This window comes from Stenella coeruleoalba, assembly GCF_951394435.1.
Source record: "Stenella coeruleoalba genome assembly, chromosome: 20".
NCBI lineage: Eukaryota > Metazoa > Chordata > Mammalia > Artiodactyla > Delphinidae > Stenella > Stenella coeruleoalba.
In genome coordinates, this window is record NC_137166.1 from 29,033,329 (window position 1) to 29,176,955 (window position 143,627).

Below are 143,627 nucleotides of genomic sequence, written 5' to 3' on the forward strand. Positions count from 1 at the left end.
GTGGGGTTTATTAGCAACAAGTGTGTGCTGAGGGAACAGGCAGTATATTTCAGGTGTTGGGCCCCCTGGCGGTCTGGGGAGGGAACTCCTAATTGATGGGCACTCCGAGAGAAAGAGGAGACACGTGGCTCAGAAGTCAGGACCAAGATGGGCCACAGGTGCCCCGAGTGCACAGGGCATTTCGGGAGCCGGCCCGTGCTGCGTGCGTGGGCGTCGGCGTCAGGCACTCAGGTTCACAGCCACCGTGCCACTTCCTGACCTGGCAAGTCACTGATACTCTCTGAGATTTCATTTCCTCCTTTCGATACAAAAGATTAATTTCAATGAGGGGGAATAAGCGAGATAGTGGCCTGGCTCCCAGCTCGGGCTTCCCGCACGGTGTCCCGTACGATCGCTCTCTCCACACTGACATCTGTGCACAGAGAATCCTTGAGCTCCCGACAAGCTCCTGGAGAAAGGCTCCCTGGTTTGCAAGCAAGCTCATGGTGAGGCCAGAGATGGATAGGAACCTTGCTTATCCAGTGCCAGAGGGCGTGGGGATGTCCTCCAACAAGCCCCGTGGAACGAGTCACCGCCACAGCATTTGGACAGACTCCATCCTTCTCAATAGCAGGCCTGGCCCCAGCTGACCTCAGGCTGAGACCCTGAGTTTACGATGGTGTCCTCTGTCCTGAGATAATTGCTCTCAGACACTAGGTTTAGGTTGCCCGGCCCATCTGTGCCCAGGATAGGGCACAGAGCCTTGGAGAGACAGTTAGCAGGGCCTCTAGGGAGAAGAGAAAGCCAACCCTCAGCACCATGCCGTGAGCCTGCAAGGTCTGGAGCGATTGTGCCAATTCCAGAGGGGTTAAGCAACTCACCCAAGGGCACACAGCCTATACTCAGAGGAGTAAACCTACCCTACAGCTGTTTCACCTCCCGCCCACATGGTGCCGGTTATGATATCACTGGAGGCTGAATCCAACGGCTCCTTTTTCAAGGCTGCCAATGTCTTCGGAGAGAGTCCAGCTGTGCTCCTGGCTGCAGAGATGGGAGGCTGAAGCCCAGAGACGTCACAGAGCTGTGCAGAGGGTTGTGACTGCCAGATCAGGGCTTTCCCACTGCTGCCTCTTACCAGGTGTTCAGTTTTCTCACCTTTCACGGGATGACATGGTGTCCGTTTGGGTTGGCGGCTGCAGTCAGCCTGCAGGAGGGCCAGTCCCACATGTGTTCATTACTGCCAGCTGATATAACCTCTCTGGTCATTCTCCTCTGCTGCAAAAGTGTAAAATAGTAGTGCCTGATTATTTCAAAATTTATCTATGCAACAAATTAGGATGTCAGAATTTAATAGGATTTAAGAATGTAATATATACAACAATATTAGGTTTAAGCCTGGCACACAGTAAGTAACCAAAGTATTAGCTGTTACTTTATTATTATTAGTCATATTTTAGGCGATATTTTCCTACCTACAAACCAATAAGACAGGGCTGCTGTGCACAGCTGTGTGTCCTGTGTCGTCCTCATCAGTCGTGTGAGCATGTGCCAGTTCGCAGAAAGGGTTATCATCTTTCCCAGAAAAGAGGAGTTGGCACTTGAGATATAAAGCCAGGAGCAAGCCTGTCCCTGTCCTTCAAAAAGTTGAAGGAGGATGCCTACCATCTGCTGTCACCTGCACTAGGATTTTACTTAAAATTTTTTCTTTTTAAAATAAATTTATTTATTTTTATTTATTTTGGACTGCAGTGGGTCTTCCTTGCTGCACGCGGGCTTTCTTTAGTTGCGGCGAGCGGGGGCTACTCTTCGTTGTGGTGCACGGGCTTCTCACTGTGGTGGCTTCCCTAGTTGCGGAGCGTGGCCTCTAGGCACTTGGCCTTCCGTACTTGCGGTGTGTGGGCTCAGTTGTGGTGCACGGGCTTAGTTGCTCCACAGCATGTGGGATCTTCCTGGACCAGGGCTCGAACCTATTTCGCCTGCATTGGCAGGCGAATTCTTAACCACTGCGCCACCAGAGAAGCCCAGGATTTCCTATATGTATATAAAGTTCTAAAATTTTCCTTTTCCTCAGCCACAATAGGTCTTTCCCAAGGCCCCAAGGGAAGTGGGTTTGCTGACCTTTCTTCAGTGGTTTGGGGATTTTATTTTTTCATGGAGAAGTGTCTGAGCAGAGCTTGAAGCCTGCACCCTTGAGGCAGGTTTTCTCTCGTCTTACTACCTGTTCCCAGTATTTCTCACAGGTCCCTGATAGAGGTCCATGGAGAAGGGCCTGTAACAAGTGTAAATTCCCTGTGGGTGTGTGGTTTTTAGGATTTCATACTCTCATACTTGCCCACATTTGGCCTTTAGCCCTTGATTCGAATTTTTAGAGTAATTGTACTCACACACATATGGTGACTCCATCTTCCACCTGTCTCCAGACGGTAAGCCAGTGTTCACTTCCCATCTCTCCTTCAAAATGCCTGTCTTCCCCGAGATTTCAGGGTAATTGTTTGCCTTGCAACCTCTTTGAATGAGTCAGAGAAAGTCATGATTTTGAGGATAATCCACTTTTTTCTTTCTGTTAAGGTGGGAGTGGCATTCCTTAGAGCTTTCTATATCCCGGGAGCCAGAAGTCACCCCAGGGATTCTGAAAGAGTCAGTTTTCACGTGACACGTCAGGGACTCACTTCAAGGTGGTCACTGCTTGGACCTGATGTGGTCCAGGCTGCAGAAAGGGTTCAGAGGAATTGCTGGAAGAGACGGCCTCAGGGAGGGGCCTGGGAGGATACTGTGTAAGTTGAAGAAAGAATTGTAGACCTGTGGGAGGGTCAGTAAGGGCCACACAACAGTGCCACAGTGTCACCATGGCAAGTCCCCCTCCTTCCCACTCCAGGTACATCCTCGGTCTGTGCCCCCTCCATGTCTACAGGCGGCTCCACATGGAGGAGAGGGACACTGCCCTCTGGTTCCCTCACATCCACTTACTGGAGTTGTTGACGGCCCAGAGACATGGAGCAGATGCAGTGTCCCCCTCAGCCCCTCCCAGGGCCCAGCCTACTGGACTCTTCGTGTCCAGAGGCCAAGCCAGAGCTGCCCAAGTCACCTTCCTGCCAGTGGTGCCCTCTCTCATCCTTCTCTCGCTAATGAGGATGACTTAATTCCAGCCCACGACAAAGACACTGACTTGGTCTCCAAAAGAACATTTATTTCCAAAATTGAGGCCACAGAAACAGAAATTCCCCCTCCCTGACCTCTGCTACTCCCATCAGATAATTCCCCAGCCTCCACAATAAGATGCCTCTTAGGCCCACAAACACCTTCTATAGAATACCCCTGTCTGGGGTCCCACAAGCCCCCAAGGCCAGCTGAGCCTCCCGTTCACAGCTCAGCATGTTTTAACTGGGGTGGCTTCTTTGCCGCCTCCTTGGACAGGAGCTCGTTCCAGAAAGCCACTTCCTTGTCTTTCAGCTTCTCGGCTGCCTGGGTGGTGACGCCAATCTGAAGGTACCCTTCTTTCTGGTCATATATTGGCCAAGGGGGAAGCCCCTCCCCGTTGGGATTCCTGGGAACAGAATCACATAGAAATTCCCCAAAGCTACTGTGTGGCCCCAACAACCCTCAGAGATTGTCAGGGACCCCCTGGCTTCATCTCTGCCAAAGGCTCATACGCCTCCAGAGACAGGAGGCTGACCATCTCCTGGGCAGCCTGTCCACTGATGGAGCTCTCACGTCAGGGGCCACAGGGCAGGGAGTTTGCCCAGCACACGTTGGAGCTCCTCCCCCCCAGCAGACACGCCCTGCCCCTTCCCAACCCTGCCCCATCTGTGCCAGCAGCTCACCCGTTCCGAGCAAAGTTGGCCCAAAATTTCATCACCATCTTGCTGAGATTGGTCTCCTCTTCTGAGGCACCATCTGTGGGGAGGAGACAAAGCCATTGCTACTCAAAGTGTGGTTCAGGGGCAGCAGCAGCCCTTGAGAACTTGTTAGAAATTCAGAAACGGAGCCCTTATTCCAGACCTACTGAGTAAAACCACATTTTAAGAAGATCTTGGGTAATTCAAGTGCACTTTAAGCTTGACAGTTACTGACCTAGGTCGGGCTCAGTGAAGGGCTGGGTCACAGGGCCACACCCCAGGGTTTCTGCTACAGTAACCCCACCTCCCAGGATACTCTCCTCTGGGTCTTTTTTCAATCTCCTACACCCACACACATTTTCATAGAATCTGAAAAATAACCAAGCTGCAAGGCCCCCAAAGAGTCACCCAACCAGAAAGTGCCCAGAGGCACTGCCATGTACAGCCCTGGGTTGTGTCACACACAAGTTGTCGGTAACTGCTGAGGGTTAAGACATTAAAGACATCTGTGAGAGGTATTCTTTAAAATATAATCCTAAACATATTTAATTTTTAAAGATATGAGTTTTAGATAGATAGATGATTGGATAGACAGACACATAGTAGTCCTGATTCAAGGTTAAGAGCAATTCTAACCTTACTCTCACGTACCTTCTGATATGCTCTTGTGAGTGTGAAGTGAGTGGTGGCATTCTAGCCCTGAGCAGGGCCCTGCAGGTGACCCACCTCCTGCCTTACTGATGCCCAGGTCTGGATTCTTAGAGTGACCATGGAGGAGGGCGCAAGGATACACATTCTCCACCATGCACATTAGAGCAAGAGAAAGGTTAGGACCCTTTGTCCTTCAACCCTGTTATGGTGAATTCAGGAAACTAAGACCTGGAGAGAAGGAGGAACTTGCCCAAGGCCACCAAACCAAGACTTGAACCCACATCCCCTAACTCCAAGTCTGTAGTCACCAAAGGGCCATCACCTTTCAAAAATGGAGCCCCGAAGACTGAGAAGAGCTCATCCCCATGGTCCCCCATCACCGTCTTGGGTTTCATGGCTGATGAGAAGCTTGGGCGATACTGGAACTCATACATGTAAGTGGGGGCTCCGGCATCTGGAAGACATGGATTCATGCACAGTTCACTTCAGCAGACGCACACCTGGATGGTATCAAGGGCTCCAGAGGTGGGTGGGGGGGGGGCGCTGTGAGCAATCAGGAAATTGGGGGCATGCCTGGTCCTGAGTGAACAACAATATTAACAGCAGCTGCCCGTTGTGAGAACCAACTGTGTGCCAGACCCTGTGTGTCCCTGCAGGAAGCCCCTGGTTATCAGCATAACAGAGAAAAACAGTTTGGGAAAAGTTCTATGACTTGCTTAAGGGTGTACTGGTGGTGGAGGTGGAACTGGATTTGAGCCAGCTATTGAATGAATGAATGTTGAAACTTTGGGGAAATCGATTCAAAATAACTATCATTATAGAGGCATTGGGTCAATACATATAAACCTCTTTGCCTATTGATGCATTCACAGAGCAGAACATCTAGATACATAGTCTATGTACACAGAAATACCACGACATTTCATTGCTAACAGGTTAGTCTTCATTCCCTTGGAGAATACCTGCAGCCTGACAGGTGCCTTCTATTATGCCCATTTTGAGCGTTTCTGGTATTTTTCACACGTATTCCAAGAAGAGTGAAGTAAATCCAAGTTGCTGGCCTGAAAGTGCAGATATTTAAATACAAGCCTATGCAGAAAGGGGAGAGTCTATTCCTTGTGTCTCAGGAAACCACAATTCAGCATTTCCTTTTTCTCTGTCATCTCACAGGTCTTGCTTCCTGCTTGGCCCGGGGAGTGTTAAGGTGGTGGCAGAAGGAAGAAGGGGCCGAGGAAGGGTACAGTTCCTCCCTCCTCCTCTCCCCTGCCCTTACGCTCACCACCCCCCCTCTAAGCCCCAGGAAGATGTCAGTTTTCCTGCTGACGCTTCAGCAGCGTTGCCCATTTTGCTCCTTCAGGGCTAACTCACAGGCCACCCGCCCGGGGAGCTCTGTGCTCTGCATTGATCATTATGCCCAGAGCGAGTGACTCTACCCGGGAAGGGTCAGGTCCCAAGTCAGGCTGGCGGGGAAATATCACACGTTTTCCTTTCCTGGGGACAGAATCACATTTGGAAAATGCAGAAAAAAGGAATAAGAACAAAATGATCACATATAATCCCACTGCTCAGAGAAACCTCTGTTAATATTTTAGCACTTATCTCACTTATGTATATAAAATAAGGATACTATTGGATGTGTAGTTTTGTAATGACTATAATAATTTCTTCATATCATTAAATGTTTGTCAACTACATAGTGTAACAATATATGCCATCCTGACAGGAGGATGTACAATAATTTATTTAATTGCCTCCCTTCCCCCCTCTCACTGCACTCTTGGTTTAGCAAGAGGCATTGTTTGGAAGAAGCAATCCGTCTGTGGTTCCAGAATCCAATTGCTAAACAGCTGCTTCAGGGTCAAGCAGAACTCACTGAAAGGAGGGTGTTTACCCTTGCCTCTGCTACTCAGAAGTGTTAGAACGGAACTGAGAACCCAACCATACAAAGAAAGACCTAGTGTGAATGAGAGAACTTAATTATGGCATGCCCCAAAGATATTCTTTTCATTCCTCTCTTCTTCTTTTTTTTTTTTCAGTGTTTTGCCTTAAACCACTGAGATTTATAAAAAAAATTCCTACGGGGGTACTTTTCTGGTGGTCCGGTGGTTAAGACTCCATGCTCCCAGTGCAGGCAGCCCGGGTTCAATCCCTGATCGGGGAACTAGATCCCGCATGCCGCAACTAAAGATCCCGCATGCCATAACTAAAGACCCCGCATGCCATAACTGAAGATCCTGTGCGCCACAACTAATACCCGGCTTAGCCAAATAAATAAATATTTTTAAAAAATTCCTGCAATCACAACACACGTCTTCAAAGGAAAGTAGGGCAGAGATTTCAATAATAACAATTAGGAGCAACAACAAAAGCAGGGGGAAGGAGAGAGCTAGTAACAAAAATATGCAAATTAAAACAGTGTGATGTTCTTTTTTTGTGAGGTAAGACTTATATAAAATTGGCAGCATTATTTTTATTCTTTTAATCTGACTATCCCAAGTGAGAGAGCTAAGAAATCCACACTCTCATACACTAGAAAGCAATTTCACAAAATGTATCAAGAACTTTAAAATTCTACTACAGCCCAGCTTAATAATTTCACTTCTAGAAACCAACTCTAAGAAAATTATTTGAGACTTGGTTAAAGATTTATGCACATAAGGCTGAGTATGATGTTTTCTGTAGCATCAAAATGAGCAGCCAGGCTAAATACCCAATAGGACAGGAATACTAAAGTAAATTTTAATCCATCATACCATGAAATAATTGCTATTTTCCATGAATTTATATTGACATTGAGGAAATGCCTACAATATAGTTGTCTATGAACATAAAATTAATTTTAAAATTATGTGTAAGACATGGAAAGGCTAATAGAAAAAAAAATGTCAAAACTTTATAGATGGGGCTTCCCTGGTGGCGCAGTGGTTGAGAGTCTGCCTGCCGATGCAGGGGACACAGGTTTGTGCCCCGGTCCAGGAAGATCCCACATGCCAAGGAGCGGCTGGGCCCGTGGCTGCTAAGCCTGCGCGTCCGGAGCCTGTGCTCCATAAGGGGAGAGGTCACAAGAGTGAGAGGCCTGCGTACCGCAAAAAAAAAACAAAAAACCAAAACTTTATAGCTGATACTTCTAGGTGAAGGAATTATGAGTAATATATAGTTGCTTCTTTAATATGTTCCCATATTTTCAAAACTTTCTACAATGGTAAGATTAATTTTATACTCAGAAAACTACTTTATCAAAAAGAGATTGAGAGAAATACGACAATGAAAAAATAACATTGATAAACTCTGGGAAGTGCTGGCAATAAGACCCTGAATTCAAAGTCACGGGATGTCAGATAAAAAACTCAAGTCCAGTATGGCTGGGAGCAGCTGAAGGGGATACTACAAATCAAGACATGTAGCAAGAGGCAAGACCAAATTTATGAAAGAACAGATTTGACCCCAGGCAGTCCCTGGCTGGTCATCAGGACCCTAGGGAGGAAGAAATGGTAACTAGAACCTCCAAAGTACTGTACTGAGTGCTCGGGGATAGAGTAAGTCAGCCACAGCTATGTTTTATCATGCTTATAAAGTCTCAAAGTTTAAAACCCTTCTAGCACCGTTAGGCAGGGAGGTCTGGACCCCAGAACCATCTCCTGGCTTGCAGACTAGGTGAATGTGGTCTCCAAGAAATGAAGGGTCCTGTGAGTAACTCAAAAGGTACCCAAAAGGGACACCTCCTCTCCAGGTGAGCTCATGCATCCCTGACCTCACACCCTACACACAGTCTTGGGTCAATGTTGGAAGGTCCTGTGGTGGACACAGCACACACTGGGAGAAACAACAGCCAGCCACAGACATTGACATTCTCTAGACTGCGTGGCCCCACTCTTCCAATAATCACTCCTTTCAGCTTTCTTGGTCCCAGACAACATTCCTGATCCTATGCTTGGCCTCCCTCTACCCCCAGCTCCACTGGTTAACAAACTAGTTTGCAGATAGCTCTGACCTTGGAAACCTTCCAAGACCTATCTTCCAAGATTTCCCCTCTAGCCCCACAGACCACCGCAATTCAGGTGAGGAGCCCTGTGGCAGAGGCTGTCGGTGCCTCCCCATATCCCCTGCTTCCGGGCACGCCAGCCTGAGTTCCACCTCCTGCATCCGTAGCTCTTTGCCTGGGTCTTTGGCAGCCAGAGACCACTCTGCCCACATGTGCAACAGGTCAAAGCACCAGGGAATTAACTGCCCTTGGGAACAGCCTTCAACCAATGACTCGTCAAAGTTGGAGGATAAATACCCCAGCTCTCTTGCCACTCACTAGGGATAACCCTGAGACATGTGTTCTGCTGGTTTCCCAGAGTTCCCCAGGTCCGGGTGTCCACAGTGGATGCTTTCTTGACAGTGCAGTGTGGACTGGCTTCCTCTCCATTCATGTCACTTCTCCACTCCTCTACTGGTGTTTCCTGGGATCACCCCCCCAAATAAACTCTTTGCATTTGGATCCTTTTCTCGGAGTCTGCTTCTGGTGGAAACCAAAACAGGACAGTGCCCCACCCCAGGCCAAACGCAATCAGCCTTGGATGTTCGACCCTCAGCAATGTCCACATGTGTTTGTGCTGAGGGCTGGGCAGGACAGTCAGTGAAGCTGGAGAGGTCAGTGTCCCTCTCCCATCCAGTGTCTGGGACTCACCTCTGTGGCGACGGGCCACATTCACAGATGGGACACCGAACATCCCATCTGCAAGCAGGTCCAGGAACAGGTCTTTCCTTCTGGCAGGGTCGTCCGTCCCTCCTAAATACTTGTCAGCCGCCACCACGGCCAGTTCCTCAGGGATGCTCTGAAATAGATCCAGTGAAAGCGACCACTGTTAAAGTTAAATGTAAAATGGAGACCAGACTTACGCATTATCTGTGCAGACAAAACTATTTAAGCCATGTAAGCAAAACTAACTCTAGCGTATTTCATGCACATAAGCAAAACCTAACTTAGGTTATTTTTTGTAAATCCCTCTGACAATCAAAAAATAAACTAAGTCATCTCCCTAAAATAGTATGAGATAATCACTTTTAACCAATCCCTTGCCACCTGAAAACCTCTATTGTAATAAGCAATCACTGAAAATGTTAACAACTTCCTCATTTTCACTTTATAAGCCATCCTGTAACTTCACCCCCCACCCCACCCCCGCCCCCCGACGAGCTTCCTACCAGCCTTTGAAGTTGGAAGCCCCCAGGGCGTGAACTATATTTTATGTACCATAAACTCTTACTAAATACTCTTCATTCATTTGGTGGTTTAAATTTTGCTATTTCTGGATTTTTTTTTTTTTTTTTTTTTTTTTCGGTATGTGGGCCTCTCACTGTTGTGGCCTCTCCCGTTGCGGAGCACAGGCTCCAGACACACAGGCTCAGCTGCCATGGCTCACGGGCCCAGCCACTCCGCGGCATGTGGGATCTTCCCAGACCGGGGCAGGAACCCGTGTCCCCTGCATCGGCAGGTGGACTCTCAACCACTGCGCCACCAGGGAAGCCCCTATTTCTGGATTTTTGACTTCACCACCCCTGGTGAGTGACACAGTTTCTCTTCTTGTGTTAATGGTGAACTTTTTGAGCTCAGTGCAAACTTTCCCCCTCCCCCAATCCTGGGTAGTGATAAGAAAAGCAGAAAAAGTGGGGCAGAACCCTCCCAGCCCCAGTCTTCATTCTGCCATTAGTTGCTCTGCAATTGGGAACAAGCCTCTTCCCCTCTTTAGGGCTCAGCCAGTTCCTGTGATTCCTAGACTCTTACAAGGATGGGGTAGGACTTCCACACGAGGGACGTGGCCGTCTTCTGGTCCAGCTTGCCTTCAGAGAATGAGTAGCCCATGAACTGTTAAAACAAAGGTTAAGCAATTGTGAATCATCCGGTAATGGCAAGAAAAACTGAAGTGACCAACACACCAAACCAATGCAGGCTGAAGGTCACTTTGTCATGTCTTGATGGGCATGGGTCTTTGAGGAGTTGGGCAAAATCAATGAATCAAATGGACTTTTATATTTAGACATCAAGGAGTACAAAGAAGATAAAGTAATTGTTAAGGGAAGCTGCCCCAGTCTTTGTGTGTATGTGTATGTATGTATATATATATATATGTGTGTGTGTGTATATGCGTACATATATATATATGTATATTTAGGCTAGAGTCTCCACAGTGGTCATCAAGGCAGAGAGGGAAGGTTTCAGCCAGCCAAGTGTTGAAGTAGAGGGCTCTGGGGCAGATGACACAGACCTCACAAATACCCCGCCTGTGTTAGATAGCAGAGAAAGCCCCAAATTCTGCCATTATGGTTTTGGTCCTTTGGTATAACCTCTGAAATCATTCTGAAGACCTGCAGAACTCTGCACATAACAACTGCATCAAAACTCTGCACTAAGTGACTTCACCAAACTCTAGCACGGCCACAAGCAGCTTAAGGCCATGTCCCCAGGATGACCCCAGGCCCCCTTAAAAAGCTCTGTGCTGCCAGGAAAATTTACCGTCTGCTCTAGCCAAAACCTGGTGATAGGCAGGTAGGTCCCTGAACCCATTCTTAGAACAGTTACTTTAGAAACCTTGTAATTATAAATCCTTTTTCTGCCCTTTGGGATGTAAAACCACTGCTCCAACCTGTTTTCTCAAGGACCTGAGAGCCAACTTCTATGAAAAGCAAACATTCAGGGGATAATTCTTGCTCTCTCCCCCAGTCCCTGTGGAAAGATAATGCCTAACTTCAGTGGGAGCCTTGCTTCTACTTACACCACGGCCTCCTGTCATAAAGACAGAAGTTTGTTTCTTCTCCAGATAAATGCCAGCTAACAAATCCAGGTGGCCCAGTTTCATGGACAAATCCCCCCTCCCCGCACCCGCAGCCTTAAATAGGCTCCAGCCTTTTGTTTCAGCGATTTGGGTTCAGTTTACAATTGATCTTTTCCCTATAGCAAGAGTGTCCCTGAATCAAACTCATTACCAATTCAACTGGTGTCCGGCTTTGTTTATCTTTGGCAGAAGGGAAAGTACTTCCTAACTTTTAGAAGTCAATTTTAACTCAGGAGGAAGCAGGCTCCTTTGAATGTTTCCAGTTAGATGAATGAGAGTGTGAGGTGTGGGTGGGTGGAATTTATGGGGAAACTATGAAAGCACCAAGCCCAGGGGAGAGGCTGCAGGTCCCAGGCCTCACTCTCCTTAACTCCCAAACCCCTTCCCCTTTCCAGGCCTTGGGTTTCTCATCTGCTCAATGATTATCTCTCCCAGCCCTCCTGGCACTGACATTTCAGGATTCTTGGATGGGAGGACAAGCAGAGAGTGTGTGGGGATGTGGGTCCCCAGGGCCGCACCACCCAGGTGACAGCTGGGCCATCGTGGAGAAGGTTTCCACGGAAACATCAAGGTGTATGAAGGTCCCAGAGGTGCGTGCGTAGAAGGAGGGATCCTGTGACCAGAGATGGGAGGGGTGATGCGACGGGCAGGGGAGGCGAGTCTAAGAGGCCTGCACTTTCTCACCATGGGCAGAATCCAGCCACACTCCTGCTTGTTGATTCCCACGACGTAGGGAACGGGGTGGAAGTTCTTTTCAGCCAGAATCTCTTCGGGCGTCTTTGGCAGCAGCGCTCCGTCAAGCACGGTGGGCAGGAAAGGAAAGCTCTGGGGAAGAGGGCAGCGTCACGTCTGTGCTTCCCCTTCGAGGTCACACCCGCGTCCCCCTCTCCACCTGCCTGAGCTCACAGCCGGCATCGCAGACCTGCGTGCCCATGGGCGGTGGCCACACACTCAGGGTCCTAACAAAGGGGGCTAAGTCTGTGGACCCCAGGGGGCAGAACTCTGACCAGGGCCAGCAGTGGTTAGGTGATGCGGGCAGATCTTCACTCAAGTTGGTATAAACTATATAACGTAATGTGTATTTAATTTGAAGGGTGTGTGTATCTATATGCATCTCTCCATCTATAGTCAGTTCTTGTAAGCATCTTACCTCTCTGGGGTCTCCGTGTAAATCAAGAGCGAAAAATTTCTGTGAAGACAAAGGCAGAGGCTGTGGGTGAGAAGGCTTCCTGAGAGCAAAGCTGATCCTGTGAGCTGTGCGTCAAAGGTATCAAGTCCTCCCTCCTGGTGCCACCCTGGCTGGGCTGAAAGGAAGTGGGCAGGGCACCAGCTCCCCTGGGCATGAGCACAGGGTGCAGGTATGGGATGGGGGAGGGGAGCTCTGGAGAGGACTGCTGCTTGTGCCTGCCCTGCCCTGCACCCATTTCCTCTTCTTGTTCCTCCAGGCGAAAACACCCCAATTTTCCTTTGGGGGACTCCCTCTTCCCCAGTCTCACTCCACGATTCCAGGCATCTATATGTGACCTGAGGTGCACCATCTCCCTGAAGACAGGGATTACTTCAGGGATGGACATGTGCCCATGTCAGTTCAATAGAGTTTACCCAAAACTGTTGCTGGAATTATTGGGAAAGAGGGTTTCTAAGCAGATAGGATGTAAGTCTAGAATACTGCTGTTGTCTAAACTCCCCAGGGGACAAATCCGCCTGAGAGTGAAGCCAACACAGAGAGGTAAAAAGCTGAGGGACAGAGACAGAGTCTTGATGATATCATATGTGCATCTGGATCCGGACATGCCTGAAGCCATCAACTCCTGGACTTTTCAGTTAGTTACCTGAAGATTCTGTTACAACATATCCCTTTCTCTTCTCAAGTCACTTCGAGATGAGTTTTCTCCTCCTGCATTAGAAAATCCTGACTCATACAAGCTCACTGAAATTCACCCCACTCCACGCTTCTCTTTGTTGTGAGTTCACCAGGATTGTGCTGATTTTATTGTGACACTGCAGCTAACAGTCCTGACCAGTATGCAGGAAGTCCCAGTAAGGGTCCCTCCGTTATGGGTTGTAGCCCCGCAATCCAGGTGTGTGTGTGTGTGCACGTGCACACCCACGTGTGTTATTGGGGAGAGAGGATAATCATGGAAACACTTCCACATGATCTCAGAAGATCTCAGAAGGATAACATGGGCTCTTAGGTTCTCTGGATTCTCCCAAAGTCACCGACTCTCCCCTTATAAGCGGATCTCTTGTGCCACACGGAGAATTGCTGAAATAAATTTACCTCTTTCCAGGCATCAGAAAACAGTTGTGTTTTTATCTTTGAGCACATTGGTCACCTTATTTGAGCCTGAGAAACCAGGATCCAAGGCTACATTGGACTTAACCCATGGAAACAGAGCAGAGTCCAGTGCTGGAGGCTGGCCGCTGGGGGTCCAGGAGCATCCTCAGGGGTCCAGGGTCCAGACTCTCCCCTTACAAGCGGATCTTATAAGTGGTGATCTCTGGGTATCTGTTGTGCTGTAGCTTCCTGTGATGACCCACTACCATAGCCATCCACCAATCCTGAAATGTCACCTTCTCTGTGAAGCATCCCTGCTTACTATAATGAATGCATCCCCTCTCTGTATTCCCACCACACTTAATCCACTAAGTATATGGGCGTGTTTCTCCTTGAATAGTTCCTTATGAGCAGGGACTATATCCAGTTACGTCTGCATCACCCACGCTGTTACCTCCCCCCATACACTTAGCAAAGACAGATGGATGGGTGGATGGAATTAGTCAATACTTGGAGTATTGAATTGGGGAGATAAGTGGATAGATGGATGATAGCTAGCAGATTAGGTGATGGATGGATCACTGATTTTAGAGAGATGGATGATGAAATACAGATATATGAATGATTGATAACAGATGAATGAATGTTATAGATGAGTTGATATTAGATTGATGAAAAGATACTGATGAATTGGATTCACTGGTGGATGGACAGATGTATAATAAGATGATGAATGAATGGATGGATGAATAGGTGGATGGATGGTTGGATGGATGAATGGGTAGATATACGATTATGTGAGAATCACTACTAAGGCAGACGTGCAGAAAATCTAGAAAATTGGGCCACCACTGGATGATAATTGAGGTGGTTTCTAAATTAACCAAGACAATTGTGACAACCTTTCTGAAGAGCTTTGTTCTGAATAACCCCATTCCCAAAATTCAGGATGGTAATCACCTCTGAGAATGTGTAATGTTTAATTTCTTAAAAATCTATCAGATTCCACTTACATGACTGAATCTAGGATGGGCAAATTCATAGACAGAAAGTAGATTAGAGGTTTCCAGAGACTGGGGGGAAGGGGAGAAGGCAGAGTAACTGTTTAAAGAGGTAGGGATTTTTTGTTTGGGATGATGAAAAGTTTTGGAAATAGCGGTGATGGTTGCACAGTACTATGAGTGTAATTAATGCCACTGAATTGTACACTTAAAATGATTAAAATGGTAAATTGTATGTGACACATATATATTTACAATAAAGAAAACAGTCACATATAAAAAAATCTATCAGAAAAACAAGATTGGAAAAAGTAAGTTTTGATAGATATGAGGAGTTATTACACAGTTGTTCATTATGTTATTTTTTGTCTTTGCTAACATCTGAGTTATTCCATAATAAAAAAGAAAGAAGGAAATTCCCCATTCAGATCCAGTCTGACACTGCTCTTGAGAGGTGAGAAAGTGTCCCAGGTAGTTTTTCCAGGGCAAGGGGATAGGCGAAATGATGAAGCCTGGGGCCATGTTTACAGGGCGGGGAGCTTGTGTGGCCATGAGAGTGGATGTACTCACCATCTTCAGCGTTATCTCCAAGAGCTCGTCCTCTGTCTTCTGGCGCAGGCAGTGAACAAGGACAGCTGAGGTGGTGCTTTTGCACCCAGCAAAGACAGCAATTTTCTGCAGAGATCACAGGTGACAGCAGAATTCAAGAGCCCTGTCTCTTCCCTCCATCAATAAAGAGGTGTTCTGTTCCAACCTCAATTTCTAAAGTCAACACATGGTAGCGAAGATACTCTAGACCAGTATGTCCTGGATCCCAGACGAGCCAATTATACTCCTCAGCCTCTGCTGCCTTATCTCTGTTCAAGTGGACATAATGATGTCAAAGCTGAACATCTAAAGAGAGGCAGCATGGAGTGGGGCTTGAGAGCATGGAATCCAGAATCCCACTAATTTCAAATCTCGGCTCACCCAATTAATAGCCTTTTGGCCTCAGGCTAGACACTTGCAAAGTGCAGCCAGAGAGGAAGATGCAGAAGGAGAGAAATCAGGCTCCATGATGGCGGGACCATGAAGAGTGTACATGGGCTGCCCAGAGCCTGGTCCGGTGTCTGACATACAATCAATGCTCAGTATGTATTTGGTGAAAAATTAAATAAAAAGGCACATGAAGAAGTAGAGCGGGGAGAGAGGGAGAGGGAGAGAGAGGGAGAGAGAGAGAGAGAGAGAGAGCGAGCGAGAGCGCACAAGAATATGAGTCTTGGATTCTTCATTCTGCCAATTTCTGGTCCTGTGTGACAGCAAAATCCAGCACCATTTCTGCCACCTTTGTTTCCTTTAAATAAACTCCCCCTTCTTGACTTAAGCCTGATCAATGGGCTTCTGCTGTTAATAGCCAAAGAATTCTGAAAAAGTCTCAACAATTTTTTAAGTTCTTGGTGTCTTTTCTCCTCCCCTCCTGCTTACCAGTCAGTCCCTTTAAGTCTGGCTGCTGCCCCCACCCGTCCACCAGCTCTCACAGCCTGACGAAATCGCTCCACATCAGTGACTCCAGCGCACACTCCTCAGCAGAGCCTCCCTGTTGCTCACCCTTCCTTGGCTTCCTGACACTCTCCAAATAAAGACAAAGTCCTCACCAGGTCCTCTGCAGCATGGCCCTGCCGATGGCTCCATCCTCACTTCACTCCAGGTTCCGTCTGCTCTTTCTGCTCTGGCCACAGCAGCCTTTCTCGCTCTCTCTCAGTTGAGATACCTGCTCCTGCCACAGGACATTTGCACAGGCTGTTCCCTCTTCCTGGATATTCTTTTCTTACCAAGTAATTTACTGCTTATCCTTCTCATCTCAACTCGTTGATCACTTTTTTTCATGAAGCCTTTCCTGATAACCTCCCCCTATCCACTGGACTAAGCGCTCCTTTTGGATTCTGTTATGACATCAGGTATCTCTCCTCTATTGCTCTAGTCACAGTTGACATTTTGTAAGTTGTGCAATTATATAATTATTAATCTGTCTCCTCAATTATAACAGAAGCTTCATGAGGTTGCGAGATGTCAGATTATATCAAAACTATTTGTTGAGTGAATGAATGAATCAATGAATGAATTCTTCAGGAACCCACCCCAGTCACAAGCCCCCAAGGAGAATCCACTCCAGGCACACATGGTGCCAATGAGTTCATCAGATTTCAGACCCTGAGCGAGGCAAGATAGGATGACAGTTCACTGACCACTGTCCAGGCCAGCACCCCACCTGGAACACTTTGGGAAGCGTGTTCAGTGGAAAATGCATGGGGCTGGCAGTCCAGAGTCATGAGCCTGAGTCCGGCTCTGCTCTGATCACTCGCTGACCCTGGCAAGTGCTTCTGCTCTCTGCCCCAGTTTGCTCAGCGGTAGAAGGTGGAGGTGGGATGAGGTGTGTCCTTGCCCTCCCTGATCAGCCATCCTCACTTCTGTGATTCTCTGAGGATGTCAACTGGCTCCCACAGCAAGAAAGACCCCTGACAACTCCAGGAGAGCAGAGCAAAGGGTGTGGGGACAGTCCAGTGTGAGACCTACCTTAGCTGCAGCCTTCATGTCCTTCTTGACCAGGATAGAAGTGAGGGCCACACCACTCTCAGAGATGGCCCGGTGGAAGAGATTCTTGGCCAGGGGAGATAACACCTGGGAGGAGGGTGGCGAGAAAGGGAGTTTATGCTCACGGGGAGGGGTCTTCAAGAGCTACCCCCATCCACAGCCCTGTCCTGGGCTGTTCCCCTGGAGACCATGGGGCCTGGCTTCTGCAAGAAAACCTCAGCTGGAAGGAGCCAGGAGCAGAGTGAAGGACAAAACAGGAAGTGTGTGGCACACTGATTATAACAATCAAAGTATCTGAAAGGCAGCTCAGCAATTCCTAGCAGCACTTTAAAGCACAGTTCTGATTCCCCATTTGCATTACTTAGCATTTATTTTAAGGAAAATGATCATGGAGGCACACAAAAATCTCTAAAATGTTCGTGTTATTTATAACAGTAAAAATTGGAAATAACACAAGGTTCTAATATATGACATTGGGTAAATAAGGTATTTTTCATTCTTACAATGAAATACTATACTATACTCGACTATATACACAAAAAATATTAAAGAATAACTAATGGTGAGGGAAATATTTGTGTTATAATATTAAGGAAGTTTTTTTGTTTAAAAATTCATAGAGACAGATAGGTAGATAAATGATAGATGATAGATAGATAGATAGATAGATAGATTCATGGAAAAAAGACTAGAAAAATAAAACTGTCCATGGTGACAATCCCTGGCTAATGGGATTGTGGATGAATTTTTATTTTGGGAGAGTTATCTATGCTTTTCTTTTTTCTCCATTTTATAAAATAAAAACATTTTCCTCTGAAGATTCAACTACAAATCCAACATATGTTTTAAAAATACAGTAATAGTGTTAACCTTCTGCTCAACTGTGAGGCAGCTGGAGGGTTTCTAACAGCTCCCAGCGCCTTCTAATCTGGTTTTCCACCTTTGCTTCCCTCGGTGTCTCCCAACTGCCATTCCCACATCAGGCTCCCAGGTCGTGTCTGTGTTCCATTTCCCGGGTCCCATCCCCCCTTCCATCCTCCTTCCTCTCTCTACCTCTCCTCACCCAGCCCAGCTCCATCCTCAGCCCCAGACGCCGCTGCCCTCCTTCCTGAGATGAACAAGCCATCAGACCTCCCCAGAAGAGGCCTCTGACCTGTTCTTAGTGTTTGTGTCCCCTTGAATTGTAGATCTGGCTTCAAGCCAAATAATGACATTGCACCCAACTTCATGGTTGCCTCCTCTTATCCAGAATTTACACCCACCCCTACTTCCCAAGAGGAGTGAGGTGAGTACTAATAGTAAAATGATTAGGAAGGAGAGTAAGAGCTCAACCAACACAGGACAGGAGGAATGTCTCCGTTGCAGCCGTGGCTGGAGATATTGCCCCAGGATGCTAAGCTGAGCTCTGAGCTTCCTGCAGTCCAAGGAGAGTTTGGCCATAACTTTCCACCATCTGATGCTGCACAGAGTAGGGTCAGCCTTGAATCCAGGTCCCATGACTAGACTGGCTGGTCTGCAAGGGGTCCCATCGGTAGCCACATCAGGGCCAGGAACACTTACAAGAATAGAGACACTTTCCCCTCCTGCTGACTCTCCAAAGATGGTCACAGAGCCTGGATCCCCTCCGAAGTTGGCAATGTTCTCCTGGACCCAGTGCAGTGCGGCCAACTGGTCCAAGTGACCCCAGTTCCCCCGACTGTGTTCATCCCCTGTGCTGTAAGAGAACAGGGTGGGGTTGAGAGCAGACATGTCACAGCAGGGCTCTCAGGACCACAGATGGGGCTGGGGGTCTGGGTGAGCCTTCTGCAAGAGACTGGGCTTCCAGAGCCCTGACACTGGGGTCTTCACCTGCCTCCCATCCTGCAGCACTGTTCCGCTGTAGCGCTCTATACATCCATCCCACATCTATTTATTGAGCATCTACTATTCTACAATTCCAAAGGGAATTCCAGGCAGAAGAAACAGCACATGCAAAGGCCCTGGCATCCAGTGAACAAAAGTGTGAGTCTAGGACCTACAGCTACAGAGGGCCCTGAGGGCCTCGGTAAGGATGTCAATGTTATCTTGAGTAAGTTAGGAAGCCACTGCAGGGATGACATGATTCCATTTATGTCTTAAATGATCACTTTGGCTACTGTGTGGATCAGACACGGTGTAAAATAGCAGGGTTATAAAAGTAGGTGTTATTACAACAATCCAGGGGAGAGACACAGAGTGCTTTGAACAGGGTGACTACAAGGGAGGAGGTGAGAAGTGGCTGGATTCTGAACATATTGTAAAAGTGGAGCCAAGAGGATTTGCTGGTGACTGGATGTGGGGTATGAGAAAAAGAAAAGAATCCAAGTGCCCCCAGGCTTTTATCCTGAGTAACTGGAAGGGTGGAGCTGCCTGCAGCTGAGCCGGAGGCCCTGTGGAGAAAGGAGGAGGGTTTGGGGCAGGGGCATCGGGAGTCAAGGGTTAAGTTTGTCCGAGGAAGGGAGAGGTGCCCTCAGGTGTTCCGTGGGGATGGCAGGAGGTAGTTAATGATGTACCTGCTGGTTTCAAAGGAGAAATGGGCTAAAAATAGGGAGCCTGGAAGTGCCCCCTGAGGTCACTCAGGGAACCAGTGGGACAGAGAAGAAGATGCACACAGAGGCTGAGACGGGGAGGGGAGGGTCCAGGAGGGGCCGAGAAGGAGCTGCCATGAGGGAGGAGGTGGCCAGGAGCCAAGAGAAGGAAATTTTTCAAAAAGGTTTGAGGGGTGACGTGCGGTTGCTGCCAAGGCTGGGCCGCTGGTGACCTGGACCAGAGCAGTGTGGTGTCTGGTCGGGGTGAAACCCTGACTGACGTGGTAGAGGAGAGCCTGGGGGAGAGGGAGGGGGGAGTGTACGCAGTTATACTGTAACTGGGAGCAGCCGTGGGCCGTGGGGGAAGGACATGAGGAGTCTCAGTGAAGGTGACACATCCCGGGACATGACTCGCCTGGGACAGCCCTCCTCCAGCCCATAGGTCTTTCCAGTGAGATGACCACCCCTCGCCCAGCCCACCCACCAGCCATCTGAGGGTAAGAGGTCCTGGGGCTGGTGCATTCAGAAAAGGCTCAGTAACTGTGCCTGCAGGAAGTCCGGTTCCTCTCCCCACGGACACTCCATGGAGGAGACTCGAGCCTTCGCTCATGCATGTGCCAAACTCCACGAAGGAAATGGGGTGAGTGGGCCCTACACTCCTCTCAGTAGATGTGTCCACTGGAGTCAGGTGCTCGTTACAGCCTCCAAGTTCCAGCCACCCGTTCCTCCACCTACAAGACTTTACGGAGCTCCCACGTGAGTCTGCTCCTTCTTTCCTTCCCCATGAGGTAAGACGTATAAGCCTCTAACTGCTGCACTGCATGTTAACTGTCACCTTACAGGTATGCAACATGCTGGGCAGCACAGGTGAAAAAGAGATGAGCATTTCAGACGAGGTAACATTTGGGTTGGGTTTTGCAGGAATAATAGGAGTTTGTCAGGCAGATTAGGCATTTTACATGCAAGTAAGTGGACCAGGGTGGCTGGGGAAGGAGAAGGTAGGTAGAGCCCAATTATGAGGGGACTTGCATGTCTTAGTAGGGAACCTAGCAAAGATCCCTTTGAGGGCTTGCATGACCAGAGTGGGGTCCTAGCACTCCCACACTGAGGGTCAATGTGCCGTGAGGAGAGTCCAGTGTCTTACCTGAAGAATCCCCAGATGCCCAGGCGGTACTGAATGGTCACCACCACCACGTTTTCATGGGCAGAGAGGGCCAGCCCATCATAGGTTGATGCCCCGCCCAACATCAGACCTCCTCCGTGGATCCACACCATCACCTGGATGGGGAGGAAGCAACCATACAGGGCACAGGAAGCAGAGCTGGGAAAGACCTCAAGAGGCTGTCTGGTTTGGTCATCTACCCGTTCTCCCAGCTGTGGCCCAACTCAGTGCACCCTGGCTGCCCCTGCCTGTCTCCCCTGCCTCAGTGCCACCTCCTGCCAGTGCTCTTCATGCTGAGAACATCATCATGGGAACAGCCAAGGCTAAGAGCGCCATCTTCTCCCCAACACTCCCACAGTCCTCACTCCCGGACCCCTCACGCAGCTCAGCACACTCTGCATGCAACAGCCCTTGGTTAGAAGCTTATTTCAGCTTCACCTTAGTTACCTTTTGTGTGGTGAAATAAACTTCTCATGTGAATGATGACCATGTCAAGAAGCACACGCCCTGGGTGGTACCTCTTCTTAATAGGCCTTTCCACTGCCTCCTCTGCTCCCCAAATCTCACCCATCCTCCAAAGCCCAGCCTAAAAGCCACCTCCTCTAAGAAGTCTTCAATCATCTGATGAATATGATTTGAAAACCTACTAGGTGCCAGGGACTGTGGTAAGGATTAAGGATGAGAGTGGACATGACAATTCATAATGCATGGCCCTGAATTTAAAGAGTTCACATAGCAAGAAAGTGAGAATGGCTAAAATAATAGTATAATGATTTTGTTAATAAAAAAATCAAAGAACTCATACATGAACTATGTGTCAAGTACTGCTCTAAGCATTTAAAAATAAACCATCCACAAGATAGGGACTACTATTGTCCCATTTCACAGACAGGAAAACCGAGGCCCTTAACCACCCTGAGGTCATGCAGCTAATAGGTGGTGGAGGCAGGACTTGAACCCAGGCAGTCTGGCTCCAGACTCCACACGTCGAGCTGCCCAGCACACGGCAGCCAATGGCCACGGTGCAGTAGGCCGGCTGTTGGGGCAGGAGTAATTTCTTCCCTTCAACTCTAACTAATGCATCAGCAAGACTTGCCTCGTGTGCTGTGTCAGACACTGACATAAATCTTGATATTCATCATTGAACACTTGTGTGTGATTACCCCTGATTTGAGGAAACAGAGCCGGGTCTCTCAGCTAGTAAAAGGCAGAACCAGGATTTACACCCAGATCCTGCAGTTCCAGAGCCTGTGTCCATAGTAGAGGTTCTCCAGCTTCAGGTTCCTGGAGCCCCTGCTCCTCCTACATCTCTGATCCCTGCCTACCTCCGGGCAGAGGGACTGAGTGTGCAGTCACCTCTGAGTCCAGGCTGAGCCAAGGGCTGGCCAGCAGTGATTTGCTGAAGAAGCTAGTCCAGCTCTGTGCAACCCAGATGCTAAGATCCTCGAAGGCAGGGGCTGTGTGGTCATGGTTTTATGTTCCTCCTTTCTCTTAACCCCCAATTCTAGCTATGCATATGGGGGCGCTGAGTATGTACTAGGGGAATGAATGAATGCATGAATGAATGAACAATTGTCCCCACCTCTTTGAGCCCAGCATATGCAGGGCCACCTTCTAGTCACAAGTTCACAGATGCCCTCCTCCACATCTGGGCACCATGCCAGGGGTGTTCCTGGGAGATGGCTGGGTGCTCACACCCCGCCTGTCTCTACCCCACTGACCCCTCCTTTCCCAGCAGACCAGCCCCACCGTCCAGCCTGAGTCTGGAAGGCTGCCCCATCTCTGGGCTTCCATTTATTCTGCAAATGCTGACTCACTGGGACATCAGCTTGTGTCAAAGTAAATTACGAAGTGAAATTATCTACAATAAAATCTTGATAGTTGGCAAAGGCAAAGGAAAGGGCTTCTCTGTTGCTCCAGGCTCTGCACCCTCCACCTGTGACACTGAGACACTGAGAGTTTGTCAGAGAAGGTCTCTGTGTGCTGAGGAAAGGCCACCCACAGACTCCACTTGCTAGTGTGTGTGTGTGTGTGTGTGTGTGTCAAAGAGCGTGACTTGAGATCAGGAGACCCGTGCTCTAGTCCTGCAACCCTACTCTGCGACCTCGCCTTCCCCTCACTGGGCTTCAGTTTCTCTATCTGTAACAGAACGGTTGGGTTGTTGGCTTATCTCCAAGATTCCTTCCAGCTCTGACTTTATTGGAAATTATGTCTTAGCCACCCTGGGTATCAGATTCCTAATCTAACAATTAAGAGTAATCCTTCTTGTCCATCTATTAGCATGAGAGACCTTAGAAAAATTAAAATGTTCATTACAGATGTACAGCAAACTCCCCCAGAGGCCCTATGTCTGTCACGAAGGGAAACTGAGGTGTGGAAAACCTGTGTTTCCTGATGTCAGGTTTGGCTGTGGTGGTAAAGAAAGCCCTGGGGCCCCTGGAACAGCCTTGGTCCAAGACGCCCCAACCCAACACTGCCTTCATCCCCTTCCAGTCTACACCAGCCTTGACCATGTGTTCCCACTGCTTACCGGCAGCTTGCTTCTCTTCCTCAAGTCAGCAGGAGTGTAAATATTTAGGTAAAGACAGTCTTCGGAAAACCTGAGATTAATGTTCTCCTTTCTGTTGGTAAAGAGCTCTGAGATCACTTGCCCCGCCACTGGGTCTTGGGAGCACCTGGGAGAGGCAAGGAGAGAAATGAATTCTTGAAGTTCAATCAGAGCTGACCAAGGAGATGTCTCCTGTGGTCAGGCCAGGTCTTGGACTGGCAGGTTTAGGGCAGTAAATAGAGTTGTTCTCACCAGACTCAAGACACTGGGTTAGGTAGGAGGCTACCAGGGGCATCTGATGGGGGCTTCTCAGGCTCACCAAGGTCTCCCAGGACCAGGTATGGTGAGGCCTGACCCTCTTCCCTTCCTGGGGCCTTTGGGATGCCCTGAGTCAAGGAAGGAGGCTGCCTATACGCTGCTGGGTCTGGGAAAGGACCATTTCCTGCTTGCCCTGGGTCCAGACCAGCTCTCCGCTGGGCGCTGTATGATGCCCGCTATAGGGTGACCATATTCTGCCAACAGGGAAACATGTTCTAGTCCACGGGAGACTTCCATAAACCAGGAGAAATCACCCAAACGGCAGTTATTTACGGCCTACAACAGGTCAGAGGTCAAATATTTATGGGGCAGCTTTAGAGGAACTACGCTCTAGTCCTGCCTCAGCCTAATTTTTTTTTTTTTTTTTTTCCAGTACGCAGGCCTCTCACTGTTGTGGCCTTTCCCGTTGCGGAGCACAGGCTCCGGACGCGCAGGCTCAGCGGCCATGGCTCACGAGCCCAGCCACTCCACGGCATGTGGGATCTTCCCGGACCGGGGCACGAACCCGTGTCCCCTGCGTCGACAGGCGGACTCTGAACCACTGCGCCACCAGGGAAGCCCATGACTCAGCCTAATTTGCTGGGTTTCCTTAGGTGAATTCTTTGCCTGCTCTGGGCCCCAGTCTGCTCCTCTGTGTAAATGAGGGGAGTGATTTCCATAAGGGTCCTGCAGCACTAACATATTAAAATTCTATCATCAACCCATCACAGGCAAGAACTATTGGTTGCCCTAATAGGAGATTTTTTTTTTATCATTTAAATTTTATTTTATTTATATTTTTATACAGTAGGTTCTAATTAGTTATCTATTTTATACATATTAGTGTATATATGTCAATCCCAATCTCCCAATTCATCACACCACCACCACCACTCCCCACTTGGTGTCCATACGTTTGTTCTCCATATCTTTGTCTCTATTTCTGCCCTGCAAACCGGTTCATCTGTACCATTTTTCTAGATTCCACATATATGTGTTAATATACGATATTTGTTTTTCTCCTTCTGACTTACTTCACTCTGTATGACAGTCTCTAGATTCATCCACGTCTCTACAAATGACCCAATTTCATTCCTTTTTATGGCTGAGTAATATTCCATTGTATATATGTACCACATCTTCTTTATCCATTTGTCTGTCGATGGGTATTTAGGTTGCTTCCATGAGCTGGCTATTGTAAATAGTGCTGCAATGAACATTGGGGTGCATATGTCTTATTGAATTATGGTTTTCTCAAGGTATATGCCCAGTAGTGGGATTGCTGGGTCATATAGTAATTCTATTCTTAGTTTTATAAGGAACCTCCATACTGTTCTCCATAGTGGCTGAATCAATTTACATTCCCACCAACAGAGCAAGAGGGTTCCCTTTTCTCCACATCCTCTCCAGCATTTGTTGTTTGTAGATTCTTTGATGATGGCCATTCTGACTGGTGTAGGGTGATACCTCAATGTAGTTTTGATTTGCATTTCTCTAATAATTAGTGATGTTGAGCATCTTTTCATGTGCCTCTTGGCCATCTGTATTCTTCTTTGGAGAAATGTCTGCTTAGGTATTCTGCCCATTTTTTGATTTGTTTGTTTGTTTTTTTATTAATTTAATTTAATTTATTTTTTTAACATCTTTATTGGAGTATAACTGCTTTACAATGGTGTGTTAGTTTCTGCTTTATAACAAGGTGAATCAGCCATACATATACATATATCCTCATATCTCTTCCCTCTTGCATCTCCCTCCCACCCTCCCTAACCCACCCCTCTAGGTGGTCACAAAGCACTGAGCTGATCTCCCTGTGCAACGCGGCTGCTTCCCACTAGCTACCTGTTTTACCTTTGGTAGTGTATATATGTCCATGCCACTCTCTCACTTTCTCCCAGCTTACTCTTCACCTTCCCCGTGTCCTCAAGTCCGTTCTCTAGTAGGTCTGTATCTTTATTCCCATCCTGCCCCTAGGTCCTTCATGACCATTTTTTTCCTTAGATTCCATATATATGTGTTAGCATACGGTATGTTTTTCTCTTTCTGATCTGACTTACGTCACTATGTATGACAGACTCTAGGTCCATCCACCTCACTACAAATAACTCAATTTCATTTCTTTTTATGGCTGAGTAATATTCCATTGTATATATGTGCCACATCTTCTTTATCCATTCATCTGTAGATGGACACTTAGGTTGCTTCCACGTCCTGGCTATTGTAAATAGAGCTGCAATGAACATTGTGGTACATGACTCTTTTTGAATTATGTTTTTCTCAGGGTATATGACCAGTAGTGGGATTGCTGGGTCGTATGGCAGTTCTATTTTTAGTTTTTTTTTTTTTTTTTTGTCCCAGGGAGTTCATCTCCTTTATTTATTTATTTATTTTTATTTATTTATTTTTTTGGTACGTGGGCCTCTCAATGTTGTGGCCTCTCCCGTTGCGGTGCACAGGTTCCGGACGCGCAGGCTCAGCGGCCATGGCTCACGGGCCCAGCCGCTCCGCGGCATGTGGGATTTTCCCGGACCGAGTTATGAACCCGCGTCCCCTGCATCGGCAGGTGGACTCTCAACCACTGTGCCACCAGGGAAGCCCCTCTATTTTTAGTTTTTTAAGGGATCTCCGTACTGTTCTCTATAGTGGCTGTATCAATTTACTTTCCCACCAACAGTGTAAGAGGGTTCCCTTTTCTCCACATCCTCTCCAGCATTTATTGTTTGTAGATTTTTTGATGATGGCCATTCTGACTGGTGTGAGGTGATACCTCATTGTAGTTTTGATTTGCATTTCTCTAATGATTAGTGACGTTGAGCATCCTTTCATGTGTTTGTTGGCAATCTGTATACCTTCTTTGGAGAAATGTCTATTTAGGTCTTCTGCCCATTTTTGGATTGGGTTGTTTGTTTTTTGATATTGAGCGGCATGAGCTGCTTGTAAATTTTGGAGATTAATCCTTTGTCAGTTGCTTCATTTGCAAATATTTTCTCCCATTATGAGGTTTGTCTTTTCGTCTTGCTTATGGCTTCCTTTGCTGTGCAAAAGCTTTTAAGTTTAATTAGGTCCCATTTGTTTATTTTTGTTTTTATTTCCATTACTCTAGGAGGTGGGTCAAAAAAGATCTTGCTGTGATTTTTGTCAAAGACTGTTCTTCCTATGTTTTCCTCTAAGAATTTTATAGTGTCCGCTCTTATATTTAGGTCTTTAATCCATTTTGAGTTTATTTTTGTGTATGGTGTTAGAGAGTGTTCTAATTTCATTCTTTTACATGTAGCTGCCCAGTTTTCCCAGCACCACTTATTGAAGAGATTGTCTTTTCTCCATTGTATATCCTTGCCTCCTTTGTCAGAGATTAGTTGACCATAACTGCGTGGGTTTATCTCTGGGCTTTCTATTCTGTTCCATTGATCTATATTTCTGTTTTTGTGCCTGTACCATATTGTCTGGATTACTGTAGCTTTGTAGTATAGTCTGAAGTCAGGGAGTCTGATTCCTCCAGTTCCGTTTTTTACCCCTCAAGATTGCTTTGGCTATTCGGGGTCTTTTGTGTTTCCATACACATTTTAAGATTTTTTGTTCTAGTTCTATAAAAAATGCCATTGGTAATTTGATAGGGATTGCATTGAATCTGTAGGTTGCTTTGGGTAGTAGAGTCACTTTCACAATATTAATTCTTCCAATCCAAGAACATGGTATATCTCTCCATCTGATTGTGTCATCTTCGATTTCTTTCATCAGTGTCTTATAGTTTTCTGAGTACAGGGCTTTTACCTCCTTAGGTGGTTTATTTCTAGGTATTTTATTCTTTTTGTTGCAATGGTGAATGGGATTGTTTCCTTAATTTCTCTTTCTGATCTTTCACTGTTAGTGTATTGGAATGCAAGAGATTTCTGTGCATTAATTTTGGATCCTGCAACTTTACCAAATTCATTGATTAGCTCCAGTAGTTTTCTGGTGGCATCTTTAGGATTATCTCTGTATAGTATCACGTCATCTGCAAACAGTGACAGTTTTACTTCTTCTTTTCCAATTTGTATTCCTTTCATTTCTTTTTCTTCTCTGATTTCTGTGGCTAGGACTTCCAAAACTTTGTGGAATAATAGTGGTGAGAGTGGACATCCTTGTCTTGTTCCTGTTCTTAGAGGAAATGCTTTCAGTTTTTCACCATTGAGAATGATGTTTGCTGTGGGTTTGTCGTATATGGCCTTTATTATGTTGAGGTAGGTTCCCTCTATGCCCACTTTCTGGAGAGTTTTTTATCATAAATCAGTGTTGAATTTTGCCAAAAGCTTTTTCTACATCTATTGAGATGATCATATGGTTTTTATCCTTCAGTTTGTTAATATGGTGTATCACATTGATTGATTTGCATATACTGAAGAATCCTTGTGTCCTTGGGATAGATCCCAGTTGGTCATGCTGTATGATTCTTTTAATGTGTTATTGGATTCTGATTGCTAGTATTTTGTTGAGGATTTTTGTGGTTATATTCATCAGTGATATTGGGCTGTAATTTTCTTTCTTTGTAGTATCTTTTTTTGGTTTTGGTATCAGGGTGATGGTGGCCTCGTAGAATGAGTTTGGGAGTGTTTCTTCCTTTGCAATTTTTTGGAAGAGTTTGAAAAGGATGGGTGTTAGCTATTCTCTAAATGTTTCATAGAATTCACCTGTGAAGCCATCTGGTCCTGGGCTTTTGTTTGTTGGAAGATTTTTAATTACAGTTTCAATTTCATTACTTGTAATTGGTCTATTCATATTTTCTGTTTCTTCCTGGTTCAGTCTTGGAACGTTATACCTTTCTAAGAATTTGTCCCTTTCTTCCAGGTTGTCCATTTTATTGGCATAGAGTTGCTTGTAGTAGTCTCTTATGATGGTTTGCATTTCTGCGGTTTCTGTTGTAACTTCTCCTTTATAATCTAATTTTATTGATTTGAGTCCTTTCCCTCTTTTTCTTGATGAGTCTGGCTAAAGGTTTATCAATTTTGTTTATCTTCTCAAAGAAGCATCTTTTAGTTTTATTGATCTTTGCTACTGTTTTGTTTCTATTTCATTTACTTCTGCTCTGGTCTTTATGAATTCTTTACTTCTATTAACTCTGGGTTTTGTTTGTTCTTCTTTCTCTAGTTCCTTTAGGTGAAAGTTTAGATTGTTTATTTGAGATTTTTCTTGTTTCTTGAGGTAGCATTGTATTGCTACAAGCTTCCTTCTTAGAACTCCTTTTGCAGCATCCCATGTGTTTTGGATCGTCATGTTTTCATTGTCATTTGTCTCTAGGTATTTTTTGATTTCCTCTTTGATTTCTTCAGTGATCTCTTGGTTATTTAGTAATGTATTGTTTATCCTCCAAGTGTTTGTGTTTTTTACGTTTTTTTCCCTGTAATTGATTTCTAATCTCATAGTGTTGTCGTCAGAAAAGATGCTTGATATGATTTCAATTTTCTTAAATTTACTGAGGCTTGATTTATGACACAAGATGTAATCTATCCTAGAGCATGTTCCACGTGCACTTGAGAAGAAAGTGTAAGTCTGCCATTTTTGGATGGAATATCCTATAAATATCAATTAAATCTATCTGGTCTATTGTGTCATTTAAAGCTTCTGTTTCCTTATTAATTTTCTGTTTGGATGATCTGTCCATTGGTGTAAGTGAGGTGTTTAAGTCCCCCACTATTATTGTGTTACTGTCGATTTCCTCTTTTATAGCTGTTAGCATTTGCCTTACGTGTTGAGGTCCTCCTATGTTGGGTGCATATATATTTATAATTGTTATATCTTCTTCTTAGATTGATCCCTTGATCATTAGGCAGTGTCCTTCCTTCTCTCTTGTAACATTCTTTATTTTAAAGTCTATTTTATCTGATATGAGTATTGCTACTCCAGCTTTCTTTTGCTTTCCATTTGCATGGAATATCTTTTTCCATCCCTTCACTTTCAGTCTGTATGTGTCCGTACGTCTGAAGTGGGTCTCCTGTAGACAGCATATATACAGGTCTTGTTTTTGTATCCATTCAGTGAGCCTGTGTCTTTTGGCTGGAGCATTTAATCCATTCACATTTAAGGTAATTATCAATATGTATGTTCCTATTACCAATTTCTTAATTGTTATGGGTTTGTTTTTGTAGGTCCTTTTCTTCTCTTGTGTTTCCCACTTAGAGAACTTCCTTTAGCACTTGTTGCAGAGCTGGTTTGGTGGTGCTGAATTCTCTTAGCTTTTGCTTGTCTCTAAAGCTTTTGATTTCTCCATCGAATCTGAATGAGATCCTTGCCGGGTAGAGTAACCTTGGTTGTAGGTTCTTCCCTTTCATCACTTTAAATATATTGTGTCACTCCCTTCTGGCTTGTAGAGTTTCTGCTGAGAAATCAGCTCTTAACCTTATGGGAGTTCCCTTGTATGTTATTTGTCATTTTTCCCTTGTTGCTTTTAATAGTTTTTCTTTGTCTTTAATATTTGTCAATTTGATTACTATGTGTCTCAGCGTGTTTCTCCTTGGGTTTATCCTGTCTGGGACTCTCTGCATTTCCTGGACTTGGGTGGCTATTTCCTCTCCCATGTTAGAGAAGTTTTCGACTATAATCTCTTCAAATATTTTCTGGGGTCCTTTTTCTCTCTCTTCTCCTTCTGGGACTCCTATAATGCGAATGTTGGTGCATTTAATGTTGTCCCAGAGATCTCTTAGGCTGTCTTCATTTCTTTTCATTCTATTTTCTTTATTCTGTTCTGTGGCAGTGAATTCCACCATTCTGTCTTCCAGGTCACTTACCTGTTCTTCTGCCTCAGTTATTCTGCTATTGATTCCTTCCAGTGTATTTTTCATTTCAGTCATTGTATTGTTCATCTCTGTTTTTTCTTTAATTCTTCTAGGTCTTTGTTAAACATTTCTTGCATCTTCTCAATCTTTGCCTCCATTCTTTTTCTTAGGTCCTGGATCATCTTCACTATCATTATTCTGAATTCTTTTTCTGGAAGATTGCCTATCTGCACTTCATTTAGTTGTTTTTCTGGGTTTTATCTTGTTCCTTCATCTGGAACATATTCCTCTGCCTTTTCATTTTGTCTCTCTTTCTGTGAATGTGGTTTTCGATCCATAGGCTGCAGGACTGTAGTTCTTTTTGCTTCTGCTGTCTGCCCTCTGTTGGATGAGGCTATCTAAGAGTCTTGTACAAGCTTCCTGATGGGAGGGACTGGTGGTGGTAGAGCTGGGTGTTGCTCTGGTGGACAGACCTCAGTAAAACTTTAATCTGCTTGTCTGCTGATGGGTGGGGCTGAGTTCCCTCCCTGTTGGTTGTTTGGCCTGAGGCAACCCAGCACTGGACCCTGCAGGCTATTTGGTGAGGCTAATGGTGGACTCTGGGAGGGCTCACACCAAAGAGTCCTTCCCAGAACTTCTGCTGCCAGTGTCCTTGTCCCTGCAGTGAGCCACAGCCGCCCCCCACCTCTGCAGGAGACCCTCCAACACTAGCAGGTAGGTCTGGTTCAGTTTCCTATGGGGTCACTGTTCCTTCCCCCTGGGTTCTCATATGCACACTACTTTGTGTGTGCCCTCCAAGAGTGGAGTCTCTGTTTCCCCCAGTCCTGTCAAAGTCCTGAAATCAAATCCCACTAGCCTTCAAAGTCTAATTCTCTGGGAATTCCTCCTCCTATTGCCAGGCCCCCAGGTTGGGAAGCCTGACGTGGGGCTCAGAACCTTCCCTCCAGTGAGTGGACTTCTGTGGTATAAGTGTTCTCCAGTTTGTGAGTCACCCACCCAACAGTTATGGGATTTGATTTTATTGTGATTGTGCCCCTCCTACAGTCTCATTGTGGCTTCTCCTTTGTCTTTGGATGTGGGGTATCTTTTTGGTGAGTTCCAGTGTCTTCCTGTCAATGATTGTTCAGCAGTTAGTTGTGATTCCAGTGCTCTCTCACCAACTGTTGTTTTAAATACTCCTTATGTATTAACTCATTTAATCTTCACATCAGCCCCATGATTTAGGTTCTATTATTATCCACATTTTACAGTTGAGAAACTGAGGCACAGAGATATTAGAGAATTTGCCCAAGGTCACACAGCCAGAAAGAACCATACTATGTAGTGCTTATGTTTCCAAGGACCTTATAAGCCACATTTCCAGATCTCAGTGTCCCCACAAAACAGCATGACTGCCTCCAGTATGTCGACGAGATAACTGAAGCACTGAGGTGCTTGGATGACACAGCTGTCAATTGGCAGAGTCAGAGCTCCAAAGATAAACTCTTGATTTCCATCCCGGGGGAACTTTCCCCAGATCATCAAAGCAAGGGGCGTAATATTCATAAAAGAAGACAATCAAAAGTTTAAAAAGAGAAAAATAAGTCAATGTCACTAGTATTCAGATAAATGTAGAATAAAGAGAATAATCATATATATAATGACGAAGATAATAAAAATTATCGTTATTTTGCCTATTCAATAGCCCAAAATCATTTTTAATAACCCAAAACATTGTTTAAAATTCAGTTAATGGAGGTTTTCATATATTAAATAAAGGGGTGCAGTTGGAGTATTTCTGAAGGGAAATTTTAAAAATACTCTTACTCGGAAATGTTATTTCTTAGAACTTATCCAAAAATATTTATGAACATGCATGAAGATTTAGCTACAGGATATTCATCATAGTGCTACTTATATTATCAAAATCATCAAGAACAATTAATAATCCCAAATAAAAGGTGCAGTAAATAAATTATGATTCAATATGCAACGTAATGCAGCTATTAAATGTCGGGGTGTGATATTTAATGACATAGAATGATGTTCATGATATACGTTCATGAGCAAAACAGGCATCTAAAGTATCTGTCTTGGGGTTTCCCTGGTGGCGCAGTGGTGAAGAATCTGCCTGCCAATGCAGGGGACATGGGTTCCAGTCCTGGTCCGGGAAGATCCCACATGCCGTGGAGCACCTAAGCCTGTGAGCCACAACTACTGAGCCCATGCGCCACAACTACTGAAGCCCGCGTGCCTAGAGCCTGTGCTCCATAACAGGAGAAGACACTGCAATAAGAAGCCCGCGCACCACAACGAAGAGTAGCCCCCGCTGGCCGCAACTACAGAAAGCACGCATGCAGCAACGAAGACCCAGCGCAGCCAAAAATAAATAAATTAAAATAAATAAATAAAGTAAAGTATCTGTATCGTGTAATATGATATTGTGATATAAGAAGAAATATGTATTTGATCTTTGTCCAGTTTCTGCTGAAGAGCTCTTTTTTTTTTTTTTTTTTTATTGCCATAGGCAGGCCTCTCACTGTTGTGGCCTCTCCCGTTGCAGAGCACAGGCTCCGGACGCGCAGGCTCAGCGGCCATGGCTCACGGGCCCAGCCGCTCCGCGGCATGTGGGATCTTCCCGGACCGGGGCACGAACCCACGTCCCCTGCATCGGCAGGCGGACTCTCAACCACTGCGCCACCAGGGAAGCCCTGAAGAGCTCTTAAAACCCTTGAAATCTCCTGAGTGGTGTATACTGTTGGGTTAATGAGGTCACTTTTGGACCTCATCTAAGAGCAGGAACTGGTTGCCAGAGGAACAATCATGTGATTAGAGGGTTGGAACTTTGCGCCACAGCCCCCTGACCTCTGGAAAGGGGAGATGGGCTGGAGAGGGATCAATCACCAGTGACCAATGCTTTCAATCATCCTGCCCATGTAATGAGGGTTCCATAAAACCCAAAAGGACAGGGTTCAGAGGGTGTCCTGGCTGGTGAACCAGAACTCTTCTAAGTGCCACCGTGCTGGGTCCCAAACTCCAGAAGGATGGATGGATGCTCCTTTGTTAGGGACCTCACCTTATGGATATCTTCATCTGGCTAGTGGCTTGTATCCTTTAATATCCTTCATAATAAACTGGTAATCTAGTGAGAAAACTAATTTCCTGAGTTCTGTGAGCTGCTATGGCAAATTAATAGAACCTAAGGAGGGGGTCACAGGAACCTCTAATTTATAGCCAGTTGGTCAGAAGCATAGGTGACGACTTGGACTTGGAACTGGCATCGAAGTAGAGGGAGTTATTGTGGAGCTGAGCCCTTAATCTGTGGAATCTGATGCTATCTCTAGGAAGAGAGCGTTAGAATTAGCTAAATTGTTGGACACACATATGGTGTGTAAGAATTGCTTTTTGGTGCGGGGGAAAAAACACACACATTAGAATTGGGTACAGAAAATTATGTGATTACATTTTAAGGGAGAAATTATGCAACAGATAAAAGACTGGAAAAATAGAATCTAAAATATGAACAACAGTTCTTGCTCGGTGGTGTATGCTTTTCATTTTCTTACCTTTACTTACCTATATTTTCTCACTTTTATGTAATAAGTATGTATTACTTATTACTTGCAATCAGGAAATTAAATGTATACTTGCAATAAAAATAAATAAAACATATTAATTGCAATCAGGAAATAAAAAGAATGAATATTATTTTAAAGGAATGGAAGAAGTAAGGAACGAAGGGAGTAAGGAGAGAAGAGAAGAAAAGAAAATTCAGCAAGAGGCAGGACCCTGGAAATTATTAGAAATCTCCTGCTGAGATAAATATGGTCTGAATCAATGCTTGTAGACATCTAAGGTGCCTTGGGGGACAGTTGTGAGTCTTCTTGCCCAACTTGACCAGCTAACTAGAACACATCAACCATCGTTCTGCTTGTGACTAGGTAGCCAGACACATTTGGGAGTTGAGAACTTGCCCAGTCAACACCCCAAAGCACTACCCATCCACACATCTCCTGGCCCACCTCACTTCCCACTATGGTAAAGTTCAAGAAGGAAAATGAATAGAACTGTGAAAATTAATAAAGAGAACCCGCACTAAAATGGAATCTGGAGGTGAGGAGGGGGAGATCTCAGGAAGATATCACTCCACCTCAATACAGATCCCCCTAGGAAGAGACATACTGTGCACCTCTAACCAGAAGTGACACAACTTTACCACAAGAAAGATTTCCTCCTCGCCTGGCAACAGCTCAGCCAATCAGAGACTATCATTACTCAGCCAATTAAAAGCCACTACATAACAAACTCCCAGTTTCCTCCAATGGACTTTTGTTTATAATGGTGTCTTCTAACTTCCCCTTTGCCTCTATAAAAGAGTTTCCTTTCCTTTTACCAGACTTGCATGTGGTTTGCCATAGTTGCATGTCCCCAATTGTGATTCTTTGCTGCTCCCAAATAAATCTCTGGTTTTGCTGGTAAAATATCTGGTTGTTTTATTGTTTTAGGTTAACAGAATCATTACTTTTGAAACCCCTCACTTGCTCAACTTTCTATTTTTTCCACAGCACTTATCATATTCTAATATACTGTATAGTCTATTTACTAATTTGCATATTGTTTACTATCTATCTGCCCCTGCTTGAATGCAAGCTCCATGAAGGTGGGATCTTTGTTCTGTTCACTAATAGATTCCAGGAAACTAGAAAATGCCTGGCAAAGTTGCTCAATAAATATTAGTTGAATAAAGGGCTCTAGAATGCTGTGAGAGTTCTGAAATGTTTGTAAGGATCTACACTATCTTAGGATTCCAGAACAAAGTATGAGCCACTCAGAGGATTGCCTTGGCTCCTTCCTGCATCCCTTTGAGGCTAACATCCCCACTGGAAGATGCCAAAGTCACACCTTGACTTACATGGGAGGGTAAGAGGTGGTATTCTTCACGAAGATCCATGGTTCTGCAGGCTGCGGCGGAGCAAACCTCAAGGATCCAAGAGGGGGCCTGGCAAAAGGGACTCCCAGGAAAACAGCCACAGGTTGTGCAAAACCTTCTAAGCTGACATATTTCCCCAGGACTCTGCCCTGCGCGGTGTCCACAACAGGCGGTGAGGGTGGTTGCCCTGCTGGACATTGAGAGAAAATGAGAACATGTCAGTGGTGAAGGTGTGAACTGGATACTGGGTGAATTTTGTTACTTTTGCCACGTGATCTTGAATGTCCCCTCAACTCTCTAAGCCTCAGTTTCTTCTTATGTAAGAGAGAGTGAAGCTAACTGTCCTTCCTAACTCACAGCGCTATCTGAAGGAGCGAATTGGAATTGGAGGTATAACAGCATCAAATAAGACATAAATGCAAAAAGAAGAGCCACTGGGAATGAAGAAGGCATTCAGTTTCCACACTTAGGAGCATCTAGAAACAATCACTGGACGCTGGTGCCGAGCTGCACGCTGGATGAGAGGATGAACAAGAGCAGGCTGCTCTTCTCAGAAATCTGGCCTTATGTGGAGGATGAGCCACATACATACCTGACCCTACTGCTGGGAAGAAAGTGGTCCGTGTCCTGAGAGACGTACCAAGTAAGGTGCCATAGGAGACAGAAGAGGGAGCGAGGCCTTCTGACTGGTGGCTTCATGGAGGCAGTGACCTTGGAGCTGGGACTTGCAGTAGTGGAAGGAGTGACAAGGGGAGGTGGAAGAGGGTGCTTAAAGGTATAAACAGAGATGAGATTGTGCAGAGGTGAGGCTCTGCGACAGCAAAGTGCAAGACCTGCTTGAGGAAGAGCGATTGGCCCATTTGGGTCAGGAAGAGTAATGGGGGAGGAACATAACCCTGGATGAGACAGGTTCATGTCTGGGAGGGTCTCAAATGCCAGGCCAGTGATTCAGCCTTTATTTAGTGGGTAAATGAGCAGCAGTGAACCATACTGGAGTAAAAGAGAGTGACACAATCAGCTTGAAGAGGCCCCTTCTGCTGGCTCTGAGCACGGTCATCCAGGGGGAGCGAGATGGGCCCAGATTCCATCTGTCCCCTTCTCGTGGAACAGACAGTTCTTTCTCACTGAGCTGAAATGCGTCTCCCTGAAGCTGCCACATCAGTCCTGGTCCTACCTGCTCTGGGACATCCTGCACCTTCATGTGACAGGCAGCCTTAGTGACCCATGTTCATACTCATCCCTCAAGTCTTCTCTTGTCCGTCCTCAACAGCTTCAGTTTGTTTAAGCATCCTAACAGGAAACGATTTCCAGCCTCTTATCCTCCCAATTGTTCCCCTTTAGATATAGACACAAGGTCAACCTCTCTCTCAAAGTATGTGGCCAGAATAGAAAAGAATAACCCAGATTTGGTCTTACGGACAAATCCGATGATAACCTTCAAGAGAGATGAAGTGGACAGATGTCCAAATGGCAAGGGTGAAAAAGTGGGCGATTGGCTGAGAGGTATAGGCAATACTGGTAACAGCAGCAGTTACTTGTGTTATACGTAATGTTTGTATATTGAGCACTTACTATGTGCTACATGGGCATTCCAGTTCCTTTAAACTAATCTTCACAAAAGCCTTGCTAGGTAGACATCAATATGCCCATTTTTCAGATGAAGTAACTGAGGAAATGGAGGCAGCCAGTATGGACTTTCTTTTTTAAAAATTTTTATTTATTTTTGGCTGTGTTGGGTCTTGGTTTCTGTGCGTGGGCTTTCTCTAGTTGTGGTGAGCGGGGGCTACTCTTCATTGCAGTGCATGGGCTTCTCATTGGGTGACTTCTCTTGTTGCAGAGCATGGGCTCAAGGCACGTGGCTTCAGTAGTTGCAGCGTATGGGCTCAGTAGTTGTGGCATGCGGGCTCTAGAGTGCAGGCTCAGCAGTTGGGGCGCACGCGCTTAGTTTCCACAGCATGTGGGATCTTCCCAGACCAGGGATCAAACCCGTGTCCCCTGCATTGGCAGGCGTATTCTTAACCACTGTGCCACCAGGGAAGTTCCCAGTATGGACTTTCTAAAGGTAGAACTGGCATGGCCCTGCCAGGGGGTAAACAGCAGTAAGGGAATAATCTGCCCCTAATTTGGTTCTTACTCTGCTCTTACCCTCAGTTCCAGGCCTCTCACAGTGTCATAGGCCCAGGAAGAAGAGAAAACCCAGTGGAGCCTGGGCTGTCAGTGCACTGACAGCCAGAGCACCGGCTCTGGACTCAGGAGTTAGAGATAGAATTCAGAGCATGATTTTCCGGTTGACCTTGGGCATGTACATTTCCCTCTCTGAGTCTCAGTTTCCCCACCTATAAAATGGCACAGATGCATTCTGAGGTCCCTTGCCGCACCCTTGTATTAACCAAGTCTTTTATGTTCTGTATTCTGATGCCTTGACATCTGGGGCCTTGCTGATTCTGGAGGGACTGCCCCTCCCAGAGTTCGCCAATCCCTAATGATAGGAATGAACTTCCCCTTCAAGCGTGCCAGAGCCTGTACCCCAACTACCTTCTCTACCAGGCCCTCCACATCTGGCCACTATCATCCTGCCCTAATCACTCCAGGCCAAGTACCTGACAACTGTGCAGTCCCTAAGCCCCAGAGCCCACTGCAATCGGCTGCCGATCCCAAACCTGCATATCCTGCCTCACCTCTTCCATCCCCCCAGCAACCAAGATAAAGCCCCTCACCCCCAGTTCCTCCTTCTTCCCTGTGTCTCATGACCCACCCAGGGCTTCACCTCCAGGCCCCCCATGGTAGTTCCGTACTCCTTCCTCTGGGGAAATTGAGTCATAAACCATCTTTTCAATGACAGTTGGTTCCTGATCTGTGGGCCTTAGAATACCCCAAATTGTCTATTAATACACTGTCTTTCTTTTTCTGGCTGCCCTGCGAGGCATGTGGGATCTTAGTTCCCTGAGCAGGGATCAAACCTGCGCCCCCTGCAGTAGAAGTGCAGAGTCTTTAACCACTGGACCGCCAGGGAAGTTCCAATATACTTTTTTTTTTTTTCAGTACACTGTCTTTTAAAACAACTTCTTTATCCCTTTTTTGCACTCTCTCCATTCCAGGCACGCTCTCAGAAACAACAGCCCATTTCAACCTCACAACAGCCTAATGATGTAGATACAGCTTTCACCCCCATTTTATAGAGGGGGAAACTGAGGCACAGAAAAAGGAAGTCCTTTGCCTAAGCTCACAGTGCTAGTAAGTGCTGAGCTGGGATGCAAACCCACACACTCTGCCTCCAGAGGCGGTATTAATATTCTGGTAAGCTAAGCTCCAGGATTTGGCCACGTCCGTATTAGTAATCAAGAGGAAAAGATATGGAACTCTCCCAAGTCCTCAGCTGGAGGTTGAGGTTAGCTGGTTGTCCAACCAGGAGGTTAGCTGGTTGTCCTCCTCTGGTGTGGCGGCGTGCAGCCGAGTCTAGGGTGTTTATCGTCCACTGTGTCTCCTGCTGCGGGGGACCAGCTGGGCTAGACGGTCCAAGTCCACAGAGCGTGCGCTGCTGCAGAACCGCCCCTGTCACTCCTTTCCCTTGTCCCACACAAGGATTTCCAAAGGTCCCCCGCTATTTGAATTTAGGAGGACTCACCCAAAGCCGTGAAAGTGGTGAGGGAGGACAAGACCAGAGCGAAGAGCCACATCGTGGAAGGACAGCAGCTCCTGTGCCCGCAGGTCTCGGCCCTGCTCCGAGGGGCTGTTCCAGTCCCCGCCCCCAGTCCCCGCCCCCAGCTCTCTGCACAGGCTCCCGCCCCAGTTGCTCAGTAGCCTAATCTGGAAATAACAGAAAAGCTCTCCCACCCTTCCCCGTGGGCTGCTGTTTAGGGCTGTAAGCCACGCCCACCCAGAATTTACCTTCTTTTAAATCAAGAGCCCGGACTTTACTCTCCAATTACAGGTAGCCACCTACAGGTTCAACGATTTGTTTCGTAAGTGTTTCTCCCTTCCTGGACTCTAACCTTAGTGTACTGTGGGCTACCAAGGCAGACACAAGCACACAGAGGTCTTTGGACCAGGGGAGGCTGTGGTCTGGGGTCCTCAGAACAATTTGAAAACTTTCAGAGCAACTCCCAGACCCACAGCTGCCCAGCTGGGGAATTAAGGGCAAATCTTTTCATTTCCCTGGGCTTCTATTTCATAGAGTTCCATGCTCTTATTTTAGAAACATCTTAAATTTCATTCAGTCTCCCTTCTGATGCCTAAATTAACTTCACAGTATTCCTGCTAAGTGACTCAGCCTCCTCTTGCACACCTGCAGGGTCAGGGAACTCATTACCTCTCCAGGCAGGGATCTTTGGACAGAATGTTCTTACAATAAAGGAACTCCATCTCTCTATAGTCTTTGGTTCTAATTATTCATTCATCCATCCCTCCACCTTTCCTTCCATTTATTCATTATTTCATTTATTCATTCATTCTCCAAACATTTACCAAATGCCTGGCACTATGCTAAGTGCAATGGATACAAAGATAAATTCAAGACATGTTCCATCTCCTGGAGGAACTCTCTATGTAATAAATAAGACAGATGCAGGGAGAGGTGATAGGTAGATTGCAGTGCAATCTGAAAGCACCAAAGTAGAGGGATACAAAGTGCTCTGAGTACACCTGTGAAAGTGCCACTTACTCACTAGGGACACAAGGAAAATGCTCAAAGCCTGTTTTATAGAATTATTAAATGTTGAACAGTAGGACATTCTCTAAATACATTCTGGTACAGCTGGCTAAGGAAATACTATGCTTTCACTCAAACTAGTGAAGCACACCTCTATTTATTTAGTTAGTTATTTTTGGCTGCGTTGGGTCTTTGTTGCTGTGCGTGGGCTTTCTCTAGTTGAGGCGAGCGGGGGCTGCTCTTTTTTGCAGTGCGCGAGCTTCTCACTGGGGTGGCTTCTCTTGTTGCAGAGCACAGGCTCTAGGTGCGGGGGCTTCAGTAGTGGTGGCACGCAGGCTCAGTAGTTGTAGCGCATGTGCTTAGTTGCTCTGTGGCATGTGGGATCTTCTCTGACCAAGGCTCGAATCCGTGTCCCCTGCATTGGCAGGCGGATTCTTAACCACTGAGCCACCAGGGAAGTCATACACACCTCTATTTATTGACAAGGAAAGGCAGTCATGATCTATTGTGAAGGGGAAAAAAACAGATTATAATATAACTATGACTGCTTTAGGAAACAGTTTGGCAATTCCTCAAAAATCAAACACAGGGATTTCCCTGGCGGTCCAGCGATTAAGACTCCATGCTTCCGCTGCAGGGGGCGTGGGTTCGATCCCTGAGGATCCTGCATGCCACGTGATGAGGCCAAAAAAATTTAAAAATTAAAAAAAATCAAACACAAAGTTACCAGATTTCCCAGCAATTCCACTCCTAGGTATATACCCACAACAGCTGAAAACATATCTAATCAAAAACTTGTACACAAATAGCTGCATTAGTCACAACGGCCCGAAGTGGAAAGGACCCAAATATCCAGGAACTGATGAATGGACAAATAAAATAATATCTATCTCTACAATGGAATATTATTCAGCCATAAAAAGAAATGAAGTACTGGTACATGCTAAACATGGATGAACCTTGAAAATATTACGCTAATGTAAGAAGCCAGACATGAAAGGACATATATTGTATGATTCTATTTGTATGAAATGTCCAGATTAAGCAAATCCATAGAGGCGGAAAGTAGTTTAGTGGCTGCCGCAGGCCTGGGGTGGGGGAATGATGTGCGGCTGCTAATGCATGGAGGCTTCTCTTTGAGGTGATGAAAATGTTCTGGGATTACATAGTGGTGATGGTTGCACAACCCTGTGAGTATACTGAAAACCACTGAAGTGGACGCCTTAGAAAGGTGAATTTTATGGTGTGTGGATAATCTTTCAATAAATAAATATTTTTAAAAATCCAGGGCTTCCCTGGTGGCGCAGCGGCTGGGAGTCCGCCTGCCAATGCAGGGGACACGGGTTCGAGCCCTGGTCTGGGGAGATCCCACATGCCGCAGAGCAACTGGGCCCGTGTGCCACAACTACTGAGGCTGCACGTCACAACTACTGAAGCCTGCGAGCCTAGAGCCCGTGCTCCGCAACAAGAGAAGCCACCGCAATGAGAAGCCCACGCACCGCAACGAAGAGTAGGCCCCGCTCACCTCAACTAGAGAAAGTCCAGTGCAGCAACAAAGACCCAATGCAGCCAAAAATAGATAAATAAATTTATTAAAACAATTTTAAAAAATAAATAAAAATTAAAAATCTAGTCATGTACAATATCCCATTATAATATAAAAAATATCTTTCTTTGGGGAGGAAAAATTTTGGAAGGTTATACCTCTAACTTGTGTTGCAACAGCCATTTCCTGGCTATAATATTGCGAGTGTTTTTATTAGTATTTTCCACTTTTATTCACTCAGACATTCATTTGACAAATATTTACGGAGTGCTCACAGTGTGAGAATGACCGTGCTGAGGGCTTTGTATGCAGGATCTCACTTAGTTCTCAAAATAAACCTGTGAATTGATACTATGATCTCCCAGTGCTCAGTGAGGACAAGGAAATGGCCCACAGTCACAAAGCAAGTAAGAGGAAGAGCTGAGAATTGAACAAAAGCTGCACAGTGTTATAGACCTTACTCTAAACATTGTGTTAACCAGAGTCGTGAGATGTGAACTTTGTTCTTGTCCGTGGAGAGGGAGCAGATGTGAAGGGGTTGTCTCTAGGGCAGAAGACTGAAGAGGTAGCTGTGCCTTCTCCATGCTTGCACTGTTTCCCAACTGTCATTTGTCAAAACTGACCTTGTCCAGGCCAGACCAATATTAACATTAGGAAGAATTGGGCAAGCATAAAGCACATGACAATCTTAGAAAAGCTCATGGGTTCTTGGCCAACGTCATAGGTTGTAGCTGAAATGAAGCTTTTGGAGATCCAAGTTCTAAGAGTGATGCTCATCTGCACCCATTCTAGCCACTGTGGCAGGCCGGCGAGGGGTGAGTTTGGGACAGCAGTAGAGTCAGGCCCCAGAGGCGACTGCTTCTACAAAGACTGACCAGGGCTGGGCTCCTCCCTTTTACCAGGAAAGAAACATGGGTCCTAAAGAACACCCTAATAAAGAACACCCCTATCTCTATCCACACTGAACAACCCAGGCTGTCTTCCTAAGCAGAAAACAAAGCTGTTTCTAATCACTTTGCACTCATACACTCACACACGTGCGTGCACGCGTGCGTGCGCGCACACACACACACACACACACACACACACACACAGAGCTGTTAAGGCAAAACCATCCTGCCTTTTGCCCTGGCCAGCTGGCCTTTGCAACTTGAGACAGACCTGGCTCTTAGACTATGAAGACTGCAGGATGCTGTCTTAGCAAAATATAAAAGGTAAGGATGAATTATTCTCCCAGCCCCACTGTTCCATCACATGCCCTCTTGTGACACCCACAGTTCCGCAAACACGCGCAGCTATGCCCAGACCTTGAAGTGTCTGCAGCCTGCATGCCCACTCCTGGCTCATGATGACTCTGCAGAAATGGGTAAGGCATCAAGCCAGACCTCAGTTTGCTTAACCTGTGCCCGCTCCCTGGGTCGCACCAGCTGTAAGTGATACAGCTCTTGTTTCAGTGGCATTTGATAGAGATTACAGCTTTTAACTTGGGAAACTCCCATATGGAACTAGTCTGAAGAGGAAAATCCTATACTGGCCTTAATGCCTAAGTAGCTGGGCAGGTCTTGGGAAAGAAGACACCCCTAAGCTCCAAATCAGACCCCTGCCATCTCCATCAATTCACTCAACAGATACATGGAGAGCACATACTAGAACAAGCACTAGACAAGTCTGAGCCCATGTCCTACTGGACCATTCAACTGGACTCTGTCCATTAATCATGGGATTAATCAGGCAGAGTCTTCATGGTGGCGAACGCTGCACTGGCGGACCAGAGGTCTGGAAACCCACAGGGTGACTTCGGAACGTCCTTTTTGGAAAGGGAGTGGTGAGAGGCAGGGGTGGCGATGGCTGCGGTGATCCCTCATGCGCCATCCACCTTGGATCAACATTCTATGAACCTGGAATTCTATGAAATTTTTCAATGCAGCCTAGACATATACAGTGTTTCTGGAATCTGTTATTCTCATGCTAACATCACATTTTTAGCCATATCAGCGTACCGTCTGTACTATTATGAGCAGTTTTCTTTTTTTTTTTATTTATTTTTGGCTGTGCTGGGTCTTTGTTGCTGCACGCAGGCTTTCTCTAGTTGTGGCGAGCGGGGGCTACTCTTCGTTGTGGTGTGCAGGCTCCTCATCGCGGTGGCTTCTCTCGTTGCGGAACACGGGCTCTAGGCATGCGGGCTTCAGTAGTTGTGGCCCATGGGCTCAGTAGTTGTGGCTCATGAGCTCTAGAGTGCAGGTTCAGTAGTTGTGGCGCATGGGCTTAGTTGCTCCGCAGCATATGGGATCTTCCCGGACCAGGGCTCGAACCCATGTCCCCTGCATTGGCAGGCGGATTCTTAACCACTGCGCCACCAGGGAAGTTCCTATGAGCAGTTTTCTTAAATGAATTAATTCTTTTTGTTTTAATGCAATTGTTCAAAAAAATTTTACCCATTTCCATAAATGGAAGATTATAAATTGTCATGAATTAAAGGTGTTTAAAAGGTAAAAATTCAACTGAGTAAAATTTAAAGATCTTATTGGCTCTATTCAATAATTAATGAATTGGGCAGTGTCCCATATAGCAGAAAGAAAGATGCTCAGAGAGCTATACAAAATGAAAGACTCTTACAGGCAGAAGGAGGTGGGACAAGGAAGTTACTAAATAAGAGTGCATTTTTTGTGGCATGCTCACCTTACATTAAGGGGTGGCAGGGGTCTATCAGGCCAATGACCTCACTGGTTCTGACCAGGCAATTCCGGATTGACATAAATCACAGCAAGATCTTTTTTGACCCATCTCCTAGAGTAATGAAATAAAAACAAAAATAAACAAATGGGACCTAATTAAACTTAAAAGCTTCTGCACAGCAAAGGAAGCCATAAACAAGACGAAAAGACAACCCTCAGAATGGGAGAAAATATCTGCAAACGAAGCAACTGACAAGGGATTAATCTCCAAAATATAACAACAGCTCATGAAGCTCAATACCAAAAAGACAAACGACCCAATCAAAAAAAGGGCGGAAGACCTAAACAGACATTTCTCCAAAGAAGACATACAGATGGCCAAGAGGCACATGAAAAGATGCTCAACATCACTAATTATTAGAGAAATGCAAATCAAAACTACAATGAGGTATCACCTCACACCAGTTAGAATGGGCATCATCAGAAAATCTACAAAGAGCAAATGCTGGAGAGGGTGTGGAGAAAAGGGAACCCTCTTGCACTGTTGGTGGGAATGTAAATTGATACAGCCACTATGGAGAACAGTATGGAGGTTCCTTAAAAAACTAAAAATAGAACTACCATATCACCCAGCAGTCCCACTACTGGGCATATACCTTGAGAAAACCATAATTTGGAAAGATACATGCACCCCAAGGTTCATTGCAGCACTATTTACAATAGCGAGTTCATGGAATGCCCATCAATAGACGAATGGATAAAGAAGATGTGGTACATATATACAATGGAACATTACTCAGCCATAAAAAGGAACGAAATTGTGCTATTTGCAGAGACGTGCATGGACCTAGAGACTGTCATACAGAGTGAAGTAAGTCAGAAAGAGAAAAACAAATATCCTACATTAACGCATATATGTGCAATCTAGAAAAATAATACAGACGAACCTATTTGCAAAGCAGAAATAGAGACACAGATGTAGAGAACAAAGGACACCAAGGGTGAAAAGCGGGGGGGGATAAATTGGGAGATTGGGATTGGCACGTATACCCTACTATGTGTAAAACAGATAACTAATGAGAACCTATTGTTTAGCACAGGGGAAAAAAAAAGAAGGTACAATCTGTTTGTTAACCTTAAAAATGCATTCCAATATACAGTAGGTGCAGGCAAATTCTGTTTGGTTCCACTTATACAAGGTACCTTGAATAGTCAAATTTATGGAGTACGAAAGTACATTTGTAGATGCCAGGGGCTACGGGGTTGGGGGCATGGGGAGGGGGAATGGGGAGTTGATGTTTAATGGGGACAGAGTTTCAGTTTAGGAAGGTGCAAAATGCAGTAGATGGATGACGGTGAGAGTTGCACAGCAATGTGAATGTACTCAGTGCCACTGAACTGTACAGTTAAATATGGTTAAAACAGTATGTTTTATATTATGTGACTTTTACCACAATAAAAATAAATTTTTAAAGGGGGGGATGGCAGGGGTCTATCAGGCCAATGACCTCACTGGTGCTGACCAGGCAATTCCAGATTGACCGGTTTAACATTTTACTCCTGGGAGAAGTTGAACTATAATTAAGTCAGATATTAAACCTGTTTGGTGACGTGTGCTTAGTGCAAGTGATTCCATTTGGGGACTGTTGTCTCTTTTGACAATTTTCTGCTTTTGGTCAGAGTCTCAGCTTAACTGAGAGACGTGATAAAAATTTAAGGCATCGGTGCCACTCCCAGCTGCCACTCTGAAGTTTTTGCTGATCCTCTGTGTGTATTCACAGGTCATGATGTTCTTTGCTGAATCTCTGTTGTATTCAGAGGTCATGATTTTCGATTCACATTTTTTTAGTTGGTTATTCTCTTTGTTCCTTTTCTGATGTTCCAGTCTTAGGGAGATTAGCTACGGATATGTATCTAAGATTTTGAGGGGCTACAACACACCAGGGAGATTACTATGATTATTAGAAGCAGGATAATTCCCAATGTCTAGAGTGTACTTTAAAGCTGTGGTCCCCAAGAACCTAAATCAATCAAAATCAAATGAGTCAAGGAAAGACCCCATTGAAAGGGTCACTTTCTTAAGGCACGTGGCTTGCTCAGTGATCTCATGCTCAAATGATGTTCAGCTTCCTCAGAAGTGTTAATCCAGGTGCCTCAAGTGTCGTGGTCCACAGCACAGACACCTACTTGTTCAGCTAAAAGATAATCAACAGCAGTTTTATTATCAGAAACAACCTGTCCAATACATACACTACCAAATGTAAAACAGTTAGCTAGTGGGAAGCTGCTGCACAGCACAGGGAGATCAGCTCGGTGCTTTGTGACTGCCTGGAGGGGTGGGATAGGGAGGGTGGGAGGGAGACGCAAGAGGGAGGGGATATGGGGATATACGTATACGTATAGCTGATTCACTTTGTTATACAGCAGAAACACACCATTGTAAAGCAATTATACTCCAATAAAGATGTTAAAAAAACAAAACAAACAAACAAAAAACAACCTGTCCAGAGAGTCTAAGGATTTTTGTTGGGCAACCATTATGTTAGCAGAAGATCCTGCAATACTTTGAACAGTTGAGGAGAGGTTTCAGATCATAGCCTCATTTGCACCTACTCCTACCCGGGAGAGTAGTAATCTGCCACAGGAAGCTAATCTTGAATGATGAATGCCTTCTGATAATTCCCAGTTGAGTCTGTGTCTCAGGGCTGGAAAGGCATCAGCCATGGAGGTCAATAAAATTTGAGGGTTGATAGACCACACAGGCATATGTATTCCAGTTATCCTTGCCTTGTGCCCGTCTTTTTGTACACAGTTTGGGATCACAGGCAGGGAATCAGAGACAGGGAAATGGACCCCCAGGGTCACGTTGTCCGACACAGTACAGAGGGGACTGAGTTTGTTCCAGGGAAACTAAGGCACTGGAAATCAGGGTAAGTTTGTGACAGGAAAAACTACAGAATCACCACCATCATGGCAAATCTAACTGTCATTTGGTGGTTGGATTACCATTATTTGCAATGTCCTGAGGCATTTGAGCAATGGCATTATCTTTCCAGGCCAGAGCAAGACAAAAGGTGGACAAAAGAATCATAAAATATTTTCATGGTGTAAGAATTAGGAAAAGAATGGTCAAGTAGCAAAGGAGAAATGGAATGAAACTTTCTGGATCCAATGTCTTGGTAGGAAGTAGTCTACCTCAATGTTGGCTACTTCTTTTACTAGTCAATTTGATTTTGAGGTCTCCAGCAGGTGTGCAGTTCCTAGTGTCTAGAGGAATCCTTTTAAGTTGACAAATGAGGACCCAAAGGACTTCCCTGGTGGCACAGTGGTTAAGAATCCACCTGCCAGACTTCCCTGGTGGCACAGTGCTTAAGAATCCGCCTGCCAATGCAGGGCACATGGGTTCGAGCCCTGGTCCAGGAAGATCCCACATGTCATGGAGCAAATAAGCCCATGCACCACAACTACTGAGCCTGCACTCTAGAGCCCACGAGCCACAACTACTGAGCCCACGTGCCACAACAACTGAAGCTCGCCTGCCTAGAGGCCATGCTCCACAACAAGAGAAGCCCCTGCAATGAGAAGGCTGCACACCGCAACGAAGAGGTGCCCCTGCTCTCTGCAACTAGAGAGAAGCCCATGCGTAGCAACGAAGACCCAATGCAGCCAAAAATAAATAAATGAAACAAATAAATTTATATATTAAAAAAAAGAATCTGCCTGCCAATGCAGGGGACACGGGTTTGAGCCCTGGTCCAGGAAGATCCCACATGCCGTGGAGCAACTAAGCCCATGTACCACAACTACTGAGCCCATGTGTCACAACTACTGAATCCTGTGTACGTAGATGCCGTGCTCCACAACAAGAGAAGCCACTGCAGTGAGAAGCCTGTGCACTGCAACGGAGGGTAGCCCCCGCTCGCCGCAACTAGAGAAAGCCTGCGTGCAACAACAAAGACCCAACGCAGCCAAAACTAACTAAATAAATAAATAAATTAAAAAAAAAGGAAATGAGGACCCAAGGTTTAAGTCCCTGATATTTGGCTGTCATCTGGGTAGTCAGGAGGACCTGTTATAATGGGCTCCCTTCCAAGGAGATTAAAGGACAGTCTTTGTGCTTAGTGATTCCAAATCAGAAAGGTGGGAAAAAACTTGAAACTTTAGTTTGGAGAGTCATAGCCAGATATTTGAGGAAAGTAGAAAAATTCAGGATCCAGTCCAGTTTACAGCAACATGTCTTGGATTTATCTTTGTATCCACTACACTTAGCATAGTGCCAGGCATTTGGTAAATGTTTGGAGAATGAATGAATAAATGAAATAATGAATAAATGGAAGGAAAGATGGAGGGATGGATGAATGAATAATTAGAACCAAAGACTATGGAGAGATGGAGTCCCTTTATTGTAAGAACATTCTGTCCAAAGATCCCTGCCTGGAGAGGTAATGAGTTCCCTGACCCTGCAGGTGTGCAACAGGAGGCTGAGTCACTTAGCAGGAATATTGTGAAGTTAATTTAGGCATCAGAAGGGAGACTGAATGAGATTTAAGATGTTTCCAAAATAAGAGCATGGAACTCTATGAAATAAAAGCCCAGGGAAATGAAAAGATTTGCCCTTAATTCCCCAGCTGGGCAGCTGTGGGTCTGGGAGTTGCTCTGAAAGTTTTCAAGTTGTTCTGAGGACCCCAGACCACAGCCTCCCCTTGTCCAAAGGCCTCTGTGTGCTTGTGTCTGCCTTGGTAGCCCACAGCACCCTAAGGTTAGAGTCCAGGAAGGGAAAAACACTTATGAAACAAATTGTTTGAAGAGTCTCCGGCCACCTGTAATTGGAGGGTTTAGTCGTGGCTGTCAGTATAAAAGAGGGGAAACTCTGGGGCGGGGAGGGTGTGTCTTAGAGGTGGCCGGGGGTTCGGGGGGGTAGGAGCTTGCAGCCAGAGCTAGAGAGGGCGGGACTGGAGGGGGGCAGAGCTGAGGGGTGGGACCGTACTGCCTCTCCAAACTCCTAGAGACCTGTAGGCATGCGAGCTGCTCTTCTGTACTGTGGCTCTTTGCTCTGGTCCTGACCTCCCTCTCCACTTCCACAGCTTGGCATGAGTCCTGCTGAAATGCAAATAGCAGGGTGACATTTTGAAATTTTTGTCTGGGACGAGGTGCCAGAGATGCATACAGGGCCAAAGTTCCCTAGCAGTGGCTCACCCTCTGGGCTTGGAGCTTTGAGTCCAGCCAATCTGGTGGCAGGAGACAGAGGGGAAGGTAAACACCATGAGACACAGCTGCACGGGCCATGTGCAGGAGGGACATCAGCTGACCTCCCGCCTTGCTGTTGAGAACTTTGGAGAGTGCCTACTATTTTCCTCTTGATTATCAGTATGCATGAGGCCAAATCATGGAGAGTGGCATACCAGAATATTAATACCGACTCTGGAGCCATAGTGCGTGTGTTTGCATTCCAGCTCAGCACTTACTAGCTGTGTGTCCTGAGGCAAGAACCTTCCCTTTTCTGTGCCTCGGTTTTGTATTTCTAAAATGGGGGTGACAAGTGTATCTACCTCATTGGGCTACTGCGAGGTTGAAATGGGTTGCTGTTTCTAAAGAGTGCCTGGAATGGAGAAAGAAAAATAAAGTAATTCATAAATAAAGGGGTTGTTTTAAGATATAGTGTATTAATAGACAGTCTGAGGTGTGGTAAGGCCACGGATCAGGAGCCAACTGCCACTGAAAAGATAGTTTGTTACTCACAGCTCCCCAGAGGAGGGGGCGTGACACCACCATCGTGGGCCACAGCTGAGGCACCGGGTGCATCAGGAGGCAGAGGAAGGAACGAGGAATTGGGCGCAAGAACCTTTATCTTGGTTGCTGGGGGCAAGGTCGAGGTGAAGCAGAATAAGCAGGTTTGGGATTGGCAAACTAGCCAATTGCAATGGGCTCTGGGGCTTAGGGAGTTCCCACAGTTGTCAGGTACTTGGCCTGGAGTGATTAGGGCAGGATGATAGTGGCCAGATGTGGAGGGCCTGGTAGAGAAGGTAGTTGGGGTACAGGCTCTGGCACGCTTGATGGGGAAGTTCATTCCTATCATTAGGGATTGGCGAACTCTGGGAGGGGCAGTCCCTCCAGAATCAGCAAGGCCCCAGATATCAAGGCATCAGAATACAGAACATAAAAGACCTGGTTAATACAAGGGTGCGGCAAGGGACCTCAGAATGCATCTGTGCCATTTTATAGGTGGGGAAACTGAGACTCAGAGAGGGAAATGTACATGCCCAAGGTCAACCGGAAAATCATGCTCTGAATTCTATCTCTAACTCCTGAGTCCAGAGCCGGTGCTCTGGCTGTCTGTGCACTGACAGCCCAGGCTCCACTGGGTTTTCTCTTCTTCCTGGGCCTATGACACTGTGAGAGGCCTGGAACTGAGGGTAAGAGCAGAGTAAGAACCAAATTAGGGGCAGATTATTCCCTTACTGCTGTTTACCCCCTGGCAGGGCCACGCCACTTCCACCTTTAGAAAGCCCATACTGGCTGCCTCCATTTCCTCAGTTACCTCATCTGTAAAATGGGCATATTAATGTCTACCTAGCAAGGCTTTTGTGAAGATTAGTTTAAAGGAACTGGACTGCACATGCAATAATTTAAAAGTTATTAAGAATTTCAAGATGGCAACAGCAGAGTACTAAAGCTACCACGGAGCCTGGAGGCTTCTGAGTGGGTACTGTGTGACAGCACAGGTCTCACACCCATGACAGAGCTGGTGACAGAGCTGGGATAGGACCCTTGCCAGTCTGGCTCTAGAATCTAAGTCCTTAAGTGCAAAGTAATCCTTCCTTCCTACACAGACCATGGTTTAAAAATCTTTACCTGGGCTTCTCATCTTCCTTCAGGGATGGAGCTGGACGACAACCCCAGGGCCAGACTCCCAGCACTTTTCCCAAATAATGGTGACTGTGCCTGAGCTGACACTTCCAGGGACAGCATTCGGACTGATCCCTTGGCTCTTGCAGCCTTTAGAGCCCCAACCATGCAGCGGCTGCTTGGGTGGGAGCTTCCCAAATCTTATTCCTTCTCTTCAAACTGAGATTTAATGCCTTCTTGTCAGGTGGACTCCCCAGCCTCCAAGATGGAACTAATCCAGGACCTGGCACCTTGGAAGTGCTAAGGAGACTTCACTCACAGAGCATTTCTCTGAAGAGTATCTATCTTTTGCCTCTTACCTGGGCTAATCAAAGACTCTAACCAGTTCTCCCTGCTGCTATTCTCCACCCTGCAGAGCCAGAGAGATTCATCTCAATGGCCACCGTCATTTTCACATCTCTCTGTACGTGTCCTTTGCCATGTGATTTTGCAGCTGCACTCATGAAGAGTCTGGGCCAGCCGCTCGACTCGCTTTGATAATAAAACACAGCAGACATGATGGTGTGCCAGCTCTCAGCTCTGGATATAAGAGGCCTTGCATACAAATACTTACTCTCTTGCGCCCCTGTGACCGCCATGTGAACAAGTCTAGCTGAGACTGCTGGAGAATGAGACAGCACCTGGAGGCAACAAAGACCAGCCAGCCTCTGGCTGACCCACAGATGCAGACACATGCGTGAGCCCAATCAAGATCAGCAGAGGCTGGTCCAGATCAGCAATACTTGCTAGGCAGCCCACAGACTCGGGAGCCAAATATATGGTTGTTGTTTTCAGTTTGGGGGTGGTTTGTTACACAGCAATTGCTCACTGATACACTATATAACACCCAAGTCTGATCACATTACTCCACCAATCTAGAGCTTTTCAGCAACTCCCCACCACCCTCTGGAAAAAGTTCCATCTCCTTATCCAGAATAGGAGGGCCCTTGTCTTCTGGATTTTATGTCCCTCTGCAGCCCTTTCACTTAGACCCTCCAAATCTGCAAATCCTTGTATTCCCTGTACTGCTTCATACTTCTGTGCTGTCACTTTTGTGACTCTCATGACCTGGAATTTCCCTCATGACTCAGCTCAAGTGTCATTGGTAATGGGGAGCCCTGTCTCCCTAGGTGGGATTCTGTGTGTGATTTCACTGCCAGGTCATGAAATGGCCTCGTCTCATTCATCTGTAAACCCAACCACCCACTGAGGGCTGACCATGTTCCAGATACTTGTCTAGGCACTGGATATACAAATAAAAGTAAGTGGTTGTGACCTCCTGGCCCCAAAGTTGTTGGTCCCCTGAAAGATCAGTTTGACAAATTGTGGTGAGTGCAGTGACAAGGTTAGGTTCAGAAAGGCTTTTTTTAGAGGTGACATCTTGAGGGACAAATAGGAATTAGTCAGTTTCAGAGAAATGCACAGGTATGAGGCCCAGGGGGCTGGGTGTGCTTGGGGACACACCTGCAGGTAGTACAGGATGACTGGAGCAGAGAGGCAGGGTGGGCTGAGAAGGGGGAGTTTGGATTTACCTTGAAGGCAATGGGAGCCACTAGAGGGCTTTAAAGAAGCATGCAATAGGTGCTCAATAAATGTTTCCTTATTAGCACACCGTCTGTCTTCTCCATTAGACTGAGAGCTCCCGAGGACAGGGTTATTCCTTCTTTGTATTCTCCACTTCCTTCCTGGAATGGCTGGGTATGATTTTGATCAATGAATGAATGAGTGAATAATGCCACCCAAGATATAACAATACAAAACCCAATGGGTCGGGCTTCCCTGGTGGCGCAGTGGTTGAGAATCTGCCTGCCAATGCAGGTGACGCGGGTTCGAGCCCTGGTCTGGGAGGATCCCACATGCTGCGGGGCAACTACGCCCATGAGCCACAACTACTGAGCCTGCGCGTCTGGAGCCTGTGCTCCGCAACAAGAGAGGCCGTGATAGTGAGAGGCCCGTGCACCACAATGAAGAGTAGCTGCCTCTCACCACAACTAGAGAAAGCCCTCACACAGAAACGAAGGCCCAACACACCCAAAAATAAATAAATAAATTTAAAAAAAAAAACCCAATGGGTCTTTTCATCCAAACAAGAACCGCTTTTCACTCCCCTGGTCAGGGAGGTGCTGAGGGTTCAGATAGGCTCTGAGACGGGTCCAGAGAACAAAGACCCCTAGTCCTCTGGGCTTCCCTGAGCCTTTGCTTGGCAGCAGGAGTGTGTGCTGGTGCTACCTGGTGGCCACAGTGCTCATGTTCTATTTTGATTGTCCTCCTCCATTGCCAAGGGGCCCTGTCAGGCCAGAGAAGGGGAGCAGGAGCCTGGAGTGGGCAGAAATGCTCTGCTCAGCATGTAACCAAAATTTTGGTCCCTGTTCCCAATGCCAAATGATAATGAGGACAAGGTTTTGAGAATAAAGGAAAGAAAGAAAAGATTTTAATATAACAACACTTCTTTTAATGTACACACATCATGCTCCTATCATTTCACTAGCAAAACCAGGGCCTTCAGAACTCAGTATTAACTACAATACCATCCCACAGGGCTATCTATAGCCTTAGAAACACTTTGTGCTCTTTAGATGTGGGGGCAGCAGGAGAAAATGGAAAAGAATAGTGGCTTCTCAGGATAGCTTCACCAAAGTGCCAGATGATCCAACCCAATTGTCTGGAGTGAGAAAAATTTCCTGTCAACTAGTTCATCATCCTTTCCAAAGTTTCACAGAAAACGCTGTACTCTTCTGCTCTTGGTACTTAGAAACATTCCAGTCTTTTAGCTCTTTGACTATTCCTTCATTCAACAAGCATGTTTTTCACTCACATCACAGTCCAAATGAGTTTTGCCAACTGCAGCTGGCCTTCCCTCATGATTTGGTATCTGGCTTCTCCATCTTGTGAGGCTGAGATCTTCCAGGGCCTCCTGAGTCACCTCTGCTGTTCTAGAAGAGTCTCCTGGAGAGGCGGGAAGCAATTGGAGCTCACCCTGGGGACACAGTTGCTGGCAGGAGCCATTTTTGGTAGCTCATTCTACCACAAGCACACTGGTGCTGGCCAGTGTCATTTTGGAGTCCTTGAGATATTTACTTATTTATTTATTTATATTTATTTTTTGGTTGCCCCACATGGCTTGTGAGATCTTAGTTCCCTGACCAGGGATTGAACCTGCACTCTCTGCAGTAAAAGTGCAGGGTCCTAACCACTGGACTGCCAGGGAATTCCCTTGAGAAATATTATTTTGCCAGCAAATGAGGAGGGTAGGAGACTAACTTCTTGAAAACTACTGTCCTACTCTCTGAAAGAGGGCAGGTCTATTTAAGGAGAATTTTGAGGGTAGGGGTAACAGGACTACGTGACTGAGACCTCACTGGGCTGGTGCTGTTTCTTTCGATATATCTGTGATTCATGGCCATTGCAGTGGTCTGCCTCTGGTCAAGATGCTCTGTTTTTCTTCTGCTTGATCCTACACACCTGTGACTCAAATTAAGAAGAACTAGCCAAACAGGCTAGAACTTATCAGCATAGTTAGCAGACAGAAACAGCATGTGTACATTATTTGATTTAATGCATGAGTTAAAGGAGGTGGTCAGTTGTTAAATTTTTAACTCTATATTCAGCTACATATTCCCCACTGTCAGTTATAACCCTCCATATCTATGGCAGTGAGGACTAAAAAGTCATCTGGCTACTTCCTGCTGAACAGGGGCAATGTTAAAATTGGGGAGGATTAGAAGAGAGAAAGTTCTGGACTTTCATTTTAAAGGATTCGCTTGTCCCAAAAGGTGTTCTAGAATCCTGCAAGATAAGCAGAGAGGCTTTTTCTTTCTTTCTGGCCTGATGTCACCTTTTGTTATATTAACACCTTGGAGGGCATAAGGTTGCAGTCGGCTGCCAGGTTCTCAGTCGTACAGAAACATGTCTGAAACCACATCCGTAACAGCCATCCAGCTCTGTATTCAATGCCTGAACCATATTTACTCTACTTTGATTTTTAAATGTATACTTTTTCTCAATGGTTAAAGCAGATGTACAAGTGTATGTAATAGGACACAAACAGGCTGTTCTGGTTAGCCTAAAGTTCAAAATAATGTATAAGCCAGAATGACTTTCCCATACCTCAATATGTGAAAATTTCCTCCATCATTTTTCCCTTTTAGTTGCAAATCTCTCCATAGAAAGCACTGATAATCAATACATTTTTCCATTGTTGCTGGAGTGGTTTAGCTGCCTGCTCCAGGTCCATTCATGTCCCTCAGGGCTAGGCTTACTCTTCGTTTATACCTTTGCCTAGTTCTCCACGTTGGGGGAAAACTAATCAGATAGGACAAACAAATATAGTGAGGTATGCTGACAGGGAAACACTTTATAGGCTATGCACTTAATCAATTGTACCAAATTGTCATTCAAACATACGTGCTTTTAGCAGTACACTCAAAGCAAGCAGTGATATATGTCATGAATAGTTAGACAACTTCACTAGAGAAATTTCTTTCCATCCTGAACATTGGTGTTAAACGTATGGTCAGAAGTAAAACAATAACCTTCCATTTTGATAGGAAGACAAACATTTGGTAAACAATTCAATTAAATTAGTTGGATGGTTCTTCAGGGCTGATACAGATCCTTGGGTCAGCTGCCTACCACTGCTGTTGTCTTCTTATCCTGTGTGGTTGTCATTTGGGGTCAGCAGTCTTTTCTGTAGACAGTTCAATGCAGAGGCCCTTCTTAATTGGGAAATATGAATTTAAGAGTTGTTTCCCTTCAGTTTCCTTGTGCATGGGGTACTTGAGAATACCTGATAAGAAGTCTTTCATCTAGGTTGAAGACAGTCCTTTAAATGATGCTTTTTCCAGTATGCATAACCCCTTGGTTATAGATCATGGGGCACCTGATCTTCATCCAAAGATAGATTACAGTGATCAGCTTCAGAAACAAGCTTAGGATATCTTCTTAATAACTCAGTTAAACTTTACAATAACGTAACATAGTAACAAAGAGCTATTTGGGAAGAGAGTTTTAGACAGTAAATACTGACCTCAATTAACAAAACTAGAATTTAACACCTATTGAAACAATCTTTTCTCTCTAAAAACAATCTTTTCTCTCTAAAAACAATCTTTTCTCTCATTTTTACCAAGTATAGCCAAATTATGATTGTAGAAAGAATATCCCAAGTGGAAAACACATTTTCTAACCATTTCTTTTTTCATTGTGAGGGCATCAGTCTTGCAGTCAGGGAAGGCTTTAACCCATTAAATAAAAAATGGGGTTTGCCAGGGACCTGGGACAATCCAAGTGTCTGTCTTGGGTTTCCCATAGCCCTGACTGTTTAACTCACAGCTATTGTTTACATATCTTAATTTCTCTGATTTAGGAGCAGACTGTTGCCATGTTATAAAGACATCAGGATGGCAATGAGGGGTTAAGTTTCTTTGTAGAACCAGAATGGAGTTTATCTACATGTGCTATAATCTTTACAGATTCTGTTGTTGCCTTTGCATGAAAGTCAGTTAGGGCATTTCCCTAACACTCAGGTTCAGTCCCTTTGGTGTGAGCCTCAAATTTGATGATGGATAACATTTTATGTCAGGTCATATAAGATTTTAAGGAATTTCATATAATTTCTGTAACACCCACAATATACTTATATAGACATAATAAAAAGAAGGCTTAATGTTACCTTTTATTTGACAATGCTTCCCCTCTAATTTAATCTACCAAATAATCCTAGTTAGTTTAATATTTTTTTCTGAGATGCCGCAGGGGCCCTCTGAAGCACCTCAAAGTTAGCTGGAGGTCAGAAGAACCTTAACTAGAATTTGACTTTTGGGAAGTTTGTCAAAAATATCAAAAAGTTTCAAAACACTTGGTGAACGGAATTATAGGTCATTTTGAAACAATACTTATTCACTCAACCAAAGTAATAAAAGATTTCAAAAGCAAATACAAGTCACTTAAAGGCCAAGAGATTCACACAATCTGTTATCAAAAGCAGCATTTCAAGAAAACTTTGTTCTTTTAACAGAGAGAAAACCAAATTCTTTTTTTTTTTTTGGTACCACCTTACTGTTAATAACAAAATCCATTTATTTAATTAAATTCAATCTAATCTTAATCAATCCTGACCATTAAAAAACCCTCCTTTTTTCAAGGTTCTTTTTCTGTAAACCTTCCATAACTTTATGTGTCCATATTAATTTGTCCCCTTTTTTAAAACTATAAACAAGCAGCTCTAGGACAAAATTATTTTTTTTTCCCCATGAATATATTTCCCGTCTTCATGTCTTCTGTCACTGACAATATATATCCTACTATCTTTACATATTGAAATGTTTCCCTTATTATTTTAGTAGCTTTAGTTATATATAATAATTTTTAAACTCTTAGAAACCTTAACAAAACCAAGAAACAAGTAATTTAACTGGCTGTGATATCAGCATTCCTTGATTAGCAAACTTAAGAATTTATTTCATAACCTCCAAAAACATACAGTTTCCTCATAGCATGATTTCTCTTGCATGTGGTGCAAGATGCATGTCTAATAAACCCAAACATCTTTAGTTTCCCTCTCGTAAGAAGACAAAAGTAGGTAAACTTAGATTTGTTCAGCAATCAATGTTCCAGTATTTTACCTTAAAAATGATTTTGACATTTAATGTTATCATTTAATTTAATTTAGCAAAACTCTAATATTTCAAGTTACCAGAAACCTGGAAAAACTATTTTTAAGTAGACATTTCTAAAACATAATTATTCCTAAAGTGTTCACCCAAAAGCTTTTATCCCATACCAAGTTAATTTTCTTGCTGACAAATTTTGCAAGATATACTGGGCTGGCCAAAAGGTTCGTTCGGTTTTTTTCATAAGATGTCTCTAGTAGCACTTAGTTTTCTTTAACTTCATTCGAAACAATTTTGTTAGATTGTATGTGACAGCTGTCATATCAGCATGCATTTAAAAAAAGACATCAAAATTGGTGAATTTTTGTATAGCCATTTTAATATTGAAGATGGAAGAAAAAAAGCAACATTTTTGGCATATTATGGTTTATCATTTCAAGAACGGTAAAAATACAACTGAAATGCAAAACAGAGTTGTGCAGTGTAAGGAGAAGGTGCTGTGACTGATCGAACGTGTCAAAAGTGGTTTGTGAAGTTTCGTGCGGGAGATTTCTCGCTGGATGATGCTCCACGGTTGGGTAGACCAGCTGAAGTTGATAGCGATCAAATCGAGACATTAATTGAGAACAATCAACATTATACCATGTGGGAGACAGCTGACGTATTCAAAATATCCAAATCAAGCTCTGAAAATCATTTGCACCATCTTGGTTGTGTTAATTGCTTTGAGGTTTGGGTTCCACATAAGTTAAGCGAAAAAAACCTTTTTGACCGTATTTCTGCACATGATTCTCTACTTAAACGTAAGGAAAACGTTCCGTTTTTAAAACAAATTGTGACGGGTGATAAAAAGTAGATACTGTACAATAATGTGGAACGGAAGAGATTGTGGGGCAAGTGAAATGAATCACCACCAACCACACCAAAGGCCGGTCTTCATCCAAAGAAGGTGATGCGTATATGGTGGGATTGAAAGGGAGTCCTCTATTATGAGCTCCTTCCAGAAAACCAAACGATTAATTCCAACAAGTACTGCTCCCATTTACACCCACTGAAAGCAGCACTCAACGAAAAGCGTCTGGAATTAGTCAATAGAAAACGCAAAATCTTCCATCAGGATAATCCAAGACTGCATGTTGTTTTATGACCAGGCAAAAACTGTTACAGCTTGGCTGGGAAGTTCTGATTCACCCGCCATATGCACCAGACATTGCACCTTCGGATTTCCATTTACTTCGGTCTTTATAAAATTCTCTTAATGGAAAAAATTTCAGTTCCCTGGAAGACTGTAAAAGGCACCTGGAACAGTTCTTTGCTCAAAAAGATAAGTTTTAGGAAGATGGAATTATGAAGTTGCCTGAAAAATGGCAGAAGGTAGTGGAACAAAAGGGTGAATACGTTGCTCAATAAAGTTCTTGATGAAAATGAAAAATGTGTCTTATTTTTACTTAAAAACCGAAGGCACTTTTTGGCGATCCCAATAGTATGAACTTATTGACTCTCAGTAAGCCCAAGTACAATAAAAGTACAATACTTAATGTTGATGATTCTAAAGATGTGCCTTGCTAATTAACATACTTAAACAATGAACTACTTAAGCTGACTTTAATACTAGATATTAATTTAATACTTAATATTCCTCAGATCATGTGAACTTGAAATTTATTTAGCTTAATTTCTCTTGTATTTAGAAATGTTTGATTTGTAAGTGCTTACTTTAAGCCAATTAAATAGAGCTCATTTACAAATTAACCTCAGCAATATTATCCAAAGACAAAGACACGTAATGAGACATCCATATATCCAGACAGACACAGAGAGCTCATAGTTTCTGCTTGAGGTTAAAAATGCCTCTTTAGGGCTTCCCTGGTGGCGCAATGGTTGCGAGTCCGCCTGCTGATGCAGGGGACACGGGTTCGTGCCCCGGTCCGGGAAGATCCCACATGCAGTGGAGCGGCTGGGCCCGTGAGCCATGGCCGCTGAGCCTGCACGTCCGGAGCCTGTGCTCTGCAACGGGAGAGGCCGCAGCGGTGAGAGGCCCGCGTATCGCAAAAAAAAAAAAAAAAAAAAAAAAAGCCTCTTTGCCTTTTTTTCCTCCTTGGCTTGAGGTTCTGTTGCAGCAGAAATAGAAATGAAGTTTCCCTTCTCCTGAGAACAAGGAAAATAAAGGGAACAGTGAACAGGCTAGAGAAGAAACATAATCTGGCCTGAAAGAGTTAATCACTCCTAGTTTTTTGTTTTTTGTTCTGTTACTAGCATCTGTAGTTTCTGTAACTAGATTTGTACTTCACAAAGCTAACCTATTACTCTTTAACACTATGTGAATTACATCCTGCACTCCCATGTAGTAAATCACCCCTTGTAGGATTTGCATTTCAGAAAAAAAGTCGCAGGCGGATAAGGCAGAGACAAACGGACCCAATTACCCGACTGCCTGACGCCAGCTGTGACTGTTTTGAAATAATGCGGGAAGAAGAAGAATGCAAGACCTTCACTACTCTGATCCTTATCATATACCCCCGGACTGCAGCCCCACATATAAAATCTTCTCCGATTCCCGAAGGAGGGTGGGGGGGCACAGTCCTTGAGGCGCTAGCCTGCTGTGTCTTCCCTTGTGCCTGGCAGAAAAATCACGCCCTCTCTCTCTTCCTCCAAAATCTCTGGCTCCGAATTTCTGTTCGGCATCGGTGCACAGAGAAGCCGAGATTTCGTCCACAAAATGGGGGCTCCTCCGTGATCTGCTCGCAGGCAGGCGGCTCCGCAGTGCCCCTCGGCTTGATCGGAAGCTTGGGGATCTCTCTCCAAGCCCTTCAGGCGAGCGGAGGGTTCGAGGATATCCCTGAGTCCAGATCGCCAGGGACTCCCTGCCCCAGGGCTGTGCCCCCATCACACCCGGCCCGCCAACTCGGCTGCGGAACTCCGAGGCTGCGGCAGAGAACGCGGGAGAGGCTGACCCAGCAGCTGCCAGGCTTCTTTTGCCTTAAGGACACCTTCTCTTCTCTTGCCCTTGCCGGTCTGGACTTCCACTCTGAGAAAACACTGAATATTGGAAGATCAGAAAGAGGGCATACGGAGGTCGCGACACACCCCGTCAGCACCTACGGTGAGTCTCCGGGAGTGCACTCCGGGACCTTTGACCGTACCCCCCCCTACGTAGGGGAACTCGGTTCCAATTTGCGGGATTTTCCTGCAAAGGGAAATCCTGATGTGGAATTCTCCCTGCAAAGGGAGATTCTGATGTAAGGCGCCGCTTTGGGGCAACCATCCAGGTCGAGTGGGACTCAGAAGTCACGTTTGGGCAGGTCTCTGCCATATGTTTCTCTTTTTTCTTTTTGAGCATCCCTTTGCTGTTTCCTTTTATGGTTTATGTTTATGTGTGACTTCCAGCTGACGAGGTGAAGGCTTATGTTTTGATTTGAGCGCGCTAACATCTAACGTCTGTTACCAACTGCTCTAGACAAAACGGGAAGCGCTTCCTCTAAGGTTCCACCCTCATCTGGGAACTTTTAGGGAAAATCTTAAATGACTGGTCGACCTGTAGCTATGATCCAATGACAAAGAAAAATGGCCTGAAAATGGGTCTCCTACAATTAGATCTTTATTGCCACAGGATGGGGAAAATGGACCGAGGTTCCCTTATGTTCAGGACTTTGTGCCCTTTTTTTTTTTTTTTTTGTGGTACGCGGGCCTCTCACTGTTGTGGCCTCTCCCGTTGCGGAGCACAGGCTGCGGACGCGCAGGCTCAGCGGCCATGGCTCATGGGCCCAGCCACTCCGCAGCATGTGGGATCTTCCCAGACCGGGGCACGAACCCGCGTCCCCTTCATCGGCAGGCGGACTCTCAACCACTGCACCACCAGGGAAGCCCGAGAAAGATCATTTTTGACAGTATGGCCACAGTATTCTTTAGACTCTGGAGAAAACTGGTTAAAATAAAACTTTTCTTAAAATTGCAAAGCCAGTTCTTTTTGCATGTGCAATTAGAAAAGGCTAGCTTGTTAAAATACTTTTCTTCAAAATTCTGACCCTGAGAGAACAAAAATATGCCTAGGAGGAAGCTTGAAGTTAACTCTTATCATGTCCTTGAGTTACAAACACAGCCCACTTTGCTTGAGAGTTCAGCCTTGGGTTAATTAGTAGAACTTCAAGCCAAAAAAAAAAAAAAAAAGAGGCAAAGACACATTTTAAATCTCAAGTGGAAACTATGAGATCTCTGTCTGTCTGGATATATGTGTATGTCTCAGTACGTGTTTTTGTCTTTGGATAATATTGCTGAGGTTAATTTGTAAAGGAGCTCTATTTCATTGGCTTTAAAGAAAAGTAAGCGCTTACAAATCAAACAATTCTAAATACAAGAAAAGTTAAATAAATTTCAGGTTCATGTGAACTGGGAAATATTCAATATTAAATTAATACCTGGTATTAATGTTTAAGTTTGTTGATCTAATTCATCTGAACATGTCTTTAGAGCCATCAACATTAAGTATAATACTTTTATTGTGCCTAGGTTTAATATAAACTAAATAAGATCTGATTATATCTGCTACAAATTTGTCAGCAATGAAAATAATTCGATGTGAAGAAACTTTTAAGAAGAAAAACTGCAAATGAGATAAGAACTTTGGGTGAATTTTTAGGAATAATTATGTTTTAGGAATATTTACTTAAGCATGATCTCTCCAGATATTAAACAACTTGAAAATTTAGAGTTGTGCTAAATTAAGTTAAAGGATGGAAGTTTATTAAGCAGTAATTACTGAACATTGGCTTCCTTTTACAGAGAAACAAAAGGTTTAGAACTATTAAAAAATGTGTTTGGTGCCACACTGAGATATTTTCTATAAGGAAGCACATTCTTCAAAAATTATTATTTGGATGTATGTTTACCAATCTACAGAGTGCTGATATAAAGGACAGTTCATGGTTGCTTAAGGAAAGTAGAAAGTGGTTTTTAGTAAGGAAGGTAAGAGGAATGGAATTGCATTTTATTAAAGGAAAAGGAAGTAGGTCTGATTTACAGGTGGCTGTTTCTGATTGGGAAAATAAAGTGATGGATACAGAAAGTGATAAAAAAGGTTTGCAGAATGTGGACCCTTAGAAAAGAGTTTTATACATGGTACAAGTTTTCTTAAGATGCTGAACTGCCTTGGATGACAGATTTCAAGCTTGCTTATTTATTTATTTATTCATTCATTCATTCATTTATTTTTGGCTGCATTGGGTCTCTGTTCCTGCACACAGGCCCTCTCTAGTTGTGGCCAGCGGGGGCCACTTTTTGTTGCAGTACGTGGGCCTCTCATTGCAGTGACCTCTCCTGTTGTGGAGCACAGGCTCCAGGAGTGCAGGCTTCAGTAGTTGTGGCGCACAGGCTTAGTTGCTCCGCGGCATGTGGGATCTTCCCGGACCTGGGCTCAAACCTGTGTCCCCTGCATTGGCAGGCGGACTCCCAACCATTGTGCCACCGGGGAAGTCCCATGCTTCTTTACCTTTTAAGTGATCCGTTTGATACTTGCCTTTAAAATCTTCTATCGAGGGCTTCTCTGGTGGCGCAGTGGTTGAGAGTCCGCCTGCCGACGCAGGGGACACGGGTTCGTAACCCGGTCCGGGAAGATCCCACATGCTGCAGAGCGGCTGGGCCCGTGAGCCATGGCCGCTGAGCCTGCGCGTCCAGAGCCTGTGCTCTACAACGGGAGAGGCCACGGCAGTGAGAGGCCTGCGTACCGCAAAAAAAAAAATCTTTTATCGTTACTTTGGCTAAGTGAATAACTACTGTTTCCCAGTGACGTATGATCTTATCTGACTGAGTGTTCTAAACGCTTTTGATTTTTTTCATAAAACTTCCCAAATCAAATGTAATGAAGTTTCTTTGACCTCTAGGCAACTTTGGGGTGCTTCAAATGGCCCCTGAAACATCCCAAAGAGAGAGATTACACTAATTAGGTTCATTTGGTATGTTAAAAGTATGTGGGAAGTATTGTCAAATGTGTAATAAATCTTCTTAGGTTATATTGTATGGTAATTGTTACTAATATAGTCTAGAAATTATATGGAGTTTCAAAAAAATTCTGCTATGTCCTGGTAAAATGTTATCAGTCATAATTCTAGTTATTATCTTAAGTGTCATATGTCACAACAGTAACCAAGTTACCTTGTTAATTACATTGTAATCAGATTTTAAATTTGCCTTAAGCCTTTTGTCTCCAGAGACACAGTTTCACTCTGATCCCTTTGCAAAAATGCTTCCTCATCAAGAAGATTTATAAAAAGGACTTCTGGATAAATACAAGTTTCTGACTTTCAGACCATAATGCTAAATTGGATATAAAGAAGCTCTTCTCCTCAAGCTACTTATGGTTTACAACAATTTGGTGATTTACATTTATGGGTAAAATTAAAACATTTATCTTCTCTATCTGCTCCCTCCAGAGACTGGAAACTCTTAGGTCCCCAGCAGCTTTATCAGATAAATTAGGAAGGCTACCTCGCTAACAGGTATAGAAATCTCATGGTATTTTCGGGACCTTGCAAAGGGAGGAATTCACCTACATCTGGTAAGCGAAATCTGTGACAAGCCCTTGGTGTGACTTCCCTGAGAGGTCTTTTAAAAGTTCAGTCTGAGACTCCTTATAAAAGTTTCAGCAAGCAAAAAGCCTATATGATCAATTACAGTTATATAAATCATCAGGCCAAGTTTATTGATACCAGACTAAAATTTGGTTCTCTTTCTCTGTTTACAGAACAAGGTTTTCTTGGAATGCTGCTTTAATAACAGACTATGTCAATTTCTTTGCCTTTACGTGATTTACATTTGCTTTTAAAATCTTCTGTTACTTTGGTAAAGTAAATATTATTTCACAGTGATCTGTAAAGATTATGATGGCGCACGTAGATAAAGTTCACTCTGCTTCTACAAAAATTGACCCCTCATTGTCAGACTTTTGCCATCCTGATGTCCTGAAAACATGACAACAGTCTACTCCTAAATCAGGGAATTAAAAATGTGTAAACATTAGCTGTCAATCAAACAGTCAGGGCTATGGAAAATCCAAGACGGCTGCTTGGCTTTTTCCGGCTCCCTAACAAACCTCATTTTTTATTTGATGGTATAAAGCCTTCCCTGGCTGCAAGGTTAATGCCCTCACAGTGAAGAAAAAAAATTATGTTTTACTGAATATTAAATTCTAGTTTTGTTAATTGAGGTCTGTGTTTACCAAGACTCACTTCCCAGATAGTTCCTTGCTGTTATGTTATATTGCTAAGAAGTTTAATTGAATTATTAAAGGCCACTCTAAGTTTGTTTCTAAAGCTGATCTCAGTAATCTATCTTTGGATGAAGATCAGATGCCCCACGACTGACAACCAGAGGAGTATACATACTGGAAAAGACATAATTTAAAGGACTATCTCCAAACTGGAGGGAAGGACCCTTATCTGGTACTCTTAACTAGTTCGTACACAGTAAAACTAAAGGGAATTAATTCTTGGATTAATTTCCACTCACGAAGGGCCCCTGCACTGGACTGGCCTATAGAGAGGGCAGCTGACCTCAAAATCACCTTAAAACAATGCTCAAACAGCGGAGAAACTACACTCACCCCAGGATGAGAAAAAGACAACATCAGAAGTAGACAGCTTACCCAAGATCCTGGACCTGACTCATATGCCCATCTATAATGTTCTCTTGACTTCTTGGACCTTTGCATATGAATCAAATGTTTTTCTATCATAGGCACGATCCTATGCTAGTTTTAAAAATCAATCCAGTTGTTGGGTTTGTGGCCAATTACCTATGTCTAGTACTTCTGGATTACCTGAGTGGACTTCTCCACTCCAAGGCTCTAATTGGTTGACTCTTAAGAAATTAATCGTAAAAGGAAAATTATAGTCATGTCCAGGCCACTATTGGTATTACTAGATAAGATCCCCTTACCTGACCCATTAATAATACCTGCTCTGACCCTGACCATAAACATGAATTTTCCTCTATTACTCAAAGTTCAATCAGAGCAACAAGCAAAATTTCAGCCAAGGAATAAAACCTCCCACCATCATGGGATGGATTTATGTAGTTAACACCAGGCTATGGTAATTTAAGCTTAAAGGCTCCTCTGTGCTGGGAACAATTAAATCATACTAAGGATAATCATTCTAGTAACACTAGGAAGCTGGGCTGAGTACCTTATGGACAATGCCAATGTATAATTTCCCTGAAGAACAGGGATTAGTATAGAACAGACTAAGTCAAGACAACCTGGGATATACTGGGCTGCACCTAATGGAAGTTCTTGGCTATTTGCATTTTGCCTATTTCAAAAAAATGATTGTTTCTTACATTACCAAATGTGTGACTGAGCCTCTGATAAAGTGAGGATATATAGTTCCATGGGAGATCAAATGATTACCATAACCTAACTTTTAAAAGTTCAGTCTGAGACTCCTTATAAAAGTTTCAGTACCTTATGGACAATGCCAATATATAATTTCCCTGATATATATAAATATATAAATAATATATAAATTCCCTTCTCATATATGAGAAGGGAGAAGAAGCAACAAGAGGGAATATCCTGGACCATAAGAGACTAGGAAGACAGGTGGTCCAGAGACTTCTGGATGCGAGTAAAGGCCTAGTCCAGTAATAGCACATGGAGTGGCCTACTAGCAAAATCTTTGCCAGACCTGGGAAAGAGCGTTCCTAGCACCGTGGGACAAAATGGTCAGGAAATGCCCCAAACCATGGTTGAAATTATGACCATAAAGGGGCCCTGCCGACTGAAAACTGACACTTGCCATCTCCTTCTACAAGGATTAAATCATGAGCTTCTGTAGCTGGTGACGTTCAACACCCTCTACAAGGAGTTCAGGGTGGAGATCTTAAATGAGGCACTCTGTGCTCTGGGAAAAACAGACAAGGACAGGCCTTCAGATAGTTAAATACTTTCAGGAGAAGATTTTGTGAGCCCCAAGTCTTGCATCTTCTCATACCTAGAGAAACACTGACATCATTAACAGGGACACTAAGGTGTTATTTTAGGCAAGTCCTTTTATTGCTAAGAACTTGAGTTTTCTGAGCTGTGTTAGATTTGGGATGTTACCAGCCATTCTCAAAAGAACGTCTGCTGGCAGCTGGTAACTGCAACCTTACTTCTTAAAGGTCTCCTCTGGTAACTATTACACTTTTAGATGAAAAACTTGCTTTAGATCATATGTTAACAAAAAGAGAAAACACATATGTAGTGACCAGTAGCTCCTGTTACTTATATGTTAATACCACATCAAAGGTTAAAACCTATTCTGATGAAACTAGATAACTGGCTACCTAGCTACAAGTCTCCCCAAAGCGCCAGGCCTAGACTGGGTTTCAGGCTTATTCTCCTAAAAAGAAATGAGATCTATTTTGTCTTTTAACGTTTAGGTTGTCACTCCCCCAAATACTTCTAACAGGGTCTGTTACACCTACATCAATCACACTGGGCTAATAGAAGAGGACATAAAATTATATATATGACTACACCAAATGGCTCCATTCCTTTAGACAGGGTAACCCAAATGCTGACTCTATCTAGACCAGGATCAAAATTACCACCGAGCGTAACATGGCTCTTAGTCCTGCTTGGGACCCCGGCTACAATAATTCTTTTACTTATCTTTGGCCTCTGTTTTTTTTTTAAACTACTTGTTAAGTTCTGTCTCTTCCAGATTACAATAGGTTCACATCAAGATAATGATGATGCAAAGATTCCAGCCATTTCTCAGAACAGATCCTGCCAAAACAACAACAGAAGTCACCCCGGGGCCCTTAATAAGACAGGGTGAGAGCTCCGTGACCCCAACTAGGTAGGGTCTACGAGCCCCTTGCCAGCCTAAAGAAGCTACAGAAGACATACCGTCGTCCCTTATCCTCCCAATGAAGATTTCTTGGGGTTCACGCCTCTCAGGGGGGGTATAAAATAGGAGATAGATGGGCCCCTGGGCCGGAGAGCTGGTGTTTGTCAAGTGGAGCAAAACTGAAGTTTTGTCCTCAGCCAGACAAGAAGGACGCCTGTTTCCCTACCTCCATTGATACGGAGGGAATGAACTAGCAGTGGGGAATTTGTTGCAGCAAAAATAGAAGTGAAGTTTTCTCCCTCCTGAGAACAAGGGAACACTGAACAGGCTAGAGAAGAAACATGACCTGGCCTGAAAGGTTAATCACTCCTAGTTTTTTTTTTTTTTTTTTTTTAACTGTTGCTAATCTGTAGTTTCTGTAACTAGATTTGTACTTCACAAAGCTAACCTATTACTCTTTAACACTATGTGAATTACACTCCCTTGTAGTAAATCACCCCTTGTAGGATTTGCATTTCAGAAACAAGGTCGCAGGCGGATAAGGCAGAGACAAATGGACCCAATTACCCGACTGCCTGACGCCAGCTGTGACTGTTTTGAAATAATGTGGGAAGAAGAATGCAAGACCTTCACTACTTTGATCCTTATCATATACCCCCGGAATGCAGCCCCACATATAAAATCTTCTCCGATTCCGGAAGGAGGGTGGGGGGCACAGTCCTTGAGGCGCTAGCCTGCTGTGTCTTCCCTTGTGCCTGGAAGAAAAAAATCACGCCATCTCTCTCTTCCTCCAAAATCTCTGGCTCTGAATTTCTGTTCAGCATCGGTGCACAGAGAAGCCGAGATTTCGGCAACAGTTCTACTTATTAACTCAAGGCTGAAGTCTCAGGCAAAGAGGGCTGCGTTTATATTTCAAGGACATGTAAGAGTTAACCTCAAGCTTTCTCTAGGCATATTTTTGTTCTCACAGGGTCAGAATTCTGAAAAGAAGTATTTTATCAAACCAGCTTTCTCTAACTGCATATGCAAAAAGAAACAGTTTTGGAATAAAAAAACTTCATCTTGGCCATTTTTCTCCAGAGTCTAAAGAACACTGTGGCCATGCAGTGTTAAAAAAAAAAAAAAAAACAACAAAACTTTGGGCTTCCCTGGTGGCGCAGTGGTTGAGAATCTGCCTGCTAGTGCAGGGGACACGGGTTCGAGCCCTGGTCTGGGAGGATCCCACATGCCGCGGAGCAACTGGGCCTGTGAGCCACAACTACTGAGCCTGCGCGTCTGGAGCCTGTGCTCCGCAACAAGAGAGGCCGCGATAGTGAGAGGCCCGCGCACCGCGATAAAGAGTGGCCCCCGCTTGCCACAACTAGAGAAAGCCCTTGCACAGAAACGAAGACTCAACACAGCAAAAATAAATAAATTAATTAATAAACTCCTACCCCCAACATCTTCTAAACAAACAAAAAAACAACTTCTTTCTCTTTCTAGGAGCATACTAAAAATCACCCAGTTTTGTAAAATACACCCTAGGGAACAAGTACAAGATGGAATAGAGCTCTCATTACCCATTTTCCTTTTAGACATAGGCTTATAGCTGTAAGTTGGTCATTCGGCCATAATCCTTTCCAAGGGACTTTCAGACGGAATTGAAACGGCACCTCCCATGTTTAAAAGCAGACAAACGACAAAGGAACAACAAAGGAACCAAACCCAACAAGGCCAGCTAAACAAACAGGAACCTTTCAAAACTCAAAAGAGAACAAAAGGGAACAACTTCCCCGGGTTCTATGGTCTCACTCAACCGTGACCGCCATACCATTGGTGCCACAAACAACCCGTAAAGGGCTGGAAGTTTCACAACCTTCCTTAAAAGTACGGAATCAAGGATCTCGGTGTGCACACCAGGGGACTTACCCAAATGGCCAAGGTGTCTCGACTCTTCCAAAATCTGTTTCCTTTTCCTCCAAGAAGGTTCAAGTTGCAGGGGACCATGTCCTATCTGGGGAGAGAGACCGGAGTTCCCCAGAGCTAAATGGGGCTCTGGCCGCTTCTTGGACAGTCCCTCACTCTCTTCCCGGAAGGCAGCCCTCTTGCCGGCGTGGGCTCCAAGTGCAACCTGGGGCGGGGGCGGGGGCGGGGGCGGGGGCGGGCCCTCCCCGCTCTGGCAGTGTTCCATCGGGCTTGGGTAGGGGATGAACACCACCCCACTGGGGAGCCGAGGTGCCTCTGGCTGGCTCAGCCAATTTGTAACCGAAAATTTGGTCCCTGTCCCCAATGCCAAATGAGAATAACGAGGGCAAGGTTTTGAGGATAAAGGAAGGAAAAATTTCTTAATGTGCCAGCAAATGAGGAGGGTAACAGACTAAGATCTTGAAAACTACCGTCCTACTCTCTGAAAGAGGGCAGGTCTATTTAAGGAGAATTTTGAGGGTGGGGATCGCAAGACTATGTGACTGAGACCTCGCTGGGCTGGAGCCATTTCTTTTGATACTTCCGTGATTCATGGACATTGCGGTGGTCTGCCTCCGGTCAAGGCGGACCAGACTGACTGTTTTTCTGCTGACTGCTTGATCCTACACACCTGTGATTCAGGATAAAAAGAAATAGCCAAACAGGCTAGAGCCTATCAGCATAGTTAGCAGAGAGAAGCAGCATGTGTACATTATTTGAATTAAAACATGAGTTAAAAGAGAAGGTCAGCTGTTAAAACTTTAACTCTGTAATTGGCTACAAGCAGACCTAGCTGCCAGCTCAGCCAGTTAGAGGTGCCTCTGTAAATGCCAACCCAGGTCAGTCTGTTCTCACCTGCAAGACCTGCGTCCTGAATCCCCATAACTTGAGCCCAAGGGAGTCATTGATCTCACCCCATAGGACAGAGAAGCCCTTTATCTATGGCCACTCAGACCATGGTGCTTTGCACAAGGGCCCCTGCCATTGTCAGCAGATGATGGAATTCAGGTGAGGAAGCCACGAAAGGGAGGTAATGACCAGTGTCTTCCCAATATCCTTCTCATCCTCTTCCTAAGATCCTCTTCCTGATTCTGTCCAGAGAAGCAATGTATCCAGTTACACAGCCTTTCTCCCACCCCAGACTCTCTTACAGCTAAAGTTGCCAGGTTACATGAATCTGGCCTAGGAGATGTAGATGGACATCCAGGTGGGTTTCTAGGAAATCTACTCTTCTTCAGAGTCAAGAGGCACAGATTCAGCAGGCCTCTGCCCTTTGCTCTTTCTCTTTATTTCCCTTCTTCCTGCCTGAAAGGTGGGCAAGATGTCAGCAGGTGGATTAGCCATTTTTCTCCATGACTGTGAGAACCGCATGCTGTAGATGGTAGAACAGGAAGCTAGAAGGAGTCCAAATCCTTGATGACTTTCTTAAGCATCACCAGAGGCATCCTGGGCTTCTGGGCATGTCCAGGAGGAGATCCTCACTAAAGTCCTTCTCCAGAACCAGGGACACTTCTCCTTTTTCTTCCTGCTGAAGAACACTCTTCTCTCTGACTCATTGCGTATTTGTTACAAGAAAATGAGAAAAACTCATTGTTAAGAGACCATGGTTAGATTTCAGTTACATGCAGCCACTTATCATCCTAACGCATATGAGTATAATATTTTTGCTTTTTGATAGTGAGTCCAGATGGACATAAGAACCAGAAAGCATGGGATTGGGGTGTGTATGGAGAAAGCCAGCAAAGATATTTTCCTTGAGATAAAGGAGAGGTCTGTTCAAGATGAAATCTCTTACTTTGTGATCTAGGGCAAGTCATTTGCTTCCTAGCATCATGTAGGCAAATTATATTTATATATAAATGTATACAGATTTAAGTGCATGCATATATAACATATGTATATAAAGTATGTATATGTGTACAAATTATAAATGTGTATACATATAAATAAATTTATTTTCATTTCTAGCACTTATTTGTAATTGGAGAGGGTGTTGGAACTAGTTGAGGACCCATGCCCCTACCAGCTGGACCATGGTATGCCTGGATGGCTGGGGACCAAGGAATATGCACATCAGAGTGGTTAGAAGCACAGACTGCAGCCGGACTTCCTGGCTTCAAATCACAGTCCCACCAGCTAGTGAGTTGTCTCTTCTCTTTGTGTCTCCATTTTCCCCACTTACAAATGGGGATAATAATACTACCTCATCGACTCATTAAGAGGATTCAAGGAGTTGCAATGTGTAAAGCACCGGGAGTAGTAACTGCGGCAGGATAAGCTGATGTGCTTGTTAATTGAATGTCAGCCCAGTGCATTGGCCTTGTCCAAGGTGCTGATGCTCCTAAGGTCTCAGTCCTCCTGGGAACCATGGCCTGTGAGACCTGGATGGCCCCATTTTCTATTTTAACAAAGCCAGCCAGGTACTGCTTGTGCCGTGCTCCCTTCCAATCCCAAAACTCCGGTGGGGAACGCTATACATTTAATTGCTTACCTAAAAATTCTAGTCTTGGCTCTGACACTCCCTGATCTGATTCTGCAGCTCACTTGAAATGCCAGAGTGGCAATGTCCTTCCTTATCTGTGAAGTGAGTTTGCCTCATTTATCGGCCCTGCCCTCTCACTCCTCTCCATTGATAGGTTATTGTTACTATCTAGTGACTGGAGATGGGAGTCAGGGGTCAATGGCAACTACCAGGGAAGTCTGGGGCGCCGTGGGGCAAGAACAGAAATGTAGCAAGAACCTGGGAATGGACTCAGGGTGAGCAGTAGGCAGGTACCCTGTTGTTGGCCTGACCACGGCCTTCAGGTCTGCCCCAGGCTCACCATTGCCAGAAGCTGGGTTTTTGCTTCAGGCCTCTCCTCTTCTGACTCCACATCTTCCTGTCCTAGGCTGAGACTCTGCACTGGAGCCTGCAGTAGGTGGGGTGGCTGCTCCCTCTATATTCTTTGCTGTAGAAACAATCAACCGTGGCTCAAGGGTATGTTCCGGCCATGACCCCTGCTGGGCGTCCTCTGGGGACAGAGATGGTTTCCCTTGATTTCCTACGGCCCAACCCCTTACCTTCATGCCCTGCTAGGGGCCCAGCTCAGCCCCTCCCAGGCCTGATGACAAGCCAGTAGCTAATAAGAAAGACATCAGAAGCCAATCACTTGCCAGCACTTTCAGGAGCCTCTGGTTACCACACTTCTGTCTCCAGCTCTTCTGGGTCATAGCTGAGGTCAGGGCCTCCCTGAAACATGGCCCAGCTGAGGGAGCATCTCCCTTGCCAGCAGCCTAATGGGGACTGACAGCGGAGGGCTTGTGAGGCAGCCAGGTCCTGCAGGAGGTTGGCTGCTGCCTGGCAAGGCTTGTGGAGGCTGGTATTTCCAAAGCTGGAACTTCCTGCCCAGTGGTCACATGCACTCAGGCCCAAGGAGACTCAGATTTGGCTACTCAGACCCCAATTCAAACCTCTGGGGCAGTTTCCTAAGGAGGGGACAAGGGAACAGAGACATTGTTTCGGCTACCTGAAAGCACAGCAGTAGCTGGGTTGCCTTTGAAATGGGCAAAGATGGGTGAGAAGGAGAAGAAATTGATCAGCATTATGTAACTGACATGTACTAAACATATAACAACAAGCTGTGTAAGCTAGCACTATTCTGAATCCAATATTAATATTTAATCCTACCTATGATCCCATGAGGTGGTGGGGTCATTGTCATTCCCATGGATCGATGATAAATGAGGCAAAGGGAGGTTAAGTAACTTGCCCAAGTCTTCACACAATTGAGTGATGGAACCAGGATTTGGATCCAGACAATGTGGCCCCAGAGAGGTTGGTCTTAAGTGTTCACCATCTTTATTCGATCCTGCTGACCTTCTTGGCAGTGTTATTCCCACTCTTCAGAAGCTAGAGAGACTCAGATTTTACATGACTTGTCCAGGTTTCCACAGGAGTAAGTAGTAGAGTTGGTATTCAAACCCAGGTCTAATCTGGCTCAAAACCTTTGTTCTTTTCATTAATCCAGGGCAAACCACAGACCTCAGGCCAAATCCAGCTCACTACCTGTCTTGTAAATAAAGCTACTTTTATGCTACAACAGGAGAGGAGTACTTCTGACAGAGACCTTTACAGAAAATGTTTGCTGAAACGTACACTAAAAATGTAGAATGGGTGAAAAGCAGCAACTCCCACTTCTGTCTATCAGCAGCTGCCTAGAAAGGTAGTCATTCACATTTTAGTGTGAATTCACCAACCATATCTGTGGTCGCTCCCTGAGAGTATATCATAGAGTCAAAAACAGAAGGGGGGACTTCCCTGGTGGTCCAGTGGTTAAGACTCTGCCCTTCCACTGCAGGGGGCATGGGCTTCCATCCCAAGTCAGGGAACTAAGATCCTGTATGCCACGCAGTGTGGCCAAAACGCCCCCCAAACAAACAAAAAAACAGAAGGGACTTTACAGAATCACCTAATCCAACCTTTTCATTTTACCAATTGGAAAACTAAGGTTTAACAACTGTTGCCAGGAAAACAGATGAGATATTGGATCTGGGGTGGATTAAAATGAAAAGTCAACATAATGCAGGGTGATGGAGATTTAGAAATGAACTCTGTTGTCATACTGATTTCATTTGGGGTGAAGACAGAGAGAGATGCCATGTACTATTGGAAGAAAGAGGGCCCCAAAGGTAATATATACCAGTGAGTCTTCAACATCTGAGAATCTGATGAATGTATCAATTCTCTCTCCCGGAAAGGTAGACATAAACTCATGCACATAAAAATTTGCGTTTCATTTCAGAAGGTTCTGATATTTCTGAAGCCTATCCATGAACACTTAGTGTTAATAACCCCTGACCCATTGCACAGATGAACAAATTGAGGCCCAGGGAGAGACTCCACATATCAGGGCCTTTTGGAAGGAGATGAAAATGAAGCTCTATCTCTCCAAACATAGGACAGGAGTGCTATTAAAATTGGGACATTTCAAAAGCCCACCAGTTTCTTAAAGTGAAGCCCACCTGTGAGGCTTCTCCAACTACATTTGTCAGCCTAGGGGACAGAATGGCAGCCAGCCCCCCAGAAGAGCTGCCCTTTCCCCCTCTGCTCCAGGCTCCCTCCTCTACTCCCGCAGGGCCCCTTATTAAATGTCGGCAGGCATGAGGGGAGGGCTGGAAGCAATGTGGTTGCCTTTTGTTTGATTCATTATAATAAACCCTAACTCCAATTCTGGAGGTAAAATTTAAATGATCAGATGATAATACCCCCTCTGGGATGTCTGCCCAGCTCCAATTCGACAAGCCAAACCCACCCCGACATCTTTGGCATAAATGTATTTGACTCTCCCAATGCTGCTGTGCAAGGTTGGGTTCATGGCTGTCCAAAAAAAAAAAAAAAAAAAAAAAAAATTCCATAAGCTCCAAATGGAAGGGATCTTAGAGGTATGCAACCCCCTCTCACACCCCTACCTGACACTGAGTTCCCTCTACAACCTCCCTAAGAGACAACACTGGGGTGCTCACTACTTCTGGCACTATCCCATTCTCTGTTTGGCCTCAATTCAGCCCTCGGGCCCACCACCCACTCCCTGACGGCCTTTACATACTTGAAGACATAGACTGAATTGTTGGTTGTCAATACCTCCCTTATATTGGGGTCACTGTCTATCTGCTTACTTGCATTAAAAATAACAATGTAAGGTCACACCTTCCCCAAACAATACAATATAGCACTAAGGCCCTAAGTGTTAGTGTATCCCTCTTCCCAGAAAAATGCACACAAGTGCTAAATTGCACATTCATTTCCATCCAACTGGAAGTTCTGATCCCCTTGAAATTCAGCCCTAGAAACAAAAAAGTGAAACTACTAACTTGGTATCCACTTTCTACTTAAATAAAAATGTGTCGGGCTTCCCTGGTGGCGCAGTGGTTGAGAGTCCGCCTGCCGATGCAGGGGACACGGGTTCATGCCCCGGTCCGGGAAGATCCTACATGCCGCGGAGTGGCTGGGCCCGTGAGCCATGGCCGCTGAGCCTGCGCGTCTGGAGCCTGTGCTTCGCAACGGGAGAGGCCACAACAGTGAGAGGCCCGTGTACCGCAAAAAAAAAAAAAAAAAAAAAGTGTCAATCTCAGAGCTAGGATTACAGATTTAACTCCCCCCTAGTCTTCTGTTCCGTAGGTTATCAAGAGAGTTATTTGGGTGAAAGGTGGGCCACTATGACCAGAAGCTCTACTTTACTAGCTGGAGGCTGATCACAGAAGACCCATTGGACTTAATTTGTAGCATTTTACCTTCACACCAGAAAGAATTCCACTACCAGTTACATGGCACAGGAAATATCCTTTATTATTCTGTACACTTAATTTTCCATGAAGAGAACAGCTTTTAAAATAAACGCACACACCAGATATAGAAATATGCATGACATTGGAACAGTCCATGACACAGGGCACCACTGAAAGAGTCCTTATTTACATAAAAGTGGAGAAACAGAGGGAGGAGGGCGGGAACCCCAAAAGCTACTTCACATTCACCAGAATTTTGGTGACTTCTATGATCGCAGCTATAGCCATGCTGCACATCGCAGAGCTGTGGATTTTGGGACTCATGAGAGCATGACAACTTACCCTCAAATTCCGCAAAACAAAAGGGTTGGATTTATTTTTTAAAATACCAAGTGTTTCTGGCATCAGTTGCAGAAATATTGTCGAAAGAGGAACTACTGAATGTCCAGAAAAATCATAGTTCTGATATGTCTGCTCAGTAGTAGGTTATTGGTCACTAGATCATTCTGGAATGTCCTAAAGTAAACCGTGTGCTTCCTTCATTGTAAATTGACAACAATAACATTGTTACGGAGACAGGAAATTTTATTTACTGGATGGGACCTTTGATCTCTGATCCAACCCTTGCTTTTACAGACAGAGAACTCTGAAGCCCACAGAGGTGGAGCCCCTCTCCCCAGGTGACCCAGTAAGACAGCCGTAGACCCAGGTCCATGCAACTCTAAATGCTGTGCTGTTTCCCCCACGCCACACTCCCTCTCTGTTCTTCTCCCTTCCGTGGCTTTCAAAGGAAATAAAGAAATGAAGTGAGCTCAGTGGGCTTCTTACTAAGAAATGATATCTTTGGTAAGAATGTTTGGTCTCACATTAACGGGATCATTTGGCAAGAGACTGGCTCCCACCTGGGCCGGAACCCCTCTGAGAATTAAGGCAGCTTTTAGGACCTTTATTTGGCATGATATTTGGCAAGAGTTGGCAGGTCCCCTTCTCCTCTGTCTCATTCGCATCTAGAATGAAGACCGACTCACAGGTAGACACTAAATTATATAATTAGACATTAAGTAGATGTTAATGGGATGATATTAAACAGATATTTTTACACTTCATGGAAAATAATAATTCCTTAAAAAATCTGGTAAAGTATCAAAAGTGCTCTATACAGTACACAGGAGCACCCTTATCCCGGATAACCTCTACTATCAAAAAAAAGGCCTCAAATAAGAAGTCAAACATTACTTATGATAAAGCCCATGCTCCCTCTCCATCGAGTGTGGGTGAAAGGTGAACCCAGAAGGTCTGCCAGCACCTCCTCGAAAATGTCCATGGGTGCCCCGGGTCCCCCCATCTCCAGAGCCCCTCCCCAGGCTCGGGAGCCAACTTCCCCTGCAAGGCAGCACCACTGGGTTGGTTGGTGTTGGTTCAGGTAGCACCACATCTCTGATTCGCCTTCGGACAAATGTCTGGAGGCAGAAGGGCCACGCGCAGATGGCAAAGAGCAAACGTCAGGCTCTCTCTGAAGGGTGCCCCTGATACACAGGCTTTTCTGACTCATTTCTGCCAAGTAGGCTCAGCTTTTCACAACCCACTGTTCCCTAGAGTGATTATTTTCATCAAAGGAGAGCAGCTAAATCATTTCCTCTCTAGCAACCAGTTAGAGGAGAATAAATGACATCCCCCCACGCCCCCCTTCTTCCAACACATTGTTCTTTTGCTAAGAAATATGCCTTGGCCACTTGACTGGATGGATTTTTGTTTATGTTTAATGACAGCCCTGGGTGGGGTGAACCATATTGTGCTGGGAATTTCAAAGTGCTCTCAGCTGAGAGTCAGGGGCTCTGACTTGAGGTTCCAACTGGATCCCTTAGTAGCTGGGGAACCTTGAGCAAGAATGACTGAAATGCTGGACCTTGGTTTTCTCACCTGCAGAATGGGGACACAGAAGCCAGCCCTGCAGTACTTGCTGGGCGGATGGGAGTAAACGTGGATGAAAGTGCTTTGTTAAAAACAAACAAACAAGCTGTCACACCTAGGGAGGAATTACCCTTCATGGGGCGGACGGATTCAGTCACTTGTGAGGCCAAATTCCATCAGTGACGGGTCACCTTGCTCTCATTCCCAGACCCCTACCTGTCTGTTCCACTCTGTTGGATGCTCCCAGGCCCCCTCTTTTTCAGGGTCCAAGACACCTGCCACTTGGGCTGTCTCAGATTTTGAACTGAACTTTTTATATGGAGAGATCCAAGGTCTACTGATTTTCCTACTTTTCTTTAAAGAATGCCATAAGGACCCTGTCCCTGGGAGAAAACCACCGCCATGCCCCCAGCCAGCCCATCTTCCACAGACTGCATGATCGATAGATTAGGCTCAGTGACACCCCACTTTCCCCAAAGCACCTTTTGGATGTGTGTCACCCTCTACTCCCAGTGGAAATGATGTGGCCTTTTTTTTTTTTGCCCAAGTTTCTGCAACAGGGGCTCCCACAGTCAGGACAATAACCCACAACTCTAGATTGCCAATGAGAGTGTAAGAAACTCAGACCATATGTTAAAAAAAAAAAATGCAAATGGATGCCACCGACTTACCAACTACAAATCGCTTCTCTGAAAGAGCTGAGACCAGCCACCAGCACCACCAGAGGGCACCACTTATAAGTTTGTATCAGAAATCAACCTGAAATTCTCTACAACCGCCAACCTGCTCCGTCAATTGAGACTATTCTCCCCTCAACCTGAGTGACCGGGGTGCTATAGGCTTGGTTCCATGCTGCCCTCCACGGTGCAAAGTACGGCCCATGAGGAGAGACAAAGGGAGTTTTCAGGGCCCACTTCCCATCACTTGAGACTTCTGGTCCAGGCTGGGTGGGATTTCCCAGGGACAGGCTTTGCAGGTGTCTGTGAACAATACAGAAACAGGCAGCCTGTCGGGCTGCCCTTGGACACCCACCTGGCCCCGTGAGGACAGCAGAGGATCCCGTAGCGGAGACATGCAGCTGGCCTTGCTGGGTTCCTGTCCTGAGTCCCCCAGGAAGGTCTCAGGAGCCACAGGTAGGTTCCTGAGCTCCGTGCATCTGATAGAGCGAGACCCGCATGTGGTCTCTACAGACTTGTCTGCTGCTTCTGCAGAAGCCACTCACTGTGACACCCATAGCTCTGGACCCTCTGAGCGCCAGAAACCAGAAGAATATTCCAGAACACACACAAATCAAACCCAGGTCAACCAGAGTGAAAACTAACTATGAAGATTTCTGCTCACGACCCCCCAGAGCTTCTATCCACGGACTTCATAACAGTGACAAATATCCCCAAGCTTCCCAACCAAGGTCCAAACAACAGAGCACTGACCGGGGTAGACGAGAGAGGCAAGATCTCTGTACCTCCCAAACTCAGCTGGGCTTTTTATTGGTGTTTTGGTTTTACAGTGTCTGACCAAAAAGCAACATCCTCTGTCTGATCTGGTGGACTGAGGATTTCTTCTGCGGCCCAAAGTACCAGCAAACGAGGTGGGGAGTCCTTCCCAAGCCCGTGGACGTCAGCTCGGGCCGGTTCCCACACTGGGTGAGACTTCCTCAAAACTAAAGAGGTTCGACGGAAGTCATTTTTCCTGTCCCCTCCTCTCCTCCTCTCCCACAAGGCTTACCAATCCAAGCTCACAGCCCTCAGGCCAGGTGAACAGAAAGTGAACGAAAACCAGGTCACTAAATCAGTTGTTAACTTGGAAAAGAGGAAGAGGGGGGTCGGAGAGGAATCCCCAGACAGTGTCTGGGGTGGTAGGAAACCTTTGACCTGAACGTTGGTGCAGCAGGGTTCCTCCTCGGGGTCAGATTCAGATGGCCAGCCAGTGTTCCAACTGCAGAGGAAGACGGCAAGGCTGTTAGGCCAGGGCCAGGGCAGGCAGGGACTGAGGGACAAGGGCCAGCTGAGAAGGGCAGTAAGACACATGGAGGGGCAGAAAATACAGCTGTTTCCTTCAAAGACCCGCAGGACACGCAGGCCAATCCCCTAATTGTCACGGGCACCCAGAAAGGGCAAAGGAGCCTTCACAAAGTCACACAGTAAGTCTGAAGCAGGGGGGCTCACCGGGACCCTCCTGGCTCCCCCACCCCCATATTTTACAGGGGAAAAGGGTAGGACTCAGGTCAACACGTTATTGATGTACCTACAGCGCTTCCTTCAAGATAAGAAATCCTCAGCCTCATTTGGGGATACTCCGTGGTCACAACTCAAAGAGGGAGAACCGAGTTTAGGAAAGTCTGGGCATTTGGTATCTCAGGACCAAGGAGTGGAGGGGCAGGCGACAGCTGGTAGAAGGCAGAAGACAGGCCCCTCTCCTCCGGTTTGTAACATCACAACCCCAGGGGCTATAGCCCACAGCTGCTCTGGGTTTTCTGGAGTGTGGTGTGTGGTCTTGCCTCCGATAGCACAGCAGGGAGCAGTAGGGCCCCCGCCCCGTGGCCCCCATCAAAATGGTCCAAGCTGCACCTACTTGGAACTGCCTGACGTCCCTCTGGGCCACCAGGTGATGCTCGTTCTCTGGGGTGATGCCATAGGCCAGTCTCTGTGAAAGGATGGAGAAGGGGAGGAGGCCTCAGCTTGGCCCAGGGACACCCTTCCAGCAGCCCAGAGGACACCACACATCAGGGCCACCTGCTATTTGGCCCTGAAGTCTCACATGGACAGCAGGAGGGGTTCGTACAAGACACTCCCCACCCTGGTTAGTTCACTTTGAGACATTCATCCAGTGAATGTTTATTGAGTCAATGACTGTAGTCACACACTGGCCTAGGCCCTGGGGATCCAGAGCTGAAGGCCACCCACACATTTTGCTTTGGGAGAGTTTACAGCTCAGGGAAGGGGCTGACACTGAACAGAAACACACACAGGCAGCTTTACAGCCACGACTGGAGTCAGTGCTGCAGAGGACAAGTTCAGAGCACAATGAGGACTCAGTGATGGGACCTCAGCCCTGCCTGGGGATTGGGGCCGCCTCCTTGGGCTGTAGACACAGGGTGGACTCAGGGAATGCGTCTGGAATCAATGTCTGATCACTAGAGGGGGATCTCAAAGTGTAGAGAATAAAAAGCTCAAAGCAGGTCCTGGTTCCACGTCCGGGATGAGCTCACAGAACATGGATCCTCCCAGTGACCCAGAGGTTCCTGGACTTTGGGATTTCATGGACAGGAAACATGTCACAGGGGGAGGGAGTCCCAGCCCTGCCTGGGACCCTCTGCCCTAAGTTCCTGTACAGCTCACTCCTTTACGTCCTCCTGTGTCTTTCTGTCCCCTCACGAGAACATGAGCTCCGGGGAGTGTGTCTAGAGCTGAGGATACTGCCTGCCCCGTACAGATTCTCAGTAAATATCTGTGAAGGGAGTGGATAAAGGAATGAAGGGATGAGATCTTTATAAGTAAGGGCATGAGGAAATGACTATCACCATTATTTATAAAAGAAAGGGCATTTAACAACCAAACTATAGGAAAGACATAATTTTAATGAAAACGCAGATCATGCGTATATGTATCTGCAATGTACGCAGGTCAAAGAAGAAAATGTATTTTGGAAATCTCTGGTTTAGGCTGATTAGGTATCAGGTTCACAATAGAAGCAGGTGAAAGCCAAGATACAAGGTCATGGTGAGTTTGGATGGGGAGAGTGGGGGACATCTGGGGACATGACAAACCTTAGGAGGTGGGACACAGGAGTGGGCACAGTTAATGCAGATTAACTGCTCTTTAGGGGACTGCAGGGCTGAGCCCCTCACATAAACAACGGTAGGAACAGAGTGGGAGCACACGGCGCATATGACGTTCAACACGATAGGAAGTGCCGCGTGGTGACCATCTACCGTGTGCCAGGCCCTGCGCTAAGCACTTCCTTTCACCTTTCAAGGTCTGTATGATTACCCCAGGTTACAAATGTGGAACCTGAGGCTTGGGGGTAAATAACGTGGCCAACGTGGCAGGTCCGTCTGACTCTAGATTCCGTGTCCTTCTGTCTCCCTCTCTCACCCCAGCGGGAATGACTCGGGATGCCCCCTCCCGTGCTGTCCCCCACCCTCCCCCAGGCTCGGCCCAGAGCTCACCTCGCGAAGGGAGCCCCGCGTGCTGAGGAACTTGTAGACGACGTAGGCAGGCACCAGGACCATGGAGGAGCCCGCGATGCCCCACCCGACCCAGTTGGCCCAGAGTGGGAAGATGTAGTCATCGTAGGTGAGCGGCTTGAAATTGATGATGCTCACGACCACCACAAACTGGGGGGAAGGGACAGAAGGAAGAGGGAGAGAGACAGGGAGAGGGGAGAGAGAGGCAAGGAGGCGGGAGAGAGGGAGAGATGCAGAGAGGGACCAGAGGGAAGTGAGGGCCAGCGTGTGAGATGGATGCAGGAATGGAGAAGATAAGGAAGGAGGGAGATCGAGAGAGAAAGGAGGAAGAATCCAAGTAAGGAAGGATAACAAAAAGGAGACAAAGAAACAGGAGCAATACAAAGAGAAGAAGACTAGAAAGGTGACCTTGGAACTGAGTGGTGGCACAGACAGCCCCCGGCCCAGACCTGGCCCCAGGCTGGCGACCCCTCTCATGTGCAGCCTCCTGGGAATCAACAGGGCGGAGCATCCTGAGCATCTGTCTGCGTGACCAGGGCCCTGCATCCCAACCTCCTCCCCTTAGAGGCAAAGATCCCCACCCCCACCCTCACCCCAGACACACAGCACCCCTCACCCGAGGATGCCCAACCACGCACTACACACCAGGAGGAACGCAGGACTGACAAACTTCCAGCAGAGTCTCCAGTACAGGCCCGGCTTGAACCCCATCATCTGCTGGATGTCGTTGCTGAACCTGTCCACACCTGCGCACACACAGGGCAGGCCCATCACAGCGGCCCCTGCAGAGCCTGGGGCCACCCCTACTGCCTTCCCAAGAGGGTCTGTCCCCAGGTGGACAGCAGAACAGTATCTCCTAAGACAGGGATACCCTGGCACTTAGGTGACCTGGGGACAGGCACTTGGCTGGTTCAGAACAGGGGAGAGAACACACTCAGGGGTAGCATCCCCTGGTAGGTGCCGCCCCACTTCCTTTTTCAGAGGGAAAACCAGGGCTCGGGGAGGGGAGGGGACTTGGCCCTGGTTTACACAGCCAGGGTGGCCTGACTCCAAAGCCCAGCTCTTTCCTCCCGCTCCCTCTCTCTTAAAACAATGATGGCTGTGTATATAGAGCTTTCCCCAACTTTAATCTGGTAGAAGAGACCAGACTCTTTCCAATGAGTAGAAAAGAGTGAGTGACACATGGGGAAAAAATGAACAATGACAACACATTTCACTTTCTACCATGTTCTCCCCATTCAGCTCTGGAATAAGGTTGCCAGAGAAGATAGAGGACACTCAGTTACATTTGAATTTCGGAGAGACAACAAAAGTCATTTTAGTTTAAATAATTTCATGCAATATTTGGGACATATACTAAAAAAATGATTCATTATCTGAAATTCAAGTTTAACTGGATGTGTCGTATCCCAGATTTGCTAAACCTGGCAACCCTACTCTAGAGTGAATTACATGGCTTGAGGAGCAGCATCTTCCTCTGAGTTCCTCTCTAACAGCTGACGCTGATGCCTTTGGGGCCCTTGCCTCCTCCTTTTAAAGGGAGCTCATGCAAAGATGAGCTGAGGGCTGGAAGAGCTGTGCCCAATAAGCAACTTGCTCAACTCTGGGATCAGCCAGTGACTGCCCCGGAAATGGAAAGCCCCTTTGCACCTCCAGGTGAAAAGGCTCCAGAAGCACATGGGGCCCGAGGCTTTTCCACACGCTCAGGACCCAGCACGTACCATAAAACCAGGAGACGCCTATGGCCTCCATGAGCACAGCAAACAGAATGGAGGTTCCCGCCGCAAACGTGTCCAGCAGGGTCAGCACGTATATTCCACCCTGGGGCATGGACAGAGAAAGCCTGAGGCCATGATGGATAGAAATGGCTATCAACTGTTACATCCATCAAAATTGAGCTGTCCCCTGTCCCGCTCACTCAGAACCCACACCCACCCCCAACACAGGTAATGGGGTTTCTGGTGCTACTGTGTTGCTGCTACGTATTCTGTGTATTCACTGGGTCTGAGGGTGGGGACTTCAGCCAGTAAAAAGCAAGATGGATTTTATCAATAAAAAAAAAATGTTGCCTGCCACGTCAGTAAACAAAAGATGTTGCAGCCATCACATTATAGCCACCCCTCTGAAGGTGAGCTCTGAGGGAATTCAGGATAGAAACAGGATGCCCGCCATCTAGCAGTCAGCAAAAAGCTTGGATACTGGCCCTAGAGAGCTGAGGTCCATATCAAAGGAATGATTTCAGTGAGCCCAAACTCTTGCATCTTCCCATACATGGAAAAGCATGAGATTCCTTAACTTGAGACGTCTAGTTTTCTTTAGTCAACAGTAATCTTTTGATGTAACAACTACCTGGTCTTTGTCGCAAAAACTCATGTATCCTGGATCCTCCCTTACCTCTCTGGAGCAGTCCCTCAGAGCTATCTGAGATGCTGTGTCCCAGGCTTAAGTCCTCAGTTTTGTCCACCGAACAAAACATAATTCTCAGCTTTCAGGTTGTGCACTTTCTTCAGTTGGCAGTTTAAAATGGACTTTTGCTGTCCCCCCAAACCAACAAGCAGTTGAAAGATTTGTCTGGATATCCTCAGGCTCAGAAGGGACAGATAACAATGGGGTGTAACCCTAAGGGACTGGGCCACGGAGTTCAGGATACCAGGCGCTGCCATGGTTCCCCTGAGCTCACCCTAGCCCTACCCCCCAGCTTCAAGTCTGGGAATATCTGGCTGGATTGAAATGCAGCCTCAGAAGCCCCAGGTGACCCAGAGCCCAGCCCCCCTCACCTTGGTTATGCAAAACAGGGCCAGAAGGAAGGTTCCAAAGGAGACACCAAATGTGAAGAGTTTCCGGTGTCGTTTCAGGACCTGGAAGTCGTCGGCCAGGCCCGTGATGACCGCCTCCATGCCTCCCATCTGAAGGGAACCAGGCAGGTGGGATACAGAGGTGAATGAAAAATGTTGTCCAACATATCAGCAAACAAAGGATGCTGCAGCCATGAAGCTATCAGCCACTACGGCTGCCCCCGCAAAGGTGCACCTGAGGGGACTCAGGATGGGAAAGAAAGGATACTGGCTCTACATAGATCTGGTGCATATCAAAGGAATGATATCAATGAGCCCAGACTCTTGCATCTTCCCATATATAGAAAAGCGCTAAATTCATTAACTTGAGATGTCTGGTTTTGTTTAATTAACAGTAATCTTTTGATGCTCTGACCACCTGGTCTTTGTTGCAAAAACTCCTACATATCCTGGCTCCTCCCTGACCTCTTCAGAGCAGTCCCTCAGAGCGATCTGAGAGCCTGCCTCCCAGGCTTGAAGTCCCCAGAAAGTCTGCCAACTGAAACATAATTCTCAACTTTTAGGTTGTGCACTTTTTTTTTCTTTTTTGGCCGTACCACGCGCATGCGGGATTGTTAGCTCCCCAACCAGGGAGTGAACCCGTGCCCCCTGCAGCGGAAGCTCGGAGTCTTAACCACTGGACCACCGGGGAAGTCCCAGGTTGTGCATTTTTTTTTCAGTCAACACAGGAGTGAGGGACTCTCTGAACCCCAGTCTCAGGCCTCCCGGCTCCCTTGGACTGCCCGCAGCCCTGGACTCAAGAACCCTGGAGGCTGCCTTGCTTCTCTAGAGAAATCAGCAGATCCTCCCTTCTCCCCATCCTCTCACCCTACTTCTGCCCTGTTCTCAACCAACCTCAGAACTCAGAAACCATGTGGGAGAGGGTGAAGAGATAACTCCTGTCTCCCCCTCATCAACAGGGACCTGACTCCTGTCCGCTCACTCAGCCTAAGTGGATACTGATGAAATACCGTGGGAAGAGTGGTTGGTTAGAGGACAAGAGTTCTAGCCACACCCTCTCTGAATTCAGTTTCCCATCTGTAAAAGGAGAGTATTGGGCTGGCTTATCCGAGGTCCCTTCTAAGGTAGAGTTCCATGATGTCAAGTAGGTTTCTCTTGGCTCTTGGCTTTGGCCTAAATCTTGCCTTTCTGAGTGAGTACTGATTTCCTTGTTTGCATTTAAATAAGGTCTTCTGCAAACAACTACTGATCAGGGGCTTGAATGCGGGGCAATTCTGAGTAGTGTGAGTGTAGTTAGGGGAGGGAGGGTCAGGTCTAGTGGTGTCTGTGGGGGGATGGTATCCCCAGCCAGGTCACTCACTGAGCTGTCAATTCCCAGAGCCAGGAGCATGACGAAGAACACGACAGCCCAGAACGTGGATCCTGATAGGGTGGAAATGGCTTCTGGGTACAGGATGAAGACCAGGCCAGCTCCTGTAAGAAACATCAAGGACCTCATTAATAGCTGGGACTGTTGGTCTGAGCTGCATATGATAGGAGAGCATTTTGAGGCCCAACAAGCCCCAGCCCAGCCCCATGATATTTGGGCAGTCATGTGTAGATGGAGCAAACCAAGGTCTAAAGATGACTGATGAAACCAGCTTCAGCCTGAGTTCACCTATGCACCAAGGAGGTTGACCTCAAAGAGCCAAGCCACAGGGCAGTGCCTCTCCTGGACAGCTACAGGCAACGGGCCTCAAACCCCACCTCCTGCACCCCATGAGGGATCCTCTTACTCTCAAAACTTTGTGATTTTCAGAGTCCATCAGAGGCAGCCCCTCCCCAAGTCTTGGCCTGTTTGTGGCCATAAGAATATGAGAAGCAGCGGGGAAGGACACGAGCTGGTTGAACAACTTCAATCGCCTGAGTCTCAGCTTTCTGATCTTTAAAGTGGGTCTATTCACACTTGCCTAGTAACACTGCAAGAACTAAACCAAGATACGTCAAGTGCTTAGCACAGGGGCTGGTACAGAGTCAGTGCTCCCAAATCTATCTGGTCTGGCCTGACTCAGAAGATGATTCTGCCTGGACTTCCTACTGATGGCCTCAAAGAAAGTGGGCAGCTGGGAAAGCTCCATGTCCAGTCCTCTCAGTCCCACAGCCACAGGAGAACTGCTAAGAAAGAGGTGAGTTTTGCAGCCCCCGCCTCCTCAGTGGGCGAGTCTGCCCACCCACCTTCAGTGGCAACATCCTCAATGTTGACCTTGTGTTCATGGGCCATGTAACCAAGGATGGAGAAGATGGCGAACCCAGAGATGAAGCTGGTGACACAGTTGATGGTGCTGGTGAGCAGGGCATCCCTGAGAGAAAAGAAAGCACCGTTAGTTCAAGTGGTCTGACTCTCCCCAACCCCGCTTATGGACTGCTGGATCATCTATGGAATCCACGGCTTCAAATGCCAACCCTCTCTTCAGCGTCCCTGCTGCCACATGGGCCCCCAGCACCCCACCATCACAGGGTCAGAACCTGTAGGTGCAGGAAATAGGTCAGCAGCTTCTGGATGAAACACTTTAACACCAGAGTCTGATATCAAACTCTTGCTGGGAAATTGAGGCACCAGCTTCCTTCCTCAACAAACTTTCTGTGGCTCCCCAGTGCCTCCCAACTTTTCACCCAGGCATTCAAGAGCTTTGCTGAGATGACCCAAACTTCTTTCCAGGCTTATTTCCCATGACTCCCCAACACGTACTCTCTGAGCAAACCAGTCAACTTGCTGGTTCACGAACACACCACCTCCCCTGGCTTTGCTCATGCTGTAAGTTGTCCACTCAATCCGTGTCTGCCTATCCCAACCCTAACTATCTTCCAAGGCTTACCTCAAATGCACTTCTGTGCTCTTGCTGACCCCCCATCAGATGGCTGATCACCCCATTTCCTTAGCCTCCCTAAAGCCTGTCCCACTGGTATGCATTCATCCTACTCTGTCTTGTACCAGGGAGGTTATGATTCTGTCTTAAGCCTTTGATAGAGAGGGATGGAAGCAGCCCCATCTGTGCCCATGTCTGAAGCCCTCACAGCACTGGGGCTGCAGGAGGCAGCATTAAATGCTTACAGGACCAGGTGATCTAGAGCATGGTCTTCTGACTCTACAGCACTGAGCAGACTTCTCATTCTGCTGTATGGTCTTAAGCTCTGACCCTGCTAGGCCCTCACCCCTCAAGCAACCAGCCTGGATATTCCAACCTTGTCTGCCTGGGCATCAGATGGACAGACAGGCAGTGCTGGCTGCTCTGAAAGCCACACAGTGCCCCTCTGTCCCAGCTACCCACCCTCATGATATCCCAGTGTTAGTGGCCTCAACTTTGCCAGCTCCTCACCCTGCATCTATCTGGGAGGTGTCCTGAACTGACATATGTTCATCAGGACCCCCGTAGGCCATGTTGGAGTTCACAGAACATCCAGGATGGTCTACTCTGCTTCATTTCCCGGGGAAAGAAACCCAAGCAGAAAATTTGACTTGTCCCAGACCAGAGCCCTCTCTCTCATCCCTGCAAGGGTTGATTCCCAGGATTTAGAGCTTTCCAGAGCCCCAGGAAGGATCTTACCTATAGCAGTTGTTGTCAAATTTGTTGTAACTAGCAAATGCAATCAAGACACCAAATCCAGCGCCCAAGGAAAAAAATATCTGAGTTGCAGCATCAATCCATACCTGAAATGGGCAGGTAAAGGCCATCACCCTCTGTTTCCACAGAATTGGACTACCTCACTGCTCCAGAAGGGCTGGGAAGTCCCAGGGATGCCCTAAGACCTGAGGAAATGAGGTCTGAACTAGAGATGGGCAGCCATGCAACTCCTGCTCTCCAGCAGCCTGTACAAAATCACTGTGGAGAGAGGCTGGGGTCTCTCTAGCATCTCCCAGCCTTGGGTGGTCATGAGTGAGTTCACCCCAGAGGAACTCACTGGCTCAATCTGACATCCTGATTTTCAAAGAAAGTTAATAAACAAAATGTTCTAGACTAGAATGTGGATAGGGCAAGGGCAAAGGGTTATGACTATCTCAGCGGTTATGGAGACAACATCTTCAGAAAGGGGTAATGATTCCTAGTAGCTTCTACCAACCCATAGACAGTGGTGACTCCTTGGTGGCCAGTCGGGTCTACTCACTTCATCTTTTGGATGATGAAACTGCATGGCTGGAAGCCCGGACATCTGAGCTCCTCTCCAACCTCTCAGCCTCATGGTCTTGCCCTGGTCAATTTCACTGTCTATATCTCAGTTTCCTCATCTGTACAGTGGGGATAATTTTACCTAGCTCACCAGGACTAAGCCACAATTTGGATTTGTGAGACTTCTGTCATCTCCCCACTTGTGCTATTCTAGACTTCCCCTGCTTTGTAAGCAAAGGGTGTAATGAGAGAAGCAATCTGACGGAGGAAGATATATCTGCTCCCTGAGACGGCACTCAGGCTGAGTTTCTACTGTCCACAAAGACTTAGGATATTTAAACAATGCAGAACAGATAGAACTCTGACTTGCTTCACAATTTACAAGGCTGTTTCATGTCTTACGCTCTGTTGTTTTTCTGACAGTTACTAAGGAAGTAGGGTTTTCTCTTGGTTACTGGGCTGTAACACAGAGTTGTGCTGGGACAATGGGAGGTGTGTACTGGGAGGCATCCGTCCTAATCCTATGTTGATCTTGCCTGCCAGGATTATTATGGGTTCAAGTAGAGTGTGGAGAAGTCTTTGGGGATTATGAGGGGAAATATTGAGGTGTGGTTACTGAGGCAGACGCGAGGGAGGAGGTTGGAAATAATCTCAGCTGTGATTTGAAGATGCTCAAGGCACTAGGAACCTCTAAGATTGTCCCTGTTCCCAGCCTCACCGTGCTATTTTGGACTCCACTCCAAAGTCACCCCACCTTCATTGTAATCGCTGCCTCTGGGCAGGACAGTGAGCTGGAGGGGTACCAGAGGCCAGAGTTGGAGACCAGAGTAGAAATAGGGCTAGGGTGGCTGGGGTGAGGCTGGGGCCACGGCACAGGGCAGAGGTAAGAACCCAGGACAGGGTATTGCTTTCCTTGAAAGGAGGGGTCTGCAAAGGCCACTCAACAGAACCACAGATCCCGAGCCATCAGAGCTGGACAGGCTCACGGAGACTGTCAGGTGCAAATCAAATTGGCCTTGGTCAGGTAGAGAAGCTGAAGCCCAGAGTGGGAAGGATCCATCCCAGGCTACGCAGAGCTGGGACCAGATTTTCTTTCACTGCCTGCACCGAGAACCCTCCCCAACCCTGGCCCAAGGGTGGGTGGTCACTGGGCACTGACCGTGGCCTCTTTCAGACGGTAGAAGTCGATGTGCAGGTAGGCGTTGATGCCATTGGAAGCGCCGGGCAGCGTGATGCCGTGGACCAGGAGTACAAACAGCACGAGGTAAGGCAGCGTGGCCGTGATCCACACCACCTGGCGGTGGGCAAGGTCGCAGTGAGGGCCCGACTCTGCTGCCAGCGGGGCTGGCGGGGGGCGAGCCAGTCACACCCTCCCCACACGTTCCTTCACACCGTGCGCATGCTAAAAGCTCCACCTCTAGGCCAGGCCTGGGGCACTCCAGGACAGAGCGGACAGACCAAGGCTGCACCCCATGAGAAAGTCAGCACCTGGGGGCACCGCTGCCAAGGAAGCCAAGGCAGTGAGGACGCAGACACTCTCGGTGCCCAGCGCCTCCTGCTCTACCAGCTTCCTGCACTAACTAGCACCCTCACCTTTACGCCCTCCTTCCTCCCTTCTCTCCCCCTCTCGTTTACCTTCATTCAAGCGTGTCCTCCTAAGCTCACCACCCAGGGAGGGACGTGGCTGGGCAGAAAGCAGAATCCCTGGCTGCTCTTTATTTGGGGATGGATTTAGGGCAAAGACAAACTGCCTCATCCAGAAACCCATAAGGGAAAAAACTGTCCCCAGACTGAAAAGAGACACCAGCCCACCCTGCCCACGATGAAGAAACAGAGAAGAGAGGCGGGGAGAGGAGAAGGCTGCGTAGGCTTCCTCGCTGTTCTTTCTCACCCCTGACTATACATTAGACGACTCTGGGGGAAGTTACAGACAAAAATGTCCAAGTTCAGACTCCATTTTTGGAGTTTCTGATTTAATTGGTCTGGGATGGGGCTTGCAGTGCCTGCTTTAAAGGCTCCCTCAGGTGGATGCAGGGGACAAAGACAGGTGAGGATCATTTATTGAGCAATTTCCATCTGCTAGCCCAGCAGCGAGGACCTCTCATCCCATCCTCCCAGCTGCCCTGGAGGCGGGCAGGATCAGGAACTGCGGGGTGAGGACACTGAAGCTTAGGGAGCCTCATTCATCCCGAGGTCACCCATTAGTGAATGATGGTGCCGGGACTCCAACCCACCAACCAACACAAAGCCGTGTTCTTAATCCCTCACGCTACTGCATGTTTGAGACCCATGTGCAAGTCCTGGCTCTGCCAGGCTGTGAAACCCTGTCCCTCTCTTGGCCTCAGCTTCCCCATCTGTACAAGCAGGCTGGAGCACATGGCTTTGGAGAACCTTCCAGTTCAACACTGAGGTGTTCGGTACAGGCTTGTAGTTTCTAAGTGCTGGTTCAGCCAACACCTACGAGTGGGGGGCGGGCAGACAGGACTCCAGGGCGGCAAGCAGCACTGTGTGCACACTTGCCCGATGCCCTGGGGGCTGACTGGCCTCCTCCCTCTACCCTGCGGTGGTCGGTGGGCCAGGGTCACAGAGTGTGTGGTCTGCGGTAACCCCTTTCCCTGATTCAGACTGTACCTCGCCCCCCAGTATCCCAGCTGCCAGCTGTGGAGCCATCTTCCCGAGAACAGAGCCTTCACCGGCCAAGACAGGAAGTTTGAACACTTGCAATTCATTTCAGGCCAGCTCTGTGGCTTTGGCAGCCTGCTAAGAAAAGATCCGTGTCCTGTTCCAGACGTAGTCTGGGAAGAAATAAGCAATGCTCTTGGTTTTCTCATGAGCCAGAGTATAAAAACAATGAAAGACAGGACACTGCAACGTCCTGCATGAAGTTCCTTATTCTAGAAAGCCCCTCCCTACGGACTGCAGGGGTCCTCGCCTGCTCTGGAGGCAAAATGTGGGCAGGGACTTCAGGCGACAAGTTTCCATCTGCGGGGGGCTTCCTAGGGCAACACTCCTGCCCCACTCGTCATTACACTCCTCAGGGGAGGGCGTGAGTCCTCCTCCTCCAAAGGTGACTTTGCACAAAGAAACGGAGCATGCGAGTCTCCCCTCCTTTTCTCTTTAGCATCAGTCTCCCCATAGACAACTCAGGCCTGCTCCAGCCAAGTGCTAAACAAGGTGGGGCAGGCTGTACCCCTTTGGCGATGGCTACAGGAAACTTAATCTTGAGGTGTAATATTAGAAGCCCGTGGTGGCCCCTCACCCAGGCCGGCAGCAGTAGTAGAGCTCATACACCTTCTGCAGCTCTGCTGCCTGCAGAGGCCAGGAAAGCCCTGCTTTTGATACCCAGGAGAGGCACAGAGAGACTGGACAAGGCTGGCCTGGGGCTTCTGTAGTTTTGCTTGCAGCTGAAAACCCTTTCCTTCTGCCCCATCTCTACCTGACCTAGCCCAATGCCACCTTCTCCATGGTCTTTGCAGACCCTCTCAGTCTGAAGAGCTTCCTTCTTCCACTAATGTAACATCTTATGGTTTTTGGACCATGGGAACTCATGGTAAGAAAAACCTTATTTATCGAGACGTATGGGTTGCTATAACTGAAATGCAAAAATTCCACAAGACATCTCTATCTTTAGTATGTGCAATGCACACTGTTATTATCTAGACAATTTCATTTTGAAAAATTGTGGTGACCCACTAAATTGATTTAATGACAGTTGAAAAACCCACAGTTTGTATCTCAATTAAAGTGCAACCTACCTGATGTAAAATTGTTTTCAAGGTAAAGTTAAGTTTTTTAAAAAGCAAGATCTATAATAGTGTGTATAGTTTGTGACCATTAGTGTTTATATGTCTCTGAACGGAGATGCAAGAAAATAATAACATTGACCTACACCTACTTGGCTATAACACACATAATACTACAATCAATTGAATCTGTCTTATTTCTTCTTGCATCACTAGTACTAGCATCAAGCCTGGCACATAGTAGGTATCCATAAATGTTTACCGAGTTGAATTCAAAAGAACACTTAATGAAGTTCCCCCAACTTATTTACCCACCTACCCTTCTTCCTCCCTTCCCTTCTTTCCTCACTACTCCGTCAATAAATATTTACTGAAGACCTACTATGTGTCAGGTGTTGGGATGGTTGTGGTCCTAGCCTGGTTTTGCTCTATCTTAGAATTCCTCCAAGCCCTGGTCTGCATTTCATTTGGGTTCTTCCTTGGGGCAGATACCATGTCTCCAATACGCTGATAGGAAGTTCCACTTCAGGCTCTTGTCAAATTTCATTCCCGTTGGCTGCTGGTCCCCTGTCACTATCTTTGCTATTATGACATAACCAAGACTTTAGGAGAACCAGAGAGAACCCTGATGCACCCCACTTTTCAAAATCAGTTGCCTAGGGCTTCCCCGGTGGCACCATGGTTAAGAATCTGCCTGCCAACGCAGGGGACAGAGGTTTGATCCCTGGTCAAGGAAGATCCCACATGCCGCGGAGCAACTAAGCCCATGCACCCCCACTACTGAGCCTGCGCTCTAGAGCCCGCGAGCCACAAGTACTGAGCCCGCGTACCACAACTGCTGAAGCCTATGAGCCTAGAGCCCGTGCTCTGCAACAAGAGACGCCACTGCAATGAGAAGCCTGTGCACCACAAGGAAGAGTAGCCCCCGCTTGCCACAACTAGAGAAAGTCCACGCGCAGCAATGAAGACACAACACAGACAGAAATAAATAAATAAAATAAATTAAAAAAAATTCAAAATCAGTTGCCTAATGAAGGTTCTCATAAATTCATGCCTACCTGATTATTGTTGCCTTGTAACCCCCAATGAACATACACACTGTGTGTTCCACACTGACTCTGGGCTTTACCACAAGACTTATCTTGTTCATTGGGACAATAGCAAGCATGATGAAAACAGAGACTGGAAGAGCTACTTGTACATTGGGGCTTGTCTGCTTGGAACATGCTCTTGGAACTCAGCCATCATGCTGTGACATACCCAAGCTACAGGGCGAGGCTGTATGGAAACTACCCAAGGTGCTCTGGTTGACAGCTCCAGTTAAGCTCCCAGCCAGTACCAACTGCCATCCATGAGTGTTAGCCATCTTGGAGGTTCCAGCCCAGTCAATCCCCCAGACGTGTAGCTCAGGCAATATCACATGGAGCAGAAGAACCACCTTGCTGAGCCCAGTCAACCCACAGAATCATGAGAGGTAATAAAATGGCTGTTATTTTACATCTCTACATCTTGAGGTATTTTGTTACACAGCGATAGCTAACCAAAACACTGGACAGAATATTTCCCAGCTACAGCCTCTTTAATACAGCCAAGCTCCACATGGACCCATAGGGTCCAAATGGAGCTGTTGTTCTCATGATATTCGTCAGGCTCAGAATCAATGTGGGCCATGACCTGAGTATACTCCACCATGAGGTGCTGACTATGGGGGGCACTGTCACCTAAGTCAGAATGCCAACTCTGGCAGGCTCTCCTAGGTCATCAAACCCTGTGCTCCTCTCTCCAGGAAACGTAGACCCTTGCGAGCACTCCGCACTGTGTCAGAGGATGCCCCAGGATTCATCTAGATATCTTCTGGAGCATTCTCATTTACTCAAAAATTCAGAGGTGGGAACAATCAATTTTATAGTGAAGGAAATGGTTATATGCTAGAGAAGGCTGCAATATTTGCATGCAGTTTTAGTCCAGAATTTAAGATTTATCAAACACATGTCAACAGGTTGCTCTGGGCTTTTTCCAGAGACCCTTGGGGTGTCCCGTTCCCTGGTCTCTGCTATTAGGGAGGCTTTGGTGGGAAATTGTGAAGAACTCTGATCCACTTGCACTCCCTCATCCTACTGCTGGGGAGTCCTGGGCTTAGGGAAGGGAGGGGATTCATCTAAAATCTCCAGCAAGCCAATGGTAGAGCTGGGGTGCAAACCCAGGTTTTGTACTTCTAGCACCACCTTTTCTTTTCACCAACTACCTGTTTATAGGTAGAAAAAAACATCTTTTTTGAGGCCAACCTCCCAACTGAAAGAGAAGCAAAAATATTACCTTTCCTGATGTCTTCACTCCTTTCCAGAGGCTAAAAAACAGGACGATGACGACGACAATCAGACAGAGCAAGAGCTGCCACTGGGGCAGGCCAATGTCATGAATCCCGCTGCTCTCGTGAAGGTGCAGGACGCCACGTCTGCGGGGAGGAGAGGGGAGCGGACCGGGGAAGATGGTGTCGTCAGGGAGGATGATCAAGGCCTCGACCACAGGCCAGTCCTCGAAAGTGCACATTGATGGAGACAGGCCCTCGGCTGCCCCCGCTACAGCCCTGCATCCCTTGGACCTGCCCTGCATCGTCATGGCCTGTGCCCAGCACCTCCCTGCCCTGGGCCAGCAACTCATCTGGGGAGACGTCCCCACCCAAGGCTGCTTTTTAAATGGTAACAGAAGCTTTCAACATAACAAATATCTCTTGAGTGCCACCTGCAAGCCAGGTCCTAGGCAGAGGGTGGTAAATAAACAGAGGAAAGGTCTCTACCCTCATAGCACTCATGGTCTAAAGCAGTGGACACTGGAACATTTGGCAATGTCTGGAGGTGTCTTTGATTGTCACGACTTGGGTAGGAGACATCTAGAGGATAGAGAAGTGGGACATCCTATGATGCACAGGACAACCTAAATATCCTATAAGGCACAGGACAGCCTCCAAAATTCCCATGTTGCTGAGGTTTAGAATCCCTGGTCTAGAGACTGAGATAAGAGTAAACCTTTCTCCTATTTGGGAATATCTACCCCAACTAAAGGTATGTGTATCCTCTGCTTTAGCAATTCCACTCCTGGGTGTTTGCCCAGTAGAAACATTGTACATATGTTCACCAAAAGACATGGTCTAGAATGTTCATAGCAGCATTATTCATAACAACCCCAAATTGCAAAATAAATATCTATAAACAGTAGACTACAGGGACTTCCCTGGTGGTCCAGTGGTTAAGAATCCGCTTTGCAATGCAGGTGATGCTGGTTCGATCTCTGGTCAGGGAACTGAGATCCCACATGCCTTGGGGCAACTAAGCCCGTGCGCCTCAACTAGAGAGAAGACTGCGCACTGCAACGAAAGATCCCGCGTGCTGCAACTAAGAACCAATGCAGCCAATAAATAAATAAATATTAAACAAAACAAAACAAAAACAGTAGACTACATAAATTATGATATACTCATAAATTGGAATATTATATAGCAACTAGCTCTGTATGGATGAATCTCACACACCTAATTTCGTGAGAAAGAAGTCAAAACCGAAAGAGGACTGCTGGGGGCAGGGGACAAGGCTGTGGACAAGCAGGTGATGGCTCCAGCCACATGGAACTCCTGGGTGACAATAGCTGGTGCAAACATTCCCCATCTTGAGCCCTTTTCCTCTTCAGTAAAATGGCTCTCGCGAGGCTTACGTTGCAGAACGTGAGACAGTGCCTAGAACCCAGGAGATGCTCAGCGCCAATGGTCATTGTAACTATCATTCTGACTGAGTCCCAGCCTTCAAGGAGCAGCGGGCATTGGCAAAGAAGCTAAGGAGTGCTCAGAAAACTCAGCCAAGGGAGTCCCTGTGGCAGGCTCCACCGAGGGGCTGGCTGGTGCCTTCTCTGCGGGCCTGTGGGAGAGCCGGTGAGTTGAGAAGGGGTGGCCAGGTGTGGTAGGGGCGAGATGGGGAGAGGGAGGTGGGTGGTAACAGGAAAACAGAGGAGTCTGCAGTGAGCGCTCAGGAATGAGTGAGCAGAGCTGTGTGGCTGATCAAGGCCCACAAAGACCCGTGTCCCCATCTCCAGAGCGGCCTTCATCCCCACTGCCCCCAGGCAGGATGCTGTGGACACAAACTACTCACCCTGCATCAACTTTCCTGAGCAATCAGTCTCTGTGTCTGGCCCCTCCTAGCCCTAGCTCTTGGAAATCAGCTCAACCAACACCCCAGTCCTCATGGCCCAATGCCAGGCCAGACCCATATTCTGTTCCTCCAGGACTACTGTAAAAACCTCCCCATCCTCCCACCATCCCAGTCTCTCTACCTCCAGGCAGCCTCCTTAAATCTACAGTCTGTGCTGCTGTAGAACCATCCGATTCATCTGAAGCTGTGTTCTAACTTTGTCACTCTTCTGCCCCCAAATCCTCAGAGGCTCCTTGTCACCTAAAACAGTGGTTCTCACTGGGGGCAATTTTGCCCCTGCTTTCCCTGGACACTTGGCAACAGCTGGAGACATTTTTGGTTGTCACAGCTGGAGGGCAGAGGGGTGTTACTGGTGTCTAGTGGGCAGAAGCCCGGGATGAGGCTAAACGTCCAAAATGCACAGGACAGCCTTCCCACCACAATTATCCAGCCCCAAACGTCAAAAGCGTCAGCGCTGTGTAATCCTGGTAGAGAGGATAAAGACATATGCCTTTCAGAATCGGAGGCCTTTCTCAATCGTCCTGTACCAAGCGCACCCCATGCCTTGCCACACCATGCCTTTGGCTCCTGGCGACCACCAGCCACTTGTCATTCCCGAATTATATGAAGCTCTCGTCACTCTGGGCCTTGGAACCGTCTGTTCCTTTATGCCTAGAACACACTTCCTGGCCCAATGTATCTGCCTGGTGAACTTCTGTCCCTGCTAGTCTCAGCTCAAAAATGAGGCCCTGGCTGAGGTCCCTCTCCTATGATGAGAAGGAGGGAGAGAGTGGGAGAGGGAGGGAGAGAGAGAGAAAGAGAGAGAGAGGAAGAAGAAGGAGAAGGAGGGGAAGGAGGAGGAGGGGGAAGAATGGGGGAGAGAGAGGACAAGGTAAGGGAGGAGGGGGAGGGGAGGAAGAGGAGGGGAGGAGGGGGGAGGAGGGGGAGAGTAGGGGGAGAGAGGAAAAGGGAAGGGAGGAGGGGGAGGGGAGGAGGGAGGAGGGGGAAGAGTAGGGGGAGAGAGAGGAAAAGGGAGGGGAGGAGGGGGAGGGGAGGAGGGGGAGGGGAGGAGGGGGAGGGGAGGAGGGGGAGGGGAGGAGGGGGAGGGGAGGAGGGGGAGGAGGGGAGGGGGAAGAGTAGGGAGAGAGAGAGGACAAGGGAAGGGAGGAGGGGGAGGGGAGGAAGGGGAGGGGAGGAGGGGGGAGGAGGGGGAGAGTAGGGGGGAGAGAGGAAAAGGGAAGGGAGGAGGGGGAGGGGCGGAGGGGGAGGGGGAAGAGTAGGGGGAGAGAGAGGAAAAGGGAGGGGAGGAGGGGGAGGGCAGAAGGGGGAGGGGAAGAGGAGGAGAAGCATGGGGTTGGGGAGGGGAGAGGGGAGGGGAGGGGAGCGAAGGGAAGGGAGGAGATTGGAAGAGAAGAGAGGCCGGGCATATCTAAAAATATGGAGAACCAGAATCAGGTACTGAGCCCATCTGACTCTTAATCCTGCTTCTTCCCATTTCTTTCCATACGGGCCAAGTATTGAATGGTATCAATAACCATTTGGCCAATTTGACTGTTAAAATCATGAAAAAAAAAAAAGGCACTGAACCAACTGTGCTTGCCCTCAAACGTGCGAAAATGACTCTAGAATCCAATCAGATGGCCGAAACGCCTCCTAACCGGCCCAGGTGACCCACATGTGTGTGAGGTCCACTTTCAGCCTTGCAGTGGTTGTCTAGATATTTCATCAGTGAAAAAGCCAGACTCCAGAGCTGATTTCCAAGAAAAGTGAATCCAGCCTCCTCTCCCGTAACAGGCCGAAGTCTTGGGGATTAGTACAAGTAACTTTGTTGTTTGTTGTAGTTTTCCAGCAGTTTAATGAAAATGAATCATCGTGGAGCACACGGTCCAGACTTTCCGATGTCTACAGGCCAAACGGGCTCAGATCTCACTTGACATTTAAGTGCAAAGGGTTAGTGTTGGGGTGGAGGGAGAGTTCTCTTCCCCACCAGGAACACGCAGCGGGTAGAAGTTTTCTATTCCCTGAGCGTGTTCACCAAGGGTGCCCTTTTACAGATTAAGTTACAGAGCCTCGGGGTTTCCTTCAGCCTTGGGCTATTTGGCCTCAGGCCTAGAGCCTGGGGAGTATGGAAGTTTTGTTCCCTTGAATGTTATGTTCAATCTGTCAGCTTAAATAAGTACAAGATGGCAAGAGAATCGGCCAGCAGGCTCTGAGGAAAGCAAAAAAAAACAACTAATCTCTTCAGGGTTGGTTGGCCCTGGGAGTCCTACCTGCTGGGTCCCCAGACTGAGAGGGGGTAACTTTTAAAGCAGAAGCATTTAGATAAAAGGGCCATTAAAAACAAAGTGAGAGAGTGGCATGGACATATATACACTACCAAACGTAAAATAGATAGCTAGTGGGAAGCAGCCGCATAGCGCAGGGAGATCAGCTCGGTGCTTTGTGACCACCTAGAGGGGTGGGATAGGGAGGGTGGGAGCGAGGGAGACGCAAGAGGGAAGAGATATGGGAACATACGTATATGTATAACTGATTTACTTTGTTATAAAGCAGAAACTAACACACCATTGTAAAGCAATTATACTCCAATAAAGATGTAAGAAAAACAAAAGAAAGCAAAAACAAATCCAGAGGCAGCTCATGACTTAGATACTGAGAAGCACACAAAAGCAGCTTCAGGGTGAGAAAGAGATGCATGAGAAGGGCTCTGATCTACCCACAGACACTCCTGCACTCCTGTCCCGAATACACCCCACTGGAGACTCTGATGGGATGGAAGAGAAGACAGGGGAGACGCCTGTGGATGGGATGAGGGCCTTAACTCAGACGGCCCGGGTTCGGATCCCAGCTCTGCCACTTCCCTAAAACCTGTACCACTACATTCTTATCTGGAAAATAGGAGTAATTCCCACCTCCATGAACTGCGAGGACTAAATGGGACTTGGATATGAGAAGATGCTTGGTGCCTGGCTCACGGCAGCTGTGAAGCTTGGGGTGGGGATGTACTTAAAAGGATGGAGGAGGGGAAAGAAGGGGGAGGCGGGGAGGGGATAGGAGCTCTGTGGAGCAGAAAGCTGTAGAAATAAGTCTTGGATTCTGCTCCCCACAACATCCCCCAAGCCCCTTCAGCCCCACATAAGAGAATGTCATCTTCTTCCACCTTATTCTGCTCACAGCCAAGCTGGGAGGAAGTTTAAGGCTGTAATTAAAGCAACCTGGGTTTCAAAACCCAACTCACTTCTCCCTTCAGCTGGGGCAGATCTGCTGGCTATGAAGACGTCAGAGAAGGAATCAAATAATAACTAGACTAGAGACAAGGCTATCATTTCCCATTTTAATTTATAAGGACGAGGGTTGCCAAGAGCAAAAAGAAAGATCATGTTTTCTTCCTTTATCATGAGATGATAAAGGAGAAAGCATGGAACCAATTACATGTATCATGCAGCACCCTCAGCTCCACTATCCTTTACCATCTCCTAGTCCAAACCACACTTATAAACTAGGAAGGCCTAAAACCTCCGCCTGCAAGGTCCCTAAGGGTTCTGGGATTGTCCGAGGCCACACCCCTAAGGAGAAGCATAAAGGAGGCCCTAGATTTTCCATGACATGGTCCTGTAGGCATGTTAGCCTGAGCCCACTAAGGATCCTATTCTGTCTGAGATGGGAGAATGCAGTGGCTAAGACAGGGGCTTTCAACCTTGGCTGGATATTAGAATCACTGGAGGAGCTGTTAATACAAATCTCCACGCCCCACCGGCTGCACCCAGACCAATGAAATGAATCTCTGGGTGTGGGATCCAGGCATCAGTGTGTTTTAAAGCTCTCCAAGTGGTTCCAATGAGCAGCCAGTGTTTAGCATTGCTGGGCTAAGAGCCTGGACTTTGGAGCCAGACTTCCTGGATTCAAACTCACTTCAAATGTCACTTCCAAATGCATGGCTGGGATATAATCTAAGCTGGATAAATGTTAGTTGTGACTATGACAGTATTTTGGAATAATAATAGCCGTTTATAATGGCTAGAATCCAATATAACACAGAAGTTAGGCCTGCAGACTCTGGAGTTTCACTGCTTGGCAAGGGAGGGGCCAGGGTGAGGAGAGTGAGGCTCCTGGGGGCAAAGTGTAAGGGGGCTCCCACTCTTCGAGTCCTGTAGCTGCAAACCGTCTGGGTCCAAATCTTGGCTCTGCACAAGACTAGCCATGTGGCCATGGGCCAGTGATTTACAGTGATTTATTCATCTGCAAAATGAGGCCGCGTCACACATGCAGTGAAGGTAAGAGTTACAGAAACCTCATCAGGTTGGTGTGAGGCTTACACTGAAATAACACATACAGAGAAGTTAGCAGAAAGCTTGAGGCACACGGTAAGTGATTAGCTGTTGATGTGATGAGGAGAAAGACAGGGACGATGGTGTTGCTTAGATGCTTACTTTAAGTAACAGCAGTCCTTCAGATCCGTCTGGGGCTGTAGAGGGATTTTGAATTCCATGACAACTGTGGACCCTCTCCCCACAAAATTCCCAAATCTACATAATTGTGCACATGCCTGCTGAAGTCTGCAGAAAACACAGATGGGGGTAGGTGGACACACAGGTCCAGGACCCTTAGCAAATTCTCCGCCATGGCTCATTGAGGGTAGTTCCTGGGCCCTGAGAACCCTGACTCCTCTGAGCCCCAGGAGGCAGCAGACTTTCCAGAGGCCACCTGTAACCACACCAAGGCTCCTTGGTCATGCTGCACCGAGATGGCAGGAGTGGAAATGGTCCTCAGGAACCCCACTCTCTGGATGATCAGGACTCGTTCCAAGGTCCTTAGCTGAGGGAATATATAGGACCAAAGCAGAGTGGCCCTAAGGTTTTGGTGTTGGTGAATTTGTTGTTTTCCATCCTCTAGACCTGCACTGCCCAATATGGTAACCACGAGCTATTTACACATAAATGAATGAAAATTAATGAAGTTAAAAATTCAGGGCTTCCCTGGTGGCGCAGTGGTTGAGAGTCCGCCTGCCGATGCAGGGGACGCGGGTTTGTGCCCTGGTCCGGAAAGATCCCACATGCCGTGGAGCGGCTGGGCCCGTGAGCCATGGCCGCTGAGCCTGCACGTCCGGAGCCTGTGCTCCGCAACGGGAGAGGCCACAGCAGTGAGAGGCCCGCGTACCGCAAAAAAAAAAAAAAAATTCAACTTAGTCACGCTAGCCACATTTCAACTGCTCACTAACCACGTGTGGCATGTAGCTACTGCACTGGGCTGTGCAGACATAGGACATTTCTATCATGGGGAGTTCTCCTGAGCAGGACTGCTCCAGACCAGCAGTCAGCAAGCCATGCCCCGCCCCTCCCCGCCCCGTCCCCAAATCCAGCTGTGGCCCATTGAGTTATGGCCTGTGAGCTAAGGATGGTTTCTATCTTTTTAAAGGGTAAAATCAAATAAAGAATATGCAAGAGACCTACGTGGCCCACAAAGGCCCAAAATATTTCCTATCTAATTTTTTACTAGAAAGTTTTCCAACCACTACTCAGACCATGTGTACCTTGAGAGTGAGGTTTGAGTGGGATTTACTTGTCCTGCCCCACAGTTTGTACCAGGGACTTTCTGCTTAGCTGCTAACAGTTGTGTAGGGGTTGCTAAAATGGGACTCACCCCCGCCTGAAGCATAAAGACAATAGATGCTACATTCTGAAGAGACCACCATGCAAACATTTGAAATAAGGTGACTGAAAACAAGTTGACTATTACCAACTTCAAGGACTTAAAAGGACGGAGTAGAGGTTGAGAGGATTCTAGGGAGCAACAAAATAAATAATGATGGCTATGGGTTAAAACCACAGAATAAAATAAATACCAATGAGCCCATACTGATAGAAATGAATAAATGAGTAAACAAACGAATGAGTAAATAGGGGAAAAGGGACTTTTCTCTTCAATTAATCTAGACGGAATGATGGGACTAGAAATCACTTTAGATCAACACTATAAATAATAATCCTTGTTTGCAAGACTCATTGAAGGATGGTAAGAACTGTGGGCAAAAGTCTGATGACAAATGAGATATTTGCATAACCTCAAAGTAACTTCCCAGAAGACACTTACTAATCACAGAGAATAATGCTACCTCTGCACAGGAGGAAGCTGGTAGATAGCACTTTAGCTGAGTGATCAAGGTCAACATGCCTAGTAATAAGAGACTGGCATCCTGTACCCCCTGATATGATGCACCGAGAAGGACACAATGTCATTTCCAAGTTATTCTTGCCAAAAATGTCAAAGTCAGTCTAATCAGGAGAAAACAATGACCAACCCACACTGAGGGCTATTTTATAGAAAAACTGACCAGTGCTCTTCAAAAGCATCAAGGGCATGACACTCAAGGAAAGACTAAAGAACTCTCACAGATTGAAGGAGACTAAGGAGATGTGACAATTAAATGCCACATGGGACTCTAGGTTGGATCCTGGACCAGGATATGACATTAGTGGGAAAACTAACAAATTCAAAAATAGTCTTTAGCAGGTTAGTTAATCCATGTTAATTTTCTGATTTCAATCATTGCACTATGGTTGTATAAGGTGTCAACATTAGGGGAAACTGGGTGAAGGGTCTACAGGGGATCTGTGTACTACATTTGCAACTTTTTTCTACCTCTAAAATGATTTCAACATAAAATGTTTCTTTTTTTAAAAGATGTTCTGTCTTCTACACCAGTCAGTGCCTCTCATACACATAGTCCAAATAATTTCTCTGAGCTGTACACAGCTGGCCTGCCTCCCGCTTCCTAAATCTCACTCACAAACTCTGGCTACTTTCACCATGGAAGCCCCAGAGAGACAGCAGCACACGGTGGACCAGGTGACAGCTTCAGGATCAGATTGACTTGGGTTCACTGCAGCTCCATCATCTACCAGCTGAGCCCTTAGGTGTTCCCCTGGCTGACTTCATCAGTTCTTACGACACCTCCTCCTAGAAGCCCTCCCTGACCACCTGCACTAAAGTTCCTTTTCCCTACACAATCACTGTGTAGCACTGGTTTTAGTTCCTTAAGAGCACTTATACTCCCTAAAATGTGTTTGATTTCCTGAAGGGCATGTTCACGCTGTACAGCGTTCTTGCTTCCTTACCTTTTTGCTAGTGTGTTGTCTCCCCACCCCCATTCTGTGCCAGAACACAAGCTCCTCAAGCTTAGTCCACGGCTGTATCCTTGGCTTCTAGCCAGGATCATGCCTGTGGTGGCTGCTGAGTACACATTACAGTGACTGGCGTGGCCCCCTCCCCTCCTGTGGTTTTCCTTAGCATTTGGCTCAGGTCCTGCCCAGCACAGGTCTCGATGCGCCCGTGTGAACAGGACAAGGGGTTGATGACTTACTCATAAAACTCTGCTGCCGGCGTGAACTTGTACTTGGAGTACGTGGTATGGTTGCCCAGCACGGAGCTGTTGAGGAGCTTGGGGTCGGTGCAGTTGGGGCTGTTCCAGGCATGGCCGCAGTCAGTCCAGGGCAGGTTAAGGGTGAAGGAGGAGAAGAGGTAGTAGAGTGACCAGGCAATGATGACATTGTAGTAGAAGCCAACGTAGAGTGCAATGAGGATCACAGCGTAGCCAACTCCTGGGTGGGGGGCAGAGGGGGTCAGGCAGGGGCTTCCTCAGAACCACCTCTCCTGGGGAGCTTGCTCCGACCATTGCACTACCCAACCCCCCACACCTCTATTTTTTTCTGTAGCAGATTGTCGGAGCCCTAAATCCCCTAGGGCCCCACCCCCCATTCCTTTGCCTGAGGGCTCTCTCTTGCCCCTGGAGCCCCTTCTGTCCACTTATCATCAGGCAAGGCGAAAGTGCCAGGACATTTAATGCCCCAGGGAGCAGCCGGGTCGGGTGTTGGAGCATAAGTATCCCAGCTCCCCCCACCCCTTGGGCAGGATAACACTGAGGCATGATAACATTCTCTCCCAGCAGAAGGAAGCCCCTTGCCCATGGTGGAAAGGCACGTGATCCACTTATCATGTCTGCCATGGGAGCAAGAGGGGAGAGTAGTGGTATGTGTTCTGGGTACTTCTGACACTTCTATGAGTTTTTCCCAATCAGGAAAACAGATTCCCTCTGGTTACTCAGCTGTACAGCCTGGACTGGAACCCAGATTTCCAGACTTTCTAGGCTAAAGCTGTCCCTGACACCCCCAATGCGTTCCATGTAACTTTGAACGGTGGACGTGCTTGACCTTGCCAATAACTGTAAATCTCGAGAGAGCTGGTCTACCGCAGATCCCACCTTTGGAGCAGATTCTCCAGGGGCACACGGAAGTCTTTTAGAACAACCTTTGACTCCCCCAGATTCCTTCTTTACCTTTGAAAAACGGGCAGATCTTCCACACAGTGGCTGCCCCTTCCCGGTTGTACTGGCCCAGAGCCAGCTCCATGTAGAACAGGGGCATGCCAGCGATGATGAGGAACAGGGTGTACGGGATCAGAAAGGCACCTGGAAGACACAGAAGCAGAGTGTGAGCCCCTAGATCCCTGCTCAGCCCTGGGCCTGCCCCTCAGAGTGTGTGGACCCATGTCAGCCAGAGCTGTGAGGGTCCTCATTCATGGCACCCGGCCACTTCTCAAGGGATGTCTCGTGGTAGGTAAATCAGAGCAATTAATACAAATAGCCATAACATAATAATAGTTATAGCAGTAGTCATAATCATAGTCATAATAATGAGGTTCTGTGCTCAAATTAGTAAAATCTGTGTTCATCAAAGCTAAACAGGCTTGGGCTTCCCTGGTGGCGCAGTGGTTAAGAATCTGCCTACCAATGCAGGGGACATGGGTTCGAGCCCTGGTCTGGGAAGATCCCACACGCCGCGGAGCAACTAAGCCCATGAGCCACAGCTACTGAGCCTGTGCTCTAGAGCCTGAAAGCCACAACTACTGAAGTCCGTGCACCTGGAGCCCGTGCTCCACAAGAGAAGCCACCGCAATGAGAAGCCTGCGCACTGCAACGAAGAGTAGCCCCCACTTGCCACAACTAGAGAAAGCCATGCACAGCAACAAAAGAACCAAAGCAGCCAAAAGTAAATTAAAAAAAAAGCTAAATAGGCTTGTTTCTTGCAGGATTCTCCTAGCCTTTGATACACAAGCACAAGCTGTGACGGGCTATGAGGAAGATCAGGTGCAGTCTTTACCAAATTAATTTCAACATAGAACCCTTTCTTTCATGAATCACAACTCTGGGGAATGCCAATCACCCCAAACCCTTCCTTTTATAGGTAAGGCAATTGAGGCCAGAGAGAGAGAGACAGTGCCCAAAGTTACATATGACTGAGTTTTCATTTTGCTCATGTCTATATCAGCTTAAGGTCACCTCGGGTTTTCCCAAACATGACCTCACTGGATTGTCCTTAGTCTCACATCAGCTCACAGAAATAATCAGAGAGGGTCATTATTTCCCCCCAGGGGAAACTGAAGGCAGAGAAGGGAGTCGAATTGGTTTTGTTTGCACTGTTGCTAAGTGACAGAAGCAGGATTCGCATTCATGTCTTCCAACCATCAAGCTCACTCTGTTACTGCTGGCTGAAGGTAAACAAACACTGGATCAAAGAGGTCAGAGGCTCAAGTCTCTGACCAGGGAAGATGCCCACCCAGAACACTGCCGAAGCTACAGGGAGCCCTTGGCAATGGGCAGCAGCAAGTCCCTGGGAAAATTCCTGGTAGAATTAGACACGTCTGAGTTCCAGAGACAGTTCTCAGTACGCCTGGTAGCCTGGGGTGAGCTTAACGGGCTCTGACGCCGTGAGGTGACTCACAGGGGTACTTGCCACGTCAGCCTAGGCTGCTCCTTGGCCTGGTGCAACCGGAGGTGGCCAGGCCAGATCCACACTCCTCCCGCCATTGGCCTTTGGCTGAGATGTTGTAACCTTGGAAACCAAACACTCTCTGACCCGCCCGCACTAGGAAAGTGCAGAAACCGGGAAATGCGTAACGATGATAATATTAGGAATATAATATTCCCTACTGTGTTCCCGGCACTGTGTTCCATGCAATATCTCATTCCATCTTCACCTCAACCCTAAAAGTATTACTACCGCCATTTTACAGATGTGGAAACCGGGGCACCAGGCTAGCAGAGAACTGTGGCAAAGTCGCATGCACCCAGGGTCAAACTCCCCCAGCTACTCAGACTGTCAGTCTCCACTTTCCTCCCAGGGCTTCTCCTCAGGAAGCCCAGGGCTCTTAGGGACAAAGCATGAAGTTTTGGCCGCAGTGCTCTGAGACCCAGTCCTTCTGAAGCAGGAGAGGGACTAGCAGGGTGGGCAGTAGGGAAGAAACCACTGGAACACGAGTACCTCCTGTGTATCAAGCAGGGCACTGGGCACTGGACATCTGTGATCCCATTTATCCTACCCAGAAACCATCTCAGGTGGCAACTGCTACACCCATTTTTCAGAGGAGGAAACTGAGGCTTGGTGACTTGTCTAAATTCACCCAACTGGTCAGTGATAGATCTGAGATTTGGGCCCAGGTCTGCCTGGCTCCAGAGCTCCAGAGCCATTCCCCAAATATTCTGTTGATTCCAGAATATCCCAGCCTCGATGGAGGACATGAGTCTGCATAGAGGCTTGGTGGAGGGTGATCTGAAACTGGGACTCTGGGGCCAGCTGAGCCAGCTGGTCTGCTGGTCATGGGCTGCTCCAAGCCTCCAGCCCCTGCTCCAGGCTGGACTTCTTTGAAACGGCCACATGCCAACCTCTCTCTTCCCCTCCTCATTTCTACTCTCAATCTCCACCCTTCTCTTTCCCCACACAGAGAGGGCTAGTCTGGCACTAGAACCCACGTCTGTTCACGCTGCTGATAGCAGTGCCGGTGATGCTGATGGAGGTCGGGGTGGTGGTGGTGACGGTGGAGCTGCTGAAAGTAACAAGTACCATTTATTGAGCTCCGTTATATGCCAAGCCACACACTAAGTTTTTGCATAATTATTCCTTTAAAACCATCCCTGAGAATTACCACCAATCCCATGTAAAAGATGAGGAAACGGAGGCTTAGAAAGGTCAAGATGCTTGTCCAAACTAGTAAATATGCTTGCTTGGCTCCACATCTGGATCTGCCTTGTGGCCACCTGTCACTGCCCTTGGGGGCCTGGAGCCAGAGAGTAAGGGAAATAGATGTATTAGAGTATTTAACAGGCCTGAAGACTGAAGTCAGTGGTCTAAGGGACAACAGGGAAGGAAGAAGCCAGGAGTCATGGCTCAGATCTCAGCACCGTGGTTTGCCTCTGTCAACTAGATGTTCTTTTCTACAACCAGAGGAAAAAGCAATGTCAGCCAATTCACCAGGGATCTCCCATTGGCCAGTTTTCCCAACTCTAACCCTCTGGGTGGCACTGCCAACAGGTAGGTAAATTGCCCAGTTGTAGGTAAATAACCCTCTTGTGCTGGCTGGGAGTTCCAGTGGAAGGAGAGGAGGAAAGATTGTGGGTCTGCACAAGCCCAAGACTCTTCCAAGTGCGTTTGATGCGGGGCAGCCAAAGCTTCAGGTGGTAACAGATGGGGAACGTTCAAGAATGTTGGAATGGCTGAGTATGAATGAAAACCAGAAAGCTGCCCAGTGGCCAGTGTCTTATTCTAAAAGAGGACATCGACCAGGGAGATGGCCTAAGCCCCCTTGCAGAAAGATCTGGAGGAAGCCAGGACAGAGCTGAAGAGTCAGAAAGAGGTTTCAGGGGTGCCTGAGGTCAGCTAAGGATGCTTCTCCTAGAAACAGCCCTGCAGCAGCTCCTGGGACACCAAGGCTGGTTGCAAACTTCCTAGAAGGTACTGCTCTGCGAGGCCCATAAGTGCCACATTCCCACGGCCCTGCCTCATCTCCATGCGTGGCAGTGTCAGCTTCATCCAGCCTCATGCAGGGCCAGAGAGCTGAGAACCTGAGGAGCTACAGACCCAGAATCCTGGCTCTGGAATGCTCTGGCTGGGCTGACAGGGGCAGACCTCCCGAGGGTCTCAGCTCCTAGGGGTCTCCAACATCCACACACGTACACAGATGCACACCTGTACATCTTCATGCAAAGGTACACACGGATTCTGCACGTCAACACACTCACACGAACACAGGAAGAAAAGACTGTCAACTGCGAAAGGGACTCCGACCCGTGGCCTTTGGATGAATTCAGTAAGAAAAGCATCTGTCTGGCACACACAGATGCCGCCCCGCCATTAGAGAGGAACCCTACTGGTCAGAGAGGGGCTCTGGACTCCTCTGTGCAAATGTCAAGTCCTCAGAAAAGGGAAGCCAGTGGTCACTCAGTTCAGATGGGAAGTGCTGGAGCAGACCCCTGGTGGGTGAGGAGGACCCCAGGGGAGGGGACGGGATGCCTGTGGGAGGTGGCTCAGCGAGAGGAGGTGCGGGCCAGGCCTGGTGTGGGGGTGGAGAGACTGATGAGGGAGGGGCTGCATGAGGGACAGGAGGGTCCCTTGAGACCTCACTGGCCCAGCTTCCCAGTTGGTGGAGGGTAGGATTCCTCAAACTGGCCACATCCCGATGTATTAAGAAGTGAAAACGCACAGGACCGTTCGCCTGGTGCCTGTAGCCCAGCTATGGGTGGTCACTGCCCGTGGCTTTCACCAGAATTCCAAGAAAAAGTTGGTCAATGCCTACGGTAGCCAGATTTGTCCCCGCTTCCCAGGTACCCCAAGGGTACAGACATCAGGGTGCAAAAGAAGGTGAGATTTCAGTAGAGACAGGGCTGCATGCAGCAGGCCCACCCGACTTGTAGAAATGGGGACAAGAGCACCGGTGGAGACTTACCCTGCGATATCCACATATTTAAAGGTGACAACTCAGGCCACAGCTGTTAAGCCAAACCTGCTCTATCATCCTACCTTGACAACTCAGCATGGTTCTATTATAAAGTTCAAAACTGGAATCCCCAGTTCTTGGAGCTTTGCGCTGGAGTGTGGAGGCCTGGGGGGAGCCTGCACCCTGCTTCATCCCCACCTCAGCTCCAACCAGCAGTGTGTGAGGCCTTTTGCATGTACGTGTGGACTCTTGTGCCCACATGTCTAAGCTCTGTCCACAGCCTCTGGCGTCCCCTTGGGCCTGGGGCTGTGCAGGCCTGTAACACAGTCCAGGCTGGGGAAGCAGGGTCCAGGTAAGAGGACCTTGTAGACTGGGGTGGGTGGATGTTGGAGTGTTTGGGCAGGGAATTCCGGAGTCCAGGTACCTGGAGTTTGATGGGGGTTAGAATCAGTGCTCTGGGTGGGCAGGCCCTCTCAGCCCTGGCGTGGGGGAGGCAGAGAGGAGGACAGATCAGGGCACAGGGCCCAGGGCAGACCCCCTGTCTCTGCTCTGGACTCCTGACACAGAACTCCTAAAACCCTTGTAACTTCCTGCGTGATGGGGGTGACAGGAGCATCTTACGTAGAGCTCCTAAATCCCTGGGAATTTTCTGGGTGATGGGAGTGTCTTTTCTTCTAATGAAGCCACTCTTGGTGGGCTTCTAGATGGGGGCTGGTCCCCAGAAAGATCAAACCATGATTAGAGGCTTAGGACTTTCAGCCCCACGCCCACCCTCCAGGGAAGGAAGAGGGGCTAGAGATTGAGTTAATATCGATCATGCCCTTGTGAGGAGGCTTCATAAATATCCCGAACGTAGGGGGTTTGGAAAGCTTCCGGACTGATGCACTGGCGAGCAGGTGCACATACTGGGAGGGTGGTGCACCCCAACTCCACGGGCTCAGACGCTCCTGCACCCAGGACCCTTCCATACCTCACCCCCTGTGTACTTCTTCACCTGGCTGTTTACATGTACCCTTCATAATAGCCTTTATAACAAACTGGCAAATGTTTCTCTGAGTTCTGTGAGCTGTTATAGCAAATTATCAAACCTGCAGAGGGGATCATGGGAACCCCTGATTATAGCCGGTTGGTCAGAAGCACAGGTGACATCTTGACCCTTGTGACTGGCCTGTGAAGTGAGAGAATTCTTGTGAGACTGAGCCCTAACCTGTGGGGTCTGCACTAACTCCAGGTGGTGTCAGAATTGAACGGTAGGACACCCACCCCAAAGTTGGAGGATGGGTTGGTGTTAAGAAAAACCCCACATATTTGGTGTCAAAAGACAGTAGAATGTGTACAAAAACGGAGTTTTCCTGTTACCCCCTTGCCTCGATCTGAGGCAATCCTGGCCCCCAACCATGCTATTTATGGCTTTGTGACCTTGAGCCAATGTGACTTCTCTGAGCTTTGGTTCCCCCTTTGTAAGGGGGGATAATACCTGCATCACTGGTTTGCTGTGATCATTAGAGATAACGGAGGTGAGGTCCCTGGCACTGAGGTGCTCTGTAAATGGGAAGCATGTCCTGCCATCACACATCTCTAGTTCTGAGAGAAGGACAGTTCCAATGAGGAAACACGCTTGCTCCTCTGGTAGATTAAACCCCGCCCCTCTAAGGAGGTCAGTGGGGGTGAAATTCAGGGAAATTGGAGTTGAGGCTACCCCTCCTCCTGTGACAATTCTCCCTCCGTGTCAACTTTGCAGGATCTGACTTGATTCTTACTAATGAAGCTCCTCGAAGATTCTGGTTTCCCACCTCTTCCTTCCTGGTCTCTTTAAGAGGAACAAATTACAGGGTGTTTGGAATGGTCAGAACTATATTAGAGAAGGAAATATAACTCACAAAGAACAGAGTGGAACCTCACCTCCCGGATTTGGGATATAGTATCTCCAATAACAGAATTGAAAATGACGTTAACTTGTAGAATATCTGTAATAGACTACGAACTCCCTAAAGGCAGGGATTGCCTTTTGCTCACCTCTATATTCCTGGCATATGACAGGCATTTAGTAAGTGGGGTTTTTTGGTTAAATAAATGGATCCCGGCAGTGACTCACACAGAGGATTGCAGCTAATGAAAGCCCCGGGGCCTTTCTCCACTTGTGCTGTGGCCTAATCCTTACTTAGGCAGTTGGGTTTGGGATCACAGGGCAGGATGTAACATTTACCCCTATGAAATCCCACCTTGTTGAAAACAGTCCCTCTAGATCTTTTTGGCCAGCTCAGAGCAATGGGCCAAATCATGCCGGTAATGCCAGATCACAGTCTCAGCTCCAGCCCCTGATGAATGCCTCCTTCCTGCAAACTTGTTAGCCGAAGGGCCATACCAGCTGGCTGGCTCATGTACATCTGAGCTGAACAATCAGCCTCAGGCTTGGCAAGCTCAGGGTGTAGATGGCCCCCTGCAGCCAGGCCCAACGCGAGGGCGATGAGTTTGCAAACTCCTGCCTTTTGTACCCGTCACTGCCTCTTACTTGACCTCAAGAACCCCAGATATTTTGGCCAAGAGGATTCCCAAAGGTCTGTGGGTACCTGAGACCCTGAGCTCACTTGAGGAAGGAAGGGAACCCATTTGGGACCCAGAACTACATATCTCATGGGACCCCATATAGGAATGTTAATCCCCATTTTCCAGGTAGGGAAAAAACAGTGGGATAAGGTTAGGCTGTTAGAAACCCCAGGCCCAAGTGTGACCACTTTCCAGCCTTATATCCCTTCTAACTTCCTCTTAGAATCAAATCTGCTCCAAAATCAGGACCCTGCCCTACTCCTGTATCTAGCCCGGGTCTAGCAGTTAAAAATCATTGAACAATAAAAATAACAGCAACAACTTCATTTATTGAGCCCCTACTACGTGTCAGACACTGTTGTAAGTACTTTGCTTATATTCTATCTAATGTCATATCACCCTGTGGGGAGAGGCAGTCACCTTCCTTTTCTGCACATGGAAACTGAGGTCCAAAAAGGACGAGTGCCTTGTCCGAGGCCACACTTCTGGGAAGTGTCAGGCTCAGATTCAAACTCAGGTCTGTCTGAACTTAAAGGACATCTCTCTGACAGCTCAGAGCTGTCAGCCGGACACATCTCAAACAGAAGCGTTCATTTACAAAGGATAATTCAGAGTGGCCTCTTCCATGGCAAGGAGACAGACACGGGGACTCGATGGATCCGTCCACTCCTCCCTGGGGACCAACACAGGCCTGGCCCAAGACCACAGGAGCGGAGCACCTTGGAAAGAGCCCCACTGACACCGCCTCCCTGTTTGAGAAGGTTCTGAACAAAGCCTTGGAATTTCCAAGAGTGGCTTTCCTGGCTGGAAGGAAGCCACTTGCCCCCGTGCATCCCAGCAGCTGGCTTATGGGAAGATGTTCGGACAGGTTGATCTTTCTCAGTAACTCAAATATATTCAAAAAATATATTCAAAAAAAATAATATTCAAAAAATATTAGCCAAAAAAAAATATATTAGCCAGGGGCCTAAACTATTGGCACTTTTATCATTTCAAAACATCCTCCAGTCTGGGCCAGCATGAACAGCTGGACTTGGAGGTTACCGTGTTAACACTGGCACCAGAAGAGAACACAGCCTGTTAAATAACAGGGTGCGTGAGTCCTGGCTTGGGTGCAGTGCTGAGCCAGGCGTTGGAGAGGGACGGATCTTGGGGGTCATCCAAGCTCACCTCCAGCTGTAGCGGGGAACTTGAGCTCAGAGAGAGTGACAGAGATGGGATTTGAACTTGGGTCTTTGGGCTGCTTCTAGAATGACAGGATATCCACCTGCCAACCTGCTTGCCCATCTCTAGGCCTGACTTTATAATTGCTGGATGAGAACTGATCCACAAGGAGCAGCCAGGAGGTCTCAGCAGAGACAAAGCCCAGAAGAAGCCAGCCGAGCATCCCCTGGAGGGGTGCAGAGTAAGAACACCTCAGACTCTGAGATGTGGGACTGCACTGCTCCATTGTGCCAGCCGTAGACATCCTAGCCAGAAATGGAAATTCACTCGTATAACCTCCCCACCCCGTAGCCTGCCAGCCACGGTCTCCATAGCCTGGCCCCAACTTGCCTCTCCACCCTTATCTCTCCCGGCCTGCCCTTCAGCCAGTCTGCACTCCTAATCTCAGAGACGATCCCTCCTGCATTCTTGAACAACTAGTACACCTGCTCCCTTCCCCAGGCTTGTCCGCGCTCCATCCGTCCCAAGGAGCTGAGTTCCAACCACACAGCTCACTTCCTCTGAGTCTTTCCTAAGCAGCCTCTCCTCAGTCCTTTAGAGCACATGACACCTCTCCCGTCCATCTCACGCATCATCGCAAGGATGTGAAGAAGAGGTGGCAGCTATCTTTACTAAGGCCGTACTTCATGCCAGGCCCTCCACAGCATTATCACGTTGAGTCCTCACAACAACCCTCTGAGTTGAACACCATTGTTTCCATTTGACAGATGAGGAAACAGAGGCTTGGAGAGGTGCCCAATGTCACACAGCTAGAAGCTGGAACCCAGGATTCCACAGCCAGGGCTTCTGATCTCTAGGTGACAACCCCGCCTCCCACCAGCACAGGCTGCCTCACTTTGTTAGCTCCTGCCGGTGGAGTTGGGGGTTCTGCTGTTCCTGGGTAGGCATTAGGTCTCTGAGGGCTTGAACCATTTCGTTCATTTTTTTCATTCAACAGAAGTTTGTCGGGCACCTTCTACCACATTGCCAGGATCTAGCCCTTATCTTGGGCATTAGAAATACAGGCATGAAAAAGCCACAGTCTCTGCTCTCAATGTACCCCCGTCTGTTTGGAAGACAGACTCACAAAGAGACAAATGACTCAACGACTCAGGATGGGTGATGTGCAGGGCTAGCAAGCCTAGGAGAGGGAGCTTCTGGCCAACTTCACCTAAAAATTGGAACGTGTGACAAATGTGCTGTGTTTGGTGCCCTGGGCGCCTGGTACAGACTACCTTGCATACAGCAGGCGCTCTCAGTTGGTGGCGGTGGCCAAGTGAGCGGACAGTGTCAGTGAAAGCCCCAGAATATCCATCTAGCTGATGTGTTCAATTGGCCATCTGGGGTGCTTTTAGTTTCAACAGATACTTATAACAATGGAAATGATGGGTAGTGCATGACAATGAAGCCCTTAGATGACTAGAGCTCCTGGCAGGCAGAAGTGGTGGTTAATACATCTAGGTGACCCCTGCAGAGCCTAGCACTGTAGCTCATGCCAAGAGGAACCCAATCAGTATTGCTGATTGATGACAGAAGCTTCTGCTGTCTAGGGACACGCAGCCTCGGACAGTCATGGAGGACATGCTAGACAGAGTGTCCTAGGTTTTCTTAGTCTGTCTTTCATTCCTCGTCTCCCTGTCTGCTAAAAATACAGAGAATCTGCATTTCCTCCCTCCTGAGTCCAAAGGGCCAGAATGCTTAAACCTGACCAGAAACTCTTGAGAAGATGCAGCAGTCAAACGAGGAAAAGTTTCACCTCTGGATCATCTGTTTTCCATTCCTCACCCAAAGCAAGTGTCCAGAGTACACACTGAAGCAATCAGCAGGGGCCCAGACCCTATGGAACAAGGTCATGAGCTTTCCCTCCAGCTCCAAACCCTCACCCTACCTCCCTCTGACCCCCTGGAGTCCTGAGCCAGAGCCCCTGCCAGGCAGATGGCCCAGTGGATAGAAAAGTGTTTCGGTTGCTGGTGGCCACCCCTTTGCTGACTTCTTTCTCTGGGTCATTTTCCCAGGCTCTCTACAGGGTACTCCTGAGCTCATCCCAGCAAAGGGGGCAGGTCTGGGGTGGTTTGGGCAGAAGCTCTCAGGAAGGAGTTAGGGCTTTAGGCCCCAGGATCCTGCCCCCTGGGCTGCTTCCCCCAGGACTCTGCCCCCTGAGTAGGCTATAGTTGATTTCAAGGCTCTCATCCCAGGGCAGACAGTAATCACCCAGCAGGGGGAGGGGGAGAGAGCCTGGTTGCTGGACTGGGGTCTCCTCCAGACCTTCCTCCCACTCCACCCTGCAACGTGGCCAGGACCCCAGCAGGTAGACGCTTCATCCCAATCACCCAGGCCTCCTGTCTCAAGGACCAGGCCAGTTCTTGGTACCCACTGATGCAATCCCGCCTAGGCTGTGTGCTCTGGTCCCTCCAGCCAAAGGACCACCAACCCGAGAGTGGAGTTCTCTCTGCCACTAGCTTCTCTTTATGCGTCTCTGTTCCAGGGTTTCTGTCCCCAAGGGAGCAGGGCCTCCCAAGTGCCTTCAGGGTACCCAAGTCCTTTATCAAACCTGGAGCGCTGGAGTTGGGGTCACCGTGGGCACTTTTGGCGCCCAGTCAAGAGCTCTCCACCTCCCTTCCTGCGGACCATCAAAAAGTCAGAGTTCCTCACCCAACCTGGTCCTTCCACGCATGCGCCTATCACCGTCCAAAGTCATGCCTCGATTTCCCTGTTCCACAGGGGACTCCTTTTTCCGTGAGCCCTATCCAGTCCCTTCCTGCGTCCCAGACTTGCCCTTCCGCCTCCTCTTCTCCTCCCGTGTGTATCCCAGCTCCTCTCCCGGCCACCGCTGTGGACTTCAGGTAGCCTCCCAAGTACAAACCCCCAGCCCGACAGGGGGCTCACCTCCGCCGTTCTTGTAGCAGAGATAGGGGAAGCGCCACACGTTGGCCAGGTCTACGGCGAAGCCCACCACCGACAGCAGAAAGTCGATCTTCTTGCCCCAGGTCTCCCGGGGCTGCTCGTCGCCGTCGCGGGATGCCAGGAGGCACTGGACGCCGTTGCGCTCTTTCACCACCAAGAGTTCTGCAGCTTTGCGCTTCCGCTGGGGCTGCTCCGACCCCGGGCCCGCCCCGCTGTTCTCAGGCTGCACCTGTGGGTTCATCCGCGCCAGAAGCATGGGTGCGGCTGGCGAGAGGGGAGTCGGCGATACTGGGAGCACGCCGAGACTCTGCTGGAATAAAAGGAAAAGATGCGGTCACTGGGCCCTTCCACCCTGCCTGCGCCTCCCGAGGCCTCCCGGGAGCGCCGGGATACTGTGGTCGGCGCGCGCTGAGCGGACGCAAGGTTCCTAGAAAAGGGCGCGCGTCTGTTGGAAAAATTTGGAAGCAGAGGTAGTGGGGCGCCCGACTGGGACGGCACTTCGAGGTGGAGACCACCCCTGCCGCCCTAGGGATCCTGCTAGGCACCCCGCAGCTCTTCCCTCATTCACCCGCTCTCTCTTGTCCCCAAACGGCGGAGTTTGGACACGTCCAGGCAGAGATTTCCCAGGGCGGTGACCCGGCCGGGTGCAGCTGGCTGCCCCCTACCCTCGGCTCGGGTCTGAGCCACGTCCGAGAGCCCCAGGAGTCTCCCCGGACACTTATTACCTCTGCACTTCAAACTCGCTGGCACCCTACCTCTGCGCATCCCAACCTGGGCCTCCCCGGCACACCTAGCTCGGTTCCGCGCGCAGGGCGCACTCACGCGTTCGGCGGCGACGGGATCCCGGCTGCCGTGCGCTCTGCCTTGCCTGCTCCGGACCCGCCTCGCTTCGCCTCGCCTCGCCTCGCCAGGCTGTGGGGCGCGGGCTGGGGCTGGGCTCCGCCGCGTGGCGCTCGGGCGCGGCCTGAGGAGCGCTGAAAGCGCGGGGCGGCCGGCGGGGCGCAGGCTGGCTGGTTCTGACCGCGCCGGGCGGGGGCCGGGCTGGTAATGTAGCCTGCGCCCCAGGTAACGCGCCGATTGCATTAACCCAGCGCCGGGCCCGCTCTGTCTGGAGCCTGTTAGCGCTAATGGAGACTGACAGCGCGGCCGGGGATGGGCAGGGGCGGGAGCGCGGCGCGGCTCGGGGGACGGCGGGAGTCCCGCTCCCGGCGACTCACGGGACCCGGGCGCCCATTCCCGTTGCAGCACGCACTGGGACACCAGACTCAGCTCCTGGGGGCACCAGGCTCTGACCTCTGACTACGGGAAGAGAGCGAGACTCTCAGAAATAGTATCTAAGTCGCGGGGACGGGGAAAAGACTGGGGAGATCAACGACGGTTCAGTACCAGCTCTGTCATCCGCCGCAGGCCACTTAAACCACCTGGCCAGAGTTTCTCCACCAACAAAATGGGAATGTTCTGTTCAGTGCCTAGGAAGGCACACTGAGGGCCTGCAGGCCATTGGGTGGGTTTTGTTTAGCTGGCTCGAATTGAAAGGTCACAACTGGGCACTTACTCCTTCGTCTGTTTGTTATGGGCAGGCTAGCAAGGGATTTGAGGTTGTGACCCCTGTTGTATGAGGCTTAGAGTCGCTATTCATTCATCTATTCACCCATTCATGCACCCCTTTGCTCACGTGTTCCTACATATGCCTTTTATGTGCCAGGCACTGTTCTAGGCTCTTGAGACACACTAGTGGACAACTCAGTCAAAAATCTCTTAAAAAAAAAAAATCCCTGACATGATGGTGTTTACAATCTGTCATGGGGAGTCAGGGGAAAACAAGAAACATAACAAGTAAACACATTATCATATAGTATATCAGAAGGTGATCTGTACTATGAGAGGATAGGGAGTGCTGTGTGGGGGGAGGGTGCAGTTGTAGTGTGACCAGGGAACTTGAGAAGGCGAGTTTAAACAAGTAAAGGAGTGAGCCATTTGGACCTGATATTCATTCATTCGTTTACCTGTTGGTTAATTTATTCATTCATCAGTAGATGCTGATCACCTGCTATATGCCTGAAGCGTGCTGGCTGGTGGAGCTATGGAGATAGTCCCTGGCTTTAAGGAGCTCTCAGTCCAGTGTGCAAAGAGTTGATCACAAATCAGCGTGGTCAGAATTAGTTGTGACCACAAGGGTGTGGAAATTGGGCGCAGCTGAATTAGCGAGTAAGGGGTGGGGTGGTGATCCAAGAAGGCCTCACAGAGGTGACAACTCTTAAGCAGGATAGGCAGGAGTTTGAATAAGCCCAGGCACACTGACCTTTCTTTTGTTTAAACATTCCAAGCTCAAACCCACCTCAGGACCTTTACACTTGCTGTTTCCTCTGCCTGAGTTGTTCAGGTCTCAGTTCAGTGGTCCCTTCCTGACCACTCAAATTTAAAGTGTATGCCCACTCTCTATCACATCACCCTATCATCCTATTTTATTCCTTTCATTACATCACTATCCAAATTTTAAAATTTGTTTATCTATTATATGTCTCCTCTTGGTGGCTTTTGAGCTCCATGGGGGCAGGGATCTTGGCTGTCCTATACACTACCATATTCCTAATATCTGGAACATACTAGGGCATCAGTTATATAAGGTGAATGAATTAATGGTGGTGCATGAGGGTGTTTAGAGCATTTTCATCAGGGTGACCAGCATGAGAGATGTCCTCTGTGAAGGATTCAGAGAGAAGAGAAAGGGAAAAATAGTGGGGTGGTGGGTCAGCCTTGGCCTTCTGGAGGCTGATGGTCAGAGAAAGGAGGAGGTTTCAGGAGGAAAGCCTGGAACCACACCCATCAAGGACGTTCATCTCCTCTGACCCGCGGACCATTTTGATAAGCCTGTGAGGAAAGCAGGAATGGAATCATCTTTCCAATCTGGGGGTCAGGAAACTGTGGCTGTGAAGTCTCACAGGTTGGAAGTGACAGAGTTGAAATGAGAACCCAGGTCTCCTGGCTCCCAGCCTGTGTCTCCTCCACCAGCTTATGGATGGAGACACTCAGAATCTCTCTGGGAGTCATGTTCCCCTCCTCTCTTCTACCCCATGTCCCATCCAACTGGTCCTGAGAATCCCACCTTTAAATCTGCTACGAAGCCCCATTCCCACTGCTGCAGCATCCCCACAGAGGGTCCTCACCCATCGCCTTCCACTGTAGCAGCCTCCTCGCTGGTTACCCTGTGTCCGGTATCTTTCCAGCCACATGATATTCACCAGCTGCCAGAGCCTTTTCTAAAACTCATCTGATCACCTCACTCTTCTGCATAAAACTCCTCTGAGAGACAACAACACATCAACGTGATTTAATTAACCCTGGATTTGAGGTAATTTTATTTTCTTCTTTATACTTCTCTTTATCTGACAACTTTTCTACAATGAGCATTTGATACTTATGCAATCAGAAAAAAGATAATTTCTTAAAATCTTCCAATCTTTCCAAGATAATATCAAAACACCTTCAGCTGTTCAGACAAGATTCTGCCTGCCTATTTAACCACATCTCTTGCTATTCCAATTCTCTCCTCATTCTTCTTAAAATTCCTTTACCATCTCCAAATTGTGCTTTATTCTCCAGCAACATGAGAGATACTCAACTATTAATGGTTCCTTGGACACCTTGTGCCTTTTTACACTTCTGGATTTTTAAGTAGGCTGTCCATCTTCCTCTTGTCTACCTGGAGAACTCCTATTCATCCTTTAAAACCTCAGATGTCACCTCCACTGTAAAGCCTTCCCCGGTAACCACCTCCCACAATAGAGTAAACTCCCCCATTATATTGCTTTGTATTTTTGCCTAGTACTTTATCTGTGTGACTTCCCTACTAGGGAAAAGGACAGTACCTGATATATCCTGTTACATAGCTTGCACTCCAGAAATGTGTGCACAACAGAACTAGGTGAGATCTCAATTGTTGGCTGGGTTTGGTTGGGGTTTTTTCTGTTGGTTCTTCCAGAAACAGAACCTGAAACAAAGAATTGAATTCAAGACGTTTATTTAGGAGGGGATACTGGAAGCACTGATAGAGGAGGGGGGAGGTAAGAAAGGGAAGGAACCCAACAGAGGGGACGTTAAAAAGCAGTTACTACCAAATATAAAATCGATAGCTAGTGGGAAGCAGCCACATAGCACAGGGAGATCAGCTCGGTGCTTTGTGACCACCTAGAGGGATGGGATAAGGAGGGTGGAAGGGAGACACAAGAGGGAGGAGATATGGGGATATATGTATATGTATGGCTGATTCACCTTGTTATAATGCAGAAACTAACACACCATTTGTAGAGTAATTATACTCCAATAAATATGTTAAAAAAACAAAAAAGCAGTTACGGCTGTGGGCAGCTGTTGGTCAGTCTGCTGGGAACTTCTGGGAGACAGCATTGACCGTGCCTCGGAGTTGTCCCATCCCCGGGCAAGGAAGCTGGAGTATTTATCCATGAAGGCTGCTCCCTTCAGCCTTCTCTGGAAGGGTGCTAACTTCCCAGCATTCCCAGCCTGTCTGGTGTGTGGGCTGAGCGAGCTCCTGTTGCCAGAAAAAGTCTCCCATCAGAGTCCCAGGTACGGGCCGTAGGAAGCTTGTGGGTCAGGTCTGCGTTGGCAGGAATAGAGGATGACGAGTGGTGTTGGTGAGGCAGTGGAAGTGTTCACTACAGAGATGGAGGGAGACACCCTCCCATACATGCACATCACTGGAGGGGCCGCCAGCAAGTCCTGAGGGTTCCACTTTGTGGTTTCAGAGACTTCTGGAGGACAGCAGTGAGGATACCAGCCCGCGGCTGTGCTGAAGGGGAAGACATCTCTCTCCATCTCTGGCCCAGACTCCCTGCCCTCAGTTCCAAGAGCCATGGGGCCATGTGGCTTCTCTCTGTGCCCTGCCTCCTGCCCCTCCAGGTGGCCTGAGGGCAAGTGGGTGGGCAGGCGACTGGAGCATTATCAGAGCTACCGGGATCCCTGGGGAGGCGTCACTTCCACTTACCACGGCACTTGGTGACACAGGCCATGGGCACAAGGTGATGGCTGGTGCTGTCAGCCCAGCTCTGGCCATCTCCCTGCAGACACCAAGACCCTGACACACAAAGGCTGGTCTGGAGGTTATTTGGAATCCAAGTGGCTCAGTCCTGGAAGTGTCCTGAGGATACTATCAGAACCTGCACCTCTATTGCACTGATGAGGAAAATAAGGCCAGAGAGGAGGAGAGGTTCGTCTGTACATTTCCTCCCTTCCTTCTTTCCTTCTTCGCTCCTTCCTTCCCACCTTCCTTCCCTCCCTCCCTCCCTCCCTCTCTCTCTCTCTCTTTCTTTCTTTCTGTTTCTGTTTTTCTTTTTTTTCATCTTTTGATCAGGGGCGTTAGACTGATGTCCTTGCCACTGACCTGCCCTGCGTCATTGGTCATGGATATAGGTTAAACTGCATTTACAAATAGCAAAAAAGTGTCCTCAGTAAAAGACCCCTAGGAGCTGAAATCAGTCTCCTTCAGGACACCTCCCACTAAAGTCCCCCAGGTGTCCCTGAGGCTTCTAACCTACCCCGATGGGACTCATCTGGGTTAGAAGAGTCTAAGGACTCTTCTCTACGGAACTCCTACCCAACCTGGGACCACATCTGGGCACAGGCATTAAAGAGCGTCTATCCATTATTGACGATGGATACAACCATTTACATCCCCTGCCTGGATCTAAATACAGACCGACATCTCCACACGGGTAGTAAACGGCACCTGGAACTCCCATGTCCAAGATAGAATTCTTGGTGCCCCCTTGCTGACCTGCATGCACACCTGTTCCTCCTCACCTCCCTCATTCCAGGCGATGGCATATTTTTCCTTGTAGAGCCTCAGAGGCCAAAAACCTTGGAGTCCTGTTTCTCACGTTCCCACAACCAATCCTACTGCAAACTCTGTTGGCTCCGAATCAGATCCCACCTCCACACCTCCAAGGTCGCCACCCTGTTCCAGGCTATGTCATCCCTCACCTGGATTACTGTGGCAGCCTCTGAATGGCCTCCCTCACTTCTCCCTTTGCCCCCTGAAGTTTAAGCTCTACACAGCCACCAGGAAGACCTTTTGGAAGCGAGTTCAGATCCTATTCCTCCCTCTCTCCAGTGGCTCCCATCTCATTCAGAATAGAATCTGAAGCCCTTCCATGGGTGAGATGGATGAATGAGTAAACCATCCTTTTGTGGATTTGCCAACACAAGCCCGGCCAAGCCTCGTGACCCTCTATGGGATGGACAGAGGCACTGGCAGGTGGGGTGGCAGAAAAAGCACAAGGCTGGGAGTCAGCACCCTGGGTTCTGACTCCTGCTCTGCTGCTTTCGGGCTTTTTGGTGAGGGCCAAGTCCATCAGCAAGATGGGGAGGGACAGTAGGAAGAAGAAAGACAGACAGAAGATATGTCAGGACTGGAACTGCAGAAGGAGAAAGGAAAGGAGATGTTCGAGGCAAAGGAACTCAGTCTCCTGGGAGGAAAGGAGGACCTCCCTCTTCTGCATGAGCCACCAAATACATCCTTTGGCCTGAGGTGGTCACGTGAGTTATGGGGACAGAGGACTCACACCTGGTTTATATCCTGTTCCAAGGCAGAGAGGGGTTGAGGTCAGCTGACCAGGATGAGCCATAATCAGGCTGACACAAGGCCTCTGTCCATCATGGGGATGAATATCAGAGCAGGATGGGACCACAGAAATCTTCATGCCCAGTTGTACTCTGTTAGAAGACCAGACACTCCTTAGATAACCCGATGAATGTGGACTCTCCCAGAAATATGCACGCACACACGGTATTTTAAAATTTAGTGTGAAATTTCTCATACATAAGAAAAAGTGTACAAAAATATATGAGCAATTTATAGTTTAAGTATCAATAATATGAACATACAAGAACCCACCCTGTTGGATTAAGAAATAGACCATTTCCGATACCCTATGAGCCCCTGTGTGCCCCACTCCAAGGTAACCACTTTCCTGTATTTAGCAACTCATCAATTTCTTTGTTTTTCTTCACAGTATTGTCACCTATGAATCTATTCCTAACAATATATTGTTTAGTTTTATCCTTCTTTGAACTTTATCTAAAAGGAATCATACTACAGATACTGTTCTGTGACTCCTTTGGCTTGAATACAATATTTTTGAGATTCATCCATGATGATGGAGTTAGCTGTAGTTCACTCATTTTCACTGTTATATATATTCATTCTATTGTCTGAATTATAACAATTTGTTTATTCATTCAGCTATTGAAGGACATTTGGATTGTTTCCAGTTTTTTAAATATTTTGAACAATGCTGCCTAGAAATTTTGCACAGACAGCTCCTACGCCCATGTGTAAGTTTCTCTAGGCTCTATACTTAGTGAAGTGCTGGCGGGCAGAGTATGTGTCTGTTCAGCTTCATCAAATAATGTCAAACTATTTTCTAAAGTGGTACCAGCTGAAACTCTAACACTGTTATTTCTTCACTTGCAATTTCTTTACATCCTCGCCAACCCTTGGCATTATCTGCCTTTTATTTTTTACCAATCTTTAAGATGTGATTTTGGGAATTCCCTGGTGGACCAGTGGTTAAGACTTGGCACTTGCACTGCAGTGGCCCAGGTTCAATCCCTGGTCAGGGAACGAAGATACTGCAAGCTGCACGGCGCAGCCAAAAAACAAAAAAAAGATGTGATTTTAACATGCATTTCTCTGACTTCCAATGACCTGGACCATCTTTTCACATACGTGTGGGTCATCTGTGTTTCTTTTCTTCTGTGACATGATGTCTGTACAATTTTGTGTTGGCTTGTTTTTTTCTTATTGATTCACAGTAGTTCTTAATATACTGGGCCCAAATCTTTGTCACTTGTCACTTACGTTGCAAACATCTTGTCTTGGTTGTGTAAGTCTTTTTTCTCTATATGGTGATTTTGATAGAGGTTATTCATTTTAATGTATTTTAATGCAGCAATGCATTAAAATACATTATGTATTTATTTCAGAAACACTTCTCTACCTGATTTTTTCCTAAACTATAAATTTTGATAGTTTTTCCCTTCATATTTATATCGTTAATCCACATGGAGTTGATTTGGTGTAGGGTGTGAGGTAGGGATTCCACTTCACTATTTTTCATATGAATCACTGATAAACTGTCATGGCCCATTCATTAAGTACTTCTATCTTTCCTGCTCTGATTGGCAGAGAATGCTCACTCACCAACCAAGTCTCCTTGTACAGTTGCGTTTGTTTCTGGGCTCTTCATTCTGCCCCATTGGTCGGTTTTCTGTGTCCAAGCAATACCACATTGTCTTAATTAACATTGTTTTCCAGGTACAAACTTTCAGTCATAAGGTGACTAAGTTCTAGGGCTCTAAAGTATGGCATGGTGACTATAGCTAACAACACTCTATTGTATATTTGAAATTTGCAGAGAGTAGATCTTACATATTTCATCGCACACACACAAAAGGTAACTATGTGAGGCGATGGATGTGTCAATTAACTTAATTATGGTAACCATATCATGTTGTATATGTATATCAAACCATTGCGTTATACACTTTAAATATATACAACTTTTTGTGAATTATACCCCAATAAAGCTGGGAAAACAAACAAACAACTTTGCCATATAATAAGTTTTTCCATCTGATGGGGCAAGACTCTCCAGCTCTTTTTCTTTGGAAGTGTCTTGGCAAACTCTTCTCTGCAAATTTCAGAATCAGCTTGTTGAGTTCCATGAAAAATCCCATTGGAATTTCAACTGTGATTACATTGAATCTATAGATCAATTTGGGGAGAATTGACTTTTTTTTTTTACAGTATTCAGTATTCCTATCCAAGGTAAGTATTCCTTATCTCTGTGTATTTGTCATTTTTAATGTACACAGCATTTTAAATAGAGGTTTAGGGGACTTACAGATTCCTGCATGGACTCCATCTCAGAATCCCTGACATGACTGCCCACTAGTTTCTGTGTTCTGTTTTCTTTTCCATCAGGAAACACTCCCCAGTGGTGTCACTAGTCATACATAATACATACACATACAGCTACCTTCCCACCCCCTCCCCGCCTGTCTTTCTGGCCCTCTGATATCTATTCCTCGGAAACTTACCAAGTTAACCTTTTTCTGCAGTCTGGAGAGGGAGAATGGGTAAAAGCAGGAACTTAGGAGCCATATTGCATGAATTTTAATCTTGTCTCCACACTTACTATCTGTGAAATCTTGGTCAAGTTCTCCTTGTCTCAGTTTCCTCGTCTGTAAAATGGATAAGATGGTGATGCCAAATAGGACTTACCTCATAGAACTGTTGAGAGGATTAAATGAATAAATACATGCAAAGCACTTAGAACAGTGCCTGATATAGCATATGTGTTACTGCTTCTTGCTGTTGTTTCAAAAACTTTAATGTTGGGCTTCCCTGGTGGCGCAGTGGTTGAGAGTCCGCCTGCCGATGCAGGGGACATGGGTTCGTGCCCTGGTCCGGGAGGATCCCACATGCCGCGGAGTGGCTGGGCCCGTGAGCCATGGCCGCTGAGCCTGCGCATCCGGAGCCTGTGCTCCGCAACGGGAGAGGCCACAACAGTGAGAGGCCCGCGTACCAAGGGAAAAAAAAAAAAAAAAAAAAAAAAAAAACCTTTAATGTCTCCACATCTGTGGGAGGCGGGGATCATCTTCAGAATTTTAAGTTAGGTCTATCTGACTTCAAATTCCCAGGCTGGGGGACTTCCCTGGTGGTCCAGTGGTAAAGAATCTGCCTTACAATGCAGGAGATGCGGGTTCCATGCCTGGTCAGGGAACTAAGATCCCACATACTGTGGGGCAACCGGCACACGGCAACTACTGAGCTAGCGCGCCTCATCTAGAGCCCGCCGTACTGCAAACGCTCTGGAACCCGCGCACTACAACTACAGAGCCCACACACCTTGGAGCCTGTGCGCCACAACTAGAGAAGAGGAAAAACCCGTGCACCACAACTAGAGAGAAGCCTGCGCACGACAGGGAAGAACTTGCGCGCTACAACGAAAGATCCCACGTGCCTCAACTAAGATCCAATGCAGCCAAAAAAAAAAAAAAAAAAAATTCTGAGACTGGGATGAAGTAGCAAATATGGGTTGGTATAACAACTATGAGTGTGGATTTGCAGTTTAAAAAAAAAAAGCTGGGTGGGTTCAAAACTTGCTTCACCATTTGCCTGCTGAGTGACTTTGGTTTCTGAGCCTCAGGTTTCCCACCTGTAAAATGGAGATAACACAACTATTAAATAAAACAATCAATGGGATTGTTTTATTATTGTCCCACTACAGGAAGGGACTCGTTTATCAACGCTCTGTGACGTCAGTTACAGTCATGTCCTTGAAAGTAATCTGCTTCTTCCTAGAGTTCTGTTGCCTCTTTGCCACTTTCCCAGTTCACATTAGTCTAGCAGATTGTTTAAAGTGCAGATTCCTGGGCCTGCCCCAGAAATTTAGATTCAGTGGATCTGCATCTGCCTGTCTGTGGCATGTTTAATTCCTGTTAAAAAAATATATAATTCCAGTATTAGTGATATGTTTCATAAGCACAGTCCCAGTTTGAGAGTGGCTATAGCGATTCACACTGGCTTTGCCCTACCTGAGTGCCGTCTATCCCGAGCACTGGGGCTTCTTCCCTTTGCTCTGGCTACACTTAGCAAAAAACTCGCAACCACTTCCTGGCCGAGCTGTCTTCTCCCTGGGAGGGGTGAACGGGTGCCCTCTAGGGCATGGAAGGAGAAGAGCTGCTTCCTGCTCACTGTCTAAGGGACAGTTGTAGAGGTACCAGGAGCAGCCATTGAACCCCCAGAGCAGGTGTGTGGGATGGGCAAGGGGATGGAGGTGGGAACTGCACCCTCATCAAGGTGATTGTCAGGAGGCCTCAGCCCAAGGAAGCCAAGGGCTGTGGGATCTGCCCCCAGCCTGGGCTGGTCCTGCTCCGCCCTCGTGCCCAGGAACCTGAATCTAATAAGCCACTTAGTGACGGCAGCACAAGCAGTAGCCACACTCTGTGCACCACAGACAGAAAACACCAGCCTGAGGCACGCCCTTACGAAGCCCGTCTCCTCCTCTGCCTGTACCCTTGACCCCCAAGATGAAAGTTGAGTGGTTTTAGGGCAAGGGCAGGGGCACTAGAGAGCAGGGCTCAGGGTAGTGATTTTCTGCCCCTCTTTATGGTAAACACCATCACCCTCCCCTCCTAGTTTCTCGGGAGACCCCTGACACACTGGCCTCCTTTATGTGACAAGCAGGCAGAGTGGCACTCAGCTTTCATACTAACTGCTTGGGGCTTCAAATCCTGGCTCTGTTCTTACTAGTTGTGTCAGCCTGGGCTGATGCGTGCCTCAGTGTTCTGTACAATGGTGCTCATCATAGTACTTACCTCACAGGGTACTCGTAAGGCTTAAATGCACCATGACTGCCAAATGCTTCGTGTTGGGCACATACTAAATACACAAAAGACATTTGCTATATATTTGGCAGTCTTTCCATTCATTGGTTTTAGGTACCACGCTAAGTATTATTTCATATAATACTCACTATTATTATCCCCATTTTACAGATTAAAGAATTAATGGTATTAACCAATAAAATTTTTAAAAATTTTCCAAAAAGAACAATAATGGTGAAAGTGGTTAAATGCCTTGCCCAGGGTCACATGGGTAGGATGGGACAGAGGGTGGGATTTGAACCTAGAACTAGGCTGGCTCCAGGGCACACGTTCTTAACCATTGTTCTATCCTGGTGGCTCAGGGTCTCCCTCTTTGGTCCCCACCTTCTTCATCCTCCTCACCTTCTCACCGTCCCCCTTCCCCACTCAAGCTTCCCACTCTCAGCAGGGCTCCTCTCGCTTTTTGCCTGGGAACCCGGAGGCTGTGGCTGATGCAGTTCTGAACCCCAGCATTGTCTGTTTGCAGCCACCATCTTCTCTGGCCCTTTCTCCTCAGAGCTGGAGTCCTTCCCTCTCCAAGGCTTACCTCCTCTCCACTCCAGTCCCTTATGTCCCCCCACCTCTGGGACCTGCCCCAACACCATCCTGTTTCTCTTCTACTTCTCTTCTCTCCTCCCCTTCCCTCTGTCCTACCCAGGTCTTCTCCACCTGATGGCATCCCCCCTCCTTAGTGCTGTATCACGCTCCTTTCCCTTCCTCCCAGGTAACTCGAAGAAGAACCCCCCACTCACAGCTTCCGTGCCTCACCCCCAACCCCCAGGGTCACACAGAACAAGCGCTCAGACTCTGACTCCTGACATGTGGTCCAGGGCTCTTCCCACACGCCACATCTTCTCTGTGGAGCATTTATCAGACTAGGTAGTCTGGGCACACCCTGAAGGGATGAAACAAGGGACGGGGAAGCTGAGATGAGGAGGCTGGCGAGACTTTGAGGTCTCGGTGGAGGAGGGTCCAGGCTGGGCAGAATTCTGGGTGACAGAGTCGAACACAGGTCATCATTAGGTCATCCCTGCTTATTCCAGGGGACACAGAAATGCACATACTAACCCTCCAATGCACTGCTTTCCTTGTGAGGAGACCGGGTAGCCAGTTCACACTGCCCAGGCATAGATGGGGGCTGTTGAGTTGAAGTCAGTGCAGACACTCGGACACCCCCGCAAATATACTGCATATTTCTGCTTGCGTGTGTGCCGGGGAGTGTGAGGAGAGGGGGTGGTAGAGGGGCTTGTGGCCTTAGGAGACTGAGGGACAGACCTGCTGTCCTCATGGGGGACATGCAGTCAGAGAGGGGAGGTGGCAGTTATATTCTCTGTGACCCAAGAGCAGGATCAAAGCCCATAAACACACACTGCAGGGAGTCAGCCCCCAGCTCCCCGGAGCACAGGAGGGGGCTTAAAGAGCTGTACCGGGGTGGACGAGGCCCCCCTCCCAGGCGTGAGGGCCCGGCTCCCAGAGGCGTCCAGGCTGAGCCCCAGCGTGAGAACAAATCACATGGTGGGGACTGTTTGCCTGACAGTTTTCCAGGCACTCATGAGGCCTGGGAAGAGGGTCGCAGGAGGAAGGGGGCTCTTCCTCAAGGCTTTCCCAATTCTGCCAATCATTGCTAATCATTTTACTAATAATAATCCCTCCACTTTTGCCTCCCTGTCTCCCAGCCCACTCCTAACAAGACCTACTCCACTCCCCAAACCATTTAGAAGGCAGGACAGCCAGGGCTTAGAGGGACCTCGCTACCCTTTCCTGAAGTAGAGCAGCACCATGGGTCGTGAGATGTTGATGATTTAGGCCCATGCAGCCCCTGCTTTAAGTGGCTTTGCCTCATATAGGAAGAAAGTGTGACCCCCTTCCCACTGTAATAGAGAAGAACAAATCTGACTCCATATTAGATCTGTTTCTTCTGTTTTAACCTTTGTATTCTATTGCTTTTGCTTCCAGTTAAGAATGTTGCCTATAGCCTGAAATATACAGCACAACCCATTCTCAAGGTCGTGACCTTTAAGGGTATAATACTTTCCCATTCATATAGAGATAAAAAGTTGCGGAACAGAGAGAATAACATTTTCTTCCTTGGAGGTTTACAAGAACATCCTGACCTGACCTACATGGACAGCTACAAGAACAAACGATTCTGACACCAAGAAGTTTGCAAGAACAAGCCACGCTCCTCCCTCACCTTGTCTTTAAAAATGCTTTGCTGAAACCCTTCGAGGAGTTTGGGGTCTTTTCAGGCATGAGCCACCTGTTCTCCTTGCATGGCCCTGCAATAAACCTTTCTCTGATCCGAACTCCAACGTTTCGTTTGGTAACACCATGTCCTTTTAACCCTGACTATTGAAGTAGCACCTCTCTCTCCTTCACTGATCCCCATTTCAACAGAGGGAAGTGGGGCTCAGGATCAGACCCTTCTAGCCCAAACAGTGTCAAAGTACAATTGAATAACAGTGTTTCATCTCATTGCATATCTATTGTTACGCTTACCATCTATTTATAGCATGTGGTAGTGGTTTTCGATTTCTGATATTATATAAAGTTTCTTTCATTATTTATTACTTAATGATTTTAAACTTATGACATATCTCAGACTTACATAAAATTATAGACACTCCTATAACAAACAACTAACTAACTTAAGAAATAAAAACATTAGAAATATGGTCGAAGTTCCTGAGTCTCTTTCCCAATTGTATTCCTCTCCCTCCCACCTGCCCTGGCCTGCCGCCATCCTTATATAATATTGATTATTCCCAAGCATGTATCTATGTTTTCACTAGATGGATGATAGATTGATAGGTAGATGGATGGATGGATGGATAAAGACAGAGACAGATATAGGGATATATAACTAAAATTGTATGTGTATACTCCTAAAATTATCTTACATATATGTGTGTGTGTCTATGAGGCTTAACACACACAGAAAAATACAGAAAAGTGCAATAATTATGAGTGCATTTTTTACATAATGAATATACTTTAAAAAAAATGACCAGCACCCCAGAATTCCCCTTTGTACCCCCTCTCCGTCACCATCTCCTCCCTCCTCCCCTCTAATGGCATGGACTAGTTTTGCCTGTCTAAACAACAGAAAGTATCGTTTTGCATTTTTTTTTAGTTTCTGCTTTATAGCAAAGTGAATCAGCTATATATATACATATATCCCCATATCTCCTCCTTCTTGCGTCTCCCTCCCACCCTCCCTATCCCACCACTCTAGGTGGTCACGTAGCACCGAGCTGATCTCCCTGTGCTACGTGGCTGCTTCCCACTAGCTACCTATTTCACATTTGGTAGTGTATATATGTCCATGCCACTCTCTCACTTTGTCCCAGCTTACCCTTCCCACTCCCTGTGTCCTCAAGTCCATTCTCTACATCTGCATCTTTATTCCTGTCCTGCCCCTAGGTTCTTCAGAACCATTTTTTTTTTTTTGCTAGCTGATTTTCCATGAATGGTTGCTAATATAGGGTCTAGCTCAAGAACAAACATTTTAGAACCAATTATATCTTTTTTTTCTTTTTTTTTTTAGATTCCATATATATGTGTTAGTATACGGTATTTGTTTTTCTCTTTCTGACTTACTTCACTCTGTATGACAGACTCTAGGTCCATCCACCTCACTACAAATAACTTTGTAGCTTTTTATGGCTGAGTAATATTGCATTGTATATATGTGCCACATCTTCTTTAACCATTCATCTGTCGATGGACACTTAGGTTGCTTCCATGTCCTGGCTATCGTAAATGGAGCTGCAGTGAACATTGTGGCACATGACTCTTCTTTTTTTGCGGTACGCGGGCCTCTCACTGTTGTGGCCTCTCCTGTTGCGGAGCACAGGCTCCGGACGCGCAGGCTCAGCGGCCATGGCTCACGGTCCCAGCCGCTCCACGGGATCCTCCCGGACCGGGGCACAAACCCGTGTCCCCTGTATCGGCAGGCGGACTCTCAACCACTGCACCACCAGGGAAGCCCCACATGACTCTTTTTGAATTATGGTTTTCTCAGGGTATATGTCCAGTAGTGGGATTGCTGGGTCGTATGGTAGTTCTATTTTTAGTTTTTAAAGGAACCTCCATACTGTTCTCCATATGGCTGTATCAATTTACATTCCCACCAACAGTGCAAGAGGGTTCCCTTTTCTCCACACCCTCTCCAACATTTATTGTTTGTAGATTTTTTGATGATGGCCATTCTGGCTGGTGTGAGGTGATACCTCATTATAGTTTTGATTTGCATTTATCTAATAATTAGTGATGTTGAGCATCCTTTCATGTGTTTGTTGGCAATCTGTATATCTTCTTTGGAGAAATGTCTATTTAGGTCTTCTGCCCATTTTGGGATTGGGTTGTTTTTTTTATTACTGAGCTGCATGAGCTGCTTGTAAATTTTGGAGATTAATCCTTTGTCAGTTGCTTCATTTGAAAATATTTTCTCCCATTCTGAGGGTTGTCTTTTGGCCTTGTTTATGGTTTCCTTTGCTGTGCAAAAGCTTTTAAGTTTCATTAGGTCCCATTTGTTTATTTTTGTTTTTATTTCCATTTCTCTAGGAGGTGGGTCAAAAAGGATCTTTCTGTAATTTATGTCAAAGAGTGTTCTGTCTATGTTTTCCTCTAATAGTTTGATAGTGTCTGGCCTTACATTTAGGTCTTTAATCCATTTTGAGTTTATTTTTGTGTATGGTGTTAGGGAGTGTTCTAATTTCATTCTTTTACATGTAGCTGTCCAGTTTTCCCAGCACCACTTATTGAAGAGGCTGTCTTTTCTCTATTGTATATTCTTGCCTCCTTTATCAAAGATAAGGTGACCATATGTGCATGGGTTTATCGCTTGGCTTTCTATCCTGTTCCATTGATCTATATTTCTGTTTTTGTGCCAGTACCATAGTGTCTTGATTACTGTAGCTTTGTAGTATAGTCTAAAGTCTGGGAGCCTGATTCTTCCAGCTCCGTTTTTCTTTCTCAAGATTGCTTTGGCTATTCGGGCCTTTTGTGTTTCCATACAAATTGTGAATTTTTTTGTTCTAGTTCTGTGAAAAATGCAAGTGGTAGTTTGATAGGGATTGCATTGAATCTGGAGATTGCTTTGGGTAGTAGAGTCATTTTCACAATGTTAATTATTCCAATCCAAGAACATGGTATATCTCTCCATCTGTTCATACCATCCTTAATTTCTTTCATCAGTGTCTTATAGTTTTCTGCGTACAGGTCTTTGTCTCCTTAGGTAGGTTTATTCCTAGTTATTTTATTCTTTTTGTTGCAATGGTAAATGGGAGCGTTTCCTTAATTTCTCTTTCAGATTTTTCATCATTAGTGTATAGGAATGCAAGAGATTTCTGTGCATTAATTTTGTATCCTGCTACTTTATCAAATTCATTGATTAGCTCTAGTAGTTTTCTGGTAGCATCTTTAGGATTCTCTATGTATAGTATCATGTCATCTGCAAACAGTGACAGCTTTACTTCTTCTTTTCCCATTTGGATTCCTTTTATTTCTTTTTCTTCTCTGATTGCTGTGGCTAAAACTTCCAAAACTATGTTGAATAATAGTGGTGAGAGTGGGCAACCTTGTCTTGTTCCTGATCTTAGAGGAAATGGTTTCAGTTTTTCACCATTGAGAACGATGTTGGCTGTGGGTTTGTCATACATGGCCTTTATTATGTTGAGGTAAGTTCCCTCTATTCCTATTTTCTGGAGGGTTTTTACCATAAATGGGTGTTGAATTTTGTCGAAAGCTTTTTCTGCATCTGTTGAGATGATCATATGGTTTTTCTCCTTCAATTTATTAGTCTGGTTTATCACATTGATTGATTTGTATATATTGAAGAATCCTTGCATTCCTGGGATAAACCCCACTTGATCATGGTGTATGATCCTTTTAATGCGCTGTTGGATTCTGTTTGCTAGTATTTAGTTTTGCATGTTTAACATTTATACAAATGGCATCATTCTGCATGAATCTTTCTGCAAATGTTCTTGAGATTTTTTCATATTGATACTTGAGTTCCTTTCTAAAACAAATGTATTTAATTTAGAAGAGTGAGTTGATTTAAAGGAAAACATCAAGGGCACACAAGGACGAGTTGAACTTGGACGGCCAGAGGAACAATGGCTCTAACTCCACTGCCTTCCCCCCTTACAGATGTGAAAACTGAGGAGAGTAAAAGTCATACCCTCAGGTCACTTTGCAAGTTCGGGACACAACTGGGATGAGTGCCCCAGCTCCAAATGCTAGAGGCCAGAGATCTTTTCTACTGTGTCATGTTGGCAAGAACTGTCTCCCTCACCCCACCCCACGGCAAAAGATACCAACACTATTTTCTAGCCAGGGTTAGTTCTTAACCTTGAACTGCAGAAAGTAAACTGTTTTTGTGAGTTGATTGTTTGAGAATTAAGCCTGGGATTGGGGTGTGTCGTGTGGGGGGAACAAGACAGCTGTCCAGCCTTCAAAGTTATGACAAGGCTTCCACTTGGCAGCCCACCTCGGTGACCTATATTTTAATATGTGCTATTAGATTATTGCTAATGAGACATCTTAGGGATAAAAGAATTATGCTCGCTGCCTGGGCTGTGGTAAAAGTAGAATTGAATTAAGGGCTGAAATCGTTTAGGACTCTGCTAGACAACCTGTCCCCCAGGCTGGGCCTGAATGGAGATATTAAGCTTTGGAAATTACACAGGAAAAATAAGTATAATTGATCTAAGGTAACTTCACTCGTCTAAATTAAATAATGTGATTGTCACAGGCAGAAAGGATGGGGATGAGGAGCCGGACAGAAAAGGCTCACTATCTGCAAACAAAGTTATAAGTAAAAGCCGTAGGGAATTGACTTTCCCCTGATGAGCTGAGCACCCTCCCGATGGCTCCGAGTGTCCACTTGGGCATCAGCGGGAAATGGATCTAGTCTGGGCATCATAGAATAATCTGTGGTGTGGCAGGGACTCAGACCACCGTCTTTACCATCTCCTACCTAACACCTGAGCACTTCTTCCTCTCCTCGGCCTCCAGTGTGGGAAGCTCCTGCCCGCTCCAGCCCCCTAGTCAAGCTGTCCAGTGTCTGTGCTCTCGGTTAAAAGAGATTTCTCTGCTGGTGGCCAGCCAGCTGCTTTTGTGTAGCATGTGTCCAGCCACATGAGTCCTGCCCTCTGGAACACCAAAGGTTGGTGCAATGCCACCTCCCTGGAACAAGGTCCCACCCCCTCCTGAGCCACCTTCATCATAGCTCAGTTGTGTGTGCAGTGCCCACCTGAGGCCAGGTCTTGAGCGACATATTTCATTTGCATAACTTCAGAAGACCTGGGTCCTGTCTCCAAGGACCTCATGGGCTGAAGGAGGGAAATAAATTATATTCCTCGCTCTGACCTAAATATTTGCATTCCACCAGCTCTTTCATTGATTCTACGTTATTTGAGGGCAAGGCTGGTCCTAATGCTGTTTATACAATGGCAGATGCTACCATCACATGCCTGCCAGGCAGGGCCGATCCTGCCCACCTGTGAGGGCAGAGACTTCTCCCCTCCTCCATCCACTCCATCCAACCATCGCGCCCCACTGGCAGCTCCCTTTACCTCCCCAGCTCCTGTCTGTCCTCCCCTGGACCACAGAGCTGGCTGCCTGGAAGGTGAGACTGAGGGCTCCCCACCCCCAATCTGCCCCCCAATATTGCTGCTTATAATGCATTAAAACCCACAGTTAATCCTTTTGTTTTAGCTACTACCCTCTTCAAGCTAGACACCAACTAGTATATGTAGATATAAGAGGCTTCCTTTATCCTTTCTCTTTTTCTTCTCCCGTTCTTCCACCCTCCCTCTTTCCTTCCTTCTCACAAGTATTTCTTGAGCAACTATTACACATCAGGAACGGTTCTATGAGCCAGGATTGTAATAATAAAGAAAACAGATGAGGTCCCTCTTAAACTCAAGCAGGGGGAAGACTAGAAAGAAATAAACAAGTAACTAAATCAGCTATCAACAGATACTGACAAAGCCTTGCAGACAATACCAGAGCAGTGGGTTAACTCAGAAAACCTGGGAAGGGCCCTTTAGTTGGGTGCTCGGGAACGCCTTCTCCAAGCCCTCCCCAATGAGACCAAAAGGTGAGAGGGACCTAGGTCGGCAGGGAGCAGGGAGGGATGACTCAGGTAGACGAAGCACCGTGTGGGTTGGAGGGAGCTAGCAGCAAGGGGCAGTGCCTCCCAGGGGTGTGGCCAAGGGCAAGGGAGAGGAAGTGGAGAGGTGGGCGGTGGCCTAATTTTAATCTGCTTCTTGGCCACCCTGAAGAGGATGGCATTTACTCAATGCAGTGAGAAAGCCACTGAGGCCTTTATACAGTGAGCAGCACAATCAAAATTGTATTGAAAGGGTCTGTCCAACACTGTGTGCAGAGTGCCGGGCAGGGATGGGGCAGAGGCCTGGTCAGGAGGTCCTGGAGTCACCGGAAGAGAAGAGGGGGCAGTGTGGAAGGGGGGCTGAGGCCTTCCTCACAGGCAGGAGAAGGAGGACAGCAGGCGCAAAGGGTGGTTTTAACGACGAGTCTAAATCACACCCCAAAAGAACAGTCTGGGGACATTTTCTGATCCTGAAAAAAGGTAAAGAAATACTGAAAGAGTGAATGGACCTGCTCTCTCTAGTTCCTTACACACGTGACCACCCTGGCTCAGAAAACTGCCTAACCTTCCCAGTCCTGCTGGGAACCCTGCTGGGCCTCTCTGTGTCTTTCAAAGTGGGCCAAACAGGTTCCATGCCCCTGAACCACCCAGGGATGGGCCTGCTCTCTGGGTGGGTCTGTGAACAGGGCAGAACACAGAGCCTGGTGGTACTTAAGAACATCCCCAAACCTCACCCTGTCAACAAAAACGTGACTTTTAGTGTGTGGGACAGGAGAAATCTCTACTTCTCAAAAGCCAGTTATTGAGTTGGAGAGACTCCCATATTAATCTCCAGAGATGATGTTTTTTAACGCAGAAGCGTGAGCTCTATCTTCAGTGCTGTGAACTTCTTTTCTATTAAGTTAGGAGAGAACATGAAGCGGCTCTTGCACATCTCAATCTTCCCTGTCGCACTTGGTACAGGGACCGTTCTTTGGGCGTCCGCTTTCCCTTCTGTACGATGCATGCAGTGTTTCCCAACATCTAGTCTACTTCTGTTCTGATGTTCTGCGTCCTTACTGAGGGGGAGTGATGAAATGGACTGCTCAACACTATAACTGGACGTGAAGAAGATCACTTGCGCAAATGGTGAGCCCCTGGTCTCGTTGGGTCCTGGGGTGGGTGTGAGGGCTGCTATTGACCGGGAAGGAATCCAGTGATAGGCGAAGGCCGGAGCAGGACGTCTGGCTGCCGTGAAGGACTCCCCTAGCAGGGTGTAATTAACTTTTCCTGACTTCTCCTGTTGTGTTCGTCACCAGGGGTCTCTGGAAAGCCTTCATTACTCTCCAAGTGTCGATTTTCTTTTTTCCATTTCTTATTTTTTCCTGTTACCTTCAGACTTGGAAATTATCTCAGTGACTCAGCCATTTGACTTCTTATTAATTCCAGGATTCCATGTCCTATCTGCCCATTTTCCTTCCTGTTTCTCAGAAGCCTGGCTTGTACTTTAGTTCTTCCCGGCAGCCACAAATTAAGGCACTGTCAGTGACTCCCTGCTACCTTCGCCTCGAAAGTGTCGCGGTCCAGGGTCACTTTCCACTCCTCATAGTTCCTGTGCTGAGAGTTCTAAGTCCCATTTCTAGAGTGGAAAGAGAATTCTGAAGTTTCTGCATATCTTCTAAAACAAAACAAAATCAAATCCCAAACAAACAAAAAACAAGACCCCAAATAAAGCAGGTCAATTGAACTGTGACTAGTAAGATAAATCACAGAATTTCTAGGATGGATGGAACTCCAGAGTCTGTCCAAAGTGATGCTTCTCTCCACCATATAATCTCCAAACGGTGGGCACTGAACGTGTGCTTGGATGCCTCCCACGACGGAGTGCTCATTTCTTCCAAAGGCAAGCGACTCCACCTTTAGACCTCTGATTGCTAGGGAGTTGTTTCCCTATAACTTCCACCTGCTGGCCCTGGGTTTAACTCTTGGATCCTCACAAAAGAAGCTACTTCCCTCCAACTGTAACAACCCGCGGGTATTTGAGGACAGGGATAACTACTCCCTCTCCCTCCGTTTCACCACGCCCTCGCACCTTGGGTTTTCTCTTCTCTGGGCCAGGCATCCAGCCCCAATGCCTTTAAGTGTGTCTTAAGAGACTGATTCCAAATCATAGCTTCTGGAATTGCCTCTGGAATTCAGCAGCTGCTAGGGACATCAACGCTAATTGCTTAAGAGGCCACACGACACATTTCTTCCCCTCCCAGCCCTTGACTTTCTCAGGTTTCCTTGATCTGGTTTGTAATGATCGCATCCCAGTGAAATGCAAACGTTCACACTGTTTCACTGCCCCAGAGAGACCTGCCCATTCTCCGCACCAGAGAAGGCCATAACCCTTTGTGATCACTTAGGAAGGTGCCTAAGGGTCACTAAAGCAGCTGTGGCCACGCACAGCCAGATGTCAGGGTGGATGGTGGAAGGAGTTAACCTCTGTTACAGAGCATCACCAACCAGTGCCTTTATGGGCCCACCTTGAGGTCCCAGTGTTTTACTTGGCCCACCCAGTGCTTTATAGATCAGGAAATTTCACATAAAAATCTAGGTCTCTGCAGAGAAAACAAACTTATTGTTATCAAAGGGGAAGGGATGTGGGGGGAGGGATAAATTGGAAGTATGGGATTGATAAGATGCACACTCCCATATATAAAATAGATATACAACAAGGATTTACTGTACAGCACAGGAACTATATTCAGCATCTTGTAATTCAGTATAATGGAAAAGAATAGAAAAAGAATTTGGATAACTGAATCACTTTGCTGTACACCTGAAACTAACACAATATTGTAAATAAACTATACTTCAATTAAGAAAAAAATCTTGGTCTCTGGCTTCCCATAAAGCTTGGGGAGTTATGTCTGGCCACCCTGAGTCTTGGAGAGGGCAGGAGCTCTCCAGATCACTCCAGACCCCTTATATCTTGACGGCCGTACTCACTTCCCTCTCTGCCGAGCCTCCGTGGCTTTTGAGTTTGCAACCACGGCCCTCGGCCCTTCCACTCCTTTGTCACCAGTGTTGCCCCCGCGATGTGGTGCTGCCTGGGAAAGAGTTATCGCTTTGCCTCTACACGGGGCTTTCCATGTGCACTGACCTCCCCAGCCATCGCTGGCCCTCTGTCTGAATTCCTACCTATGTCAGTGTTGCCAGGTGATTCCTGACCAGATCAGGTGCCTTTGGGCCATCCTCCTGGTCTAGCATTTGAACCTGATCAGATGTTCTGCTGAAATAGGCAGGAGGGATAGGGAAAGAACCATGGGTTACCAGGCTAATCTGAGTGTTAATTAATCAGTTGCCCTGAGAACGTGTGGTCACATGCTTCTCTGGTGGAGGCCTGGGAATCTGAAGGGCTGTTGCTGAATCTTGTTCAGCGCCATCTTTGGAAACAATACATTTACCAGAAAGGACTGTATGAATTTCCTAGGGCTGCTGTAACAAAGTACCACAAACTGGTGGCTTTAAACAACAGTTACTGTCTCATGATTCTGGAGGCTGGAAGTCTCAAATCAAGGTTTCTGCTGGGCCTTGCCCACTCTGAAGGCTCCAGGAAAGAATCCTTCCTTGCCTGAGGAAGTATGGGCCTTAGGTGTGGCTCAAGGGCTGCCATGTGAGGGATCAAAGCAAAGGAGGTCTCCATTCAAGGTCACAGTATCACTTCTACCCTTATGTGGACTTCACGAGCATCCTGAGCCCTCTCCCATCTCTTGTCCTTGTCAGCTTTCTCCAAAGGCCCTGTGTGGTCGACAAAGCCATGATGATGATTTCCTTTTAGAGAGGCAGAAATTGAGCTCAGAGAGATGGAAGTGGCTTCTTGGTGGTGTGTGGGAATCAGAGTTGACCTACGAGTTAGAGGACTTGGAACACTAAGCCAGTTTGGTCCCCAGAACTCTGCCCCCAGAGCTGGATCCGGCAGTGACTTCGCCTCATGGGGTCTCAGCTTCCTCATTTGTAAAGGAGGCCTAATGCTTCTTTTGAGACACTGCTAGTAGGACCCAAATAGGTAGCTTCATTTTGATAGTACCTTGAGAATCATTAAAAAAAAAACCCCAACTTTCTGGACCCATCATTCAAATGATCTACTGATTCAATGAATGAATGGAGACAAAGTTAAGGTATATGTGTGACTATTATGAGTGAGCTCAAGGCAGAAAACAAAATCATTCTCCAAAAATGTCCTCTGAGGGTCAGGACCCCATGATCTGGTTCCTTCGCTTCTGAGCCATTTATGGTTTACATTTGAATGTTCCCACAACTGTTCTGCATTTGCCAACATTTAATGCAGGCATTGCAGGGTGATGATGGGGAAAGGGGCAGTTCTGGCAGATTTAAAAGCAGCTTACTAGCAGGTTGGGTTTCTGTTTACACACAATTTAAACAAAGAGTCAAATTGTCACTGGGGAAAGTGACAGTGCTTCTCTCTCAGGATTTCTGTGTTTTGTTTCTTCACCAAGAAACTCTGAGGTTGAGAGTATTCAGTTACTTATTTGTCCAGAAATATCATGGCAGAGTTGAGGAGATAATGCGAGGCCCATAAATGTGGCAGAATTTGGATGAAGAGGAAATGTGCTATGTAAAGATGACACTGATACGGTACGGTAGGGTTGGGAGATCATTGAACAAATGTTGGATTCTATGGCGGGTTGAATCTATTGCCTGAGAAAACACCTTTGTTCAAATAAATTTCCTGTATCGGAAATCCGTTTTAGCCTCCTAAAATTTTCCCTGTTCATTTTATTTGACAAATCATTTGTTCTCCTCCACCCTGTGCATCTGAAAGGAAAGTAACCCTGAATGGAGTGAAAAGTGATTTCAGCAGGCCCTGTCAGTGCTGTTCATAAGGCCTGTGTTTACCTTTCAAAGGAAATTCCTTTTCCGTAACCCGTAACAATTGTGCCGAGCACAGAGATTTTGCTTCAATTATCTCAATTTAATTTGGAGCGCCTTCTAGTTTAAAACACTGACAAGCAGGTGATTGAATCTAAGAAACCTGGAAAAATTTGCAAGTTTATATTATGAATGTTTTTCACTGAAGAAAACTCTGTGTGTGTGTAAAATAAATTTAGGGGAAACTTTGGGCTTTTCTACTATAGAGAAGTGGATTACAATTCAGCAATGCTATTCAAACAACCACTTTGGAAGGGATTCTTTCCTTCCCCCACCTCCAGTTCCCCAAATTATCACTCACTTGAACTTTCTCCATCGGACACATATGCTTCATCTTTCTATACGGCAAAAATGCATCCAACAACTTGTGAAGCTATCTACTGGGAAAATCAGTCTGGGTTAAAACTTACTAATGTTAAGAATAAGAAAGTATATCATTAAGATTGTACAGACATCAAAAGGATAACACAGGAATATTAAGAACAAATTTATTGTAATAAATTCAACAACTTAAGTAAAATAAATAAATTCCTTGAAGAATGCAACTTATACTGACTCCACCAAATGCTAGTGAGAATGTAGAGCCTTCAGGGTTCTTATCTATTGCTGATGGAATGTAAACTGGTACAGCTACTTTGGGAAAAACGTCTTATAGTCTTATGCTTTTGGTGTCAAGTCTCCAAACTCTTTGCCTATCCATAGAGCCCAAAGATTTTCTCACACATTTTCCTCTGAAAGTTTTATAGTTTTTCATTTTACATTTAAATCTGTGATCATTTTGAGTTATTCTTTGTATAGGGTGTGAGGTTTAGGTTGAAGTTCATGTGATACTCTGCAAGTAAATTAACTACCTGGCAGAACAAAACTCAAAACTCTGTTAAGGATGATAGCCAAATCTAGACACTCAATACAGTGGCATCTATAATGTACAGGATATAGTACAAAATTACTTTCATAAGTAAACTGTACACATTTGTGTACAAAATAATTTGTATAAAGACACGTGAAGAAGGAAAATATGACCCATTACCAGGAGAAGAATCAGCCAATATAGACCCAGGAATGACAGAGATGATGAAATAGGAAACAAGGACTTTAAAACTACTATTATAAGTATATTCCAAAAGGTTAAGAAATCTATGAACATAATGAGGGAAAGAAATATGGATTTCTCATTAGCCAGGTAGAAACTAAGAACCAAATGAAAATTCTAGAAGCAAAAGTTGCAGTATCTGAAATGAAACATCTGCTGTGCAGATTAGATGAAGAAGAATCAGTGAACCTGAAATAAGAGCAACAGAAATGACCAAAATTAAAGCACACTGAGAAAGACTGAAAAAAAATCCCACCACTTGAGGTCCCACTCAGTCACCTGTGGGATAATCCAAGCAGTCTAACATATGTGTAATTGGAGGAGAGAAAAGAGAAATATGAGGGGCAGAAAAGTTATTTGAAAAATATAATAGCTGAAAAATTTTCCAATATGATGAACTCTAAACCTATAGATCCAAGAAGTTCAGTAAACCCCTAGAGGATAGCATAAAGAAAATCACACCAAGGCAAATCACAATAAAATTTCTCAAAAATTTCTCAACAGTAATAAAGAAAAAAATGTTAAAAGTAGCCTGATGGTGAAAATACATTATATACAAGAGAGCTATGAAAAGAAATATTTCTAACTTTCATCAGAGACAATAAAAGGAAGAAGACAATGGGATCTTTAAAGTACTGAAAGGAAAAAAAAAGTTAACCTAGAATTCTGTATCCAGCAAAAATATTCTTCAAAAAGGAAGGCAAAATAAAGACACATTTAGACAAAAGAAAGCTGAGAGAATTTATTGTCAGGAGACTTGCACTACAGGAGTTGTTTAAGGACATTCTCCAGGCTTAAGAAAAATGATGGAAAGGTGGAATTAGAATGCCAGGGACAGTAAATATGTAGATAAATAGACCTTTTTTTCTAAATTTTTAACTTGACTATTCAGAGCAAAAATGATAAAAGTGTCTTGTGGGATTTAAAACACACAGAAGATATATTACAATAGCACAAATGATGGGATGGAGTGAATTGGAAATATATTTGTAAGGTTCCTATGTTATAAGTGAAAAGTATACTATTATTTGAAAGTAAACTATATTAATTTAAAGATATCTATTGTAAGCTCTGGAGAAACCACTAAAAATAAATAAGTACAGCTAAGAAGGCAAAAGAAAATAAGATAATAAATGACCAAAAAATATTGATTAATCCAAAATAAATCAGGAAAGGAGGAAAAAAGATCAAAGAAAGTCAGACAAGATATAAAAGCAAGACCCAAACAGACCACAAAACACTCACTTAAGAGATGCATATTAAATATAAAGTAAAAAGATAGAAAAAGGTAAACATGCAAACACTAAGAAAGTTGGTATGGTTGAAGTGGCTATGTTAACAGAACAAGTATTACTGGAATTAAAGAGGAATATTCATGATGATAAAAAGGTTATTTTATCAAAACTATATAACAATTGAAAATGATTATAAACCAATGGCAAACTCCAGACAAACTGACAGTTGCTAAAACCACAATTACAGTTGGAGATTTCAACATCCCTCTTCAATAATTAATAGAACAAGTAGACAAAAAACAGTAAGAATAAAGGGGAGTTATACAACACTATCAAATAACTGGATCTAACTTATGTTTCTAAAACATTACACCCAACAACTGCAGAATACACATTCTTTTCTAGTACACATGGGATATTCACCAAGATATATCATAGGCTGGGCCATAAAATGAGTCTCAAAACATTTAAAAGAATTGAAAGTTTTAAAAAAGTTATCAGAGGAGGAGTTTTTCCCCCAAGCTAGAACCCAGGCCAGGACAGAAAACTTCCTCAGAGTCTTCCTTTACCAGAAGATGAATTTTCGCAGTTCGTTATTTTACTGAGGGTGTAGCCCTTCAAGTGTCTTTTTTTTTTTTTTCCTCCCTTGAGATCTCAGTTCCAAATCCCCACATCATATAAAAACCTTGT

General features: G+C 46.7%; 2 protein-coding genes across 5 annotated transcripts; both read right to left on the minus strand.

Annotated features, from left to right (window-relative positions):
• Nucleotides 1-3,138: 3,138 nt before the first annotated feature.
• On the minus strand, nt 3,139-70,230 carry LOC307178261 (liver carboxylesterase-like). 2 transcript variants are annotated; one of them, XM_079906253.1, is made up of 14 exons: nt 69,446-70,230; nt 35,328-35,535; nt 23,373-23,517; nt 20,825-20,958; nt 18,695-18,848; nt 17,117-17,221; nt 15,134-15,238; nt 12,435-12,473; nt 11,969-12,109; nt 10,237-10,317; nt 9,139-9,286; nt 4,789-4,920; nt 3,801-3,873; nt 3,139-3,523 (listed from the first exon to the last, which is right to left on the minus strand). In XM_079906253.1, the coding sequence occupies exons 1-14, from the start codon at nt 69,705-69,707 to the stop codon at nt 3,340-3,342; spliced, it is 1,911 nt and encodes a 636-aa protein (XP_079762379.1). In that variant the 5' UTR covers nt 69,708-70,230; the 3' UTR covers nt 3,139-3,339. The 2 variants fall into 2 exon arrangements, with proteins under 2 accessions (XP_079762379.1, XP_079762380.1); XM_079906254.1 differs by lacking the exon at nt 69,446-70,230 and adding an exon at nt 44,219-44,271.
• An 8,924-nt stretch (nt 70,231-79,154) lies between these two features.
• SLC6A2 (solute carrier family 6 member 2) lies at nt 79,155-116,764 on the minus strand. 3 transcript variants are annotated; one of them, XM_079906996.1, is made up of 14 exons: nt 116,105-116,764; nt 105,036-105,167; nt 104,064-104,301; nt 94,842-94,980; nt 89,942-90,076; nt 88,222-88,325; nt 86,852-86,976; nt 85,998-86,110; nt 84,620-84,748; nt 83,564-83,663; nt 82,488-82,588; nt 81,825-81,992; nt 80,228-80,299; nt 79,155-79,591 (listed from the first exon to the last, which is right to left on the minus strand). In XM_079906996.1, exons 1-14 carry the CDS (start codon nt 116,376-116,378, stop codon nt 79,568-79,570), a joined length of 1,854 nt encoding a protein of 617 aa, XP_079763122.1. In that variant the 5' UTR covers nt 116,379-116,764; the 3' UTR covers nt 79,155-79,567. The 3 variants fall into 3 exon arrangements, with proteins under 3 accessions (XP_079763122.1, XP_079763120.1, XP_079763121.1); XM_079906994.1 differs by lacking the exon at nt 79,155-79,591 and having other exon boundaries at nt 79,974-80,299; XM_079906995.1 differs by lacking the exons at nt 79,155-79,591; nt 80,228-80,299 and having other exon boundaries at nt 81,835-82,329.
• Nucleotides 116,765-143,627: the final 26,863 nt, after the last annotated feature.

Bases quoted from the DNA above. Each gene is read 5' to 3' on its own strand.
- SLC6A2 (XM_079906994.1), bottom strand. From the start codon at position 116,378: ATGCTTCTGGCGCGGATGAACCCACAGGTGCAGCCTGAGAACAGCGGG. The intron at 94,981-104,063 runs GTAAGTCATCAA...TCCTCCCCGCAG, and splicing joins CCGGCAGCAGAGTTTTATGA to ACGTGGCGTCCTGCACCTTC. The intron at 86,977-88,221 runs GTAAGATCCTTC...CTTTTCTCTCAG, and splicing joins TTTGACAACAACTGCTATAG to GGATGCCCTGCTCACCAGCA.
- LOC307178261 (XM_079906253.1), bottom strand. From the start codon at position 69,707: ATGGAACACTGCCAGAGCGGGGAGGGCCCGCCCCCGCCCCCGCCCCCG. The intron at 4,921-9,138 runs GTGAGTCCCAGA...CATGTCTTCCAG, and splicing joins TGTGGCCCGTCGCCACAGAG to ATGCCGGAGCCCCCACTTAC. The intron at 3,874-4,788 runs GTGATGGCCCTT...TCCTCCCCACAG, and splicing joins CGGGGCTCCATTTTTGAAAG to ATGGTGCCTCAGAAGAGGAG.